General features: G+C 38.9%; 6 protein-coding genes, 1 long non-coding RNA gene and 1 other non-coding gene across 9 annotated transcripts; 2 read left to right on the forward strand and 6 right to left on the reverse strand.

Annotated features, from left to right (window-relative positions):
* Positions 1 to 2,419: 2,419 nt before the first annotated feature.
* LOC123936750 (growth-regulated protein homolog gamma-like) lies at positions 2,420 to 21,364 on the reverse strand. Of its 2 annotated transcripts, XM_045997300.1 has the most exons (6): positions 21,034 to 21,364; positions 20,815 to 20,938; positions 20,633 to 20,716; positions 16,545 to 16,655; positions 3,984 to 4,067; positions 2,420 to 2,644 (listed from the first exon to the last, which is right to left on the reverse strand). In XM_045997300.1, exons 1-6 carry the CDS (start codon positions 21,125 to 21,127, stop codon positions 2,632 to 2,634), a joined length of 510 nt encoding a protein of 169 aa, XP_045853256.1. In that variant the 5' UTR covers positions 21,128 to 21,364; the 3' UTR covers positions 2,420 to 2,631. The 2 variants fall into 2 exon arrangements, with proteins under 2 accessions (XP_045853256.1, XP_045853255.1); XM_045997299.1 differs by lacking the exons at positions 2,420 to 2,644; positions 3,984 to 4,067; positions 16,545 to 16,655 and adding an exon at positions 19,209 to 19,908 and having other exon boundaries at positions 21,034 to 21,268.
* LOC123936751 lies at positions 20,844 to 25,645 on the forward strand. Its single transcript, XR_006817385.1, has 3 exons — positions 20,844 to 20,958; positions 23,458 to 23,538; positions 25,436 to 25,645. It is a non-coding gene; the product is annotated as an uncharacterized LOC123936751 (long non-coding RNA).
* Positions 25,646 to 36,390: 10,745 nt separating this feature from the next.
* Positions 36,391 to 37,746, reverse strand: LOC123937531 (platelet factor 4-like). The gene is made up of 4 exons (XM_045998456.1): positions 37,627 to 37,746; positions 37,234 to 37,494; positions 36,795 to 36,924; positions 36,391 to 36,590 (listed from the first exon to the last, which is right to left on the reverse strand). The coding sequence occupies exons 2-4, from the start codon at positions 37,322 to 37,324 to the stop codon at positions 36,503 to 36,505; spliced, it is 309 nt and encodes a 102-aa protein (XP_045854412.1). The 5' UTR covers positions 37,325 to 37,494; positions 37,627 to 37,746; the 3' UTR covers positions 36,391 to 36,502.
* Positions 37,747 to 41,836: 4,090 nt separating this feature from the next.
* LOC123937241 (pro-platelet basic protein) lies at positions 41,837 to 43,443 on the reverse strand. The gene is made up of 3 exons (XM_045997938.1): positions 43,220 to 43,443; positions 42,761 to 42,896; positions 41,837 to 42,613 (listed from the first exon to the last, which is right to left on the reverse strand). Exons 1-3 carry the CDS (start codon positions 43,335 to 43,337, stop codon positions 42,511 to 42,513), a joined length of 357 nt encoding a protein of 118 aa, XP_045853894.1. The 5' UTR covers positions 43,338 to 43,443; the 3' UTR covers positions 41,837 to 42,510.
* A 9,797-nt stretch (positions 43,444 to 53,240) lies between these two features.
* LOC123936946 (C-X-C motif chemokine 6-like) lies at positions 53,241 to 55,341 on the reverse strand. Its single transcript, XM_045997441.1, has 4 exons — positions 55,140 to 55,341; positions 54,868 to 55,000; positions 54,667 to 54,750; positions 53,241 to 54,311 (listed from the first exon to the last, which is right to left on the reverse strand). Exons 1-4 carry the CDS (start codon positions 55,243 to 55,245, stop codon positions 54,293 to 54,295), a joined length of 342 nt encoding a protein of 113 aa, XP_045853397.1. The 5' UTR covers positions 55,246 to 55,341; the 3' UTR covers positions 53,241 to 54,292.
* Positions 55,342 to 72,179: 16,838 nt separating this feature from the next.
* LOC123937777 lies at positions 72,180 to 72,283 on the reverse strand. Its single transcript, XR_006817572.1, has one exon. It is a non-coding gene; the product is annotated as a U6 spliceosomal RNA (small nuclear RNA).
* A 28,244-nt stretch (positions 72,284 to 100,527) lies between these two features.
* On the forward strand, positions 100,528 to 101,918 carry LOC123937505 (ceroid-lipofuscinosis neuronal protein 5-like). The gene is given in 2 exon segments (XM_045998410.1): positions 100,528 to 101,044; positions 101,047 to 101,918. Coding segments are annotated over 2 exon segments (1,056 nt in total). The 5' UTR covers positions 100,528 to 100,560; the 3' UTR covers positions 101,619 to 101,918.
* Positions 101,919 to 127,091: 25,173 nt separating this feature from the next.
* Positions 127,092 to 130,359, reverse strand: CXCL8 (C-X-C motif chemokine ligand 8). Its single transcript, XM_045998411.1, has 4 exons — positions 130,225 to 130,359; positions 129,010 to 129,145; positions 128,652 to 128,735; positions 127,092 to 128,213 (listed from the first exon to the last, which is right to left on the reverse strand). The coding sequence occupies exons 1-4, from the start codon at positions 130,286 to 130,288 to the stop codon at positions 128,192 to 128,194; spliced, it is 306 nt and encodes a 101-aa protein (XP_045854367.1). The 5' UTR covers positions 130,289 to 130,359; the 3' UTR covers positions 127,092 to 128,191.
* Between the last annotated feature and the right edge of the window lie 13,820 nt (positions 130,360 to 144,179).

Here is a 144,179-nt window from a genome sequence, read left to right on the forward strand (position 1 = left end):
GTACAACTTGAATATGCAAAAAATGAATATATAAATATTCACTAAGGGATTACTTCTCACATAAAATAGAGTCTGGGAAGACCTAAATGGGGGCATCTAGGTGGCTCAGTCAGTTAAGTGCATTAGGCTCAGGTCCATGATTATCGAGCACCCCTCGCCACTGGACTTTGTGCTCGGTGGGGAGCCTGCTTCTGCCTCTCCATCTGCTCCTACCTCTGCTCATGCTCTCTTTCGCTCACTCACTCTCTGTCTCATAAATAAATAAAATCTTTAAACAAAAAAAGACCTAAGTGTCCATCAGAATAGACAGGTAAGCTGAACAATGGTACATACCTGCAATAAAATATTCCCCACTCCCCATCCTGAGCAAGTAAATAAATAAGTAAATAAGTGTACTGGAATGAGACAATGCTCTCATTTATGTCATAAAATATGCTGGTTCATGTAGAGAACATTTCTGGGAATATATACCCACCAGAGTTGGTAAAAATCATTATCACTCCTAGGGATGGAAACCAGACAACTCCAGATTTAGGGCAGGGGAAAGTTTATTTTTTCCTTTAAAAAAAGGATATAACCCCTTACACCATTTACATTTTTACCATCCATGTTTTCTTTCAATAACTCTAACACCTGTACCTATTTGCTGGTGTAAACTTCGGCCCATGGGTAAAAAATAGAAAATTAAATAAAATGAAGTAACAGTAGAAATATGGGTTCTTTTTGACCACATGGCCCCAGGGTTATCAAAATTTGAATGACTCCAGGAAAAATGGGTCAGAATAGGGTCCATCCAATGTATTTTGAGGCAAATCTTAAGAATGATGGATAATTTTCAGGAAAGATCTGATTAATGGTAGTTCTTAGTGATTGGCCTGCCTCATAGATGAGGGATTCTTCATGTTTTAGAATAGTCACTTTGTGGGGAATCAGACTGATTGGAATAGGAACAGTCATGGATACTAGTTAGGAGGCTATTTCAGGGAAACTGTGGAAAGTTTGAGAAGGCCAGAACTAAGACAGTAGCAAAGAGAAGAAGGAAGAGGGCTAAACGATGGTGGAAAATGGTGGAGTAATGTCAGGCCCCAGAGCCTGGCTGGTCATGGAGCAGAAGAGGAAGGTCAGTTACAATGATTTTAGGGAAATCGATGTATTTAGGGAAATCGATGAATTTAGGGAAATTCCCAGCTTAGGCAACTGGATGAACAGTCTAATAAAATAGATATAATAATAAAAATAGAAATAGTGCAATAAAATTGAGGAATGGGGAGTTTGGGGAAAATAACAAATGTCTCTCCTTTACCCTGAACTCCTTGTCCCAGGGAGCAGGGCATAGTCACAGGTAATTAATGTGTGTTTCAGGATAGGAGGCGGGTACAAGGTAGGGGGGACAGTTCTTTTCATCAGTGACAAAAATTGAATCTCAAGAGAAGAGAAAAATCCCTGGGTGAATGGTGAGTTCTGGAAGGAGGTTTGGCTAAATTAAAATGATATATTTTTGTCGGCACCAAGAAGAAACTGCGGAAACAGGTATCATCAGTCCAGACCAAGATGATAGCATTTGATGATCCAGTAGGGGAAGGCTGGAATTGCTGGAGGGAGCAGCCAGGAGGATGTCTTAAGCAGCTTGATGAGTTACTGTGTCATGGGGAAGAAATGCACCTCACCCAGAAACCCACAGAGGGTCTCTTTCTAGAGGTCTTATGTCTCAGCATCCCACAGTCTGGGTGTAACCAGGGTGGAGCCGGTTCTGCTAACTAAAGCAGAAGTAATGGAGATAAGAGTAATGGAGGATAAAAATCGGGATTCCTGGCATCCCAGCTTTTCTCTGCCGCTATCTGGTTTTATCATCTTTGGCAAGTTAGTTGTTTTTGTTGATTTAAAAGCTTTCCCTGTGAAATGAGATAAAATGAGAAGCAAATGTAGTTTTGACAGTTTATATAGACGTGGAGCAATAACCCAGACTGGAGAGGTATGGGAAGGCCTCCTGGAGGAGGTGATATACAAAGACCATTCCTCAAATCTTAGTTCCTTTGTATGTTAGGTCAGGTGTAGGGGAAGGAGGCAGGGCAAAGGGAAGCACGGGAAGTTAAGTGGTTGGGTACAACATGGAACAGGTAGGCTCTGTTAAGTTATACTGAGCATAAGAAGGAAACCTCTCACCCACTATATGGATTTGGGAGCTTATTCTCCCAACATAATAGAAATTTCATTACTTCTCCTTCCATTATTCCCACACAAGTAGTCAATCACCCGCCTAAAAACAATGTTTAGGTTGTTAGAATGAGCAAAGGAGGCAGTTCATTGTAGTCATAAAGTAGCATAAGTTGGTATTATTTTCTTTTTTAAAAAAGATTATTTATTTGACAGAGAGAGCAAGAGAGCACAAACAGAGGGAGCAGTAGAGGGAGAGGGAGAAGCAGACTCCCCGCTGAGTAGAGAGCCCAATGTGGGGCTCGATCCCAGGACTATGAGATCATGACCTGAGTCGAAGGCAGATGTTTAACCATCTGAGTCACCCAGGTGACCCAATTGGTGCTAGTCTCAAAGAAAATTCTGGAGGATGTCCAAGCTCACCATGCTACCGAGGGCTCTTGACATGCATAGGATGTGACTTTCCCTGTGTGGCCATCAGTTAGGAGCACTACAAAAAAAAAAAAAAAAAAAAAAAAAAAGAGTACCACAATACAATCAGAGCCACATGTAACTATACAGGATTACCCATGTGTGGTGCCTTGCAAGAAAAAAGAAAAGACCTTGAGGAATAAAGACAAAAGCCTATGTATCTGGTCAGCTGAAAACTAATAACAGCCATAATTAACTACTTTATCTCTACTTCTTCCATGACAGAGCAAAGTAAGAACAAATGAAATCATGTAAAGCCCAATGTTAAGCGAATTAGCCAAAATGGCATAACTTTTAGCTGTGGATCTGGAACACTAAGCCATAGCTATAGGATTCACAAACCCAAGTTCTTCCCACCACATTACACCACTCAACTGCCAAGGTGATCCTCTGGTGAATCATAGCTCCACAAACCCTTAATTTGTTTCCCTGTTTATTTTTTAACTAAAAAAATCCAGAAAATTTAATTTTTCCATATGACTGGTCACCACTTTCTTCTTATACACTGCTATGTCTGAAAAATGCCCCCCCCCCAATCCTACTTTGATTTTTTTTTCCAGAAGTTAATCCAAATATACTCCCATTATCACCTGCCTGTACTTAGGGTATCTTCTCCATTCATCAATTTGCAAATTCTATTTGGAGTCTACTTTCTAGAAATGTTGTGCTGGAGATAAATTTTTTTCAAAGGGGAATTATTTTTTCTGAAAATTTCTCTCATCGAATGTCTGGCTAGCTGGTCTGCATAAGGCAGTTTCTAGGACTTTTAGATCATTTTTGTATTTATTGGGGATGTTTATAACACAGGTCAATTGGATAGTATGTTAAATAGAATGCATGGACAAATGGTTCTCAAACTTGGTCATGCATCAGAATCATCTGGGATGCTTGTTAAAACACAGGCTGTTGGGCTCCATCCCCAGAATTTCTGATCCAGTAAATCTGGGCTGAGGCCCAAGATTTTAGATTTCTAACAAGTTCCTACCTGGTCTTGGGAACAACATTTTTGGATTTTCTGGTATAGACTCATTCTGATCTTATATAATTTTATTCTAACATATAGCAGAGTTTGTATACATTCAAAAATATCTTTAATTAAAAGAAAAAAGAGGGGCACCTGGGTGGCTCAGTGGATTAAGCCGCTGCCTTCGGCTCAGGTCATGATCTCAGGGTCCTGGGATCGAGCCCCGCTTCGGGCTCTCTGCTCCGCAGGTGAGCCTGCTTCCTCCTCTCTCTCTGCCTGCCTCTCTGCCTACTTGTGATCTCTCTCTCTGTCAAATAAATAAATAAAATCTTTAAAAAAAAAAAGAAAAGAAAAAAGAGAGTATGAATACAAGAATCCTTGGCATTAATTTTACCTGTTGATAATCTTTTTGATAATAATCATCACCCATTCAGCCTCAGGATCCAAACAAATTAATGCCCCATCTTTCAGTGGGATTCTGAAAAAAAAAAAAAAAAAAAAAAAAAAAAAGAGCATTTTGGTTAAATGATAATTGTATGTAATTCAATAATGCTTTAAGTTTATTGATTACAATTTCAGCAACATGAAATTTTATGCTTAAAATGAATATATGGATTTATTTCTCAAACTATATTAATCATATTATTGGAATATGACTATCAGTCATACCAGTGTACATATTGGAATTTTAAAAATCAACTAAAATAATTTTTTTTCTCATTTGGACTTCTACTACACAGGTGTTAGCATTTATTGGGCTTGTGCTACACAGGTGGTAGATTCTGGAAAATCTATATAAAAGTAATATCTTCCCATCTGAGAGTTATCAACCACTTACTATACATTCTTTATCATCATATCTGTGCTAATTGTGTTAGCTTTTAGGACCTCAGTAAAACCTCATTACTATAGGGAGAGGGAAGGAGAACATAAATTGCTTATTTAAATTAATTCTGTCATTGAAATTGTTTCTTTAGTTTTCTTTTTTTTTTAAATATTTTATTTATTTGACAGAGAGAAATCACAAGTAGGCAGAGAGGCAGGCAGAGAGAGAGGAGGAAGCAGGCTCCCTGCGGAGCAGAGAGCCGGATGTGGGGCTCGATCCCAGGACTCTGGGATCATGACCTGAGCCGAAGGCAGAGGCTTTAACCCGCTGAGCCACCCAGGCGCCCCGTTTCTTTAGTTTTCAACTGTACTTCACAGAACCACAAATCTCTACCTCTTTGAAGTTCATTACATGAAGACGAGATCATAATAAAAACGATAATGATAATAATGTAATAATAACCCTTGAACAAATTACCAATACAAAGATAGCCACAAAACAGCAAGCATAATAGTGGAAACTTGAAAGTGTTTCCTCTGTATGCAGAAAGAAGATTAGAGGGCCTGCCATCTCCACAAAGCTAGAGAGATAAAAAGCATAAAATCCCAAAGAAGGAAACTAAATGGACATTATTGCCAGATGACGGGACCACCCAAGTAAAGAACTGACAGTCACAAAGTCAATACAAAATTTTATGTTGAAATCCTAATAACGACTGGAACATAAAATTTTATAAAGCTATTCTTTATAATAACATCCAAAAATATAAAGTAACTTGAAATGTGCTTTTTTTAACTAATAAAAAAGACATGGGGGGCGCCTGGGTGGCTCAGTGGGTTAAAGCCTCTGCCTTCGGCTCAGGTCATGATCCCAGGGTCCTGGGATCGAGCCCCGCATCAGGCTCTCTGCTCCGTGGGGAGCCTGCTTCCTCCTCTCTCTCTCTGCCTGCCTCTCTGCCTACTTGTGATCTCTGTCTGTCAAATAAATAAATAAAATCTTAAAAAAAAAAAAGACATGGAAGGGAAACATCAAAAAATATAAAGTGACTAGAAATGTGATTTTTTTAAGTAATAAAAAGACATGGAATTTATGGGGAAATTATGAAACTTTGTTTAAAAACATTAAAGAAGGGGCGCTTGGGTGCTGAGTGGGTTTAAAGCCTCTGCCTTCGGCTCAGGTCATGATCTCAGGGACCGGGAATGGGGCTCTCTGCTCAGCGGGGAGCCTGCTTCCCCCTCTCTCTGCCTGCCTCTCTGCCTACTTGTGATCTCTGTCTGTCAAATAAATAAATACAATCTTTAAAAAAAAATTAAAGAAGCCCTTGATAAATTGAGAGCTATTTTATATTCTTGAAATAACTCAGAATTATAAAGATATTAATAATTCACAAACTGATCTATAATATCAAAGAAATTCACTCAAAATTATAGTTGAATTAGTGCAAATTTGCAAGCTGCTACTAATATTTATATGGAAGAGCAGGCAGAAATCTAAGAAAATCTGCTCTAAAGACAATGGGAGAATTTTCCTTTCTTGATGTCAAGAAATTAGAATAAAATATTAATGAAGATGGTATACAAGTATAGACAATTTGATTTATGGGACAGAATAGCGAAGTCAGAAATATCCTTGCACATTGATGGGAACTCAGTTTATGATACCAGTAGCAGTGCTGGAATAATTGATGAATCATATAGAAAAATAAAATAAAATTATATAATTCCATCACATTGCATACAAAATCAGCTCCACTTGGGTTAAAGTCTTAAATACAGAAGAAAAATCTGTAAAAACTTTAAAAGACCATATAAAAGACAATATAAAATATTTCTGTGAAATCTGTGGAAGAAAGTTTTTTGGAACAAGACACCGAATTTGCTAATCAAAAGAAAAAAAAAGCATATTGCCTAACTCAGTATATTAAAATCACAAACTTATGCTAATTGACACACTAGAAAGAAGGAAAATGTGAGCCACAAATTGTAAAATGGGCTTTGCTATCTGTAAATCTGACAAGAGATCTATAGCCAGAAAATATAAAGAATACCGATGAACCAATACGGAAAAGATAGTATCCAAGTAGGAAAAGAACCAAAGAAAGGAACAGAAATTTCACTAAAGGAAGAACAAAAATGCTTATAAACATGTGAAAAAATATTCATCCTCATTAATAATGGAAAATGTAAATGAAAAGAACAATTAAAAGATACCATTTTAAACCCATCATGTTACCACCACCAGACATTGGCCAATATGTGGAGCAACAGTTGGTTTTATGTAGGATGGAGTGTTCTTTGGTATCTTAATACATTAATACAGTGTGGCATAATCTTGTAAGGTCAGAGGCGTGCAAACCTTAAACCCAGCAAGTAATTCCTAAAGAAACACTCATATACATGAGCCTTATACAGAGAATGTTGATAATAGCACAAATCTGGAAAGAACCCAGATGTGTACCAATAGAGGACTGGATAAACAAATTTGATATTTATTGATTTAGTATTCCTACGATGGGATATTAAATGTCATTTGAATTGAATACACTACAGCTACAGATTTCAGAGTGCATGTACTGCAGAATAAAATGTTGGATAATAGAAGCAAGTCACAGAAGAATATTCAGCATGGCGTCCTGAAGTTCAAAGCAGGCTGTCTTATGGAGAGAGGGAAACCATTAGAGGCTCTTCACTCTAGGGAACAAACTGAAGGTTGATGGAAAGGAAGGGGATGGGGGGAATGGAATAATTGGGTGATGGACACTAAGGAAGGCCCTTGATGTGCTGAGCACTGGGTGTTATATGTAACTGATGAATCACTGAACTCTGCTCAGAAACCAAAAATACACTATATGTTAACTAACTTGAATTTAAATTTTAAAAAAGCGGTCTGTCTTAGTTCATTTGGGCTTCTATAAACAAACACAACAGAAACCCCTATCGACTGGGTGGTTTAAACAACAAACATTATTTCTGGAGGTTGGGAAGTTCATGATGAAAGTGCCACAGATCTGGTGTCTGGGGACAACCTACTTCCTGGCTCATTGAAGGCCACTTTCTAACTCTGTGGTCACATGTTGGAAGGTTAGGGAGCTCTCTATGGTCTCTTTCTTTTCTTTTTATTTTTACTATTCTTTTTTTTTCAATTTTTATTTATTTTTTATTTGCGAGAGAGAGATCACAAGTAGGCAGAGAGGCAGGCAGAGAGAGAGAGGAGGAAGCAGGCTCCCCGCTGAGCAGAGAGCCTGATGTGGGGCTTGATCCCAGGACCCTGAGATCATGACCTGAGCTGAAGGTAGAGGCTTAACCCACTGAGCCACGGAGGCGTCCCGCTATGGTCTCTTTCTTAAGGGAACTAATCCCACTGATGAGTGATAGGGCCCCACCCTCATGATCTAACCACCTTCCATAAGCCCAACCTCCTAATATGGTAACATTGGGGTTTAGGATTTCGACATATGAATGGGGAGCAGGGACACACATTCAATTCACGACATAGGCAAAATTGTAATGTTTTAGATTTCAAACATAGATGGTAAAACTATTTTTTTAAAGATTTTATTTATTTATTTGACAGACAGAGATCACAAATAGGTAGAGAGGCAGGCTGAGAGAGGAAGGAAAGCAGGTTCCCTGCTGAGCAGAGAGTCCGATGTGGGGCTCTACCCCAGGACCCTGGGATCATGACCTGAGCTGAAGGTAGTGGCTTAACCTACTGAGCCACCCAGGTGCCCTGGTAAAACTATTTTTAAAAAGCAAGAAACTACAGTTCAAATAGTAGTTATTTCTTAGCTTGGGATGGATATATGATGGGGGTGTGTATTAGTTTGATTAGTTTGCTGGGTCTGCCATAACATATACCACAGACAGGGTAGCCTAAAAACAGAAACCTACTACCTCACTATAAAGGCTAGAAGTTCAAGGTCAAGGTATTGGCAGGTTTGGTTTCTTCTAAGACCTCTCACCTGAGCTTGCAGATGGCCGTCTCCCTGCTGTGTCCTTGTGTTATGCTTTTCTGGTGTCTTTCCCTCTTTAAGGACACCAGTCATATTGGATTAGGGCCCAGGCTTGTTACCTCATTTAACTTTAAGCACTTCTTTAAAGGTCCTGTCCCCAATTACGATCACCCTCTGAGCTTCTGGGTGTTAGGACTTCAACATAAATATTTAGAGAGGATACAATTCAGCCCATAATAGGTGTTTTGCATGTGCAGGCTTCTGAGGTACTAATTACGTTCCAGATTTTGGCCTGGGTGCCACGTGAATGGGTGTTTGTTTTATTACCGATCTTTAAACTGTATGTGTATATATTTATACACTCTTTTGTATACTTGTTAGGCAGAATCCTAAGAAGAACCACCAAGTTTTCCTCCCTGGTCTCCAGGAATATGATGAGATATTACATGATGATTATGTCACAGGACAAAGCAAAGGGATTTGCAGATACAGTTAAGGTTACTGATGAGTTGCATACATTAATCCAAATAAAGATGATTCAGGGGGGCCCAATGTAATCACATGGGTCCTAAAAGCAGAGAGTTATCTCTGGCTGGTAGCAAAAGAGAAAGAGAGATTTGAAGCCTGAGATCGGTTCAGTGTGGGGCAGATTCTCAGCTGCTGATACAGAAGGAGTTATGTGAAAGGAACTGAGAGTAGTCTCTGGGAGCTGCAGGTGACCATCAACCAATGGCCAGAAAGAATCTGAGTACCTCAATGCTACAACTGCAAAGAACATAATTCAGCCAACACCACAAATAATCTTAGAAGTGGATCCCCCCCAGAGCCTCCAGAGGTGACTTCAACCCCGCTGACACCCTAATTTAAGCCTTATGAAACCCTAAGCGAAGAACTTAGTCAAGCCATTGGACTACAGACTTACAGTAGTATTGTTGAGAGGACAAATGGGTTTATTTTCTGCGACTAAGTTGTGGTCGATTTGTTACTTAGCAATGAACCGAAACAGTATGCATCATACAGTTCCAAATTTTAAAAAGTTTCAGTAAAATGCAGAAGTGTTCCCCACAGCCACTAAGTGCTATATTTGTAGGCTGATGGTTCAGAAATGTTGTCACGTTAGCTTGGAAAGCCATTAGGCCATACTGGATTCATTGTGTTACCCAAGGACCTAATAGCAGTCTAGGCAATCAAGGTTCACCCATGTATTCTTACTGAGGACCATGTATCTTTGCTTGTTGTACATGTTCATTGACTTCAAAGGCCACTCAAAAGTCTTCATATCCTAATCATGTTCCCATTTGAGAGCCTTTTCTTTCTGGAAAGGGTACATGATGTTTTCAGAAAGGAGAACACAAACACTGGACAATGACCTTCCCATGCTGTACATGAATAATGCTCAGAGCCCTGGTTTCCTGTACTCTCAGTCTATCACATTTTTAATGCAAATGTCATCAGCTTCGAGGAGCCCAGTCCTAGTGGCTTCCATTCTCCCCCACATCTTTACTACTTACATGATTTCTTTCCTGCTGCAGTGAGCACCTTCAGGTATCAACTGGACATTTGTAATGAATTCAGGAGAAATAAAGTCAGAATGTGTCTGAATACACGGGCATTGCAACTCTTGGCCCTCAGAAGGATCAGCTGTGTAAGAAAAGAATGGCAAAGCCCTGAGTGAGAACAGACAGCTGCTATGCTTATCCTTTATTTATCAATGCAGCAGGACCCTCCATTCACAAAATAAGTACCAATCAGGTTATTTCGAGAGACAATCATACAAATCTAATCATCTGCTCTTTTATGATCAGTACACATTTAAGGAGCATCTATTATGTTTGAGGAATGGGTAAGTACACTAGACCAATAATTCATTGTTTCAAATTATGCCTGGTCAATAAAATAACTTATTTTGTGGCAAAATCAACTTTATTTCCTGCTATGAAAATTTGTAAACATAAATATTTCAGGTGAATTCTATCTTTCTATTGAAAGTGGTGATTCCCTCTGCCTACCACCATTCGAACAGATACCCTACACCTATTTGCAGTGATGATCCGGCTGTTGTCTCTAGTAAGACAAGCACAGACCCTTACAGTTCAATATTTTCTAGGAAGTTAAATTTTTTTAAATTAACTCAACAAGAACTTCTTTGACACTCCACACTGTAAACATACGTTGTGCTTAGGTTTTAGTCTTACAGCTTCTACATTTGCTACATTAGATCTGGAATCTTTTCTAAATTGTGCAAAGGAGAATATAAAAGCTATAGCTGCTTTACCAAAGATGCTCAGGCCAAGGACCGCCAGCAAGAGGAGTGTCTGTGGGCTCTTAGCCGCCAAGTCTGTGCTCAGTCTTGACCTTGGTTTGAAAGGTGGAATCAACACAGCAGCCCTCTTTTATGTGTCTTCTATAGCTCTGAAAATTATTTGTTGTTCGTGCACTCTCTCCCCACTAAAGAATGAAAGGAGCAGCTTATAAAGTAGTGTGCTTGTCACAAGTTGATAAGGAAATAGGGTTTGTTTTCCAAGTGTTGTTTTAGTTGGAGGAGTGCTGAGGTTTAGGGTCAAGATATGAACTTATTGAAAGGAGAAATGAACCTATTATTTCCTGGGGAGGGAAACTGCATAATCCCAAAGAGTTCAGTGCCAGTTAGTTAATAGTGACTTACAGAATGGAGTCAGGAATGCCTATACACTTTCTAAAGGTCGTGTTTGTACAAAGGAAGTAATTAAAATGTGTTTTCCTCCACAAGTATTTGCTTTTAGCATTTGTACCTATTTGCATAATCCCACTCAAGGTGTTAATAGAATGTGCCAGGCTCCAACTATGCCTCTAAGTAACCTACAAATAAACTGAAGTTCAGACTATGATAACCTTTAACCTGTCAAAAAGAGCAAATTACAGTTTACTTCTGGTTTGAAGGCAGCAGTTTTAATGGGCTTGAAGCTATAATAAGCAACAGTGAACTATGAACTTTTTCCTTAAGCAATTTTATAAGTGACCTTAATTATTATTTCACACTGACCACATTTTTTTTTTTTTGCATTAACAAATTAAATATCAAAGCATTGGCATTACTCTCCTCATGCTGTCATAACAATGAACCACAGACTGGGTGGCTTAAACAACAACAAAGAAATTGTCTTGGAGCTCTGGAGATTCTGGAGACTAGAAGCCCAGTCATGGTGTTGGCAGAGTGGGTTCTTTCTGGGGGCAGGGCAAGAAGGAGCTGCTCCAAGCCTTCCCCTTTGGCTTATAGATGGTTGTTTTCATCTTCACACAGCATTCTCCCTGTGTGCTTGTCTGCCTCCAAATTTCCCCTAAGGACACCAGTCATGTTGAATGAGGACCACCTAATGATCTGACTTTACTTTGGTGACCTCTATAAAGACCTTACCTCCCTGCAACGTACTGGGGGTTTGGACTTTAACCTATGAATTTGAGGAGTAGCTGTGGGGCGCACAATTCAACTCATAAGAGCATTTAACTGAAGAATCAGTACTTCTTTAAGGGCTGATATAGTCTGAAGGTAAACCAAGCTTAAATAAGAAGGTCTTTTCTTTTGGCAGTTATCATGGAACATCTGTTACCTGCCAAGACCTTTGCTGGACATTAAACATTCAAAGAATAAAAACTGAGTTTCTCTTCTTGAGAAATTCACAGCCTGTTTGGAGACAAACATGTAAGTAGAGGAAACTACTACTAGTCTGATGTAAACCCGAGGCCCTCTGCAGGCAGAGGGGGGACTTGGAGGGGAGGGTGGGGCTGCGGGGGGAATTCACTGAAGAAGTCACATTGGAGTTGTTCAAGATGAAAGGAAGTTCATCACAGCAAAAGACTGACAAACATTCTAGACAGAGAAACGCACCAGAGCACAGGTTCACAAAGGTTTGCTATGTCTGAATGCTTCTCCTCAAAATTTGTATATTTGAATCCTAAGCCCTAAGGCGATGGTGTTAGAAGGTGTGGTAATTAGGTCATGAGGATGAAACCCTCAGGAATGAGATTAGTCACCTTGTAGTAGAGACCCAAACTTCCCCCGTCCCTTCTTCCAGGTGAGACAAGACGAGTCTGGGACCCACAAGAGCCCCTTGCTTAACCATGTGGGCACCTTGAACTCAGATTTCCAGTTTCCAGAATTGTGAGAAATAAATTTCTGTTGTTTATAAGCCACAAGTCCATGGTATTTTGTAATAACAGCCCAGACAGACTAAGACAAGGATCTTGGCACAGTTAAGGAAGAGAAAAAAGTGATTCCAATCTCAAAATCGGTAAGTTTTACTATCTTGACAGCATTCAATGGACTGATCAGATATTGGCCTTTATAGAAACCAAAAAGCTGAACATCAGTTAGAAACACCATTCAGATGCAATCTTGATTTCTTTGAGTTTCATCTTCTATCACCAAGTGAAATGCTATACCTAGATATTATGATGAGAACAAGATAATACAAAGATAATCAACTATTAAAAGATTCAAAATAATTTAGCTTTCCAAAACTTCAAAAACAGGCTTAAGACATCATAGCTGTTGAGGAGTTTGTTAAAGAGAGTGATAAAAGATCCGGAGAACTTCCTTATCAAATGTGGATCTCTCGTTCTAGACCTACGAAAATCTCTGCCAGATATGGAGCAGAATTAATGTACAGTTGGACCTAGATTGTTTAAAATATTCAGATTGTCAGCTTAAGTTTTATAGACATCTATTTCATTAGTTGAATTTTCCCACAAACCTGACACTTTTATACACATGCAAGTCACCAAGAAAAAAAATCCAATTTCTAACCATAATCTTATGTTTCTTTCTTCAAAATATTTACCCACCCTCACAGAGATACAACATAATGTAATGGTAGTAACAACCATTTATTGAGTTCTGCTTTGTGTCATCATAACTCTATGACATTTTTGCATGTTATCTGGAAACTTTACCAGGATGTTTCTATCTTACAGATGAGACAATCGAATATCCCAGAGAGATTAAATAATTACGAAAGATTAAAAAGAGCCACAAGTTTTTAACAGCTCCTCACTTCAAGATGATGTGGAATTCATTTCTCAAACCCCTTGACCCTGTGCTGATACTGCTTTGGGCAGTAGAATGTGGTAGAAGTGATATAGATATTTCAAAGCAAAAATGCCAGAACACTTGAGGGAATGTGGGTGAGGGGAAGGGTGAAATAGATAATGGGGATTAAGAGTACACTTATCATGGCACACTGGGGTGGCTCAGTCAGTTAAACATTCAGCTCTTGATCTCAGCCGGGGTCCTGATCTCAGGGTAAAGTTCAAGCCTCCTGTTGGGCTCCATGCTAGATGTGGAGACTACTTAAAAAAAAAAAAGTACACTTTTGATGAGTGTTAAGGAATTTATAGAATTTTTGAATCACTTTATGACTTTATTGTATATCCAAAACGAATATAACACTCTATGTTAATTATATTTGAATAAAAAAATTAAATGGAAAGAAAACATGAGACGCTTAGGAGCTTCTAATCCTGCCCTCCTGGAAAGCTGCTGCCATAATAAAAAGACGGAGCTCATCTACTAGAGACATGAAGCCCTGCCAACAGCCAGCACCTAGGACCAGACAAGGGAGCAAGCAGTCCTGCTTAAGGCAAAGATGACTGCAGACCATCAGAAGAACCACTTAGCCCAAACTGATGACCTACATGGTCATGAACCAGTATAAAATGGTTGTTGCTTTAAGCTACTACATTTCAGAGAGGTGATAGATAACTGAGAGAGTAACTTTGCAGATCACACAATGTGGCTGAAGCCATCTTTTACTTCAAATTGTTTGGCTACAATATTCATCGTATTTCCTTTAGAGTACCCCACAGAAGCCTGTGGTATGGATGGACTACTAGTTATTAATTAGTAATCTGAGACTCGTCCTACAAATTTTGGAAAGCCAACCCTAGACCCAAAACTAAAGAAATTTAATTTGATAATGATCTAATTAATAAAAATTAATTAAATTTAATTTAATTAATGAAATTTAATTAAATTCAGTCCTGTACTGAGTATCAGAAAGCTAAGTCCTAGTCCATGTTGAAATAAGACAGTTCTGTGATATTTGGTAATTTCTTGGTGGTCTCTGAGCTTCTGCCGTGCCATCTGTAAAATGAGAGAACTGATTTTTTGTGTGATCTCGCAGGTTTTGAACTAATCTCCTGCTTGGTTGCTAAAAAAACAGTTTCCAGTTTTAGTGTGGGACTTGTCTATTCCATTCCAAATTATGTGTTCATCCTCCCCCCAGGGAACTACTGAAAGTCAAAGAAACAATCCCAACTACTCACTTAAAAAAGAAAATATTTATCAATTTTAATTTTGAGGACAGAATGTTAATATACACACCTTCCTCTTCACAGGGGAAAATAAGGTCCTGAATGTGGGTTTGGTAGACTGTTTTCTCCCCAGATCCATCTTAGGTCCTTATGGATCCAACTTTCAGGTTTCGACATTTTCCTTGCCCCACTTCACATTTTCCTCGTTCCTGATCCTCTGGTATTATACTCCCTCATAAAATAGTTGTATACAAGTCCTAGCACTGAGATTGAACTTCCGGGGAATTCAAGTGACCAAGGTCCCCTGAAAGCAGATACTGATACTGAGAATTGTGTGTAGTAGTTTAGCTTGGGAAGAATCATAGAAGAGCAAGTGAGGAAATGGGGGAATGTAGGGTAGGGAAGAGAAAAACACTAATAAAGTCTATGTAATAAATGTGCTACCACTCTAAGTAACTAGAGATGAATCTTGCTATGGACCTCTGAGAAATCTTGTAATTCCTCAGAATTGTCTCACTGAGACTTTCATTTCCAGCCATATTAGAATCAAAGGGAACAGTCCCCACCTTCTGCCATAAACAACGAGAAAACTCCATAGTAGACACTGAACAACTGCTTTAGACATTGGAATAACAAACAGCAGAAGACTAGAATCCCTGAGAAAGGGAAACAAAGAAGATCAGGTTCATGATCCTCCTGGTTTTTTTGCTGGAGCAAATTGCACAGGGAGGGAGATCCCAAGCAGAACTCGGCAATTTTGCTGAATTGAGGAGACAGAGATTTGAATTCAGGGAAACTGAGATGACTACAAGTTATGGAGTAGGGTTGTAGAAAGGAGAGATCCACAGAGGAAACTAGAGCTCTGGAAATGTGCACTGAGGTTCCACTGGTTCTCTCTGATCAACACTAAGTCTCATGTATATGGTCAGGCAGAGAGTGGCCAGATATCTGTGAGCTGAGCCACTCTTTGACCACATGGAGGGGGGAGATATTTGAGGTTGGACTTGTTAGAGTGGAGGGATGTTGTAAGCACTCTGCACATTCAGCAGAGACACAGAAGGGGCATGATTTTGTAGTACAGCTAAACAAACTCTGGGGCAAAGAACTCTCTCTAGATCATCCTCATCAAGCTTCCAGACAAGCCTACAAAAGATCAAGCTGATTCTCTGGTAACTTAACAGCCTGCCACAACAGAGGCCAAGATTCTAAAGAAAGAAAACAAAATCTTGACATGCAACAACAAAAGATTCAAAATTTCCTGCATCCAATAAAAAATTGGTACACATGCCAGGTTGAAAACCATGACCCGTAATGGGATGGGGGGGATGGAGTTCAGTCAATAGAAATAAAAATGGCAGAATGATAGAATTAGTAGACCAGGATTTTAAACTAGCCATTATAAACATGCTCAAGGATTTTTTTTTTTAAGATTTACTTATTTATTTTATAGAAAGAGAGAGAGAGTTTGGTGGGGGCTCAGGAAAGGGAGAGAGAATCTCAAACTGACTCTCCACTGAGTGCAAGCCCAACAGGGACTGAATCCCATGACCTTGAGATTGAAATCAAGAGTTGGATGCTTAACCAACTGAGTCACCCTGGCACCCAATATGCTCAAGGATTTAAGAGAAGGATTTAAGGATTTAAGAGAAAGAAGGATTTAAGAGAAAATGTGAACATAATGAAGAGAGAGGTGGGAAGCATATATAAAATAAATATATTTATAAATAAATCATTTAGCAAAGCATGAAATGAGAGTCCTTATCAAGGTAGCTATAAGAATGTAAATGTTTTTGAGGAGATAAAGTTGAGTAGCAAGGTAGAAAGGAATCCTCATAAAACATACACACACACCCACACACACACATGCATGCATACCCACACACACTTACAGTGTAGCTTCTGGAATTGTCCAGTCAAGGGACTGGAGAATAGAATATTCATCCACTAACTCCTGTCCCTCAGTGAGACTAGACTCTGAAGGCAGTAAATCAGAGGCCATCCTAAAAAAAAAAAAAAAAAAAAAAAAAAAAATCAGAGGCCATCCTATCTCTGAGCTAAGCAAACTCTCTCTCTCATTCCTGCCTCCCCTCAGGAAGAGGATCAGAAGGATGGGGGGGAGCTTGAGTTGGGAAGCTGTCAGCAAGTACAGATGCTGGCCATTGCAACTGTGGAAGTCATTGGTAAGTGAAGGAAATATGGAGTGGGGCATCAATGGTGAGGGTAGGATAAGATCTTCCTCTCATTATTTGTGTGGGTAGTCAGAGAAAGAAAGAGAAACAGATCACCTGTTATTCTGGATTGCCCATTGTACTATTGAGGTTCGCTACCTCACCATCCCTCAATGTCTTTCCAGTCATGTCTGGAAGTCCTGAGAGGGTATCTCAATAACATTCAAAAGAAGGACTCATAATGACATAATAGGATCAGCCATATTTCCTTCTTTCTGGGTTTACCTCCTTTGGCAACATTGTTCAAGAAACTTCAGTCAATGTTGCCACTGCTGTTTTCTGCTGATGACCTTTGGAAGCTGTGCGGTATCACCCAATATCCTTTCCCTACTTCACTTCATGACCACCACCTCACATACCGTTGTGTCCCATTTCCTGCCCTAACACTCTCAATGGGAGACTGCCTTGTACTTGCAAAGTCTTGGGGTGGTATGGTGTGAAAAGTATAGCACATATCCTCTTGACCCACGACAGACATTAAGATGATATTCATGGAACTGGCCTGAGGACCAATGGCAGATTTCTGGAGCCACCGATCATGTTTAGTCCCTGAAAAAACTTCAGAAAGTGTATTATGTTATTATCTCCATTCTATTATAAGGGAAACAAGCCTGGGTAAAGTCAAGAAACATACCCAAGAGCACATGGTCAAGCGATAGAGCCGGAATTTATCCAAAGGCTATCTGATTCTTAGAAAACTATGTCCTTAACCACCACAGGAAGAGAGTATCTCTTTTCTCCTTTCTATGCTGCATGTTCCTTATTGACAAGAAAAGCTCAGTGGCCAGTACGACAAGCTCAAGCCAATGTTTGAATATAAGGGCTGGTCTTAGGTGTGAGGGCTTTATCGAAGCCTTCGGGGTTCCCCTTATAAATAATTTCCGATGTCCCTTCACTTGGGCGTAGGGAAGGCTAGCATTGGTGGAGCTCCTAGAACGGCTGACATTTATTTACTTCTGCACCATTCACAAATTTTCTTCCTTCTGATCTCATCGATAACTAATAACATTGGAGTTATAAAGGGGTTACCATTTTTAACTTCATGGGAAAAAAGCTCACAGAGGTTGTTTCTTGCTACTTGAAGTCCTTATTTACCCAGCTGCTTGGCAAACTAGAACCTGATCTCAGGTGTTGAGGGGACCAGCCCTGTCTTCTTGCCTCTGCTGAAGTAAGGCTCAGCATTTCCTGAATAAGTCTCCACTCAGGGGCAAGCACACTCCGCATATCCACAAATATTCTTCCTCTTCAGGTCTGAAGTGTGGTTTCAGATTATAGGGATCATTCCTCTCTTTACATATAAATTTTGTTTCTGTCTTGGAATACCAGAGTGTTGGTATCTTCCAGGGGTAGTTTTGAATACCAAGACCAGAGGACTTTCATAGGCTGGACAATCTATTAGGTTCCGTAAAAATTGCACTAAGGATGGGAACTAAGGGACTCAAATCTCAAAACTGTTTTATTTGACAAATTGGTATAAAGAATTAGAATAACATTAAACTCAGTGGTGTTACTTATAAATGAAAGTTGGAAAATTGAACCCCAAAGTCAGTTAGATCTTTTCATAGGTGAAGTACTCAACCATTCACTCTTTGTGTTTCTATGGGTGGCACAAATTATTTGAGTTTTGAAGGAAAAAATCCACTTCACCACCATTTCATGACCAGTTTCACTAACTTGTCAATAATTGTCTGAAAAATCATTCGGCAAAAGTAAGAAGTAAGAGTCCTTATTAAGAGTGCTACAAGAATGTAAATGTTTTTGAGGAGAGAAGATTAACTAGTAGAGTAGAAAGGAGCTCCTTATTAAAACAAAACAAAACAAAACAACAATAGGGGCACCTGGGTGGCTCAGTGGATAAGCATCTACCTTTAGCTCAGGTCATGATCCCAGTGTCTTCAAATAAAACTTTGAGAGCATGGCCTCAGGCTCACTTCTTAGCAGGAAGCCCGCTTCTCCCTCCCCCTGCTTGTGTTTCCTCTCTCGCTGTCTCACTGTCTCTCTAAATAACAACAACAACAAAAACTGGTAATATATACCAGTGACTCTCACACTGAGGGGCAAAAGGAAACCTGCATTTTGAAAAGGCACATTCTTGGGTATGGGAAACTCAAGGTGAGTGATCTCTACCATCAGATAAAGTTAAGCCTAAATTATAGTTCCATTTCTCTGTGTAGCGTATTGAATGCCCAGGAGGAAAAATTTTTTTAGAAAGTTGAGAAATATTGGTGTAAATCATTAGCTTATCCAATAAAGATAGCCTTTTCCCCCTAAATGAAACAAGCATTTTTTTTTTACTTTGAAATACTTTATTTTCATTTCTTTGGCAAAAACAGCAATAAATATTTGAACTTCTCTGTTAGAAGACATAGAAAAACAATGTATAATTAAGACTAAACAAGGCATTATGCCTTACAAGAAAGACATAAAATGTCCAAAGGATATTTAGAACATTGTAGTTCCTAAAGCTTCAACATGAGAAATGTTGACCACATACTGTGAGATTATTTCAATAAATAATAGCTGACATTCTTTTAAACAATTACAAAAGTAGATGTACACATATTTCCCCAAATTGGCAATGAACTCGCCGTATATTTGCTCGGATGCCCCCCTCTCCCCAGCCTCCGTCACAGTGGTTGGCATTCCGTGGGCCCATCAGAAATATTAATTTAATGATTGGAGAATATTTGCAAGCCTTTTACCTTCAAATTAAATAAGAATCAAGGTTGAGCTAAATTGGGTTTAACATAAAATAAATAAAAATAGCGGTAGAGTACACAAATAGATTCAATTTCATCCTAATTATTTTATATGTAAACTATTAACATGGAAATCTTTTAAAACCAACCAACCAATAAATAAATAAATAGGAGAACTCTCCTAGGAGATGCTCAAACATATTAAGCCCAGTTCAGGTGGAACTGGGAGCTGATGATTCCACTTTCCCTCGTGGATTCCTGTAAGGGCGGGGCCTGATCCTCGTATAGCCACCAATCAGCTTCCTCCTTCCTCTGGTCAGTTGGAGCTGCCCAATAACAAGAGAAATGTCATCCTTTGTAGCTGCTAAGGGAAGATACCACCAGCCCTCTTGAGAAGTCCTGACCCTGAGGTTCCAGAGTTTTCTAAATCTAGTTTCCCCAGCCTGGCATCCAAAGGCTATGCTGTGCAGCAGAGACCTCTAAGTTCTTGGATGCTTTTATTTAGAAACGCAGATGGGGGCCTGTGGGGCCTAACTGAAGCTTTAGATCATCATCATCATCATCATCGTAATAGTAATTATCCTTGAGTCACATGGCTATAGGTGGTAGAATCCAGATTTGTTCCCAGTGCGGTGTCGCTACAAAGGGTCTGCTATTCATCTTTAAGCTTTAGGGCCTATGTTGCAGAAAAACCAAGAGTTCTGCTTTTCAGATGTGAAGCCTAGAAGGAATTGGGGGGTGGGGGTGGAGAGAGGAGGAATATTGTTTTTCAACAGGTGGAAACTTTTTAATGTAACTAACACCAATCAGAATTTAATGAAAGCAGGTTTACCCACACTCATTTGCATGGGGACTGAGGGCACTGGAAATATCCTCCTGGCACCAGAGCAAACGAATGATCTTACTAGCAGATTTCATTGTGAATAAAAACGATTTTCAGTCCTTCAGCTGAGCCCTTGATAAAAACTCCCGGGGGCACTTGCCAGGAGTGCTGACCTACGGCTCTCCTCCCGGCTCTCCTCCCACGTGTGAGTAAAAGGCACAACTCACTTGTTCAGCATCTTGTTGATGAGTCTCTTGACCAAGGGGGCTTCGGGGTTGAGACAAACCTCCTGCCCATTCTTGAGAGTGGCTCTGCGGGGAGAAGGCAGAGTTGGCGTCGGCGGGTGCGGCCGGGCGGGGGCGGGGGCAGGGGGGGCGGCCGGGGCTCCGCGGCACGGGGCGTCACTTACATGACTTCGGTGTGGTCGCAGTGGGGTCCCGAGGGCGTCACCACGACGTTCTGGATGTTCTTGAGGTGAATCCCCTGCACGGTCTGCAGGCACTGGCAGCGCAGCTCGGCGGCCACGGGCGCCCCTGCGGGGAGAACGCACGGGGTGAGCGCGCGGTCCCGGGGTGGGCACCCCCCGACCCCGCCCCCCCGCCCGGGCGCTGGGGTCGCCGAGTGTCACCTGCGGCGCGGCGGCCGGCGGGGAGCAGCAGCAGCAGCAGCAGCGCGGCGCCGAGGAGCCGGAGAGAGCGGGGGGCGGCGGCGGCGCGGGCCATGGGGCTCAGCTCGGAGCGTCGGGGCGGCGGTGCGGGCGGCTGCAGAGGGGAGCGAGCGCCGGCCGAGGGGACTCTGTGGCTCCCGGAGCCGGGAGAACCGCTTTTATCCGCGGTCGGCGCGGGGAAGTGAGCGAGCCCGGGGCCAGGGAAATTCCCGGCAGCGCAGGTCGCTCCGGGGTCTGGATGGAGCGCGCGGCCCCGCCCCGGGGTGGAGGGGGACCCGCCCGGCCACCCGCCTGCCCGGCCTCCCGCGTGTCCCTACGAGCCGGGGACCTTCTCCTCCCTCCGGAATCCCCAAAGGGGACGTGAGTGGCCGTCGCGCTGCCGCTGCCGCCTGCAGGGGGCACCGTGGGCGCCAGCGGTCCGGGTCGCCGGGCGGGAGAGGATCTCGGCGCCGCGCGCCAGGGCCGCACCACCGCGTTAGAGCGAGAGTTCTACCTCTTTCGTTATCAGTTTCGGGGGAATTACGGACAACGAGGGGGCAAATTTTGCTTAGCGATCCTTCCTATGTATTGTCTCTCAATTTCGTTTTGCGTATTTCGCGCACCCGAAGTGATGTCCGAGCCGGCTCTGGTTCAAACCACACTGAGATCCCGTTGCTCACGTTTTCCACTTGGTGGGAGGAGGGATCGGGGTCTAAACTTGATTCCAGTGCTGATTTTTTTGAGAGTTGAGGACTGACGTGACCTCTTTTCTGTGTCCTGCTGAGCGTCCTTCTCCCCGCTGAAATGCGGGAACTCGCCAGGTTCCGGGGAGATCTCCCTTTCCAAAGGCAAGAAGGGCTCAGATTTGATCTGTGAAAGACGGGACTGGCCGTCAAAGCTGTAGAGGGGCTAGTCGGGCAGGCTGGCGGAATTCACCCCTTCTGGTCCATCCCTGGACAATATAGCACCTGGTCCCCAGGGAGTGGGTGCCTGCTGTGGGGCACCCTTGGTCCTGTTGTGTGCGGATCAAGCACGAACCGACAGATCACGCTCAAAATCCCCTTCCCTGGACCATGGGACCCCCAGTGTTGTTCCGCCTTTCTCTAGCAGGGATGACATGTCTCTCTTTTCGGACTAGGAATTTCAGTCTTTGAACCTGACACCTTTACTATTTTTTCACCAGAAGTTTTAGATAACTCTTACTAATTCAATATTAGGTATAGAGGTCTGGAGTGTAATAATTCTCCAGGGTAGACTCAGACCTCGTGGAGGCGTGGAATCCGATGGGAAGCGTGGCGGAGGTTTGGGGCGGGGGGCGCCAGGAGCAGGCAGGAATGGCCCTGGCCCGGGTATGAGTATCTAGGAACCAGGCTCCAGGCAGCCCGGAGTAGTGAACAAGCCTGCACGTAGTAGCCCGCCACTGGGCGCGCAGGAAACTGCTTACCTCCGGTTGCCACCTATCACCTTGTTAAACATTTCTTTGTCTACCCCAAGGTAATTATGAGAAATGAGTCAGCATTTGTGGGAGCCAGCACAGATTAAGCACTTTATAAATGTTCATTAAGTGAGATAGCTTTTCCCAGCATTGCCTAAACAGAAACTCAACCTGCTGTAAATCCTTACATAGAGAAAAAAAAAATTGTAATGGAAAGATTCACTCCCTAATTTTTCTCTTCACATTTAAAATTTTCTGTCCTAGGATGCCTGAAAAGAAGGCACATCTGTACTCTATTAAGAGATACACAGGATTTTAAAAAAAAATTTTACTGTTGAGATCTATGACTGATTTATTTTGTAGTCCTATTTTCTTTTTTCTTTTCTTTTCTTTTTCTTAAGATTTTATTTATTTATTTGACAGAGAGGGAGTACTAGCAGAGGAAGAAGCAGAGAGAGAGGGAGAAGATGACTCCCTGCTGATCTGGGAGCCCATGTAGGTCTCTATCCCAGGACCTGAGCCAAAGGCAACACTATTTTCAATCACTTCATCTATAAAAGGAGTTTGACTTACTCTCCATGTCATTGGTTGGAAAAGATTCATAAAATGAATGCCTACCTTCAAAGACATTGTAGCCTTGATCAGTATGCTTCTGAGAGGGAAAATGTGGGAAATTAAAATATTAAAAGATTAAAATTTATCTTAAGCAGTAAGAAGTGAGAAAAAAGTTGTCAATATGTTACTAGCTTATGAATAATTAAATCTGTGGTTCTCCTCTTGTTATAAATTGTTTTGTGGGATTTGATGGGAAACTGGCTCAGAAACCCAAAAATATTCTTTAAAAGTTGAAAGATGTATTGCTTTGTTTTTTTTAACTTGTACTTGTAAAACAGGTTCATTTTCTGAAGTTTATAGAATCAGAAAGACATGAAGAGATTTTTTTTCTATTATCTCTTTTGTTTGTTCTACAGAACTTTAAGAAAATCACCAAAAAATTGCTTTTTTCATCAACGAACATAGTGGTGAACAAAGAAGGGTTTACAGGATTTTGAGTAAGTATGAAAGAGGCCACTTCCTTTATTGAGTTGCCACATACCATGAGCAAATTAGTAAGCCCCTGCACCCACCCCAAGGCATAGCATGTTTGTTTTGTGCAAACTGCAGGTGCTTTTCTAAGAGTTTTACAAATATTGACTCATTCAATCTTCCAAACAACGCTGTGAAGTAGATATGGGACTTTAAGGTTATCTTTATGGGGTTTTAAGTTGACAAATATAGGAACTAAGGTGAAGAGAGATGAAGTAACATTCCCTAGATCACAGGATATTGAGCCGGGGACTCAAACTCAGAGAGAATGGCCTTGAACCATTATGCTATGATAAAGATGCTCTGTGATATATGGTTAAGAATTTCTAGAGAGGAGTGATTTTAAATTAAAAAAAAAAGAGCTGTTTTTGGATACCTGAGTGACTTAGTCATTCAAGCATAGGACTCTTGGTTTCTGCTCAGGTCAGGATCTCAGGGTGGTAAGATCAAGCCCCTTGTTGGGCTCTATGTGGTTCATTGAGCCAGCTTGATTCTTTCCTCCCCTTCCCTCTGCACTTTCTCTGCCCCATGTATTCACTCTTTCTGAAAATAAAAATTAAAAAAGGGAATGTGGGCGGCTCAGTTGGTTAAGCAACTGCCTTCGGCTCATGTCATGATTCCAGGGTCCTGAGATGGAGTCCACATTGTCCTCCCCTGCTCTGTGGGGAGCCCGCTTCTCCCTCTCCCTCTGCCTGCCACTCACTTGTGCTCTCTCTCTCTCTCTGTCAAATAAATAAATAAGATCTTAAAAATAATCATAATAAACAAAAAATGATAAAAATTTTAAAAAATTAAAAAAACTGTTATTCCTCTAGCTGAATAGTTCAAATTTACTTTTTCTACAATACAGACATAGCAGAACGATCATGCATCTGCATCGTTCTGTTTCACTCGACAGCATAACTCTCCTGTTACAACTCTTTCATACAGCTTGTTTTATTTTCTTAAGTTGTCTAATTTTGAGAAACTAGTCACTTGACCATGCAGACATCTGGCAAACATCCCATTAACTAAAGGATGAAGGTTAATAGTGTAATGCAGTGTTAAGTGGATATCATGTGCCTCCTGATACAATGTGATGAAAGGGGCACTTCAACTCTTTGGTATTTCCCCCCAAAGTTCGTAACTCCAGTCTCACCAGGAAATAAAAGTCCTTCAAACCCAAATTGAGGAATATCAAATGGCTGACTAGAGCTCTTCAAAAATGTCAAGGTCATGAAAAATAAGGAAAGATTCAGAAAGAGTTACAGTTCAGAGGGAAGTATGAGAGATGACCCTGAACTTCAGTGTGGTCTCCTGGGTTGGGTCTGGACCAGAAAGAGGAGAGTGAGGGGAGAACCTGGCGAAGTGCAGGAGAGTATGGAGTTTTCATTAGTAAGAATGTGCCGATGTTGGTTTCGTAGCTTTGGCAAGGGAACCCTGCTAGGGTTTGCAAAAGGAGAAACTGAGTAAAGAGTCCAGAAAACTACTATTTTTACCAATTTCGTCAATTTAAAATTACTTCAAAACAAGAAAAAAGTTTTGTTTTTTTTTTAAACTTCCTCCTTTAAAATCTATTTAGAGTAACACCCAAATGAAATCAGTGGACATGCGTGCTTTACTGCTAGCTTCCTAGGGGGAAAAAAAAGAATTTTTGTTGAGTTCATACTTGCTCAGACATGAAAAGCTGAAATATCCACTGCTCCAGACTGGACACTTCATCATGTGTTAGAGGCTTAAAGACTTTGACTTCAGCACTAATCATGTTGCACAAATCTCTCAATTTCATGTAACTAAAGAAAAACAGAAATGATCTCCAGACCCACCCCAAGACTGACGTAAATGAGGGTGTTCAGGGAGATTAGAACTCTTACTTTTCTACAGGAGCTGCCAAAAAATGGGAGTAAATGAAGCATGTCAAGAAGCAGATTGTGGATTGAAGATTTTGTGGAGTTCAACTTCCAGGAACAACCTCGCATCACTTGTTCTTGGAAATGAAGTAAAAAGAAAAGGGTTGTTTGTTATATTTTCTTTGATATGCCACTTAAATCCATGAAATCTTTCTCAACTAAAATGCAGATATGTTTATAAGCACAGGACTGCTGTAACCTACTACAATAAACAAGTCCATGCTCTTGTTTGAACATGTGCCTCTCTAAGCCAATTACTTCTGCAAGAGTTAAATACCAAGTTGTGTGTGTTCTTGTTTTTTTGGTATTTTTTTTTAGATTTTATTTATTATTTATTTGAGGGAGAGAGAGCTTGAGAGGGCAGAGGGTCAGGGAGAGAAGAAGACTCCACGCTGAACAAGGAGCCCGATGCAGGACTTGATCCTGGGACTCTGGGATCATGACCTGAACCAAAGGCCCAACCAACTGAACCACCCAGGTGCCCCTAAACACCAAGTTTTTAATGAACACTCTTTAAGCCAGGACAAGCAACAACTCTTAAGGAATGGAAGAGTCATTAAGAGACATGCTCTGGTGGGTGAGTTCCATTTGCCCCCTGTAATTATTACAAATCTTTTGGGATTGACAGTTAGTAAAATCCAGGATGTTCACACCCTCTGGGCTCACTGCTTTGCCCTGGTCATGGCTGCAGCAGCCAAAAGCCAGCCATTGTAAACTTACACCTCTTATCTTGGCCACACCAGGTGACTTTCTGCCCCAAAGTTTCTCTGTCACCAACATGGAAAATCTCTTGCCAATAAGGAAGAGGAGGCAATGGTAACTATTTCCTCCTCTGTCATGTTTTAGGCAGATATTCTGCATGACTTCTCACAAGATCCCCAGGAGGACTAAACCCCAGAGGTGCCTACACTCTGTTTCACTCTTCCCGGTTCTCCAGCCCCAACCTTGGGAACGTTTCCCCAAATAAATCTACCTGTATGGCAGGCTGATGACTCAGGTTCTGCCTTTTTGGGGGGCATGGAAGCTGAGACGCTGTTCCATCCTGAGAACCACCCATGCTGTTTGGCAAGAAGGAATGGGCAGAGTAGCTCTGACTACCCCCAGCTTGCCCAAAATGACCTCTTCTGATGGAATGACTCCAGCTCTGAGGGGAGAAGAGTGAGGATGTCTGAAAATGGCACTAAATTCCTGGATTCATCTGCCCTACAGGCCAAAGGCATTAGGGTGTACCAGGAATAGGTCAGCCTCTCTATCCAGTCTCCTCAGAAACTGCATGTTGGCTCCCCTTTCTCTTTTTCCTGCTAACACGCCCTAGAATTACTCCCTCTTTGTCCATGAAGTTCAGGGGGATGAACTATTTCTTAGTTCGCCACCCAGCCCTGCTGGTTGATTCAGAGATGGACAAGTGAAGTAGGCCTGTTCAAATGAGAAACAGTCCCTACAATTTTTGTTGAAATAATTGAAAAAGAAGTTTTTAATTCTTCTTAAAGAATTAAAGCTGCCAAACTGGTAAAGGGGGATCCAGAGGTGACCCAGTGCTTGGGGAGAGTCTGCCTGAGGATGAAGCTGGCACAGAGGAAAGCACATGAAATGCGAACAAATTACAAAGGACATTGTTTGAGCACCCATGTCCTCCAGGTGACCCTGATTGATTCATGGATGCTATGTCAGCCAACAGATCCCCCCTCCCACCCTCCCTCCCTTCCTTCTCACTTCCCTTCTCTTTCCTTCCTCTCTCTCTCTCATACCATTTAAATTAGATGTCTCTTTCTTGCCTGGCTCAACACCGTTCATCTTCCACATTTCTGCTAGAGGTGACTTGCCAACACAAGTAGTTAGTTCTATTTACTCTATTTCTAACCCACTTATCCATTTATTCCTTCAACATTTATCAATTGCTTATAAGCTAAGAAACAAATTGGGCTACACAGAGGAAAAAGACATTTTCTGTCACTACCAAACTCACAATCTATAGGAGTAAGAAAAAAAAATACGGAGTTGTCTGGACGTCCATGATATTTACCAATGCATGGAGCTTTTTTTTTTTTTTTTAAGATTTTATTTATTTTGAGAGAGAGGGAGAGCAGGAGGAAGGTCACAGGGGAAAGGAGACAGAGAATCTCAAGCAGACTCTGCATCAAGGACAGACCCTGAGGCAGGGCTCCATCTCTCATCTGACTGAGCTACCAGGGAGCCCCAGTGCACAGAGATTTATAGACCCTGAGAGGAAGGGGGCATCTGATTCCCTTCAGATGAGAGGAAGGGTGGGAGTTACCAGAGAAAACTTTCTGGAGGAGGATTTTATCTATGGTGAGTGAGTAGGGAACCATTCCAGAAAAAGATGACCAAATAACCGAAGGCATGAAAACAAGAAGCAGTGTGGTATGACATGACTATAAAAATAAGCAGTTTATTTTTCCCTGTTTAACGTTGAGGCAGGGAGTACAGATATATAGAACAGGCAGACATGAATGGCCCAGTGACGTCTACTTGACACTCAGGAGCCATTTCAAATGCCACTTCCATCAGAAAGTTCATAACAAGGTTACCCTGACCCTTGGCTATGGATCTTGTTATTGGGAACCACTGGTTTACATACTCCCACTCTGAAAAGAAGCCATCATATCTCATTTCCCTTTGCGTCCTCATCTCCAGTATGGATTCATCCATACAAAGCGTTCAACAAATGTTTGTTGAGACAATGCATGAGCAAATGGTTCCAGGCCGATGTTGTATGTAACTAAAGTGTCCTGAGGTCAGGACACCAGGAAACCATCCTTGAAGGATTGGCAACAGTTTAGACTTCCTTACATTTGCCTATTTTGACCACTCAGCATCAGCCTTTCTGGGGACACAGGGGAACACAGATGAGCGAGATTTTGAATTACAGTGAAAGAGTTCAGGAAGAGTATCTACTTGATACTGAGAATCTGAAGAGAATCTGAACCAACATCTCTAGAAAGTTCTGAGGCCATGGTCTGCCAACATGTCCAAAGAACACAAGTAAGACCTACAAAAAAATTCAAAGCCAGAGCACCTGAACAATGTCAGGAATTAAACAGAGGAAGCCCAGGTTGACTGCCACAAATGGAACTGGAGTAGTATGTTTGGGCTTTAAGGACTATCTGGTCATGGTATATGGGTGGGTCCATCTAAATAAAGGTAAAAAATCTGGGCAGGAAGTGAGTGGATAAATATAGCTATTTATTCCATATATTTTTTTGGTTCATCTATGTGTGTAAGGTGCAGTGATAGCTAAAGTAGGAGACATGAAATTAGATAAAGTTCAGTTTCTAACACAAATTTATTTAACCTGTCTGCTTTCTTCTGCAATGGGAGATCATTTACTTTTCTGTTCCTGGCATGATCATTGGTTGATTTAATCAGTCTACAAATTCTTAAAATCATTTAGTTAACACTGAGAACCGTTTGATATATTAGTTTTTATCAGGGTTTTTTTTTGAGGTTTATTGTTTTTTTTTTTTTAAGATTTTATCCATTTATTTGACAGAGAGAAATCACAAGAGAGGCAGGCAGAGAGAGAGGAAGGGAAGCAGGCTCTCCACTGAGCAGAGAGCCCGATGTGGGACTTGATCCCAGGATCCTGAAATCATGACCTGAGCCGAAGGCAGTGGCTTAACCCACTGAGCCACCCAGGTGCCCCCGGTTTATTGGTTTTTAAAATGTTTTATAAATTGCTTTTTATTTCCATTTTCTTAAAATTTTTCCCTGAACTTTCTGCTCACTAAATCAATGGCATCATGATGATACAGTGTAACAGGAAGAAGAACTGGATTGCCAAAATTGCAAAAGCATAAGGAAATGAGAAAACTTTTCTTAGAAATAATCACATAAGAAAGCTGTTTTGGAGATGACAACACCCTTATGACCTTATCGTATTATGGAAACCAAATTTAGGAAGTCAAAAGATGAATGTATAAAGTGCAAAAGAAAATGCATAGCATAAAGATACAGATTTCAAGTAGTAAATGTGAATCATCCTAGAGACTGGATACTGAGCATGCTGTCCACAGTATTTTCCAATATTCATTATCCCCCAATCTTTTGGCCAGAAATGTTTTGTTTCTATTTTTGCTTTCTAGACTCCATCCATATACTCAGGAAATCTTGGAGGCAGAGGATTCCGCATGATACTTCTTTCAAAGGGGTGGCTCTGCTGGTGTATGGAACGAGCCAGTTTGTTGATGGACATTTCTGAAGTGGTTGAGGGTGTTAAGGAAATATGAGATCCAATTAAATATGGTGGCAATATGGTAGAAGTGAAGAAAGGATGACTTGGTTGTTTGAACTTTACATGTGTGTAGGTTGCACACTGAATGTGAGTAAAATTATGTTCAATGAGTATATTATAGCATCTGTGTGCGATGGAAGACTGTGGATGGACAGACAAGGGGAAATCTTAGCAGATTCCCCAATAGCTTTAGATGTGACTCTAATGAAAGAGTCATACAAATCATCGATAGGGTAAATGGTGTGAATGTGTTATAACGTCTATGAATAATTTGGTGAAATCTTTGAGCCTGAGAAAGTCAGGTGTGGGAAAACAGAGTCTTTAATGTTCAACTCACTTTCTATTGATAAGGTGCCTAGTCCAGCCCCCAACTGCACCATTGCATTATGGTGCTAACTGCATTACTGCCTCCCTTCACGTCGTTAATAAATATCAACCAACATTTATTTAGTACCCACTCTGCTAGGCACTTTTCTGGAAGTGGGAATGAAGAGAAGAGGCAAGACCCTTATTCCCTGACTGAAAGGAAGATAAATAATCACAGTGTGGTCTAATCTTTATTCTGTTGGAGATTGATATACACTGCTTTATTCCCTTTTTCCTCAATTGATCCTGTCTTCATCCCTATAATTATTGCGAACATAATTCATCAATTCTCCAACACAGCTGCTAAGTAAGAGCTGACTGCTCCAACTCTTGACTGCTCTGCCTTCAAGATTTACTACCTTTCATCACAACACTGCCTAATAATAGCATGATTCCCATGGCTCTGCTTCAGCAAGACACAAATATTTCACAAGTTGACAACCAAAGTTTATTTCTTGTCCTTGTTTTCTTTATAAGATAAACAGTTATGCCAGGCTTTCAATCACCAGATCTCCTCAATATTTTATAGATAATACTGGGTGATAAATATTATGGTTTTGTTATTTAATTTTCTTTTAGTTGTTATCGTGAGTGGAAAACACAACTTGTATCTGTCACATTAAATTTGTTTCTTAACCACGGTAGCCGCCCACCACCCTTAACCACCAAGGATAAGTTCCAGGACCTTCGGTGGTTGCCTGGAAGACAGATAATACTGAACCGTATATACACTATGTTCTTTCTAATACAGACATAACTGTGATAAAGTTTAACTTATAAATTAGGCACAGTAAGAGATTAACAGTAAGAATTAACAAAATAGGGGCACCTGGGTGGCTTAGTGGGTTAAGCCTCTGCCTTTAGCTCAGGTCATGATCTCAGAGTCCTGGGATCAAGACCCGCATCGGGCTTTCTGCTCAGCAGGGAGCTGCTTCTCCCTCTCTGTCTCTGTCTGCCTCTCCGCCTACTTGTGATCTCTCTCTCTCTCAAATAAATAAATAAAATCTTTTAAAAAAAGAATTAACAAAATAGAACAACTGTAACAGTATATTGTAATAGAAGTTATCTGAATGTGGTCTCTCTCTCAAAATATTGTATTGTATTGTACTCATCCTATCTCTTGTGATGATGTGAGATGATAAAATGGCTACATAATGAGAAGAAGCAAGGTGAATAGCATACACATTGTGACTTAGTGTTAGGCAACTCTGGGTCTTCCAATGCTAAGTCAGAAGCTGCTTTCAGAGTTTTCAGACCATGGTTGAGGGTGGGTAATTGCAACCGAGGAACACAAAACTGCAGAAAGGGGTCACTGATGTAGTTATCTGCACTCACGCTTGGAGTTGTGGTTCTGTGTGGGGTAAGTTCAGGCTTGTCCACCATGTTTTCCATGCTCATTTGTTAACTTAAGGATGTGACCACTCTTGATAGGAAATGGCACATTCTTTTATGGGGTAAAATTCCCAAAGAAAGAGAACAAAAGTAACTCATGGTCATTATTTTCTACTTCCAAGTCAGATCCATGCTGGGTCCTGTTCTAAGGGAGATTTACCCTTTTCCAGCAAGCTGTGAGGTAGATTTTACTGCCCTGGTTTTTTGGATGAGGAAACTGGGAGACTCTGGTCACACAGAATCAGAACTCTGTAACCCAAGATTGCCTTATTGAAAAGCCCACTGGGCTAAAGAAAGCTACTCCAGGGATAAGGAGAAGAACTGTAACGGAAGAAGAAATGGCTATAAAACGACCAGTTGAATGTACCGAATGTGTTTACTTTCTCCAAGCACCCCTGGAAATCAATGTTTTCTGTCCTCGGATTCAGTTTACATGAAGACCCACACAGAATGTGTGTGAATGAAGCTGAATGGGCAGTGAGCACTAAGTATAAGAGGGAGCCCCAAGCTGAAAAAGACAGAGCATCTCAACAGTTGAGACAGGTCCCTGTGTGGTGTCATAGCTACTCAAAAGCTGGCTCCTCATGGGGTTCCCAAAGACTCCAACCCCAGGTCACACCTGCAGACTGAGATTGAAAATGGACCACAAGCAAGGAGACATGACTGTCCAGCTGGTCCTGAGCATCCTGTCCCTACTGACTCTCAGAGTGTCTTGAGAAGCACTAACTGGAATATGGCCTCCAACATGACATGTTAAAACTCAAATCTTTAATCAAAGAACTACAGCAATGTTTAAAGCTATACATTATGATCCATTAGTGGGTTATGAAATACTTCACGAGCTTGTGGCCAACAGTTTCTAAAAAGTGGAAAAATAGAACAGTATAGAAAATAAAAAACCAAAGCACACCGAAAGAAACAAGTGTAAGTGTACTGTGAACTTGTTTTAGTGGTGTGTGTAAACACACACACTGTGAATAGCTACACACAATACCCATAAATATGAAAGTGAATGCTCGATACCCTGAGTTTGACATTCTTTCTCTGACCAAGGAATAACTTATTTTATTACCCCAGGACTTGGTTTTCTACCTGCAAAATTGGGACAGGAATGCTCCCTAACAATAAAGTAATTACTCTTTCCTTTAATTTCCTGTAATTATAGTGATGATTTATTGAAAATTAATAGTTTACTTTACAACCAATATCAATATCAATACAAGAACTAGTATTTTGAAAAACTGATTATTTTTGAGTGACAAAATTACATTCGTTTTAAATTTTTTCCTCATATCTTCCACTGTTTTCAATGTCATCCATAATGAGAATGTGTTCCTTGTCTTTTATTAGAAAAAAACACTTGAATGTATCTTTTAAGCCCATTAAACCCTCAGTGATCTATGCAATGAACAGGAAACTGTTTTTACAACAAAGGCCTTTCCAAGAGAAAAAGACACAATACTTAGAAAAATGCAGAATGCCTTCCAAGAACAAAATATCCTTTGGTGGTTTTGTTTGGTTGATAAGGTCCATGACTGTGCAGTAAATGCCTAGTGTGTGGACCTTTTTTTGCAGGAACAACAAAAAAAGTAAGTACATTCAAACTTTATCACTCCATAAATGTTCCAAGAGCAGGAAGCTGCAGCAAGTTGCTCTCCGATTTGGGCTTTCCCCTGGCAGGAAAATTTCTCCCAGTGCCATTGCTGATAAAGGCGGCTACTTGAAAGTCTTCTCTGGCAATTTTGAAGGGAAGATTTACAAAGCACTAGTATGGGCTGACTTTTGCAAAAAGCATTGGGGCCATTTGAGTCACCCTTAGATTATGGACTCTAAGTAGGTTGTTTGAGGAGGGCCTTAAAAGGAAAATAAACAAAGATAAAAACAATCTTATCAGCCACACTCCCCTTCCAATATTTTGCCTCCCAAAGTTCATGGATTTAAGGAACTTTTACTCCTATTGCTACTTCACACCAAGAGATACTCTGTTAAATGTCTTTGTCCATGCTCTGGACTGGCTGGGATGGGGATGCTGACAGTGATAATTATGGTCGTTAATTCTTAAGCGCAGCCTTTGCAGGAGGAACAATGCTAAGCGTTTTTCCTGCGTCATCTATTTAAGCCCGTGGTCACTGATGAAGTAGACGCTCATACTATTCTCACTTCAGAAATGAAATGAAGAAACTCAGGCACAGAGAGGAAGTCGGTGTGACCTATCATTGGGACCCATGCTAAGGATTTGGACCTTGAAGGTTTTATGCAAGAAAGTCTCTGTACTTTTGGAAAGAGAATTCAGGTGACCTTCATATGGTGGATTGAAGGTGAAAAACACCAAATGGATGAAAACTCGTGGGATGACCATCGTTTGCTCCCGAAAGACACATCAGCTCTCAAGAATGATAAACTATCCTCCAGTTGTGCTAAGGAGTTAATGTCTTGTGTCTTTCTACTCATTTTTTTTTTTTAATCTTGTGGCAGTTCTATTCCTCCCTTTGCCCCAAGAGTTCATTCGTATTCCATCTCCAAGGGTGGTTGACGGGACAATTCTTCTCTGCAGAATGAGTGAACAGGCTTATGGCCTGGGTGAAAGGCGGCATATAGGGAGCTGAGGGTCAGACGCACCTGTTCAACCTCTACGAAGCTGTGGCTCTGGGAGGTTCCTGAACCTTTCTGAGACTTACCTCAACTTTGAATGGGAATAATATTTCCCATCATGCAAAGTGGGTGTGGAAATCTGGATGATACTTTGGCACTTTAAAAGCCTCTATAAATAGTGTTTATCTAAATAGCTTGTCATCTCAGAGGCCCTCCACCACCCTCAAAGAGACTGAATTGTTCCAGGCTCCATTTTCTCTCAGCAAACCAATCCTACTTCTACATACGGTTTTACTAGGTTGAAATGACATGAAATCATGAGTAAGGGTCTGTCGTGTTCTCCTGCCTCAACTAGATTCTACATCCCTGCCCACAATGGTAGGCTGAGTAGTGCCGCACTTTCCCAGAAATTCCTATGCCCTAATTCCTGGAATGTGTGAAAACGTTACTTTATATGGCAAGGGGAGGAAAAGGACTCTGCAGATGTGTTAAGGATCTTGAGATGAAATTTTCCTGGACAGGGCGCCTGGGTGGCTCAGTGGGTTAAAGCCTCTGCCTTCGGCTCAGGTCATGATCCCAGGGTCCTGGGATGGAGTCCCGCATCGGGCTCTCTGCTTGGCAGGGAGCCTGCTTCTCTCTCTCTCTCTCTCTCTGCCTGCCTCTCTGCCTACTTGTGATCTCTCTATGTCAAATAAATAAATAAAATCTTTAAAAAAAAAAGAAATTTTCCTGGACAATGCAAGTGGGCCCAATGTCATCACAAAGTTTTTGTTTGTTTGTTTTTGTTTTGTTTTGTTTTTAAGAGACCAGCAGGGTATAAGAAGTGGAAGGGTAAGAGGAGAGAGAGGAAATGTGACAACAGAAACAGAGGTTGCAGTGATGTAGTTTGGAGATGGAGGAAGGAGCCACCAGCCCTGGACTGCAGATAGGCTCTAGAAGCTAAGAAAGACAAGGAGACAGATTCTCCCCTAGAGCCTGCAGAGGAACGCAGCTCTGAGTTTAGCCAGTAAGCCCCATTTTGGACCTGTGACTTCCAGGACCAGATGATAATAAATCTGTGTTGTTGAAGCCATGATGTTCATGGTACTTTGTTACAGAAGCAATAGGTAACTAACATGCCCATCTTGCAGCCCCCTCCTTTCTCCCCAAAATATAGTAGTATCTTCCTGAAGTGTGAATGGAACGTATAACCTTGCACCTCTCCTACTTTCTTTCTTTTTTTTTTTCCTCTTACTTTCCACAGCTGTTTAACATACAATCTTGATTTCTCCAGTGTTAAGGGATTCATGGAATGGTGGTTGACTGCAAATAAAGTGTCACTGAACGTGAGAATGCCAAGGAAAAAAAATCCATTCAAAACATTTTCAGGCTGAGAACAACACTCATGCTATATGAATGGAATGTAATAAGAGCCAACTCTGTAGGTCTGCCAAATATGGGATTCACTAAAGGCAGTAATGTGGGTATAAGAACCATTTTTCAGCATTTCACTTTTGTGAAATGTCAACATTATCAAAGCATGAATAAAGAGTAAAATATTTTAATGTAATTCTCTGGAAAGTATACACATATTTCTCTTAAGTAGTAGAGAATCTTAGTTTCGTTTTTATTAATTTTTCTAATACTAGGGTAGAGTATAAATCTTAAGAGGATAAAAGTAGTATCTGATTGATTTTTAAAAAACCTAATAACTTCTTTTTAACCAAACATTTTTTTTAATTTAAATTCAATTAGCCAAAATATAGTACATTATTAGTTTCAGAGGCAGTGTTCAACAATTCATCAGTTGCGTATAACCCACACTGTGCATTACATCACGTGCCCTCCTTAATGCCCATCACCAGGCTACCGCATCCCCGCGCCCATCTCCCTTCTAGCAGCCCTCAGTTTGTTTCTCCGGAGTCAAGAGCCTCTCATGGCTTGTCTCCCTCTTTGATGTCTTCCCATTCAGTTTTCCCTCCCTTCCCCTATGATCTCCTGAGCTGTTTCTTATATCACGTGAGTGAAACCCTATGATAGTTGCCTTTCTCTGATTTAAAAAGCCAGTAACAGTTAAGTGTGATTAATTTTTACTGGCAGAGCCAATTACAACATTAATATGTAAATAAATGAAGTAACGCAGTACATAAATATGCAAATCTGTATCTGTCAAGGCATAACACCTAGTGAAGTCAGTCTTTACTCAGCCAAACTTTACCTCAAATATATTTTTGTTTAAAATTCTGGAGATTTTTTTTTAATGAAATGAGGGGTGGATGCTATTTCTTTGTTCTATTAAGAAATAACTCGACTATACCATAAGTCGATTTATTTTATTTATTAAGAATTTGAAGTATCATAAAAACTTCAGAAGATTTTTCCACCGTTAGGTTGAACATGGAAAAAACTAAAATAAAAAACATACTCTGTCGAAAAGGTACAGGGTCAGGCAGCCAGTAACTAGCTCTTCAAAAGGTTCCTAATTATTTTCTTATACACAGGGGCATTCGGGTCCAGGCATATTTTCCTCCCATCTTTCAGCGAAGCTCTGCCAGGGAAAGAAGAGACACGCCTTTCAGGGATTGGGTTTGAAGGAGGGATTGATTAGAGGAGGGGTGAAGGAGGGTGCGGGGGGTGGGACAGGGTGAAGGCAGGCAAGGAGGGATGGGGTGAAGGGGGGCTCCTAGGCACGGAAGGGAAGGGAGAGGAGCAGAGGGTTAGCAGGCGCCAAGAAGCAGGTGGCAAGACTCACATCATCTGGGGGGTGGGACAGTAGCCTGACACACCGATGACCTCCAGGCTGCTGATGTGCTTGGGGCGGACTAGGGAGGTGGTCTTCACACACACGCAGTGCAGGTCCTCGTCTCCTCCCTCCAGGTCCACTGGGGGTTGGGTCAGGGAGAGGACAGTGGAAGAGAGAGTGTTGACTCAGGGAACCACCAAACTTACCCTAGGGCTCTTTCTTGGGAAACCTTAGTAAAGTGTTTGGCTTTCATGTCCTCCCCCACAAATCATCCCTCCCTCGGAGGAGCGTTATTGACTAGATAGTAAAGTGCACCTGGCAGCGCTTGGCACAGCACCCACACTTGGAAAGAACTCGAAGAATGAAAGAGTCAGCCCCAACCCTAGGGGTTCCCCGACTCTCTTGCTCCGCTTCCCTCTGACCCACAATGCCTTACTTCAGGTCTCACCTGTGGGGAGGGCGACCACAGCTGGCAGGAGCAGCAGTCCCAGGAGCAGCAGCCAGGGGCTGGGGGCCCGGGAATGTGCTCCAACGCTCATGTCCAGCAGGTACAAGCAGAAGCCGAGAGTGCAAGGCCGTCAGGACTGGGGCTTATGCAGGCCAGTGGCTCCCAAGACTCTCCAGGCCCGTTTTATCCCCAGGGTCCGGAAGCTTGGGTTGGAGGATGGGGAAGCTGGGATACTTCTGGGAAGAGCCAGGCTCTGGTCAGCTAAGATTAGGGGGAAAAAAAAAAGCCTGAGGTCAGCTGTCTTGACTGGGCACTGATAGCAGGATCCAGGACCCCAACATGAACTCATATACAGGCACCTGGGTGCTGTTAGAAACAGTACTTGACCCTTACATGTATGTTGCTTTGTCGCGTATAACCGTAGACTTCTGTGTGGTCACCATGTTGCGGTTTACAGGGCTGGTACCTTCCGACCGGAGGCGGTTTCTGTTTCTTCTCAACTCCCAACTTTCCAAGCACTGCCTATTCCCACCTGCCTTTCCCACAGATTTCCAGTTATAGATTAACAGTGGAGTTGGGTGGCTGTAGGTATTCAAGGTGTGTCCTTAGTAACTGTTTCTTGCTGGTAGAAAGTTGAATGTGGTATTCTGATCTTTAGATGATGACTCAGCTTTGAATTTCACCCGAATGTGGAAGTCGTCTTCAGTCTCTGGATCTCTCCCACCCTACCAGGCTTCATCCCATATACTCTAGGGAGCAAAGTCTGTTATCCTCAGCTACAACGGTCCTCTGAGAAAAATTGCAGAAGTAATATTTGAACGCATTCTTTCTGTAAAAACTTGGTGCCTAGATGTTTCTCCATGGGGCTGGGCCCAGAAATGAGGTGAAGAAGGAGAGTTTCCAGGCCGCATTCCCCAGAGCCTTCTCTGACCCAGGCCAGGGCCAGTTTAAGGCAGGCTGTCCTGTCGCCAGAGCAGTGATGCTCTCATGAGGACACAGAGCATCTGGAGTGGACCGTGGAGAAGATTCAGAAGAGCGGGTAAAGGGCAGGCAACAGAATCCCACACAGGAAAGTTCAAGAGATCAATATGGAACATCCTCCCTTTCCTGAAAAAGGATGACTTGGGCTCTTGATTAGGGCAAAGTATGCCCTCATCTCAAAGCCAGAAGCATTCCATCATGCTGATTAACAGCAGTGAAGGGCAACATAGCCCACTGCAGGGAACTAGCAGGTTCCGAATGCTCAGTGGGACCACACCTCGCAGGGTGTGCAGTTGACTTCCTGGGCCTCCAATGTTCTTTCTCTTAGGATCCCACCACTTGCCTTTCAGCTGACTAAGTCCTGTTGAAATTTCTGGTGTTAGCCTAATATCATGTCCTCAGAGAGGCCTTTCCTGATGGCTACAGCTAATTGTGTTCCCCATCGGGTGTTTTGGCACCCTCTGCCTTTGCAATTTCTCACAGATCTTCCAAACATGCACACATGTACATTTTGGGGTAAAGATTTTATTTACTTATTTTAGAGAGAGAGAGAGAGAGCACACATGAGTTGGGGGGATGGGCAGAGGGAGGGAGAATCTCAAGCAGACTCACCACTGAGCACGGACCCCGCCATGGGGCTCCATCCCAAGACCCTGAGATCATGACCTGAGTAAAATCAAGAGTCAATCAAGACGCTCCATGGACAGTCACCCAGGCAGCCCGCACACACGTGCATTAGACACACAGATGTATATGCGTGTGTACGTGTGTCTGTGTGTCTGTTTGGCAGTGTTTAAAATGTTTTCTCTCCACCAATGGAAAGCTCTATGAGGTAAGACATCATAACGTTTATCATTATTCTAGCACATGGGTAGGGACTTGATATAACGTACTACATACAAGAGATAATACATGTTGAAAATTATTCTGAGGCTTTGACTTACTGATGTGTTGTTTCTTTATGCAGTTAGAGCATGTCTCTATATTAGTGTGTGTCCTGCATGGTTGTGATGATTTGTTAAGCTATATGCGTCTTCTACCGGACGATGATCTCTTCAAGGACAATTCTGTGTGACTTACACTTTTTTTTTTGGTACCCAGCATCCAATGCAATGATTCATACAGAATATGTTGTGATTTAGACAGTTTATTGGGGGCGTCTGGGTGGCTCAGTGGGTTAAAGCCTCTGCCTTCAGCTCAGGTCATGATCCCAGGGTCCTGGGATCGAGCCCCGCATGGGGCTCTCTGCTCAGCAGGGAGCCTGCTTCCCTTCCTCTCTCTCTGTCTGCCTCTCTGCCTACCTGTGATCTCTGTCTGTCAAATAAATAAATAAAATCTTTAAAAAAAAAAAAGTAGACAAGTTTATTGCATTAACACTTGAGATCCCAAATAGGGTTAGTGACAGAGGGAAGGGCTAGAAGGGATGGTTTGGGGCATGAAGGGGCAGCACACCGGATTTGTGCAACCTTACCCCTGGATTTCAATATTTGCAGGAAGTGGTAAGTGACCATTAAATGATGCTTTCTCTGCTTTAAATGAAATTGTTCAACATCCTTGCAAAAAAATAAAAGACATCTGCCTCTGAGGAGGTGTATCTTAGTGAAAAAACTGTGTCATGTCTCAGGAGCTGGCACTGTTGTATTTTAGTAGCAAACCACTAGGGAAATAAACGAGATGTCTGAGCCATTTTGAATTACTGGAGAAAAGCTAATGAAAATGACTGCAATCCCCACTTACTGCTTTGATATAAATATACATATAAATTTGTTGTTGCTGTTAACTATTACTTAATAAATCCCTTTATTTTGTAGACAAAACATTTTAAGGCACTGAACTTATGGTGAGGAGATAATAAAAGAAGATCGTAATATACAAAATTTGTGAACTGAATGCTTAATACATGAGTGTTCTCCAAAGTCCATGCACAGGTTGGGGTTAATGAACTTACTTCTTCTCCTGTAACCATCATAGTATGCTACTCATGATCAGGTCTTATTTTGTGTGCCAATAACATTGTATGATATACAATGTGATTCTTTATTAGAGAAAGAAGAATCAAGGGAAGTAGTGCAGTGGTGAAAAGCCGAGTTTCAAATCCCCACTCTGTCACCAACTTAGTTATCTGATCTTGGGGCAAATTTCCTAATTTCTTTCTTTTTCTTTTTTTTTTAAAGATTTTATTTATTTATTTGACAGAGAGAGATCACAAGTAGGCAGAGAGGCAGGCAGAGAGAGAGAGGAGGAAGCAGGCTGTCCGCAGAGCAGAGAGCCCGATGCGGGGCTTGATCCCAGAACCCTGGAATCATGACCTGAGCCGAAGGCAGAGGCTTTAACCCACTGAGCCACCCAGGCACCCCCCTAATTTCTTTGAACTTCAGTTTTCTTCTCTATAATGCTGGGGATATTAATAGTAACAATAACAAATAGTCGCTAACATTTATATATGGGTTTTTGTGTGACATGCACTACTTCTAGCCCTTTGAATTTATTAGCTTTTAATTTTCACATCAACTCTGGGAGATAAGCAATATTATTATACTATTTTAGAGATGAAGAAACCAAGGCACAGAGAGGTTATGCAACCTGCCCAAAGTTACACAGCTAGCAAATGATAGAACCGTTTAAACCCAACTATTCTCTCTGCAGAGGATGTCTTCTTAACCAGATCATAGCTAGCTTATGAGAATTATATAATCCATGCCTACAAGACACTCAATATGTCTGGTATATTAAAATTTATCAGTAAAGTTTAGCTATTATAATAAATTAAAATGACACAAATTGTCAACGAGTGATTTTGTTTGCTAGATTGTGGAATACTGAAGTGTAAAAAAAATAATAAAAAGGTAATTAAGGCCTTTTCCCCCCCAACAGTTTGGTTAAAATTAGTATGACAACAAAGCAATAATGAATTTTGATTTCATGTTGATTGTGTAATAATAGTGTGGGTGTAAATTTCAGGACTAAGAAATGCCAGAAGGAGGGGGAAGAGAGAGGGCAAAATGGGTGAAGAGGGATAGAAAACATGGGCTTCCTGTTACGGAATGAGGAGATCATGGGGATAAAGGCACAGCATAGGGAATACAGTAAATGATGTTGTAATAATGTTGTAATGAGACACCTACATTTCTGGTGGACATAGCATAAGGTATCAGGAAGTTTAATCATTATGCTGAAATGAATGCAACATAGGGTGTCAACTATATTCAAATAAAACCAATTTTAAAAAGAATGAACGTCCTCTTGATTGTAAAGCAATAATTAGAAATTTGATAAAGTTTACATTTTTTATTTTACTTATTTACAAGGTTGATTCTAATGCTAAAATTGTGACCATGAAGATATTAAGTAATGCGAATATATACAAACATGCCAGGCTAAAACATTTAGCACTATATAGAATCTGTATAATTATTATTATTGAAAATGCTGGGGTTTTTTAATAGAAAACATTAAAGCTTTTCATCATATTTTTTAAGGGTTTATTTATTTATTTGACAGAGACAGAAAGAGAAAAGCAGCAGAAGGAGAGGGAGAAGCAGACTCCTTGCTAAGCAAGGAGCCCAGTGTGGGACTCCATCTGGACCCTGGAATAATGACCTGAGCCAAAGGCAGTCACTTAACGGATGGAGCCACCCAGGTGCCCCTCATCGTGTTTTTTATTCTACTCATATTAAATATATTCTCTTTAAAATAAGTAACCACTGCTTACAATACTCACATTCTACAACTTTATTATTTTTACAGTTTGAAGCCTAAAATAAACATTAGAAAAATCTTTCAGAAAATGCTTTGAAACAAGACATCCTAAGACTAAGACATTGAAAAACTCTATTAAGTGCCTAAATAAATTAACAAACATTTCTTGAGCAAGTGTTCCTTTCTGGGATCTGTGTGATTCCGAAAATCGTCAACCATTCTGAAATCTATTAATCATCATGGGCATAACTAGTCTAGCAGTAAGGTAGAGCAGGATAAGTTTAATGCACATAGAAGTATTTGAAAAGAAAATTTTAGATAAAGGGATACAAAAGAGAGTGGCACATTTAACCAAGAGTTAGAGAACAAACCCCACATTATATTTTGAAAGTAAGTTTGCTTATTGTCACGTACTCTCTGTCATCTATTAACCAGTCTTCTCAGAATGTCATGACTTTTGTGGGCAGAATGGAAAACACACCCAAAGTTTAATACAATATGAATAGGTATTTTGGATAAATAAGAACTCCAGAAAGTCAAGCCTTTAAACTCTTACTGTTCTTGGGAGATAAAAAGGTTTGACAGAAAGTGAATAGATTAAGCTGTTGAACCACTGCTTTCCAAAATTTTCTGGACTATTTTCTTGATTTTGGGAGCTTCCGGGTCCAAGCAGATTTTCTTCCCATTCCTCAGTGTGGCTCTGCAAGAGAGAATGGACTTTTCTGTGAGTGCCCTGGCATGACTCTTAGAAGGGATGACAGGGCTGGATACAATAATGTCAGTGGGTGTGGAAGTGGAGAGTTTCCCTAACACCCAATAAGGCAATGATACAGAAGCAGGGACTTACATCACTTCAACGTTGGCACAATGGGGTCCTGCTCTGAGCACCTCTAAACGTTGGATGTTACTTGGATGAATGCCAGAGACGGTATTCAAGCACAGGCAGCGAAGTTCAACGAACAGCTTCTTCTCCACAATGGGAACTAGGGTAGAAAGTGCGGCTCGATTAGTGGTCACGATTAGAACGGAGATCTTATCTCTTGACGTGTTTCCCTATTCCCCATATTTGTTAACTCTACCTTTCTCACAAGGCCGCTGTGTCTACGATCATCTTCAAACCTTCTGTGAAGTATCTTAGCAGAGTGCCGGGGACATCTTGAGTGTCCTCGCAACATCCCCTCGCCACTTATGAGCTGTTAGTATCATGCCCGTCTCCAGCCCCAGGAGAACCAGGGCAGACTCTCCCCCAGACACTGCTGCAGGGCAGCAGACACTCGACTCTCAGTTTTCCCTGAGTTTCTCTTACTTTTTCCAGCAGTCCAGGGAACCAGCGTCAGGAGCAGGGATAGCAGTAACAGCCCCTGTAGGACCCGGAGGGGGCTGGCGCCGGGACAAGAGGAAGTGGCCTTAAGTCTGAGGCTCATGGTGAAGATTAAGCTGGAGTCGTTCCTAGAGACAGGAGACCTCCCTGTGAGAGTGTAGGGTTGCCTAGAAGTTTGCAGCAATGTGGTTTTTCCTGCTCTCCTGATGCCTTTTATACAAGCTCCCTCAAGGCCAGTAAGGAGGAAAAAGATAGGGAAGGAGAGGTGAGGATACAGGGACGTACATGTGGAAGGATGGTCAAGCTGTGCCCAACCCAGATAAACACCAGGCGGGGCAGGGCTCCTGCTGAATTTCATTTTTCCTTCCCTTCACACCACCCCTCTCCCTTCCTCAGTCCCCATTTCCTTTAGACAAATATAACCTCCCACTCAGGGAGATAAGAACAAGACTGAAGTATTGTACATATTTTCTCCTCTGTATAACTATGTGATGATGCCCTGATAAGGCAATTTATAGGCTTAAAAGACACTTTATGAGTATCTGAAAACATAAATACGCCACCCTTTTCGGTTGCCAAGGAAAGCAGTTGTTCCCAACTTGATTGTTGACAAATGTTAGGATTTGTTTGTAGTATGTGGATAAAATATAAGCCAATAACCATAAAAAGCTCAGTCTGTGTACTAGTTTATGGGCAGCTTTCTGTTTTCCAAATGTAGTATTTACCATTTCATCCAGAAGATAGAAGAAAAACTCATTCTTCCCCCTTGTGTTATAAAATAAACTGCTTGTTCCTGACACCTTAGCCTACCCTAAAAAGTAAGCCCCAGCATATTTACTTTTTTCTTTTACTTCTAATATTACAGGGAAATGTGTAATATAATTTATTGTAAAAGATCCATACACTGCAGATGTATGTAGAATAAAAGGTATAAGTTTCTCTTCATCATTATTCTATATCCTCACTCTCCAGGGGTAAATTTGGTAACAATTTGGCATTAGTTTTCTTTCTTTCTTTTAAAGATTTTATTTATTTGCCAGAAAGAGAGAGCACAAGGAGAGGGAGCAGCAAGCAGAGGGAGAAGCAGGTTTCCCGCTGAGCAAGGAGCCAATAAGGGACTCTGTCCCAGGACTCTGGGATCATGACCTGATCCAAAGGCAGATGCTTAACTGATTAAGCCACCCAGGCATCCCTGACCTTAGTTTTCTATTGTATCTGCACTTATATACACAAACATACATATACACAGAGACAAACACACATCACTCTTAGGTAGAAAAGTGCATATACAGAGGTAGAAACAGAATTTTTAATAGAAATGGGGTCATTATGTAGCTTACTTTTGTCCTTCAAACATATGTCTTCGGTATCCTTTCATGCTACCTCAATGTAGTTTTGTCCCATCCTTTTTTTTTTTTTCTCAGTAATTCAACAGAACGTTACTAACATTGTAGACTAAATGGCCCTAACAGACATATTAGGGACATTCCACCCCACTGCATCATAGTACACATTCTATTTAAATGCGCATGAATCTTTCTCTAGGATAGATCACATACTAAGTAAAAAAAAAAAAAAAGGTTTCTAAAAATTTTAATCTGAGTATAGTTAGTATACAACGCTACATCCTTTTTAATGGCTGCATGACTTTCTATCGCATGTGCAATCCTTTGTCCAACCTCTGTCTTACTGGTGACCTCGAGGGTGTTTCCAGTTTTGCAATATTACAGATTGCAGTAAAACCTCTATTCCTTGATTCTCAGACCCTAATTATGGGTCTCGATCTCAAACCCTGCAGGATACGATAAAGCCCTGCAGAGACGCAGGGCGGACCTACACGTCAGATGCCCACTCGTGTGTGTTATTGTCTGGATCTCTGTTTCTTCTATAAGACTTGCCTCCTCAACTGGACTGTACACTTTTCTTTTCTTTTTTTTTAAGATTTTATCTATTTATTTGACAGACAGAGATCACAAGTAGGCAGAGAGGCAGGCAGAGAGAGGGGAGGAAGCAGACTCCCCGCTGAGCAGAGAGCCCGATGCGGGGCTCAATCCCAGGACCCTGGGATCATGACCTGAGCCAAAGGCAGAGGCTTAACCCACAGAGCCACCCAGGCGCCCCTGGACTGTACACTTTTCAAAGTCAAGACATGCACTAGGTTTCTTTGAATGCTGTAGGTATCCTTCAGGGTGTAGGATAATGCAATATACAGTGGGTCCTAAACAGTGTTAGTGAGTAAATCAATGCCTGTGTACCTACCACACGAAGGAAAGTTTCTCTTTCCTTTTTAATCAGACACAATCCCCAAACCAAACTCCATGTTGTCCCAAGTACCCATGAAATAAAAAAAGGTGATTTAGAAGGCTGGGAATAAAGGATAAAGTTTGGGCCACAAGCTGTCTTCCTGTTACAACTATGAACGAATCTTACACATTATTCTTTAAACTTCCCATTTTTTTGCCTACTTTTTATAACTTTAAAATTCTGGAAGAAACTCTCAAAATATCCAAATGTACAAAATTACTTTTTTTAATCAAAAGAATGAATACAGGGGCGCCTGGGTGGCTCAGTGGATTAAGCCGCTGCCTTCGGCTCAGGTCATGATCTCAGGGTCCTGGGATCGAGCCCCGCATTGGGCTCTCTGCTCCGTGGGGAGCCTGCTTCCTCCTCTCTCTCTGCCTGCCTCTCTGCCTGCCTCTCTGCCTACTTGTGATCTCTCTCTGTCAAATAAATAAATAAAATCTTTAAAAAAAAAAGAATGAATACAGTAAATTATTTTTTCCATCATTTTTAAAAGATTTTATTTATTTGACAGAGAGAGAGAGCAAGTACAAGCAAGGGGAGCAGCGGAGAGAGAAGAAAAGCAGACTCCCAAATAGCAGGGAGCCTGATTCAGGTCTCGATCCCAGGACCTCAGGATCAGAGCCCAAGGTAGCCACTTAACCCACTGAGCTACCCAGAAGTCCCTTGTTTTACCTTTTAAGCCAATATCCCCGTTGTTTAACAGTGACTGACTACACCTACTCAAGGAGATAGGCCCCGTTTTATAAGAGCATTTCTTATTCTTCTCACCCCATTTGTTTTCCTCTTGTAAATTCCAGTCTTTTTTTGGGGGGGGGGATTTTATTTATCTATTTAACAAAGAGATAGAGAAAGATCACAAGTAGGCAGAGAGGCAGGTGGGAGGGGGGGCGCTGTGTAGCAGGCTCCCCGCTGAGCAGAAAGCCAGATGGGGGGTTCCATCCCAGGACCCTGAGATCATGACCTGAGCCAAAGGCGGAGGCTTAAGCCACTGAACCACCCAGGTGCCCCGCAGTAGAATATCTTAAAATGATTTTCCACCTTTCCTCACTCAGAAACTCATCATCCAAGAAACAAGCTCAAGAAAAAGCTGAGATAGGGAGTGAATGGCAGAGAGATCCCCAGCAGGAAACAGAGTAAGGAGAATTAACTTCTTTCTAGTTCTTCCTGAGCAATGACCTTATCATCTTTCCTCACTACTGTGACTGAAATGTTATTAATTCTCCAGTCAGATACATCTTTTTTCAAATGTAAACTCAAAACCATTTCCAGGGCAAGATACAAAGATGTTTTTTTCAAGCATCCTAGTATCTTTCTCTTTCCACCCATCATAACCCCCAACACAGATTGTTGGCCACATTTATTGGCTTCACTGGACACTTTTTCTCCCTACATACAATATCCAACTTTCTTTCCTGGTCCATTTCATACCAGGAAAGAGGTAGGCATGTAGCAGAATATCATTAAGTCATTGTCTTAATCAACAAATTTGTCACAAAAGACACATCGTCAGCAAGTTCATGAGGAAGCATTAACAAATTCCTTGAGTCACTAAAATTTCACAAGCCCATTAGTTGGCATTTGAGGTAAATAATGTTTTGCTAGTTTTTGTTGATTCAATAAATATTAAGCATCTACTATGTATTGGGTGTTTAAAAGTTCTTCTTTGTTGTGTGACTTGGCCACTGAACTGTTTCTTTTTAAAAAGTGAGACCTCAAATATTTGTGCCAAGCCATTGGGACATCAATACTAACGTGCTACTATAGAAAAGATACTTTGAAATCAGTTATTCAACCCAAAAAAGTCAGCTTATACAAAATAGTGTATTTGAATGAATGCTAGGAAATTAGTGGGAGGGTTCTTGGATTTTAAAATAACTGGACAGCCCTTTTTTTGATCTGACATTGTCATACTGTTTATTTTATTTTATTCTGTTATTTTATCTCTTTTTTCTTTAAGTCATTGTATAAGTTGCAGAGTCATAGAGTCATTCAGGAAACTAGCAAGTTTTCTAAGACTTGAAACAACTTCCCTGTTAGCTATTTTCAAAGAAAATATCTAGAGACATAGGAGGAGCATTATCCATGAAAATTAAGACATATATTAACTCTGTTTTACATAAAAGATTTTAAACTGACATCTTTCAAGTATGCAGGAAATAATCTGTGACTTACATATTTAGTCATACAGGTGCCTGGGTGGCTCATTCGGTTGGGTGTTTGCCTTCGGCTCAGGTCAAGGTCCCAGGGTCCTGGGATTGAGTCCGCATCCAGCTTCCTGCTCAGGGGAGAGCCTGCTTCTCCATCACCCTCTGCCTATTGCTCTACCTACATTCATGCTCTCTCTCTATCTCTCTGTCAAATCATTAAATAAAATCTTTTTTAAAAAATTAGTCATAAAAGCAATCAGTGCAGAAAATCTTAGGGCTAATACAACGTTGGGTCTGTTGTTAAAGCACCTTAAGCAATACATTGAAATACTAGCCAATAAAAGATTTCCTATATGTGCTGAAACCAAATACATTTTTTATGTAATTCTGAGCTGGTAAGAATGACCCAGAGCTTACCTCGTCTGGCACGCGAGTCCGTTGAGGCTGGATGCTGCCCGGAAGTGAAGTGAAGGGTGGTGGGGTGGCAGCGGAGAGGAAGGAGGGGGAGGGCAATCGAGGGGAGATGTCTCCCTGGGGGCTGTTAGGGGCGTTCACTGCAGAGTTCGGCTGGCCTGAGAATGTTCACTTTACCTTTATGTTTATGAACACCCTGAACATCAAATGTGTAGTGATACTTTTGTGGAACAAGTCCATCCCAGATGTAGTGACCTACAACAACAATTTATTTCTAATTCTCTATGTGAATGAGGGGCGCTTGGACCTCATTTGGGTGGGCATAGGCAGAGCACCCCTGAAGGGCTGAGACCTGCACCGCTGCCTCGCCCACCCGGGAGGGCCTGGTGGGGGTTCCTGCTGGACACCCTGGACTCCTGTTCCTTCTCTTTCCAGTAGTTATTTTACTTCTCAGGAAAACCTGAAGAACGGAAGGGAGGTAGGAAGGGGGGAAAAGTGAGAAGAAGGGAGTGAGGACACGGGAGAGTGGGGAAGGGAAAGGAAGGGAAGGAAGAAAAAAAGGAAAAAAGAAAAGTGAAAACACAAGCCCTCCACTCTCCTCCCTTTCCTTCCCCTCCCATCATCTCCTTGTCCCCTCCTCTCTCCTCCCTTTCTCCACCTCTGGCTCTTGCCTCTCCCCAGCGCAGGAAACCTCCCTCCAGGATTCATTCCCTTTCAGGAGCCTCCCTCCTGGTGGCTCACCACAGCTGTGTCCCACTGCTGCCAATGATGGCCGCAGGCCCAGGGCCTAAGGGAAATGTCTCACCCAAATTTGTAACTGCCTCCTAGAAATAGCCCACATCTAGTGACCGGTCAGCAGGGGGGAGTACAGAGGTCTGCTCCCTTGCCACAATTCAGAATCGCTGGGAAAGGCTCCCTCAGGTCCAGACCTTCTCAGAACCATCACCTGGATCTTCTGATGTAGCAGCAGTTCTCTCTCTCCCTCTACCCGACCCTCTCTTTACTTCCTGACAGATGGGAATCTTAGATCACTCCTCAGTAAACTTCCGCCACACTAATGTCCTCTCCAGTTTGATTCTGGGGAATCCCACTGAAGAGACTCTTCTCCCTCTTTACAAAAAATCTAGTCCCTTTTCATTCAGATTTCAAGTAGAGCTTTGTCAGACAGAACTCAGTATATTAGCCATCAGAAGTCTTTAACTTAGTCTGAAAGCTCATTTTTGTCATCTCCACATCATAAGGCTCCTGGGCTCTGTCTAGTATGTAACAAGATTGTCAATAAATGGGTGTTGATGGATGTAAGAAGGAAACACACCATACATGTTGATAAATGCTAACATGTAAGAAGGAAACACACCATACATGTTGATAAATGCTAACACATGAATGACAGAAAAATAAAGAGAATATGAATCCATTGTTTCCAGAAGCTTCCTAAAAAAAAGACTTGTGGAAACAAATTCTTAGGTGTACTAAACATTAATTATTCATGCATAGATAGAAAGAATGCAGAGACATTGGGGGAGAAAATGATGGTGCTTCCCCTATGGAGGTCTCAGTTTTCTGAGTTTAAATTAGGAGAAAGAAACCAGTATTTGTCAAATATCTACTTTGGTCCAGGATTAGCCCTTAGTGCCTGTGAGAAAGATATTTTTGTACTGATTTTACAGATGAGGAAACTGAGGGATGGAGACGTTGAATAAATTGCCAAGGTCAAATAGCTGAAGTGCTCAAAACTAGATCTGAAACACAATTACTCTGACTTTGTATTGCACCACGAAGGGTAAAGAGCTATCACTGGCCTCTCATCAGGTAAAATGAGTTAGCCATTTTTCTCTTCGTTCAACCTAGAGGTAGGCCAGAAGCAATTACCCCACACTGATGGGGAGGCAGAATCACCTCTATTAAGAACGTGGATTTTTCAGAGGAGGAAGAGTCCTTGTAATTTCTCAATATTAAAAAAATGGGACTCTAGACTTTGTAGAAACAAAATTTTACACAAAAACTCTAGGGCTTTCTATGTCATTATTTCATGACACATATCTGAAGTATGAACAATTCTTCTTGGGAATATAATATCAATTTTGCTGACTAAAAGCAAACCGGGATCATAAGCCAAAATCAGAATCATGTGCATTCTCTTTGTCTTTCGTGATTTAGTCAGGGAGGTGAATCAAAATCCCCAGGTGCTCATTCCCTGTGGTAAATTTCTCAATTTGTAACATCCAGGAAGGACTTGAGGTTATGATGGACAATATGAGTTACCCATAGCAATTCTTTTCCTTATGCAGGAATTAAAAGTATGATAAAAAAAAAAAAACAAAGCCACTAGTCAGATTTTATCATAGATCTCGTCATAGCTTCAGGAATTGGAGGATTATGTGAAGTTGTCACACCCAGAGACAAGCAGGAAAATGTGGTAAAATGAAAGGCATTAATTAAACATGGAAAATTGTCTGGTTTGGAGAGTAACAGATATTTTAGCTGACCTCTTGCTCAAGTCCTAGTGAATACATACCCGAGAGTGCGTTTTAGATGGGTAACAGAGGGAGGGCAGTATTTAGGAGTTTGTATGAGGAAAATATAAGTATATCCGTAGAAGAGCTTCAGTGGGTTAATTTTCCCCAGATATGTTAGTCCTTGAATTTGCTAGTGGCAGGATCAATAGTAATATCATTAGTGAGTGGTAGTTATCACCGAGGTTCTTGTATAGGTTATATATGTCAGTGAAATAATCTATTTTCTTTATAGAACAATCAATTATAGTATGAATATGACATACAGAATTGTCAGAATATTACATATGAGATCTTATTCTATGGTCTGTAGACAAACTAAACTTACGAATCTTGCTTCTGTAAAAAACAAAGACCTTGAATGATGACAGAGAAAAAAGTAATCAGTAATGTTTGTTTCTTCACAGAACATACATTTCTCCTATTCAAAGGACATGTACTATGCTTTCACTTATTACTGTTACGCACTTACTCAATGAGTATTTTAGGCCTGTTATGACAAATCAGGGATTTTTAAAACAATGAAATTTATAGTTTGCACACCTATGGTAATTTGGCTTGCTTTCTTAACGTTTACCTAATACTAGTATGTGATTTATAGATTCAAAGGGAAAAAAAAATACTGTTTGAGAGAGTAAAAAGATATCATAGAAGTCTAGTGATTTTTTTTTAAGATTTTATTTATTTGAGAGAGAGAGCACAAGTGAGGGGAGGAGCAGAGGCAGAGGCAGAGGCAGAGGGAGAAGCAGGCTCCATCAATTTGGGCCTCCATCCCAGGACCCTGAGATCATGACCTGAGCTGAAGGCAGACACTTAATTGACCAAGCCACCCAGATGCCCCAGAAGTTTAATGATTTCTTAAACAAATTTTTTTTTTTTTTTTTTTTTTGTGAGTAAAGCAACAGAAGTTTATTAAGGAAGGATGCAGGAAAAGCTCTCAGTTGAGGTATTTTGTGTTTTTCTCTATTGTTAAAAAAATTTGTCAGCATATCATCTCTGAATTTTTCCATATCTTTGTATCTTTCTATCTTTTTTCCTTTTCTCTGTCCTATAGCTATATTAATATATATTAATAATGTATTACTATAATTAATACACTATATTAATTAATAATATTACTAAATATATGAATCTAATTGGTATTTTACATATAAGGAGAGAGAAGAAGAGCTGTAGAATAACTTGTTAGATATAGCTATACTAATAATACATTAGCCTCTACTACGGAATACATGTGTCCGTATGAGCTTATATATTAATCCAGTTGGGGTCTGTGTATATATGCATACCAATTGGATTAGTCTCCTTCCTTCCACTTTCTTGCTTTTCCTAAGAATGAGCTATTTAGATGAAATTGCTGTTTTTAGATGAAATTGCTGTTTTGATACTTAGAGACAGTGGTACTTGTCTAGCCTGGACCCTCTTCTGCTTAAGCACCCACTACACGCTTGGTATTGTCCTAGAAACGAGAAGAATGTGATAAATATATTCCCGACCTCATGAAGCTTACACAGAAGTTGGATAGACACTAAATAAGCGATCATCTCCATAGACTCTATAATCATGTCAGTGATGAAAGGTTAGAAAGGAAAAGAACAAAGTTGTATGAAAGGATATGAAAGAGGCCTTCATCTGGCAAGGGCAAGGACCAGTTGGAGGCCCTAAGTACTGTCCTCAGAGGGAGGATGGAGTTAGCCAGGTAAAAGTGAAGGGTAGATGTTAGAGGTTGAGAGGACTGCATATGCTAAAGCTTTTGTTGGATTACTTATAGCTAAGAAGAAGGAAAGAGAGTGGAGGCATTAGGATTTCTTCAACACCATACTGAGCAGGTTACTGATGTTAGGGCACTATCTGATTACCTGAGGTTCAGGAGACTTTATTAATTCTTTAAGCCAATCTGTGTCAGGTATTGGGGATGCAGAGATGAATAACATATAATCATATGATCATCTGATCATATAATCATATGATGATCTGGGGGGGACTCAGAATAAAGAAATCTTCAAACAAAAAAAGGCACCCAATACAATATTTGCTATTCAAAGAAACTCAAGTATCTAGAAGATGCTAGCAGAAAATCAAAATGGAAACCATGAGTTCCTCAAGGAGTGCCAGGGAAAATTTCCTGAAAGGTGTTGTTGAGCTGAGTACTAAAGGATGAATAAGCTTCCTCCTATGGTCAGGAAGTGGTAAGGCCCTTCCAGGTAGAGGTCTATCAAATACAAAGGTGTGGACCCAGGAAAGAACACACCCAGTTAGGGAACTAAGCTCCCGACCACACTGATTCAAGGGGAAAGGGACTTTTAAGAAGAAATCACAGGTCAGATGAGACAGAGCCTAATCTGTCCTGCCTTGCAACTTTGATGTCACTTCTAGGGAAAAGGGAGCTAGTTAAAGTTTGTGTTTTCTAAACAACCCTGGAGGTTGTCTAGAGGTGCTCTGGAGGAGTATCTGGAAGGTGGCTGAGCTTGGAGAAAGGTGGGACAAATGCAATGTCCCTGGGAAATGAGGGTCCTCTCTGCTAGCCAGAGACTAGCATAGTGATTTTTAAAACAATTTGGAATTAAAAATAAATAGAAATTTTGTAATAGTGTAAGAAAGGAGAAACGACATAAATAAATTTTATAAATCTTTTATTTTTTCCCCAAAGTATAAAAGAAGTGCTACAAACAAGAGTAATTTTCACAGTGTAAGTGTGATGCATAGATAATTCTTTATCACAAAATGGTCAAAACCTTAACCTGTGTATGTTTTTTTGAAAACAAAATGTGAATCTATATTTAAATAGCTCAAATATCCTTTCAAACCTTTATGAGTACAAATCACTGTGAGGTCTGCTTTTATTCCTAAAAAAATCAAACAATGCATTTCTATAAAAGAGCTAGAAATAGGGAACTTGCCTATATCCTAGCTTCTTCATCTGTCCAAAACATATATTTAGGGACTAGAATTATAGTACTCCTAGTAAAATGGTAAATACACACCATGAAATCAAAGTTTAATGAGTAAGTCATGACATTATGCCATACTAAGAAGACATCAAATGTCTAAAATTATAGGAAAAGAACATACTTGTCCTTATGGAATTGAACATTTACAAATTCTAAATAAGGAAATACATTTTACACAGATAATTGCATGTTACACCAGCTTTTTAAGGCAATATAACTCAGCATCCCAGAGTCAAAAGCAAGGAAACTTAACATATTCCTCAAGAAACGATACCAAAATATTTCATGAGGCATGAAGATAACAATTCATCTCCACATCCAGCACTTTAATGAAATAACATTCACATATTAAACCCACAGCCTTCTCAGTAACACTGAAAGGGTTATATTCTAAAATACAGCAGTCACCTCGAAAGCTTAACAACCACTGGTTCTTGACTCACAATTTAGTCAATCGCCAAAGATTTCAATAGCACGACAGATAAAATAACAGCAAATAAATAGCAGGAAATACTATGTTAAATACTTCACGAGCTGAGCATTAAGCTTGAGGGACAAATGTAAGTGCATCCCCACCATCCTTCTCTCAAAGTGGGAGATTTATGAAGAAGCCTAACTCATTGGAGAAAATTAATCCATCCTTCTTGTCTTCACTGGGTTCCGAGACACTCAGAAAACTGCTCTGCTAAGGAACTGGACAACTTTTCCAATGCATGGTCCTTCCTCTTAATCAGTTTTTCTTCCACTGTTGAGAAAAGAGAAAAGTTTAACCAAGTTTCCACACTCCTGTCTGCTCCCACCTGTTTTCCAAATACAGAGCTTAGGATCAATGAAAAAAAAAAGGAAAGGGCGGACTCAAGGACTACACGGACAACTGAAAAATACATCTCAGTAATGAGCTCCGTGGAACCCATTAGGCAATTACATGTGAAATTGGTGATTAGAGTTTTCCCAGGACATTCCAGAACAACTTCCCCCCTTTCTCCTGAACGATCTTTTATTCTAAGCGTGACCTGGAATGTGGTCAGCAAATCCCATGCAGAGAGTAAGGACCTTGAGAAGCGGGAACTCTCCCAAGAGATGAAAAAGCGACTGGGTACCTGTCCAAAATTTTTTGGATGACTTTCTTCATCACCGGGCTCTCCGGGTCCAGACAGACTTCCTTCTTGTTCTTCAGGGTGGCTCTGCAGAAACGAAAAGAGGACGAGCGCGTGAGCCCCGGGGGCTGACGACTCAGGCTGAGGGACTCCCCTCTCGTCGAGGTCACGGCGGACACCGGGGCGCAGCGCGCGAGCACTTACACAACTTCCACCCTGGAGCACTGTGGGCCGGCGGCGATCACCTCCACCTTCGCGATCATTTTGGGCCGGATCCCCGGTGTGGTGGTGAGACACATGCAGCGCAGCTCCCTCACGATGGTTGAGACGGGACCGGCTGGGGCACAAAGAGAGACACCGTTATAGGGCAGGTTGGCGTGGAGCTCTTCCCCGGCAGCCCGCCCGGGACACCTCCCCACGCCGCAGCCTCGGCGGACGCGGGGCCCGGGTGCCTGCCGCGTGCCGTGCGCTCTCACCGCTGGCGAGGGGCCCCGGCGGCGTCAGCAGCAGCAGCAGGAGCAGCGCGCACAGCGAGCGGGAGAGGCCCGGGACGCGGGCGGCGCGGCTGGGCGTGAGGCTCATTGCGGCAAGGAGGGCGGTGAGGGGTGCGGGTTCTAGAGGCAGGCGAGGAGCCAGGAGTTGGAGCTCCAGTGCACTGTGGCTTACCCCCAAGTCCTTTGCATGCCTTTTATCTGCGCGGGCCCCTTCCCCCCAGGCAGGAAACTCAGCATTGGGATGCTTGGGAAACTCCCTGGATGAGGGGGGCGGCGGGGTGGGGGGGCGACGGGTGGAGGGGGCTGAGCAGAGGCTGTTGGGGAGGAGGGTGGCTAGGAGGAGCTGCCTCCTTCTCCACGGGTAGCGCGGTGGACCCTGTATGGTGCTGCTGCTCCGGGAGGTGGTGGGGAGCAATCCTGCAGGGCTTTCATCCCCCCAGGCCAGCCAGGGCTAGCGAAGGCCGGCTCCTCCCGGGGATAGAGCCCTCGTTCCCATCTAAGGAGGAAGACTGGAACCAAACCGGTAGGTTTGACTTTAGAAAAATTTCTAAACGACCTCCTAATGTATCATTTATAATCATCATCATCCTCTTCATCCTCACAATTCAGGAAGTGTAAGCTGTGATTAAAACTGCATGAAACAGGGGACGCCTGCATGGCTCAGTGGGTTAAAGCCTCTGCCTTCGGCTCAGGTCATGGTCTCAGGGTCCTGAGATTGAGCCCAGCATCGGGCTCTCTGCTCAGCAGGGAGCCTGTTTCCTCCTCTCTCTCTGCCTGCCTCTTTGCCTACTTGTGATCTCTGTCTGTCAAATAAATAAATAAAATCTTAAAAAAAAAACTGCATGAAACTGAAAGCCCTTCCTCTTCTGCTTGCAGGCAGGTCATTCTAGGTTTCTCAAATTTATTCATGATTCTTTGGACTTTGGCTAGTTTTAGAGGCCAAGACACTTTGATGAAAATCTCTCTCCTCCCACTTGAAGTCAGTGGCAGGAAGGGAGTCCAGCATCAATTCCACTAACTGGAAATGTCTCCTTGTTGTTTAGCAAGCATCTGCGTGTCAGGGTGGTCTTCCAAAATCAGCCTGCAGATTACCCTGGGAGACAATGCCTTGCTTTCCGCTGTTCAATACACTGGTGAACTGGAAGAGATAGGGTCTTTTGGGGGGGGGCGGTAAGTGATGGGGTGCAGTGAGTGCAGACTGAAACGGAGTCTGAGCTGAGCCTTTTCCAGCTGTGGCTCCAGACCCTAGCCAGGTATGTAACTGACCCAATTTGGACAGGCCATGGAAGGCTGATGAGTTTGAGGAGCAATTCTGAAAGGTTGGAAATTTGGTCTGGGGATTTGAGTCAATCTGGCAGCAAGACAACGCCAGTTCTGGTTTCTCTCATCTTTCAGGAGGGAAGAACCACAAGCTTCTGGAGTGATTTAGCTTCAGGATCAGTGGCTGCTTTAATCCACAGCCCTGCTTGAATTCACGTGAACTCAGAGCTGCCTCCTGAAGTTGAAGGGTGAGGACTACCTCACCCTCTCTCTTCTCTTTCTCTCAACTGTGGAAATAGAACACTGAAATTTGAACGGCAACTCTTTCCTATGTCTAACTCTATGGAAGGCAAGAGTACAATATTGGGATGACACATGGGCTTTCTTTCATGGAAATCTAGCTAAATCCTCTTCTGGATTGTTCTCAATACCTTGTCCTCACAGTAGGTCAGCAAAGCAATGGGTAAGCACAACAGCAACGGGAAGCCAGTCGTGGAAAGAAATTACTTTCCTTGTCCCTGAAGACCCTGGGGAATTTTTTTTTTTTTTTTTTGACTCCTCTACATATCTTCCTTGGAAGAACATCACCTCCATTGGTGAATAAGGAGGACATCTCATAACCCTTTTATTTTATTTTTAAAATTTTATTGTGTTATGTTAGTCACCATAAACTACATCATTAGTTTTTTTTTAAGAAGCTGTATTGCTTTTCTTTTCTTTCTTTCTTTTTTTTTTTAGACTTTATTTATTTATTTGACAGACAGCGATCTCAAGTAGGCAGAGAGGCAGGCAGAGAGAGAGAGAGAGAGAGGAGGAAGCAGGCTCCCTACCAAGCGGAGAGCCCAATGTGGGACTTGATCCCAGGACTCCAGGATCATGACCTGAGCCGAAGGCAGAGGCGTTAGCCCACTGAGCCACCCAGGTGCCCCCATCATTAGTTTTTGATGCTCCATCCATTTGATGCTTGGTGTTCCAAGATTAATTGTTTATGTACAACACCCAGTGTTCCATGAAATATGTGCCCTCCTTAATACCCAGCACCAGGCACACCCATCTCCCCACACCCTTCTCCTCTAAAACCCTCAGTTTGTTTCTTAGACTCCACAGTCTCCCATGGTTCATCTCATAAACCTTTTAGAACTTTTAGTCTGGGAGGATATTAAGAAATCAGCAAAGGCTGGGAGGTTTGGCCTCACTTTGTGGGAAGCTAAATGGTAAGTTCTCTATTCTGTACAGCTTCCTGATACCATCAGCATCATCCCTGACTCAGTTAATATAATCCTTCATCCTTCAAGGGAGTGGTAATCTGGGAAAACAGCCTGCCTGAAGATTTATTATATTGACTTTTTAGAGATTAGAATGTATCTAAAGACAAAAGGTAAACCTCACTGATGTGAATAAAACAAAACTTCAAAAATGTGACGAAAAATTTCGGGCAATTGAATTCAGGTTAATCACAGTGAATAAACCACAATATAATAAGACTTTGTAAAAAAGCTTAATGACATAGGTTATTTAGGGGTACGTGTATGTGTGTGTGTTTAGATTAGTTCCAAATAACACATTTAAATATAAACGAACATATGAGTTATTTGGGTGTAAATGATAAGATCAGAGAAGGGTCATGAGACATGATTTCCAGTTTCTCCTGACACTCTTCTAGAGATGTGCATGGTTCACCTGGTTTGCAATCTGAATCAACTTGCCATGCATTATTTATAGAATATAAGGCAAAAAAAAATTTTTTTTTTCTTCAGCTGGCGGGCAGGTAATAGAAAGTCCCCAGTAGTTGTAGGCTGTTCGGTTGCCCAACCTAACCAGGAAACAATGTGTAAGTTAGCCTGGGTTCTCACTGAATTCATTCTGGCTCGCTGCCCATGCCTAGCTCTTGTCTAGGCATCGCTGGTGTGGGCCTTTTGCAAAGACAGATAGGACTGTGGATGGTCCAAAGATTTCTTGCTGTTGAGAATGACAACACCAAGTACCATCGGAGACAGAGCTCTTTAAAAGCAGTTGTTTCTTTCTTGCCCTTTTAAAGGGGAGGCCATTTGCCTTACCTGCACTCTTTTTAGGTAGTGACAAAAGGTATTGCGTTATTTTGCCCTAAACTATAACAAAAACAATCCACAAAATGACATTGACAACCTGATAGCCTAAGAGACTGACTTGTTTGTCAGAAGCAGAGTCACATGTATACGTATATGGATGAGACAGAGTCATAATACCGCAGACTCGTGTAATAGGAATTAAAACATTCTTAATGGTTAGTGACTTCCAAACCACTTTCTTGCTCATTATGTTTTGAGACTCATAACAATACTTCAAGGCAGATAAGAAAAATTCTCCTATCCTCATTTTAGGAGCAGCTTCTCCTGTGGACAAGGGATGATACACAGGAAAAAAGAAGTTGAGAATTAAAGTGTTAGATGTTTCCAAAAGCCTGGGACTTCTCAGAAATAGAACCATCCATTTGATCCGAGCTAAGCAAAAAAAAAAAAAAAAAAAAAGAAGTTAAATAGTAATAATTTTTTTTAATCATAAAACTAAGGCCAGAGAGTTAAGAAGAAAAGCAATGACTAGCAGTGAAGCGCTAGAGAATCGGTCACAAGAATTTGTTTTTAATTGGGTAAAATCGGTACATAATTTGTATAAGTTCCAGATGTCCAGCATTTAGTTCATTGTAATTCAATACCTGTGCACTACACAATGATCACCACTAGAGGTCTAGATACCATCCATCACCCTTTAATTGACACCCTTCACCCATGTTGCTCACCCCCTCTCTTCCCCTCTGGTAATCACTAGTCTGTATTCTCTATCAATGAGTTTGTTTTTGTTTTCATTTTATTTGTTCATTTGTTTAGTTGTTTTTTTTTAGATTCTATACATAAGTGAAATCATATATTTGTTGTTATCTGGTTGACTTATTTTACTTAGCACAATCCTTTAAAGGTTCAAGTTTCATCTGTGTGATCACAAACAAGACTTCATTCTTTTTTAGGGCTGAGTAATATTCCCTCGTTATCCATTATTATTCCATATACATACACACACCCACATCTTCTTTATCAATTCATTCACTGATGGATGTTTAGACTGTTTCCATTTCCTGCTTATTGTAAATAATGAACCTAGGGGTGCATATGTGTCTTTGAATCAGTATTTTTTTTACTCTTCAGATAAATACCGAGAAATGAGATAGCTGGATCCTATAGTAGTTCTAGTCTTAATTTTTTAAGGAATTGTCATACTGTTTTCTGTAATGGCTGCATCATTTTACATTCCTACCAACAATGCATGGGTGTGCTCTATTCTCCACATCCTCTCTGATGCTAGTTATTCCTTGTCTTTTTGATAATAGCTACTTTAACAGGTGTGAGGTGATACCTAATTGTGGTTTTGATTTGTATTTCCCTGATGATGAGTGATGTTGAGCATCTTTTTATGCGTCTGTTGGCCATCTGTGTGTCTTCTTAGTTCAAAATCCCTTCCCATTTTTTCACTGAGTTATTTTTTTGTTTGTTTGTTTTTGAATTGTATGAGTTCTTTAGACATATTGGATATTAATCCCTTATTGGATATATGATTTGAAAAAGTCACCTCCCATCCAGTAGGTTGGTGATGGCTTCTTTTGCTGTGCAGAAACTTTTTAGTTTAACGTAACCCCATTTTTTTTTCTTTTCACAAAAAAATGTTAATATTTTTCAGATTACAAACCGTATTCTTCATAGTCACTAGCAAATACCCCATGGCTCTTCATATCTGGTTAACCACTTGTATTGCCCAACAAACATACTTTAAGCTGTTGAAATTCCCAGTCTATGTACTCCTGACCTTTGAGGCAAGGGTGATGTCAAACAGCAGAGAGATTTCCAGATTAACCAGCCTGAAATTGTCACCTGCTTTCCAAATTCCTCTCTTTCTCCAAGACCGGTGTGGGATCCTGTCTTGCCAGAGAAGGTTTATTCTGGCAAAGCCAATTATTATGTATTCTTTCTAACTTCAGTCTTTGAATATCTAATATACTTGATGTACTTGTCATAACTATCTCTTGAGACAGAGTTTACTTATTCCTTAATTTTGTTTTTGTCTCTCTCAAGTTAACTATAAACTCTTTAAAACGAAAGGAAGGAAATGTTGAATCACAATATTGTATACCTGAAACTAATATTGCATTGTATGTTAAGTAACTAGAAGTTAGATGCAAACTTAAAAAAATAGAAATAACATCAGTGGTAACGTCTTATATTTTTCACATTTCCAGGTTCAGTAACAGTCTATGAACATTGAATAACAGAAAATGATAACTTTTTATCTTGCAATGTTCTTTGAATTACAAGTGGACCTTAAAGTTGAAAGAAGAGAATAGGATGGTTTGCAGCCATTAATCATTTGCATGCTTCAGTTTTGAATTAGCCTTCCCTTGTGTTGAAATTTATTTCTCAGTTATTCTTAGGGACAGTTCAAATGATATTTTTAGTCTTTGGAATTTGAAAAACTCAGAAGAATGTTCAGAAACCTGCAGGATATTTGATAGTAAAAGAAAAAGATTATACAACTACAGTATCAGCCTAATTAAAAATTTTAAAAGATTTTATTTATTTATTTGTCAGAGAGAGAGAGAGAGCACAGGCAGGCAGGGTGGCAGGCAGAGACAGAGGGAGAACCAGGTTCCCTGCCAAACAAGGAGCCCGAAGTGGGATTCGATCTCAGGATGCTGGGATCATGATCCAAGTGGAAGTCAGCCACTTAACTAACTGAGCCACCCAGGCGTCCCCCAAATTAAAATTTTTCTGGGACTTAGATTTTGTTGGAGAGCAATGATAAGGAAAAATTCTGGTTAAGTCATACTGTGTTGAATGTTAACAGTGTGGGATTATTATTCTAAATTGATCTCTTCCAACAAATCAAAGAGGCCTTTAACTGTGTGATTAAGTATATGACCTAGACCTTTTAAATATTTTCTAAGTTTCTATTTATTTTTACATTATTTTTAAGAAATGCTTTATGATTACAGTAATGAAAGATGTAGACATATAATTGTCAGGTTAGGCACATAAAGAATATCAGTATAAGAATTTATTGACCAGTAAGAGTTTTGTTGTTGTTTTTTTTATATTTTATTTATTTGACAGAGAGAAATCACAACTAGGCAGAGAGGCAGGCGGAGAGAGAGGAGGAAGCAGGCTCCCCGCCGAGCAGAGAGCCCGATGCGGGGCTCGATCCCAGGACCCTGGGATCATGACCCGAGCCGAAGGCAGAGAGAGGCTTTAACCCACTGAGCCACCCAGACGTCCCTGACCAGTAAGAGTTTAAGTGGAGGGTAGAGTTACCTGCTTATATGCAAAAGAAAAGGAAAAAGCCAGCTCTTTATGGTTAGCTTTGCAATCCATGAAATCTGTCACCTTCCACATCGGATTGGCAGTCCAATGAAGAAACAATATTATTTAGGGAACAATTTTGCTTCAAAGTTGCCCCAGCTGTACTGTAAAATATCAGAAAGGTTTTCCCTTCTCTTCTCCATTCTCTCATTTTCCTTGCTGCCCATTTCAGATTAAATCTGCCTGAGGAAGGAGTAAATCAATTATCCTTAACTGAGTCCAAACTGAGCAAGACTCCAAGTAACCATAAATGTCCTTTATATTGCCACCTCCGGGGGGGGGGGGGCGGTTGGGGTAGCTGGTTACTTTTGTTCATCTGTGCAAAAGATGCAAAATGTTTTGTCGACAAGAAAAGACACAAAGGGGGCGCCTGGGTGGCTCAGTGGGTTAAAGCCTCTGCCTTTGGCTCAGGTCATGGTCCCAGGGTCCTGGGATCGAGCCCCGCATAGGGCTCTCTGCCTAGCGGGGAGCCTGCTTCCCTTCCTCTCCCTCTGCCTGCCTCTCTGCCTACTTGTGATCTCTGTCTGTCAGATAAATAAATAAAATCTTAAAAAAAAAAAAGAAAAGACACAAAGATGAGGATTAAATTTTGAATGTTTCCCAAAGACCTGGGCTTCTCAGAAATAGGAAGTATTCATCATATTCTTCAGAAATTTGGTCTGGACTCAGCAAAACAACAATAAAAATCTTCTTAGGGGTTAGCTATTTTAAATAAGTTTTTTGAGGAGTCATTTATCTGATAGTGCAGAGGTCCTTTATGAAAATTAGACTTCTAATGCTGTGCTTGATAATTATCATTTGCTATACTGGTTTTTGACTACCATTACCTTCATAACTTTTTAGTTTAGGAGAATATCCACTTCTTCACGAGCTCACACTCTCTTTCATTCTCATTTAATATATATTAGAACCTCATCGATTGCTACTGTAATAAGAATAATTGTGATGTATTTGTATGTTTGTGGTTTATATACTTTATAGCTAATCAAAACTCTCTGTTAGCCTTCCTTATCATCACTTGAACAAATAGCGGACTCATCATTTGACAAGTATCTAAGATGATGTTCATGTACTTAAAAGTCAAATACACACACACACACACACACACACACACCACCACCACCACCACCACCGCCACCATAAACAACAAAAATGCAGTGGTCCAAATATTTGTGCTCCCCTCCCCCAAACTCATACGTTGAAATCCTTATACCTAGTATGATTGTATTAGGAGGCCAGGCCTTTAAGAAGAAATTAAATCATGAGGGCAGATCCCTCATGAGTGCAATTAGTGTCCTTATAAAAGAGTCCTCGCTGAGGTCCCACACCCCTTCCTACAAGTGAAGACACAACAAGAAGGTGCCATCTATGAAGCAGGAAATAGGTCCTCACCAGACACTGAACCTGCCAACACCTTGTACTTGAACTTCGCAGTGTCAAGAACTGTGAGCAAGAAATTTCTGTTGTTTATAAGATCAAGAGAAAAATAAGAATAGAACATATCTTATAGTTGATTTCTTGCCACCGATTTTTTTCATAAATCTGATAATGAAATCTCAGGAATAACTTCTTTTATGCATTTTTGAAACATTCCCATAAGAGGGGGTGGGGGGATGGGCAAAATAGGTGAAGGAAGTGGGAGGCACAGACTTCCAGTGATGGCATGAATAAGTGACAGGAATGAAAGGTCTAATTGCATAGGGAGTATAGGCAATGATATTATGATAGCATTGTATGGTGACAGATGGCAACTACGCTCGTGGTGAGCATAGCCTAATATATACGGTTGTCAAATCAATATGTTATATACTGGAAAGTAATGTAACATTGTGTGTCAATTATACTTCAACTTAAAAACATTTCATTAATTTAAAAAATTGCAAAACACACACACACACACACACATACACACAACCCTGATCTCCTGGGCCACAGTTAATGCAAACATTTTTTTAAGAATTGAGAAATTGGGGATGCCTGGGTGGCTCAGTTGGTTAAGCGACTGCCTTTGGCTCAGGTCATGATCCCAGCATCCTGGGATCGAGTCCCACATCGGGCTCCTTGCTCCCCTCTGCCTCTGCCTGCCTCTCTGCCTACTTGTGATCTCTCTCTCTCTCTCTGTCTCTCTCTCTCTCTGACAAATAAATAAATAAAATCTTTAAAAAAAAAAGAATTGAGAAATTGATCCCACTGACTTAAAAGGTGTTGCAATACCAAAGCAAAAATCACAAAATCCTAGAAATTCTGGCTAAAACTGGGCTATGAGTATCATCCTAACCAGTTGGCATCTTAAAGCATGGCTTCCCCTGGGGAGTAAATGGACAAAACCACTTGAGTTAAATGTTTGAATCATTTTGGTTTTCAAAAAATTCAGCATTAGTAAATCAGACTGCAAATCATTTTCTTTGGAACAGAATGTCCCTTGGAAACAGCTTTTATTTTTCCCTAATTTAAACTTGAAAACCAGACTTGTGAATGTTATGACCAAGGATTTTGTCATAGAAAAGAGAAAAATATCAAAAAAAAAAAAAGAGAGAAAAGAGAAAAAAAGTAGTCGATACTGTAGTAGAAAAAGACCAAAGCTGGTCCCTCTCATAATATGATTATGTATAAATTAGTTTGTTTGTAATAAATGAAAGTTATGAAAGTTTTATATGAAGTGTTTCTAATTAGCTATCTATGAATGTTTGAAAATAAAATCATAATGTAAATTTAGGCAGTAAAATTGGTGAAGGAAAAAATTAGTAAGCTGAACTTTATGAATATTAAAATTTTCTGTCCTGCCAAAGACACTACCAAGAGAATGAAAAGACTAGGATTAAATATTTATAAAAGATACATCTGATAAAGGACTGTTATCCAAAATATACAAAAAATGCTTAATATTCAACTCAATATGATTTAAAAATCACACAAAGACCTTGACACCTCACTAAAAATACACGTATACAGATGGCAAATAAACATATGAAAACATGGCTCATACCATACGTCAACAAGGAAATGCAAATTTAAAAAATTGAAATATCACTGTAGACATATTAGAATGAACAAAATCTAGCATATTGATAACACCAATTGCTGGTGTGAATGTGGATTAACGAAAACTTCCATACACTGCTGCTGGGAATGCTAAATGTCAGTTTCTTATAAAACTAAACTTTCAGCCCAGCAGTCATATCCCTTGGAAATTACCCAAAGGAGTTGAAAACTATGTTGGCACATAAATCTGTAAATGGGTGTTTAAAGCAGCTTTATGGATAATTGCCAAAACTTGGAAGCAAGGAAGATGCCCTTCATAGGTTAACAGATAAATGAACTGTGGAACATCCAGACAATGGAATATTCTTCAGTGCTGAAAAAAAGCACACAGGAAGCTAAACGCATAGTTAACCCAATCTGAAAAGCCATATGATTCCAATTATATGGCATTCTAGAAAAAAATCAAAACTACAGAGACAATAAAAAGATGAGTGGTTGCTCGGGTTTAAGAGCTAGGGAGAAGGAGCACAGAAGACATTTATAGTAGTAATTATTCCATGTGATATTGTAATGGTTGATACCTGCCGTTATACGTTTGTCCAAACCCATAGAATGCACCACACCAAGAGTGAACACCGATGTAAACCTTGGACTCTGGATGATAATGATGTGTCCGGGTAGGTTCAGCAACTGTAACAAATGCACTGTTCTGATGCGGGATGTTGATAACGGAGGAGGCTATGCATATGTGAGGGCAGGGGATACATAGGAAATCTCTGTACCCTTTCAGTTTTGCTGTGAGCCTAAAACTGCTCTAAAAGTAAAGCCAATTTTAACATTTTAAAAATTAATTTCTAAGACGAAAAAAAGATGTTTTTTCAGCCATCCATCCATCATTGCCTTATTTGGATTCTATTTCTATGCCACTAACCGTTTGTGTAATCTTAAACAATTTAACACTTCCTTAAGTGAAAGTACCAATACCTTTTTTTTCTTCATAAAAATATCAAGAGGAACAATAGTTACGAAGACTTTAAAAAACATTTTTATTTTTATGTTTTTAATTGAGATAATATTTGCACACTGCAATGCATACATCTTAAGTGTGTAGGTCAATGAATTTTGAAAAAAGTGAACAATTAACCAAGATATAGAACATTTTCATCCTCCCAGAAGATCTGTGCTTATTTATTCCCTCTATTTATTATTTATTCTATTTATGTATTCTATTTATTCTATTTATCTATTTATTCAATCTTATTTATCTCAATCTTTTCCCAGAGAAAACCGCTATTCTGATTGGTAGTTTTGTCTATACTGGAACTTCATTTAAGGAGAATTATCCAATATGTACTCTTTTGTGTTTGCTTTCTTTTGCTAAACTTAGCATCTGTGACATTTACCCATGTTGCTGTGACTATCAGTACCACACTCCTTTTTATTTTTTTCAGTACAATATTCCTTGAATAATTGACATGAAGTATTCGATTGTACAAAGATGCCAAAATTTGTTTATCCATTCATTTGTGGATCGACATTTGGATCTTTTCCAGTGTTTGGTTAAATTTGACCATTATGAATGAAGCAGCTAAAAACATTATAAAATTTTTTTGTGCAAAAATACTTTTGTGGGATGAATACAGGGGATTTTGTGGGATGAATATATCCCAAAATACTTTTATGGAATGCATACAAAATGCATACTTTTGTGGAATGAAGATAACCACCAATGCATTCACTTTCTTATTGAAATGTGGTCTCTCTCTGAATCTCAGCTGCTCCTGTGACTGGGTTTGATCCATATTATTTGCCAGAAATGATCCTGTGTAACTTCTGAATGTGTATCCACTGCTTCCACCTCTATGCTTGGAACCCTGCTTCTGGGAACCCAACAGCTGTGCTGTGAGAATCCTAAGCTCCATGCAGAGACCATGTGAAGGAGACCCCAGGCACACTAGCAGATTGCCTCACCCGAGCTGCCAGCTAAGAGTAGGCACCCACTGACTATCACATGAGTGATCATCCTGCACCTGCCAGCCCAGTCAGGTTTCTGAGGACTGCAATCTAGCCTCCCAGAGCCAGAGGACCACCCAAATGATCTCAGTCAACCCAGATAATCCTGAGACAATAAACAGTTACTGTTTGAGGTCACTAAGTTTTGGAATAAATTTTTTTATTTTTACACAGAAATAGGTAAATAAAATAGATATTTTCATTTCTCTTGGATAAGTATGTAAGCCTGGAGTTGCTTAAGCCATGAGGTATGTCTATATTGAACTTTATAGGAAACTTCCAAATGATTGTACTTCCACGAGCAAAGTAAGTGCTCTCGTTATTCCAGTCCTTCATCACCCATCTTTTCAAAATTTTAGCTTCAATTAGGCACTTAATAGTAAAAATTCATGCTTTAGAGTTGAAGGTCTATTTCTGGACTCTCTATTCTGTTCCATTGATATATGTGTGTGTTTTTGTGCCAGCACCATATTGTCTTGATGATGACAGCTTTGTAACAGAGATTGAAGTCTGGAATGCCACCAACTTTGGTTATCTTTTTCAACATTTCAACATTCCTCTGGCTATTTGAGGTCTTTTCTGGTTCCCTGTAAATTTTAGGATTATTTGTTCCAGTTCTTTGAAAAAAAAATGATGGTATTTTGATAGGGATTGCATTAAACATGTAGATTGCTTTAGGTAGCATAGACATTTTCACAGTATTTGTTCTTCCAATCCACGAGCATGGAATGTTTTTCCATTTCTGTCTTCCTCAATTTCTTTCATGAGTTCTTTATAGTTTTCTGAGTACAGATTCTTTATCTCTTTGGTTAGGTTTTTTCCCTGGGTGTCTTATGGTTTTGGGTGCAATTGTAAATGGGATTGACTCCTTAATTTCTCTTTCTTCTGTCTTGTTGTTAGTGTATAGAAATGCAATTGATATCTGTGCATTGATTTTATATCCTGACATTTTACTGAATTCCTGTACAAGTTCTAGCAGATTTGGAGTGGTGTGTTTTGGGTTTTCCACATAAAGTATCATATCATCTGCAAAGAGTGAGAGTTTGACTTCTTCTTTGCTGATTTGGATGCCTTTTATTTCATTTTGTTGTCTGATTGCTGAGGCTAGGACTTCTAGTAGTATGTTGAATAGCAGTGGTGATAATGGACATCCCTGCCATGTTCCTGACCTTAGGGATAAAGCTCTCAGGTTTTCTCCATTGAGAAAGATATTTGCTGTGAGTTTTTCATAGATGGCTTTGATGATATTGAGGCATGTACCCTCTGTGCCTATGTTGTGAAGAGTTTTGATCAAGAAAGGATGCTGTACTTTGTCAAATGCTTTTTGAGCATCTATTGAGTATCATACAGTTCTTATTCTTTCTTTTATTAATGTGTTGTATCACATTGATTGATTTGCGGATGTTGAACCAAACTTGCAGCCCAGGAATAAATCCCACTTGGTCATGGTGGATAATCCTTTTAATGTACTGTTCGATCCTACTGGCTAGTATTTTGGTGAGAATTTTCTCATCTGTGTTCATCAAGGATATTGGTCTGTAATTCTCTTTTTTTGATGGGGTCTTTGTATGGTTTGGGGATCAAGGTAATGCTGGCCTCATAAAATGAGTTTGGAAGTTTTCCTTCCATTTCTATTTTTTTTGAACAGTTGCAGGAGAATAGGAATTATTTCTTCTTTAAATGTTTAGTAGAATTTCCCTGGGAAGACTTCTGGTCCTGGGCTCTTGTTTGTTGGGAGATTTTTGATGACTGCTTCAATTTCCTTACGGGTTATGGGTCTGTTCAGGTTTTCTATTTCTTCCTGGTTCAGTTGTGGTAGTTCATATGTCTCTAGGTATGCATCCATTTCTTCTAGATTACAAACTTGCTGGCATAGAGTTGCTCATAATATGTTCTTATAATTGTTTGTATTTCTTTGGTGTTGGTTGTTATCTCTCCTCTTTCATTCATGATTTTATTAATTTTGGTCCTCTCTCTTTTCTTTCCAATTCATTAATTCTCTTTTCTTTCCAATTCATTAATTCTTATACTCATTTCTATTCATTGAAAAATCTCCATTGAGCTAGGAGCACTAGAAGCTAAATATACAATGATGAACAGGGTGGTCAACTTATAATCTAATGAAGAAGTCAAAATAAAAAAGGGAAGGAAATAAGATAGAGGTTGCAACATTCAATAGATGCTATGAAGGAAGCAGAGTAATTTCATAGCATGGTAAAAGGAAATATGGGCTGGAATTACATTCAAATAATGTGCTTACATTCAAATAATGGCCACTGAAGAGATGGCATTTTAAACCAGAAGTATACATATGACAGAGCCCTGCAAACAACTTAGGGAAGATGGCTTCAAGCAGAAAGAACAGTAAGGCAGAGGTAGAAAGGATCTTGGGTCAGTGTGTGTGTGTGTGTGTGTGTGTGTGTGTGTGTGTTGAACATCATAAATCTCTTTTTTTAAGATTTTATTTAAATTCAAGTTAGTTAATATATAGTGTATCATTAGTTTCCGGGGAAGAATTTAGTGACTCATCAGTTGTGTATAACACCAGTGATCACTACATCAAATGCCCTCCTTAATGCTCATCACCCAGTTACCCTCTCCCCCACCCAACTCTCTTCCATCAGACAGAGAAGGAGGTAAAACATGAGAGACTCTTAACTATAGGGAACAAACTAAGAGTTGCTGAGGAGCTTTGTTTTAATAACTAAAAGAAGGCTGACGATGGCTAGAACTTGGTTAGAAAGAGGAAGAGTAGTGTGAGTGAAGTCAGATAGATAAATAAGCTGAATCATACAAAAATGTCTAGGCCAAGGAACAGAATTCATACTTTATTTTACCTCTGGTATAAAGCCTTTAAAAAACTTTATGTTGCAAGAAGATATGAGTTGTTTTATGTTTTAGAAAACATCTAACTTCTGCGTGAAACAGTAGTGTAAAATTTGGACACAGAAACCTAAGTTAGAAGTCAACTCTAACAATTTAGGTGAACTTTAGGCAAACTATATCATTCATGGGCCTGCCACATATTTTTGTAACTGAAATTGTATTGAAATACATCCATCAGGGATTTGTAGGCACATTGCCTATGACTGGTTTTATGCTATAATGACAGTATTAAATAATTCTGACACAGATCATAGAGTCTGCAAAGCAAAAATATTTACCATCTAGTCCTTTAGAGAAGTCTGCCATCCTCTTGTCTAGATGAGAGATATGACATGGATGGAGTGGATATTAAATGGAGATTTAGAGATGCTGGAAGATTATGAATACACTTTGTAGATGCAACCTTTTCCCCATGCTGATGGGTTGGATGCAGGCAAAGAAAATTCAAGAATTACTCCTAGTTGTTTGAAGGAAACAATAGAGTGTATGGTAGTACTCTTTACTGAGAAGCAACAGACTGGAGAAGGAACATGTTTAGATGGTTGTGGAATTAAGAATTCTCTTTAAGACAGAGTTTGAAATGCCTGTGACATATCTAAGTGGAAGTATCAAGGAGGAAGTTGGAGTGTGAAACTCAGAAAAGTGGTCTGTGTTGGAGCTCTTGTGTAAGTGACATCAGCAAGAAGAATAACTTATGGAACCTACCTAGCAAGAGAGCTAGAAAGAAGTCACGTTCTAGAAAAGCGACTTGCGTACTTTAATATTTAGTGGTCTGCTGCATGAGAGTATTTGTTCTCATGTTTGAGTCACTTCCTTTTTTCTGCATTTCTGATCCTTGCTTATCTCCGGGACTTGGCTCAGTACTTTATATTGATTTTCTATCATTCCTAGAACAGGCCTGCCCAACAAATGCTATTCTGCTATTACCCTTTGTACATATAAGGAAAACACAGTTCCAGAGAGTTTCACTGTCTTATTACGTATTTTGTAAATAGTAGTATTGGATTCCAAGGCCCATGCTCTTTCACTTTGCCACAGCTTTCTAGAGAAAGTCTTTATGCCATATTTGGTGGGATGTGGCTGGAGAGTGCTATCTGCTAGCACTTCTTCTTGCTGTTCACCCTGTAGGGAGTGCAGTCTGCTTCACGTCATATATAAAAAATCTTCACAAAACTGGCTCTTTTCAGAGACCTATTCAAAGAGACTTCATGTTGACTCTCCTGTGATTCCAATATTCTGCCAGGGCAATGATCATTTGCAGATAGCAAATAACAATTTAAGGAAAAAAAAGCATTAAAAAGATACTGATAGGTTCACACACTTTCCAGCAAGGCTGAAGAACCAGTCTCAAAATATACACATCAAGAAAAATGTCCAAAACCACATAGCAGAAGCAGGCTGGTGCAGACACCACAAGCTTCTGCCAATGGTCAAGGACACCACAGTTTGCATTAATCCTACACACTTGTAATACTGGGCAGTGGATGCTTTCGTGAGAACTGCTGCAGCTCAAACAAGATGTGGCCGCCCTCACTGCCACTGCCCATTGCTGGAGTTACCCTACCTCCTCTAGATGAGTCTCACCACAGATATTTTCTTCAGCATGCTGAAACCTCTCAGGGGCTTCTGATAACACATCCTGAGACATCTATTTAAATGCAAGAGAAAACTCACTGAGGAGACAAAGGAGGATTTTTCCTATTTTTCGTCATCTGCTGGTACCCAGCATTTTAATTACAAACACTAATTTTGTAGCAAGCCAAAAAAATTCATGTTTCTTGGCATGGGGGACAGCTTTTTGGCCATCCTTAGGTAGAAAATTAATAGTATCATACTCAACAGATATTCATATGCTTTTTTCAGAATTATTTTTCAATTGGTAAGGTATTTGGATGGTGGGATCCTATACTAACCTCTGGCCAATTGTTAGCCAACAACTTTATACAACAGATGTCTCTAGGTCACTAATCTTAAATAAAGCAATTATCCAATGTTCATTCTAATATTTTCACAATCATTTAATATTTTGATGTCATTTGTCTTGTAAATAGCCAGGATTCATTTCTTGTAGAGACAGTACAGTAACACTAGCCATGAATTTTCCTGTGATATATTCTAGTATTCACAGACCATTTAGCTTTCATCAGTTAAAAGCTATTTGGACTCAGTTGGTAAGGTCTTCTAAAAAGGATCCTCAAAGTAGGTGAGGTAACTGATTTTTACCAGACTACTCTTGTGATAATGTACTGGGACCTTAGAGAGTATAAAAATAATCCTGTCAATGTCACTATTACTATAGTTCATGTTGGATTCCCATATGATATAGCATTCATATGATCCATTCCTATATTGTTCTAATATCATAATTTTAAAATTGAAGTGTGATTAACATATAGTTAGTTATATTAATTATATGAATTTTGGGTATACAGTATAATGATTTAACAATTCTATACATTACTTTGTGCTCATCTAGGTAAGTATATTCTTAATCCCTTTAAAAAACATGGAATAGTTCATAAATTTCATGTCATCCTTGCACAGGGGCCATAAATCTTCTCTGTATTATTCCAAATTTAGTATATGTGCTGCTGAAGTGAGCCCTACAATCCTGCAATTTAATCAAAGAATTTTAGTCTTTCTGTAATGCACCCTAGATTGGAAAAGCACCTGTTCTCAAACAACAAAGACCCATTAATTAATTTATCAATGCATTTATTTCACAGATATTATTGATCACCAACTGTATAATGGGCAAGGCATTAGTATGAACATTGGGGTACAGATGGCCCTTCTTTTCACTACATATGTATCTTTGGGGTAATAGGAAGGGCAGATAGTAATCAGAAACATTAGTAATAGGAAGGGCAGATAGTAATCAGAAAAAAGTCTTAGAAATTTTCCTTTCTTCTGCCCTGTTTACTCTCTAAATGATAGAGGCTTATCAGTTAGAGAATAGAGTTTAGTACTTCAGAGTCTAGTTTGTCATTAACAGACTAAATTTCTATATTATTTTTATCCCCATTTTGGCCCTCTTCTGGTTTGGAGAGGCCTTTTCGTAGTTCCAAGCAGTACTCCTTTGGTGGGTAAATAAATTGCCTCATGGTGGTAGCAGAGATACAAGTATGCCACTGGGACCTTGGTTTTTCAAGGACTGAGGATATGTAAACTCTACTTAGGGAAGGAACCCTGGCTAGCCACAAAACCCAAATGTGGGTGTAATGTGGAAGGCATGATTTCAACATGCTGTCCTGAACACATCAGTGCTTATAGGTATGAGCTGAGTTTCCAGGAATGTTTTTGTAATCTTCTCCTTTTGTCCCCATTTTAAGCCTTGAATACCACTTTCCTATCTTGATTCTCCCAAATTTTAGTTACAGCCACCAAAAATTAGGGTGATGGGGGTGGTCACTCAGCATTTTCAGCTCACCTATACCTACACAGAAGACTTACTTAGTTTCAGCTAGCATCTGTTCTCCTATTTTCTAAGTGAACCTAATCTTCTAGAATTTGTTCCACTAATCCTCTCTCCATTGTCTTCAGAAATAGCTTTTCAGCATCAGCACATAAGAGATTTCTGTTTTCTTCTGTCCTTTGGTGGATTTAACATACTTATCTCTTTTCCATTCATTTCATTTCCTTTCCCTTCCCTTTCCTTTTCTCTCTTCCCCATATTACAAATATCTCTCCAATAGTCTTTAATAGTAAGGCCACAGTCTCAGAGATATTCATAGTCTTTGGTCATTGAACAACTTCCAGAGGAGAACATTGTCAACAGATTTTCATCAGTCTCTTTCTCTTTTAGCTGATTATTTAGCTATATTTCCCTAGGATTGGACCCATCCAATCACTGGTCCTGAACTATAGCCCAAACTTCAGAGAAGTCTGCCTGAACAGACACTTATCCAATGAAGACATACAAATGGCTAACAGACACATGAAAAAATGTTCATCATCACTAGTTATCAGGGAGATTCAAATTAAAACCCCATTGAGAGACCACCTTACACCAGTTAGAATGGCCAAAATTAGCAAGAAAGTAAACAACATGTGTTAGAGAGGATGTGGAGAAAGGGGAACCTTCTTACACTGTTGGTGGGAATGCAAGTTGGTGCAGCCACTTTGGAAAACAGTGTGAGATTCCTTAAGAAATTAAAAATAGAGCTTCCCTATGACCCTGCCATTGCACTACTGGGTATTTACCCCAAAGATACATATGTAGTGAAAAGAAGGGCCATCTGTACCCCAATGTTCATAGCAGCAAGGGTCATAGTCACCAAACTGTGGAAAGAACCAAGATGCCCTTCAACGGATGAATGGATAAGGAAGATGTGGTCCATATACACTATGGAGTATTATACTTCCATCAGAAAGGATGAATACCCAACTTTGTAGCAACATGGATGGGACTGGAGGAGATTATGCTGAGTGAAATAAGTCAAGCAGAGAGAGTCAGTTATCATATGGTTTCACTTATTTGTGGAGCATAACAAATAACATGGAGGACATGGGGAGATGGAGAGGAGAAGGGAGTCAGGGGAAATTGGAGGCGGAGACAAACCATGAGGGACTGTGTACTCTGAGAAATAAACTGAGGGTTTGGGAAGGGCAGGGGGTGGGAGGGTGGGTGAGCCTTGTGGTGGGTCTTAGAGAGGGCACGTATTGCATGGAGCACTGGGTGTGGCACATAAACTATGAATTCTGGAACATGGAAAAGAAATTTAAAAAATAAATAAAATTTTTTTAAAAACTGGGGCTTCTATGTACTGAAAAATTCCCTTTTTAATTTTTTTTTTAAACTTTGGTAACCCTAAGTTCTGATTCAGAGATTAGTTCCTGAAGGTTCCTCTTCCTTTGCCACCTTGGACAGTTCCCACAAACCCGAGGTGTCCCTGTCTTTCAGATGCTATGTATTCATCTAAAGGCTCTGATACAGGAAGAGAAGTGGTTTAACAACTGTTCCATCATCTCTAGGTGGTCTTGTGGAGACCAGCAGACATAGAGAGGTCCAATATGAACTCTTTAGTTTGTTTAGTTCACATAACTCTTTAGTTCGCAATTTGGCAGCCATGGGGAGATTGTCCCATGAATTCTATCTAGGTATAGTGATTTCTGAGATGGGGAAATGTATGATTCCTCTCTCCTTCTCTATGCCTGAGGCATCACAGATGCCTAAAACACACCATGTCTAAGGCCCTAAAGGTAAATGCCAAGGCTATCATAGGTTAGATGGGCTTTTAGCATGTGAGATGTTGTTAAGTTATGATGTCTATTATTCTCTAGAAATGACTCATAAATTTACATTTCCACTTACCCCAAACCATTTTCAGATGTTAGTATCCAGGCAGGTAAGAAGCCGTCTCAGTTATCAAGACTGAGAATAGCACCGACCAGAGATAATCTGCCCTAGTCACGTGTTTTGTGCTTGCCTTCTGTGTTGTCTTTCTCTCACCTCTTTGTACCTCAGTGACTAGGCCAACACTCTACCTTATATGAGGAGTTAAAGAGAATCAGAGACTTTTCCTCCTAATTTATCAACAGGGCAGCCTTGTTCATTTCTTTCTTTGTCCTCTTCTTATCACAGAAAGAGTTGCCAGGGGAATTGCTCCACTCAGCTGTCAGCCTGGACCACAACTCATCCTGCTAAGCCCTAGTTGGTTGACTGATGGCTGTTTTGCCTATGCCACAGTTGACCACCAAAACAGGGACTTGCATTGTTCTTCTTTCTGTATGGATGGACACACTTAGGGGGAGCCTTTTCAATTCTACTTAACATCCATCTTCAGAGCAGATAACTTTCCTCCGAGTGCCACAGCAGATGTGATTTAAACCTCAAATTTTACACTAAAACATTTGTTTCATGTTCAACATTGAGACGACTTTGCTTCAATGTTTTACTTAAGACTTATTTGCTACTGGTCAACTCATCAAACATTGAGCATATGGAAAACCCCTGATACTTCATGACAGAGGTAAGAATGAGCTGTCTGTTGGTTTAGGAGTATGATATGTTGGAGTGCCAACTAGGAGATTCCCAATAAAAACAATATTAATGCCCAAGTGTGCATCTCTGTTTCTGAGATAGTCATCTCTGAGAGAGGTTTCACCAATCTGGTTGCCTTCATCATGTTGATACTTGTGATGCAAATCTTAGTATTTAATGTTTTGGCAAATACCAAAATTGTGAATTGGCTCCAAATTGATTTGAGCATGCTTATGAATCATAGAAATCTCAAATGGTGTGATTGGATATGAGCTCATATTTGGATTTACGAACATATTAAAGGTGTACATATTGGATAAATGAGTAAAAGATAGAAATGACAAAGTAAATATAATAAAACATATCTTTAGAGTTTTTTTATTTCTTTATTATTGTGATTGAATACAGAAATATAATTCTGTATTTACATAATGCTATAATACATCTATCATTTCTCCAAATACAGGGATTATAAAGAGATCTCTCACTTGGACTTTTCTTCATCATTTGATGGCCATGTTCACTAAAGCTGGAGTTAGTGGCCTCTGGCAATGGTTGCTGACGTTGAATAAATTAGGCTTAACTATCCTTATGCTGCTAGGACACACGATACTGGTTAATAGCTGAAAAAAATAACAGGATATGGTGTTACATGACGCACTAAATCCTCTGCTGAATCAGACTTTTTGTTTTTCTCAACTATCTTCCTCTTTCATCTGACAGTTGATCTAATTATGCCTCACTTCTATTCATGAAAACTAAAGGTCTAACTAGGTCAACCCTAGAAATACTGTGACTGTTGTCATTCCTGTTGCCCTTTACTTCTTACTCTAAACAAGCATTTTAACAGGTAAGAAATGCTTTACTTATCTAAATATTTGCTACAGAGTAAGCCCAGTGTCTTGGCTCTTGATATCCTTTTATATTTTTTTCTCTTTCTTTCTTTATTTCACCACTAGCCAGCCCCACTCTATCATGTAATAATAAACAATAGCTAATATTTGATGATAACTACTTTGTGCAAAGTACATTTTATGAATTATCTTAATTTAGTCCTGCCAACAACACTCTTTAAACCCATTTTTAAGTTTTTTTAATTTATTTTTTAAATTTCTTTTCACTGTTCCAGAATTCATTGTTTATGCACCACACCCAGTGCTCCATGCAATACGTGTCCTCCATAATACACACCACCAGCCTCACGCAACCTCCCCGCCCCTCCAAAACCCTCAGTAAGTTCCTCAGAGGCTGCAGTCTTTCATGGTTCGTCTTTTAGCCCATTTTTAGATAGGCATATAGAGGTTTAGGAAGGTTGAGTGACTTGGCTAAAGTCACAGGGGAATGTGGTGTAACCGGAGTTCCAAATCAGGCCTTGTGACAGCAAAGCCCATTCAAGTAACTGACGCCTGATAGTCTTCCTTGCCTCTCCCAAGGTCCACGTTGCATATGCACAGCTTTACCTGCTGAGGATGGGATTTGACTTTTTTCTTTTCTTTTTTTTTTTTAAGATTTTATTTATTTATTTGACAGAGAGAGATCACAAGTAGGCAGAGAGGCAGGAAGAGAGAGAGGAGGAAGCAGGCTCCCCAGTGAGCAGAGAGCCCGATGTGGGGCTCGATCCCAGGATCCTGGGATCATGACCTAAACCAAAGGCAGAGGCTTTAACCCACTGAGCCACCCAGGTGCCCCGGATTTGACTTTTTTCAATGATAGGGCAGTTGTGTCAAAGTATTTGCACTTTCCTTGCTCTTGCCACTTGCCACCATCCCCATCCATTTGTCCATATCTGTCTCATAATCTTTTCTCTATGACATTTATTCATTTGTCAACTATTTATTGAGCTTCTATTAAGTACCAGGCAATGCTCTCAGCACTGAAGTTATAACAATAAACCAATTAATGTTTCCCTCTCAAGGAACAGGCATTCTATTGGAAGTGATAATTGATGAATTAAGGAAAAAAGGTGTGTGTGTGTGTGTGTATTATAAAGTGTGTTCTGAGGAAGACCCTAATGCAATGATATTTGAGCAAAAGCCTGAAATAAGTGGACAAAGTTAAAGGATTTAGGAAAAAAAGTATTCCAGGCAGAGAGACTAGCAGGTGCCAAGGTCCCAATGTAGGAGTTTGCTTTGTATATTTAAAAAAAAAACAAGTGTATCTGAGCATTATTAGTAAGAAGTAGTTAGAGGTGGTAAGATTACAGGATTTGTGACGTGTAGGGTATAAAGAGAACTTCAAATTTTCTCTGAGAGGATGAAGAATCCATTTGGAGGATTTTGGACAGAAGAGTGAAATAACCTCTCTCATTTTTCGAAAGTATACCATGAGCAATGTGAAAAATAGGACACAGGGAAGTGAAAAAAGATGGGAAGGGATCAGTGTGAAATCTTTTACAGTAATTCAGTTGCAAGGTGATGATGCCTTCAGTTATAGTGGAATCCTTAGAGCTGGTGAGAAGTTTTTGGGTTAGGGGTGTCTGAAAGGTAGAGCAAATGGGACTTGGGGATGAATTGGATTCAAGGCATGATATGCATGATGTATTAAGAATGGCTCTGAGATTAGCCTGAGCAAAGTGGAAACATGAAGTTTCCATCAGTGAGATAGGGAAACTCCAGATTAGATGGGGAATTGTTTGAGATTTAAAATTTTATTTGGGTCATTTAATGTTAGAAATTCTTATTAGTTCATTCAAGTGAAAGTTTAAAGTATTACACAGCTGGATATAGGAGTGTGTGGTTGATTATATAAAGTTGGGAGTGATTATCATATGGATGGTGTTTACAATCGGAGAATAGATTAAGCCATCTGTCTGTCCACCTCATCAGGCACCATCCACCTCCTTGCTCTCTGCATTGCAGACACTGACCTTACTTCAAGCCCCAGTACACGTCTATTTCCTCTTGTCCCCAGGTTTTGCATTTGCTCCATCTTCTGATGATTTTATCCTCCCTTCTTTCACATAATCAACTCTTACTCATCCTTTGACTTTGGCTCAATCATCACTTCTTTAGGGAAGGCTTCTCTGGCTTTTCTGACTAAGCCAAAGTCCCTAACCCCTTGGTACTAGGTTATGAAATAAGTTTAGGAAGTTATGATTAGCACTTTTTTAAAAAAGGAAATAAGGCAGAATGGAACAGAAAATTGTTGGAGTGGGTTGCACATTATAAAGATAAGCATTATCTTGGGGCATGTGAGTGGCTCAATGGGTTAAAGCCTCTGCCTTCAGCTTAGGTCATGGTCTGGGGGTCCAGGGATGGAGCTCCCTGTCAGGTTCTTTACTCAGCAGGGAGCCTGCTTTCCCCCCTCTCTCTCTTCCTGCGTCTCTGTCTACTTGTGATCTCTCTCTCTGTGTCAAATAAATAAATAAGATCTTTAAAAAAAAGATAATCAGGGCACCTGGGTGACTCAGTGGGTTAAAGCCTCTGCCTTTGGCTCAGGTCATGATCTCAGGGTCCTGGGTTTGAGCCCCGCATCAGGCTCTCTGCTCAGCATGGAGCCTGCTTCCTCCTCTCTCTCTTCCTGCCTCTCTGCCTACTTGTGATCTTCATCTGTCAAATGAATAAATAAAATCTTTAAAAAATAAATAAATAAATAAAAATTTAAAAAAGATAATCATTATCTTATAAACTTTTGTTTCCATGTGTATTAATAGGTTAATGTATTCTCTTTGTAATACTTTTACAGTTACAATTATTTTGTCCAATTACTAGTTTATTGTTTAACTTTCTCATTAGATTGAGAATCCAATCTGAGCAAAGAACTGTGCCTGGCTCCTGTCCATTTTATTCATAGTCCATGATCAAATGACCAGCCTCATCTAAGCACTCAAAGTATATTTATGGGAAGGAGGGAGGAAATAAGACAGATGTGGGAAATTGTATTTAGGGCAGGGTAAGCCTGTACCATCGCACTTCGTAGTGTGGCCTTACTAGCTCTGCCAATGACAACTCTGTGGTTTTGATGACCTCATATTTGAAAACAACAAGACTTCCCATAATGTTTATTTTGATAATGTTTAAATAAACAATGGAATGCCTTCATTTACAAGTGTCAAGTGAAATGATAAGCTCAGTAAATCTGATATTGCTCTGGGTTGCATTATTTCTTGAGAGGAGCTTTAGAAATCCAAGCCTTCCTGAGAACTACAGTAGGGAAATCCTTTTTTTTTTTCCCTTCTGAAAATTTTTTTTTCCCTTTTTATTAATTTTTTCAGCGTAACAGTATTCATTCTTTTTGCACAACACCCAGTGCTCCATGCAAAACGTGCCCTCCCCATCACCCACCACCTGTTCCCCCAACCTCCCACCCCTGACCCTTCAAAACCCTCAGGTTGTTTTTCAGAGTCCATAGTCTCTTATGGTTCGCCTCCCCTCCCCAATGTCCATAGCCCGCTCCCCCTCTCCCAATCCCACCTCCCCCCAGCAACCCCCAGTTTGTTTTGTGAGATTAAGAGTCATTTATGGTTTGTCTCCCTCCCAATCCCGAAAATTTATGGACAATTTAGAGATGGTATCACAACTAATGAATTAGTGTCTCATCCCTGCTTGAGAGCACTTTTTATTCCCTTAAGAGATGACTGTTTCCTTCTTAAACTTCTGATTCACTTGTCCCTATGGCACACAAAGCACCTTCTTATATAGTAGGCTTTTCTCAAATTATATCACTGCATCATTGGATGTATAAACCCTGCTTTTCACACTATCTGGTTTTACCAAAAATCTCATGTGCATAACTTGTCATCCAAGTGTATACTAATTTTTTTGGTGACTATGAAATTGTAAACTACGTTATACTTTTACAGTGATGGAATCTTGATCTCTTCTTAAAATATTTTTTAAAGATTTCATTTATTTTTTTTTTTAGATTTTTTTTTCCCATTTTATTTATTTTTTCAGCGTAACAGTATTCATTCTTTTTGCACAACACCCAGTGCTCCATGCAAAACGTGCCCTCCTCATTACCCACCACCTGTTCCCCCAACCTCCCACCCCTGACCCTTCAAAAACCCTCAGGTTGTTTTTCAGAGTCCATAGTCTCTTATGGTTCGCCTCCGCTTCCAAATTTTTTTTTTTTAATAAACATATAATGTATTTTTATCCCCAGGGGTACAGGTCTGTGAATCGCCAGGTTTACACACTTCACAGCACTCACCATAGCACTTACCCTCCCCAATGTCCATAGCCCCCTCCCCCTCTCCCAATCCCACCTCCCCCCAGCTCTGGTTTCTCTTCAGATCGAATAAATCTTTCGCCTTTTACTAAAGATTTCATTTATTTATTTGAGAGAGAGAGAGCACAAGCGGGGGGAGCTGCAGAGGGAGATGGAGAAGCAGCTTCCCATGGAGCAGGAAGCCCAATGTAGGGCTTGATCTCAGGATCCATGTGGGGTTTGACCCCAAGACCTCGGGATCACAACCTGAGCTGAAGGCAGATGCTTAACCAACTGGGCTACTGAGGTGCCCTTTAAAAAATAATTTAAAACAGTGGCTCAGACATAAAGTGAGAAAGTGCCAAATGAGTTATTTTATTCATTACTGAAAAAACTAAAGGGATGGTAAACACTGGCTCAAAGAAGGAGAGGAGACATATGTGAAACCAGTAGGAAAAGAGAATGTTGGGACTAAATTGCAAAACTAGATAAAACTGATTAGTGTCCCACAGGGTAATAAAAATTTAACACTTCATGTTATTTTTTTCTATTGGACAAAACTAATTTGTATCACTCATGGACACAAACAATTTGCACTGATCAATCCTCTACAAATTAATATCTACCTATGCAGAGGATGGACACAATTATAGTAAATAGAAAACCAAACAATATTACATCCACTATTATGTAATTTGTAATCCCCATCATTATGTTGTACACTTGAAATGACTGTAATGGTCTATGTCAATTATATCTCAATAAAAAATTCTGCAACAGCAACAACAACAAACTGCATCACCTAGAGAGAAGGAGAGAGAGAGAGATTTAACTTACATGGGCTTGACAGAAAATACTCTAGGATAGCTCTGAAAAGTTATGCAGCAATCTTCTTTCCAAATTTCAATTTTTTTTTCTTCTTAACACTAAAGTTAACAAAAATATCTAAGTGCATATATTGTAATGGAGAAGATAAAGAAGGGCTATTTTCAACTTCCAGGGATAGAGGAATTAGCATGTCACAGGACAGGGAAGTTGGAGAGAGGGGAGTCAGTTCTGTTTCCATCTATTGGCCTAACCAAACAGTTTAGCAGTAGGCCAACTGATGTGGGAAGGACTAGGAGCAGAGCCCTTTAAGGAGGCTGACTAAAACTGTGTGCCTAGTTGTCGAGGTGGTCTATTACTGGGGGATCCCTAAAGGCCTTAAACTCTTAAGGACACACTGTAAGAAGCAGCAGCTACCTGACCAATCAATTTATGCTAATGAGGTATGCCTCTGGATTTGTCATTCCCTTTCCAGCAACCTCCAAAACGGAGGTGATGAATCAATAATAGGTTGATGGGAAAAAATCTTCATAGCCAGGCTGAGGGGTGAAAACCCCAGTAATTTGTAAGTTGCATAGCCAGGATAACTATCCGTTGCATCCCTAGGTCAATCTCTGCTCTTCATGTGCATAATTTTCTAGTTCAGAAACTTTGCAACCTGTTTCTTTCTAGCTGCACAACAAGTTTTGTTCTCACTCCCTTTGTGGCAGTGTCTCTGTACTCTTTTGATACTTTCTGACCCTTCATTCCTACTAAAGCCTTGCCTAACTTTCTTATGAACCTGGGAATTTCCTCAGGGACTTCGAAGAATAACAGAGACATGGCCCTGTGTGTTATTGTTGGCCCTGATGGCAACCATCACCATATTTTAATTGCAAAATTCACTCCCACAATCGCCAGTCTCAAAACGCAAAAGATGTGTTCAGGTCATAGCCATGTCTAATGTTACATTAAATATGTTTGAGAGTGGAATTCAAATAAAGATTTTACTGCCTCTTTGGAGATATAGTACATTTAGAACTGACTCCTGTGTATCAAGTTGATAGTCCCTTCCAGGGAAATTCCCAGAGGAATGGCCCTGAAATTGTGGAAAATACATATTTCTGTTAACTTTGTTTTAAAAAAGAATTCTGTGCTTTTTGAAGCAGCAGAAAACTATGAAGTGGAAAATAAAGGAACATACAAAAATGAGAGTTTCGATAGCAAGTCTGACATCCTGAGGAACAAAGATCTTTTCTTACTGTCTGGTGCACTCTTCATGGTTTTCCTCAGTTTTTCATAATCATTTTTTTCCATTCTACTCATGTAACAAAACTGTCCTGACCATATATATATATATATATATATATGTATATATATGTATGTATGTATATATATATATATATATATATATATGGTCAGGACAGTTTTGTTATATGAGTATACACACACACATATATATGTATATATATGTATACACACACATACACACATACATACACATATATACTGTTTGGTGTTTATTTTAAAACACAGATAAATAAACAGTATTTAAACATCTGGGGATTTCCAGAGAAGATCTCTTCCGTCTGTGTTCCTATAAAAACAAAATTTTCTACCTTAATGGTAATAGAATATATGAAGTGATATAGCCAAAAGCACCAGAAATGAACTTCTAAGAATATCAACTGTTTGTCCCTACTGAGCAGTAGATTTGAAATGGCTTCTACAAGAATAATACTTTCCAGATCTCTATTCTTGGAATTACCGTAAAGGAAGTAATCATCTACTTAAGAATTACCTCTCTCCTGTAAGCTCAGTCCATATAAAATATAATGCAAAGCCCCACCTGTGTATTCTATCTGCTTAACTTTTTGTTCCACCCAGGACAGGCAATGACTGGCCAAAGTGTGTTTGCCTTTTTGAAATGCTGTTGTTTTGCTTCTGACACTAGAGAGAGTGGTAGGTAATTGGCCATGTAAAACACTGGGGCACCACAGTGAAACTAAAAGTAGTGACCACAGAAGTTAACAGGCAAGCCTGGTTCATGATTGGGCAGTGAGGGAGGGGACTTTTCTTCCTCTTTGCCTAACCATCATCTCTAAATCTCTCCTTTTCTCTCCTGGCATTTCCTCATTATCAATTTTTCTTTTCTCAGATCAGAGATCTTATCTCGATCATGCACATCTTACTATAAAGATTTTTGTCTGACTGGGAGATAGAGCCATTGTTTTTGGCATTGCAGTCCAAGTGCCTAATGAATAGTAAAGGTCAGTTATGCCCACAAAAGAATTTCAGGCACAAGAGTATACATGGGGAATTTGAGGGAGAAAAGAGGTACTTTCCACTCAGCCTGAAATTGGGATAATCCTGTCCATAGAAAATGAGCCGTACTGCGCTCTGAGAGAACCTAGTTTACTTTGAGTCAGACACTTAGGAACTTCAACTATGGAGCTTTGTGTCTTAGTCACTTTTCTGTATTATTCTCAGATATACCAGTATCATTACACTTAGCCAAGCTAATTACATCATTATTTTGTGATTAATTTATGTTTCTAGCTTCCAAATGACACATTTATTTGCCATTTACAGAGAATAGCAGAAAACCACTTAAGTTGTAAGCCCTCATTTTTCTTGATTACAACAAACAAGCTTCTCCATTCTCCTGTCTCAGCTCTGAAGTAGGATCACTTAACCATTATTCTTTCCCAATGCTACCACTTCAAAATAACTAGTTTTTATTCTACTGTTGGGGAAACTCTGTCTTTTTAGATGCTATATTCTCAAATTCCTTTTAGCCCTCTTGTTTTACCATGAGAGCCAATATCACTAGTCAGCTACATCATTTATATAGTGCTTGTTTCCTTTCCCTTAAAAACCAATTTTTATTAGCAGGACAGGAAACAACGTGTGTTGGAGAGGATGTGGAGAAAGGGGAACCCTCTTACACTGTTGGTGGGAATGCAAGTTAGTGCAGCCACTTTGGAGAACAGTGTGGAGATTCCTGAAGAAATTAAAAATAGAGCTTCCCTATGACCCTGCAATTGCACTGCTGGGTATTTACCCCAAAGATACAGATGTAGTGAAAAGAAGGGCCATTTGTACCCCAATGTTTATTGCAGCAATGGCTATGGTCGCCAAACTGTGGAAAGAACCAAGATGTTCTTCAACGGATGAATGGATAAGGAAGATGTGGTCCATATACACAATGGAGTATTATGCCTCCATCAGAAAGGACGAATACCCAACTTTTGTAGCAACATGGACGGGATTGGAAGAAATTATGCTGAGCGAAATAAGTCAAGCAGAGAGAGTCAAGTATCATATGGTCTCACTTATTTGTGGAGCATAACAAATAACATGGAGGACATGGGGAGATGGAGAGGAGAGGGAGTTGAGGGAAACTGGAAGGGGAGATGAACCATGAGAGACTATGGACTCTGAAAAACAACCAGAGGGTTATGAAGGGGCAGCGGGGGGGTGGGGGGGTGGGGTGGGAGGTTGAGGAACCAGGTGGTGGGTAATACGGAGGGCACGTACTGCATGGAGCACTGGGTGTGATGCCAAAACAATGAACACTGTTATGCTGTAAATAAACAAATAAAAATAAATAATAAAAAAAACAAAAAAAAAACCAATTTTTAAAAAATTTCTTTTCAGTGTTCCAGAATTCACTGGTTATGCACCACACCCAGTGATCCATGTAATACCTGCCACCAGGTTCATCCTTAAAAGCCTATTTTTATTTTGTCTCTTAATCTTTTAATGTCCACTTTAAGCTACTTGCAGGAAAAAAAAAACAAACATATTTCATCTCTGTATTCTAAGTAATTTGCATGGTGAATTTTTAAACTGTAGTTGCCCAGTATATTATTGCTGTATTTGAATTGAAGAGTAATGAGAGGTTGCAAGCCTTATAAAAGACTTGTATCCAAAATATATGAAGAACTCTTAAAGCTCATCAATAAGAAAACAAGCAGCCCTTGTTTTCTTGTTTTCATATTGCCCAAGAAAGAAATGGGCAAAAAGTTGGAAGAGACACTGTATTGTAGAAGATACACAGATGGCAAATAATCACATGAAAAGATGTTCAATATAATTTGTCATTAAGGAATCACAAATTGTAACAACAATGAGATGCTGTCTTAAACCTGTCAGAATGGCTTAAACCCAAAACACTGACAACCCCAAAACTCTGGCAAGCATATGATGTGAAACAACAGGAACCCTCATTCGTTGCCTGTAGGAATGCAAAATGGCATAAGTACTTTTGGTTACAGATTGTTAGTTTCTTATAAAAATAAACATAATCATACCATATCACCCAACAATCATGCTCTGAGGTATTTACCCAACTGATCTGAAAATCTATGCCTACAAAAAACCTCTACAAGAATGTTTATAGTTGCTTTGTTTATAACTGCCAAAAGCAACCAAGATGGTTGGTAAATATATAAACTGGTGTTTTCATACAATGGAATGCAACTAAGTGATAAAAAGGAACAAATTATCAAGCCATACAAAGACATGGATAAAGAATTTTACATGCACATTGCTAAGTGAAAGAAGCCAATCTGAAAAGGCTAACTCCTATATTATTCTAGCTGTTTGGCATTCTGGAAAAGGAAAAATCATGGAGACATTGGAAAGGTCAGTGTTGCCAAGGTCTTTTGGGTGGGAGAGGAGGGGAAGTAAATTCAGTAGATGAAATGCAGAGGATGATTTAGGGTGGTGAAGCTTTCCTATATGATATTGAACTAATGTAGAAATTACACTATTCATTCTTCAAAACTAATAGAATTTTATAGTGTGAAGAGTAAGCCTTAAGATATACAACTAAAAAAATTAGGAGATTGAGAGATTCCCAAATAGAATACAGAATATGACAAGTAATTTAAAGACAAACAACCTCACTGAAGGAGTTAAGGGAGAAAAAGGTGCAGACCTAAGTTTCTCTGGAAATGAGTGGATTCTGTAGGAATTTTAAAGGCAAAAAGAACAGTACTTAAGATTATCTTAGTTGACAAAATTGTTTACCATGGAAGTACAGGTCAACAATTCCAAAACCACTACCTGGAATGGGACAGTTAAGTAAAAAAAATAGTGGGTGCTGTCTTTGTGCTTGAGTTTTCCAGACTGGTACATGATCTTGAAATAATGCAAATAACTTAATGAATATTTCATAAGTTAGTGCACATAATGAACAAAATCCTATTGATGAGGGAGCAGAAGACAAGCTGAAGACAAAGCACAAGCTGACACTCCACAATGCCCCTCCCTGCCCCCCTATCAGCCCCCCCAACTATGGAATATGTGTGACAATTCCTCTGGCACTCCTGACTGTCCTAAAGCTAAGGGAAGGGAAGGGGGAAACACACACACACACACACACACAGACACAGATGGTCATGAATGAAAGAGAAGAGATCAACACCAAAGAAATACAAACAATTATAAGAACATATTATGAGCAACTATAACCAGCAAATTTGACAATCTGGGAGAAATGGATGCATACCTAGAGACATATAAACTACCACAACTGAACCAGGAAGAAATAGAAAACCTGAACAGATCCATAACCAGTAAGGAAACTGAAGCAGTCATCAAAAATCTCTCAACAAACAAGAGCACAGTGTCAGACAGCTTCCCAGGGGAATTCTACCAAACATTTAAAGAATGAATACTTATTCTCTTAAAATGGTTTAAAAAAATAGAAATGGAAGGAAAACTTCCAAACTCATTTTATGAGGCCAACATTACCCTGACCCCAAAACCAGAAAAGACCCTATCAAAAAGGAGAATTATAGACCAATACCCTTGATGAACATGGATGCAAAAATTCTCACCAAAAAACTAGCCAATAAGATCCAACAATACATTAAAAGGATTATTCACCAAGGCCAAGTGGGATTTATTCCTGGGCTGCAAGGTTGGTTCAACACTCACAAATCAATGTCATACAATACGTTAATAAAAGAAAGAACAAGAACCATGTGATACTCTCACTAGATGCTGAAAAATCATTTGACAAAGTACAGCATCCTTTCTTTAACCCACTGAGCCACCCAGGCGCCCCACAGCATCCTTTCTTGATCAAAACTCTTCACAACATGAGCATAGAAGGTACATACCTCAATATCACCAAAGCCATCTATGAAAAACCCACAGCAAATATCATTCTCAATGTAGAAAAACTGAGAACTTTTCCTAGGGGTCAGGAACATGTCAGGGATGTCCATTATTACCACTGCTATTCAACATAGTACTAGAAGTCCTAGCCTCAGCAATCAGAAAACAAAAAGAAATTAAAGGTATCCAAATCAGCAAAGAAGAAGTCAAACTCTCATTCTTTGCAGATGATATGATACTTTATGTGGAAAACCTAAAAGACTCCACCCCAAAACTGCTAAAACTCATACAGGAATTCAGTAAAGTGTCACGATATAAAATCAATGTGCAGAAATCTGTTGCATTTCTATACAGCAAGACAAAAGAGAGAGAAATTAAGGAGTTAATTCCATTTACAACTGCACCCAAAACCATAAGATACTTAGGAATAAACCTAACCAAAGAAGCAAAGAGCCTGTACTCAGAAAACTATAAAGTACTCATGAAAGAAATTGAGGAAGACAGATAGAAATGGAAAAACATGCCATGCTCATGGATTGGAAGAACAAATATTGTGAAAATGTCTATGCAGCCTAAAGGAATTTACACGTTTAATGCAATTCCTATCAAAATACCATCAACTTTTTTCAAAGAAATGGAACAAATAATCCTAAAATTTATAGGGAACCAGTAAAGAGCCTGAATAAACAGAGGAATGTTGAAAAAAATTACCAAGTTGGTGGCATCACAATTCCAGACTTCAAGCTCTATTACAAAGCTGTAATCATCAAGACAGTATGGTGCTGGCACAAAAACAGACACATAGATCAATGGAACAGAATAGAATGCCAAGAAATAGACCCTCAACTCTGTGGTCAACTAACCTTCAACAAAGCAGGAAAGAATGTCCAATGGAAAAAAGACAGTCTCTTCAACAAATGGTGTTGGGAAAATTGGACAGCCACATGCAGATAATGAAACTGGACCATTTCCTTACACCGCACATGAAAATAGACTCAAAATGGATGAAGGACCTCAATGTGAGCCAGGAATCCATCAAATTCCTTGAGGAGAATGCAGGCAACAACCTCTTCAACTTCAGTCGCAGCAACTTCTTCCTAGAAACATCGCCAAAAGCAAGGGAAGCAAGGGCAAAAATGGACTATTGTGTATTTATCAAGATTAAAAGTTTTTGCACAGCAAAGGAAACAGTCAACAAAACCAAAAGACAACTGACAGAATGGGAGAAGATATTTGCAAATGACATATCAGATAAAGGGCTAGTATCCAAAATCTATAAAGAACTTATCAAACTCAACATCCAAAGAACAAATAATCCAATCAAGAAATGGGCAGAGGACATAAACAGACATTCCTGCAAAGATTTCCAGATGGCCAACAGACACATGAAAAAGTGCTCCATGTCACTCGGCATCAGGGAAATACAAATCAAAACCACAATGAGATACCACCTCACACCAGTCAGAATGGCTAAAACGAACAAGTCAGAAAATGACAGATGTTGGCAAGGATGTGGAGAAAGGGGAACCCTCCTACACTGTTGGTGGGAATGAAAGCTGGTGCAGCCACTCTGGAAAACAGTATGGAGTTTCCTCAAAAAGTTGAAAATAGAGCTACCCTATGACCCAGCAATCACACTACTGGGTATTTACCCTAAAGATACAAATGTAGTGACCCGAAGGGACATGTGCACCCGAATGTTTATAGCAGCAATGTCCACAATAGTCAAACTATGGAAAGAATCTAAATGTTCATCAACAGTTGGATGGATAAAGAAGACGTGGTGTGTGTGTGTGTGTGTGTGTGTGTGTGTGTGTGTACACAATGGAGTGCTAGGCAGCCATCAAAAAAACAAAAACTGAAATCTTGCCATTTACAAGGGCCTGAATGGAACTAGAAGGTAATATGCTAAGCGAAATAAGTCAATCAGAGAAAGACAATTATCATATGGTCTCTTTGATATGAGGAATTTGAAAGGCAGGGCAGGGAGTCATGGGGGCAGGGAGGGAAAAAAATGAAACAAGATGGAATGGGGGAAAGGGGAGATAAACCATAAGAGACTCTTAATCTCAGGAAACAAAGTGAGGGTTGCTGGGGGTGGGGGGAGAGGATAGGGTGGCTAGGTGATGGACATCGGCAAGGGTATGTTTTAGGGTGAGTGCTGTGAATTGTGTAAGACTGATGAATCACAGACCTGTACCCCTGAAGCAAATAATACATTATACGTTAATAAAAACAAAAAACAAAGAACAAAATAAAACAAAAAAATGGTGAACCTATAGAGATTACAGTCCTGCAAAACAAGAGTCTCCCTCAGTTTACAAATGTCTTAGTGATTTACAAGAAAAAAAATTCTATCTATTCAATAACCCGACTTCCAGAAGGAAATGTAGATAAAAGTAAATATCCTTACAACTTGAGGTAGGCAGAGAGAATAAGCTTCCTTCAGGAAGCTCCCAACTGTCTTCATGTTAATGCTTTACTGAAGGGAAAAACAACTTGACAATGGCAAGGGCTCTGGTGTATTGTAAGTCCTCTTTAGTATATGAAAGTTCTTTAGAAAACCTGCCTATTCCCTTGCCCCCCCCCTCCAATCCAAGTATATAATCAATTTCTTCTCACAACCCCAGTGCAGCTCTTTCTGCCCAGGGTCCTATTGCTGTGCTTTAATTAAAACCACCATTTCCCACCAAAACATCTCAAGAATTCTTTCTTGGCCTTGGGCTCTGGACCTCCCCACCATACCTCACCTATATTCTAAAACTACATCACTCTTGTGCAGAGCTGGCCCACAGTAGCACCTCAGCAAGGATGGGGTGATTGGTGTTTTTTATTGTTTTTTTCCCCCAGAGCTATAAGTTTACTGCTTAACATTTCAAATTCTGTTGTTATTCCAAAAAACAAAAAAAAAAAAAACAAAAAAAAAGGAAAAAAAAAACTTACAAACTCCAATGACAGAATATTGGCTCTGACTCTCCTACATTGTGATCATCCACTAGATTCCAACATACTATTGCCAGGTGAAGCATTGGGACATGCATAGAAGAATTGTGCTCTGGTGAAATTATAAGAAAGAAATTGTCTAAAAAATGTGAATTTGATACAACAACCTTAGAGAAGATTTCTGTTTAACTGTTCTATTGTTTATATTCATTGAAGGTACATTTTTATGTTCTCTATCAATTACCTTGGATAATTAGATTAGGTCAAAAAAAATAGTAAAGGTGAGAATATAAACTGAAGAACATAGAGTATCTGTATATAAGGTCTCTCTCTCCATGTCTTTAAGCATAGTTTAATGAAAATTTAGTAGTTTAATGGAATAAGAACAGAGGTGCCTATAAGTCAGAGAAAATAATGTATAATATTTAAAACTCTAGATGTAAAGAAAATTCATAAATTTTAGGCCCCCTAGGGGCCAGTTGGAAGTCCTGTGAACAAAAGGTCATTTATGCCAGAAAAAACCCTCTTGACCATCAAGCACATAAAATTTCTGGTGACATTCCAAGTTAATTATTCATAGACTTGTCAAAAGGGGCCTGACAATTTTAGGAAAAGAATGAGTTATCCAAAACAGTATGTGTATAATGCCTGATGTAGAACAAGATGTTAGGGTTCAAAGCTGATGACCAAGAAAGAATTCTTGAGATATTTGGTGCAAAAATATGCTTTTAGTAAAGCACAGGGACAGGCTCAGTGGGCAGAAAGTGTTGCAATGGGGTCATGAGGAGTGGCCCATTATATATTTCCAAGTTGGGAAGGGGTTAGGGATAGCGTAAGTCTCTAAGGAATTTTGGAAGCAAGGTTTCTAGGACTTTGAGGGGGCTAGCTATTGTTGGGAAGGAATAATTTATTACCATCTAATAAAACTAATCATGAGACCCTTCAGATGTATTTTGGTGAGCCATATGCTTGGGGGATGATTGCCAACCATATCTTGGGGGTTTAGAAGATAAAGGAAATTTTTCTTTATTTTTATTTTTTTTAAAGATTTTATTTATTTGAGAGAGAGCATGAGAGGGGAAGTCAGAGGAAGAAGTAGACTCCCCTTGGAGCTGGGAGCCCAAAGTGGGACTCGATCCTGAGACTCCGGGATCATGACCCAAGCTGAAGGCCATTGCTTAACCAACTGAGCCACCCAGGCATCCGATAAAGGAAATTTTTTAAGGAATTTTTATATGTTAAAGTAGGCATACAGGATTCTGGGAAGGGGGTGGGAGGTGGGTGGGGTTTGGTTAGGATTGCCTTTTGACCTTAGTAAATTATTGACATCTAGGCAGTTGAGTCACTAGAGGAATGTCACTCTGACTGTTTCAAGGACTTGTCAATGGGCTGTAGGTAATAAAGAAATTTAATAATTTTTCTTCTGCCTTTGTTTCCCACATGAATGCCCATCAACTTCATGGTAAATGAAAACATGCGTGGCAATATAGATAGTGTGCTAAATGCTGTATTTCTTGTTTATATAATTACATCTAACCTATGAAGCAAATTATTAATTGTAAAATTACAAAATGACAATTCCTTTATAAAACTATTTATATATATATGTTGTTGAAGAGAGAAGTTAGAGACAAGCAAGGGGAGAAGGTTTGCTGATCTACATGGTAATGGATTAGAATTGAAAACATCAGTATGAACTCATGTTTAGCTTAATATAGATATAGATGATTACATACAGAGTTATTTATAGATACATGTATGTACTTTGGTTACTATTCACACATGTTTTCCCGCTTTGTCAGGTAAATGGGTCAATACGCAACAATCCCCCAAGAAAAATGAGCATACTTAATGTTCAGATCTTAGTTTCTAGTATCATTCTCAAAAGAAGAAGAAGAAGAAGAAGAAGAAGAAGAAGAAGAAGAAGAAGAAGAAGAAGAAGCAGCAGCAGCAGCAGCAGCAGCAGGAATCCTTGGGTAAACCATGATTCTAAGATTGGAACACAACATATATTATATGATTCTGGAGCATCTTGAGTTCCAGAAAGCAAGAAAGTCTTAAAAGGAAACACACAATGATGGGGTATAACAAAGTGACATAGAAGACAATGAAAGAGTTCCCAATGCCCAAAGCTGGAACAATTTGAGCAACGAAATAAAACAACACTGGATTACAAACCAAAGTGTAAGGTAAATATTCATGAGTTCAGAAACTGCTATAAATAAATGATTTAAATAAATCATAAATTTGGAATTCTTCTGTAGGGGAGACTTGTTTAGTCTAAATGAGAGAGACTAAGCAAATCTCCCCTACAGAAGAATTCCAAATTTATGTAGATAATCTGTCTTCAAGCAGGTTCAGCATCAGTGTGGGCTGTACGTTCTGACTTCCTTCCACAGAGTATAGTACACAAAGGACATAAACCTGATAAAGACTACTTCAGCCAGATGACCAAGTTAATATCAATAGCGATGTCATATTGATATGATAGAGTTGATATGATACTCTTGAGATAATGTGATGAGAATGATACATTGTTTTTGTGGGCTTCCACCCCCAAACCAGTAATTCCACTATAATCATGAAAAAAAAAATCAGACAAATTCAAGTTGAGAGACATTCTACAAAATGTCTGGTCTGTACTTCTCAAAACTGACAAGGTCATCAAAAACGAGGGAAGTCTGAGAAACTGTCACAACCAAGAGTTAACTTAGGAAACTTGACAACTAAAAGTAATGTGGTAATCTAGATAGGATCCTGGAACAGGGAAAATTGAACTGGGGGGTGGGGGGTGGGGGGAGGATAAGAATAAGTAAGGAATCAAAAAGGAAAAGTGCACTGAATCTCAAGATAATTCAAAATTTGTATGGCAAGTAATGCTATCACTATATCACAGGTTTTTTTTTTCAGTTAACAATACTTTCATAGACTAGGTAAACATTGTTTTGTGGTTTATAAATTTTACAGTCAAGAAGTTCAGAGTTTAATTACGATCACAGAACAGAATGTGGCAGAAAAAAAATTAAGGAGACTAGATTATCAGTTCTTATAGCAAACATCAGTAGACAGTCAATTAAAATGTAAAAATTAAAAGATTCTGATCAAGCACATTATTTAGAGATATGCTGTTATCTACCAGAACAAAACCTGTTTCATTAAAGGAGACAGTTCTCCAACACTTTATCTTTGAACGAAGGAAGTTCTGTAAATACTTTGTCCTGATGTTTAATTTTTTGAATTTGTATATTTCAAAGAAAAGAGAAGTTAATACTTCATCTGAAACAGATTTTATGCTGCAGTCTCTTAAATATTGCGCCAAACCAAATTTGCTTATAGCACAATTTCATCTGACACTATACACAGTCATGTCACAAGTTTTGTGAAGTGTATTATCAGGGAGATTATGGCAATGCAATATTTTGATTTCACAGGATAAAGTCCTTTTGTAAAATTCAAATGAAAATTCCAGAGTGACAGAGATAAATTCAAGTAGGAAAGAGTCTCAGCCTGTTCTTTTTTTTGGTGAAACTCCCTGGAATGACTTGTTATTCCACTTTCTGCTTTGATTTAGAAGGTTATAATCCCAGATATAGAGAGGGACTGGCCTTATTCAAAGCATTTGAAAGGCCACACTACTTCTTAAATAACAATACTTATTCTGCATTTTATTAATTTCATTTATTTGCTCTGAACCCTTGATCATCTGAAGCTATTTTGAAGTGATTGTCTTAAGCTATTAGGGAAATATAACACACAAACAGAAGAGATATCTGAAATATATATATTTAGATATATATATCTAAATATATATATTCAGATATTCAGAGATATCTGAAATATATATATTTAGATATATAGATATATCTAGATATCTAAAATATAATATTTTAAAATATAAAAATACTATTTTCAGACTTCTGGGTGAATTCTTTGGTTGGAAAAACTTTATAGGAATTACTAAGACTAGGATTTCATTCCCATAAAACTGTGAATGGCTTCGTAGATTTCTTGCTTTTCTTTCACAAGCAAGCATATGAAAAGTCAATGAACGTGAGTATTTCTGCAAACTCATGGAAATAATTCAGAGTCATGCTTTTTAAGAAAGTCAGTGTAGAAGTGACATTACCAAAATACCAAAATACCAAAATGAAGCCTAGGAGACCCCAACTTCAATCTCCCCACGAAGATTAACAACTAGATGTCACAAAGTTAGAAAACAAACACTTCTGTAGAGCTCTGTAGTCCTCTGAAGAAACTTCAATAGAACAAAAAATTCTGAGAATACCACACACAAAACAGAAGGAAGACAGTTTCATTTTGCCTGCATTATTCCCCAACCCCAAACCAGCATTACTCAGTGCCAACAGAGAACTCTCAGTTAGAAAAATTCCCCTTACCAGGAAAGTAAGAACACAGTGAATGAAAACTTCTCTAGACTTGCAGAGCACTGTACAAAGGGTTCACTTCGAATTTCTAGAATACACAGGAGAAATGTTTTGTGACATTGGAGGGGGGATGCAAAGAGTTTTTTTGCAAGATAGTAAAAATATTAATCATAAATAAAAAATTGTTTGACTTCTTTAAAATTAAAACCTGCTGCTTTTCAAACAACACTGTTAAGAAAATGGAAAGTCAAGTCACAAATGGGGAGAAAATATTTGCAACACATATATTTGACAAGATTCGTAATCATTCATAATATATAACAACTCACACAGCTTCCTAATAGGGAAACAAATCATTTAAAAATATATAGGAAAACATTTTAAATAGGTACTTTGTAGAAAAAAGTATGCAATTGGCCAATAAGCACACGAAAAGATGCTCCAGATCATTCATGGTTAGATAGGTTTATAGCTTTGTCAAAACTCATCAGATGCTATACTTTAAAAGGATGTTTTTACTGTAGACAAGATGAATCTGGATATGTCTGCTCTTCATACCCTTATTCAAACAGAATGTCAGAATGTCAGCTCCTAGAATTTGTCACAGATGGGAAACATAATGCCATCTTCACCCCAAAATTATAGGTCTTGAATCTGGAGAAGGAAGCCCTTTTGAACCCCTGAATGTCATCCAGACTCATCTATGGCTCTGATAGGAATTTCAGTGGTTTTACAGGCACAGCCATCCTGTGGGAGATGGTGAGGCATTCCTCAGTTGACTCATTCATTCAGTCACCCGTGAAATGTGGGGCAATTTCTACCACTCTGCTATTTCTGAGGCTGAGATGACTCCAAACCCATTTGAAATTTTTATTCCATCAAGTGTCACCAAATGGTATGAAAAATTTCAAAGTTGATTGCCACAGAGCCCTTTCTTCCAAAAAACGTAATTTGAAAAGAATAATTTAAAAAGTCTCTTAAACTTGGCATATTTTAAATAACACAATTTATAAGTGGGAAGCAAAAAAAAAGAAACCCAGAAGATGAAGACTAATTTTAAGAAGTACTTAATGACTACATCATCATTATTAAAATATAATTTTATAAATTAAACTATGGAAAAATGAAAAAATTGTCATCATTTATGACATTTTTCCCATTAAGCTTAAGATATTTTTCAGAAGCAACGGTTTTATTTGCTTTGGCTCAAATGCATTATTTACTTAAAATTAAGTATAACCAAGTAGTATGGTTTTAATGTTTCTCTAGTGACTGAAAACAAATTATCAAGCACTGTGGTATTACAATGATTTACCAGAGTAGTTAACAAAATCAACTACATCCAGCTTCTAGAGACTACCTGTAAAATATTACATACTGGAATTTTACATACTGGAATATAATTCCCGGAAGCATTTCTTTGGATTACAAGGACTTCAAATAATACCAGTTGGGTGTCATTTATTATTTTTGCAAAACCATACATTTTCATCAAGATCGCCGCTCTAAGTAAAAGTTTTAAAACAATGTTGAGGTTTTTGCAAACAAGTAGAAACTGTGCGTTAAGTATTAATCCCAAAATAACATCATGCATGTTCTCAGAGTTTTTCCACTCTGCTCTGAACACCATTGCAACAAGTGAGGGGTGAGACAAGGTAGTTTCAAGGCCCACATTTCAGATACCATGAGGGAACACAAGGTTGGTGACCTTTACAACATTTCACCAGAAGTTGTGTCAACATCAAAATGTTTGACTTTTCCCTGCAGCCCTGCCAAAGAAAATAATTTCCTTCTAGAACTCCAGCTTAGAATCTAGGTTATTGGAGGACTTTATGTAAACCAGCCAAATTTTCTTTTTCAGAATGAAACCACAAAAGTAAATACAATTTGAGATTACTAAGCCCCATAACAAGGAAGAAGGAAGTTTTTCAAATAAAAACTTGAAGGGCTGTTTATTAAAGAAATATTTAAATCCCCTTCTTTTTCCCATTACAAGAAAAAAAATTCCACATATACTGCTTTAAACCGTTGATTACAAAACCTTTTAAACAAAAAGTAAAATACATATGTACATAACACTTACCTATCTATTCACTTCTGAGATTAAGCAATATTAACATTTTATTATACTTGCTTTTTTAAATTTTTTATTTCTTTTTTATTTTTTTATAAACATATAATGTATTTTTATCCCCAGGGGTATAGTATACTTGCTTTTTTAATGAAAAAATAATATAGATACTAAAGCCCCATTTGATTCCTTTTCTCCCCTCCACTCCCCCATCCTAGAATGATAGTGTCACCTTCATTAATGTTCTGCCCCTTTACTGTGCATGCACATTTCTATAAATTATAGGTACTGTTATGCCCCCCCAAAAATGGGTCCGTGATTAAAGGAGCGAGACTGATATAAAGCAAAGGTCAAGCAAAGCTTTATTTCGCGCCAAGCATCAAGAATCAAACCAACTGGCAGGGCCGCACCTCTTATAGATAGGGTGACCCTTCTCTGTTTCACAGACTAGCGTTTAAGGGCAAAGGCCATGCGATTGGGTCTGGCCATGCACAGGTGACCAATGAAACTGTAACACACAGAGAAAGCTGCACAGTCATGCTAGGTGACCAATTGAATTACAATTTACCCTAGTAGACATTTGAACCAACCTATCACCTTGGTCAGAATTGGCGCCCAAAAGGTGCCCGAAGGGCGGGGCCCATACTCCTTGGTAGCTAGGAGACAGTATGCATCCCCCCACTGATTGAATATATCCACCTGGCCTGACCCACCCTTGTATTTGGGCTTTGTTACCTGGGACTGGTTTCTGGGACTTGTTTTTAAGTAAGTTCGGGGGCGCAGGGGGAGGGCAGGGTCAGTTTAAGTTTTACTGCATAAACAACAAAATGGCTGTTCAACCGGAGTGGGGCCACTCTGGCTGAATAGGCCCTTACAATGAGCATCTTTATACATCACTTCTCATGTACCTGATGGAGAATTGCTCTAGGACAGACACTTAGAAGGAATAACGTGCAGGGTGAGATGTACATATCTTCAACTACAGCCAGGCATTGCTAAGCTGCTTTCCCAGGTGCTTGCGTGCATTTATATTTCCTCCAGCCACTTCCGAGCCCATTTCCCCCCATCCTCACCAAAAGTCAGTGTCAAGAGATTCACGGATTGTTGGATATGAAACACTATCTCATTGTGGTTTAAATTTCTTTTATGACTAATGAAACTAAGTATCCATTAAGTTTTGCAAATCACCTAGTCATGATCTTGGTCATTTTCTGTTGGATTGTTTTTCTGTGTCTTTTGATACATGGCAGTTTGTAATATATTTGAGATACCCACTGCAGAAGAATTTTTTTTTTAAAGATTTTATTTATTTATTTGACAGAGAAAGACCACAAGTAGACAGAGAGGCAGGCAGAGAGAGAGGGGAAAGCAGGCTCCCTGCCGAGCAGAGAGCCTGATGCGGGACTCGATCCCAGGACCCTGAGATCATGACCTGAGCCGTAGGCAGCGGCTTAACCCACTGAGCCACCCAGGCGCCCTGCAGAAGAATTTTTAAAATTGTTTCCTATGGGGGTACCTGGGTATCTCAGTCAGTTAAGCATCTGCCTTCAGCTCAGGTAATGATCTCAGGGTCCTGGGATCCAGGAAAATTAAGAATTTTCATTGTTTAAAATTAATCTATTAGACCATTTATATGTACCCATTTAATTTCAATTTCACTGGGTCTCAGTAGAACAGTTTTATAATTTGTTTTACATCTATCCTGAATCTCGAGTCTCACTCCTCAATATTGCATACAAAATCTCTTATGTATACAAATGCCCTAATATTCCTTCATATATCTCTCTACATATCTATTTGTCTCAGAGAGACAAATACAGCATCAAGTTTAAGAGGACAAAGCAGGCTCTGAGTCAGACTGACACTTTCTAGCTTTGAATCTCAGATCTGTACTTACTAGCCATATGACAATAGACGTATCATATCACTTCTGTGTGTCTCAATATTTTTATCTGTTAAATGTAGAAAATAATAGTACTTCCCTCGAGTTATCACAAAGTGCTAAGAACACTTAGCACACTACCCAGCACAGTCACCTCTCTATGTTAGCTATGATTATCATTCTATTAAAATATTTTTAAATTACAATGTTATTGACAACTTTTAAAACTGTAGTTTTAATATACATTATACTTAATAGAGATATCAAAAGTAAATGCCTATGGCCTCAAAGTACTTCTTTCTTTTAAATTTTTAAATATTTAATTACTGTGCTGTTTTTAACATATGACCAGAAATTTTTTGATAGTCCTGTCCCAGGAAGTGGAGCTTAATTTCCTTCTCCTTGAATATGGGATGGATATAGTGACTCCTTTCTAACAAATAGGGTACACAAAGGAAAACACTTTACAGTGGAGCAAGCTGACTAATACCAATTTAACCAGATGATTAAGGTTAATGTTATCAGTAATAAATAATGTAGATAGCATGCGCCCCAATTTATACACGAAAAAGAGCACTTCTGTGATAGTTTTCAAAAAAATTCACAAATCCACTCTATTCATGAGAAAACATCAGGCAAAATTAAATTGAGAGACATTCTACAAAATACCTGGCCAAGACTCTTCAATATATCAAGGTCATAAAAGCCTCGGAAATGATCACAGATTGGAGGATCCTATGGAGACATGACAACTAAATGTAGGATAGTATCCGGGTTTGAATTCTTGAACAGAAAGAAGACAACCATGGAAAAAAGACTGTAGTTTAGTTCATAGTATTGCACTAATGTTAATTTCTTAGTCTTGATAAATATACCGTGGTTACAAAAGATGTTACCATTAGAGGAAGCTGGGTGGAGGTATATGAGAGCACTGTGTGACCTTTGCAACTCTTCTATGAATTTAGAATTGTTCTAAGGTAAAAAGTTTAAAAAGTGAATACCCATGTTATTTTACTACTGTTATGATGAACCAAGACCATTTATAATTAGACAAAAATATATTGATAGCGCACCACAAGGAGATTATATATCTTTATTTTCTTTGTTTGGGGGCTGAATATATTTAGAATTAAACTTACTGGGTATATGTTGCAATGGTCTGTAACACAATATGAATTGTCTAGAAAGATGTCCCATTGGAGGATAATTAGAAAATCTAGGATAATTAGAGCTATTCTAGGTGATAAGAGAGAGTATGTAGACAAACAGAAGTGGATTTTTTTCTGCATTCTGTTTAAGTATCATCTATGCCTTCAATGACCCCCACACATTAAAATTACTTATTATTTTAATTTTTTTCATATCTGGCTGTTAGGGTGCCGGAAATTCTACTTTCTCCAAAGATGTTTACATAAATACATATAATTTATTACTTTGGATTTGAATTAGTCCAAAGTGACAAAAACCAATTAAAAAATCCAGAAAATCGGAGTCCGGGGCTCGGGAGGCGCCGGAAGCCCCGCGAGCCGCCACATGGCGCAGGCGGGGAAGGCCGACCCGGGGGTCGCGGGGCAGCGGGCCGCGGGCGCGACGCCGGGGTGCGCGCTTTGGCGCTGGGCCCTGGCGCTGCTGTGGCTGGTGACAGCCGCGGCCGGCCCCTCCCGGCGCCAGTGGCCCGTGCCCTACAAACGCTTTTCCTTCCGTCCAGAACCAGATCCTTATTGTCAAGCTAAATACACGTTCTGTCCAACTGTCTCACCTATCCCAGTTATGAAAGGCGATGATATCATTGAAGTCTTTCGGTTACAAGCCCCAGTATGGGAATTTAAATACGGGAACCTCCTGGGACACTTGAAAATTATGCATGATGCCATTGGATTCAGAAGCACTTTAACTGGCAAGAACTTCACAATGGAGTGGTATGAACTTTTCCAACTTGGAAACTGAACATTTCCCCATCTCCGACCTGAAATGAATGCCCCTTTCTGGTGTAATCAAGGAGCTGCCTGCTTTTTTGAAGAATTGATGATATTCACTGGAAGGAAAATGGGACATTAGTTCTAGAAGCAACCATATCAGGAAACACATTTAACGAAATGGCGAAGTGGGTAAAGCGAGACAATGAAACAGGGATTTATTATGAGACATGGACTGTGCAAGCCAGCCCAGAAAGAGGGGCAGAGACATGGTTTGAATCCTACGACTGTTCTAAATTTGTGTTAAGGACATATAAGAAGTTGGCTGAACTTGGAGCAGAATTCAAGAAGATAGAAACCAACTATACAAGAATATTCCTTTACAGTGGTGAACCTGCCTATCTGGGAAATGAAACATCTGTTTTTGGGCCAACAGGAAATAAGACTCTTGCTTTAGCCATAAAAAAATTTTATTACCCCTTCAAACCACATTCATCAACTAAGGAATTTCTGTTCAGCATCTTGCAAATTTTTGATGCAGTGATTGTACACAGAGAGTTCTATTTGTTTTATAATTTTGAATATTGGCTTTTACCTATGAAATTCCCTTTTATTAAAATAACTTATGAAGAAATCCCTTTACCTAACAGAAACAAAACACACTCTGGTTTATAAAATTTTAATTCTACTGCTCTTTTTTTCTATCACCAGCATATGTGTTTTTCAAGGGGTGATTACATTTGTGGATTTCTTAGGCCTTTCTGTCTTGGAGCAGAAATGCACCTGGGCAGAATTGCCACCTATCATCTCAGAACTTTTCTTAGAAGCTGAAACACTGCATTGGCCAAAGTGAGCACGTTAGGTGACCTTGATTTCAAACTCCAAGCCTCTATTAATAAGAATTATAGTTCGTATCAGATATATAGGATCTTTGGGCCCTGTATTTTTTTATAAATAGTGGATATGGTGTGCCAAGATTTTTTAAATACCCTGTGACATATTCATGATGGGAGGTACTTTTTTCTGGTATGGTAGTTAACATTTTTTCAGTATTTGTTGGTGGTTTAGACTGACTTGACAGCTTTTATAACTTTGGGGACCAGGTCTAGTAGTTTGGTTTTGTTCTATTCACTTAAAGACCAATTTGGACACCCTCATTGCAGCATTTGTGCTTCTGGATGAGTTACAAACAGTGTTAAAGAGCGCAAGTTTCCAGCTAGCATTTTAGAATTACCCAGTAACTGGCATTTTGTAATTTAGGCAGATGAGCATTTCTGAACCTTAGTGTCTTTATCTCTGAGATGAGTCGTCTTGTCAGGATTGTAAAGGTTGAAGCCATGTATGTTTGTCATAGGAAAATTAAAGTAAATGGTCGCTATAATGATGAGTCAAAGAACAAAGTGCCATCTTTGACTTGGCCTAATACAGTTCCATGCCAACCCTTCGTGGGTTTTATGGTGATACCCTCGACTTTGAGCTGGCAGTTGAATGCGTCTGCAGTTCTTCAAACACAGGGGACACAGAAGTGTCTGACTGCAGATGCATCTGGGTGAGAAGGCACCCCCTGACTCCCCTTCTCCTCTGGTCGTCCTTCCACCCAGTAGAGATGCCAGCTCAGTAGAAGAGGGTACACTTCTCAGTCAGGGGACAGGTTTTTGTCAAGATCTCCAAGTAGTTGTGCTTCCATTTAGGGCCATCAAACAAGGTTTCACACCCTAAGTTAGATGACCAACTGAACACTGTCTGTTCATAGAAAAAACTCCAGTCAGTAAGATGGTGAAGCAGAGACAGACAATCTGTGTAATACATAAATTATGTTATTTAGTTTCTACTAACAGTTGAGTGCCTGTTGAGAAGTTAGATACGTTATCATTGGGTTCTCTTAATCCAGATGCTTAAATTGGGGCTGAGAAATTTAAATGACCCTTCCCTGGCTACTCAGCTAATGGTAACGGAGCCACATTTGAACCAGTTCTGTTGACTGTGTGGCAGACATTATGAAGTGAGGTTTAGTTGTTTTCCTCAGACCAGTGCCTGTACCACAGGTTACCAACACTTAGGTTACTAGTCAACTACAGATACTGAAACATTACTTTAAAGCAACTTGTTGGAGTAATTTTGTTTCTGTTGAATCTAATAAAAAAAAAATGGCTTGTAAAAAAAAATCCAGAAAATCTGAGTTAACAAGTAAAATGCAATTAACGTGGACACCAGGATATGTCACAGAATTTTAAAAGAATCTACCTGGAAAAATTAGGTGGAATAATTTTTATAGAACCATATGATTTGCAATAGAAACCAATTTTATTTATTTATTTATTTTAAAAAGATTTTATTTATTTGTTTATTTGAGAGAAAGAGATTCAGCACAAGCAGGGGGAGGGGCAGAGAGACAAGGAGCCATCCTGCTGAGCAGGGAGCCCAATACAATATGGGCAGGGGTGGGGGGTTAGTGGGGATTTCAGGACCCTGAGATCATGACCTGAGCTGAAGGCAGATGTTTAACCCACTGAGATACCCAGGTACCCCCATAGAAACCAATTTTAAAGGACTCTATTTACTGATGAATAATGTAGTTACAAACCTACACTTTCAAATACTTTCATATACTTTCAAGTATCGATTTAGATAATGATAAATTATATAAGGAAATACAAGAAATTTAGAAAAATTTTTACCATTTCAGTCTTTCTGAGAAATTCAGAATTTTTCACTAATTAAATTTTCATACTTATGACCAGGTTTTGAGTAGTTATAATTCACTATCATTATAGGAATAAAAACATATATTCAAATATTTTAAACTCAAACTTGTAAAATAATTCAATCAACTAATCATGTTTTCTTAATTAGAGTTAGTGGAGAAAACAATCAACTACACTATTTTTTTCTGTTTATGGAAAGGATTTTCAGCTTGTGATCTTAATTTTAAGATTAATTTTTCTTAAAAGTGTGGCAATTTGAACAGACATCATTCAGGCTTCCTTATCTCTAACTAGAAATGGCTTCAAGTGAAAGGGAAAAATTCTTTTTTTTTTTTTTATGATTTTATTTATTTACTTGAGAGAGAGGGAGAGAGCACGAGTGGGGGGTAGTAGCGGCCAAGGGAGAGGGAGAAGATGACTCCCTGCTGACGCAGAGCACTAGCTGGGTTGGTGGGGGGACGTGGGTAGGAAGGGACCTGAGATCATGACCTGGGCTGAAGTCAGACGCTTAACTGCATGAGCCGCCCAGGTACTCCTTTCTGGTTTTAATATGTACTTTTAGCCCTTTAATGACTACTATTTTTGGCATGATGTTGGTTTTAATATATCTGTTTATTGTCTCTGAGTAAACTTACACTAAAGAAGCTGCTGTTTCTAAGTCAGATCTTTGTCTACTTTTTCTCATTAGAGTGCTTCTATAGGACAAGAAAAGGAATTGTACTGAAAACTAGGATTATTAGTTTAAAATAGAACTTATATGCTAAGAATTCTGATTTGGTTTCTATAATTACATTTATTCACATTCACATTTATTTTTCCCTATCTTAAAATTCCCTGGCCTCCACTTCCATGGTGTGGAAGCATATATGATAAGCGGCGGCTCTAAAATATTTTAATGCACTTGAGGCTGATATTCAGGAATATCATTTTCATATAATAAATACAATTATATAACCTTAATATAAAGAGAAAATGTGACATTCCCTCACTCAGCATATTTGTTGCTTACAACCTTCTACTCTAACCAAACTGTGGGGTTTGTTGGACACCTCATGGAATATTAACACCCAGAAATATGGCTACATACTGTCATTAGACACAGCATTTTCTCACTTAATAAATTTGCTCATAAATACTGTGTCAACTGAGTCCACCTCTGTGTCTCGTGTGTGTGTGTGTGTGTGTGTGTGTGTTGGGGGGATATTCAATCAGAACCAAGTGTCTGAACACAAAGTGTCTGGAATTGAGAAGACCTTGGGTAAGTCAGCCATAAATCAACACGGTCTACTCCCTTTGTGGGTGCCTGTCTTCACCCAGAGTCCAAAAGAGAAAACCCTTGCAGCCCCCTAGTGGTGGGCAGCTCTTTAAACAGAACTTTGATCTTCCATCTGAAAACTTTTTTTTTTCCCAGGGAGAGAGTCCACTTTGAGAATCTAGTAACCAGGGTTACTGAGGTTACCCACAGATGCTGGAAGATACTGTTATGGTCAGCAAGCAGTTTTGGGATTCTCTTATCAGTGGTTTTATACATCAGCTCATTCAAAATAAAAATTATACAAGCACTGTATATATAAGCACTGTATATACAAGCCCTGTAATCACTTAACTCTCTAATCCGACTAACACCTTAGTATATAAAGATATAAAGAAAAGCTGAAAGAACAATGCTAATGCTTCATGATCTCATAGTCTGTAGACCAGAATTTTCATAGAAATACAAAGTATGTTGACAATGCTTCTAAACCTAGTTGTTTATTAAGCATTCCTATATTCTTATGTTTTCCTTACCTAACCCTAATGAGTCTAATAGATTCCACCACAAAAGGTATGAACTAAAAATGGTTCTGGGCAAAAGAACTGTATTTTAGGTGGGGAGTCTCCTTTCTGAGGATAAATCTACTCATTATTTGATAATAATCTTTATATTTATTTTAAAAATCCTTCCATATCTCAAGGTTTAAAAAAAAAAAAAACACTTATTTTTTCTTCCAAGAGTTTTAAAGATTTCATTTGGATTTGTTTTTTGTGCATGCTGTGAGGTAAGGAGCTACTTTTATTTTTTAAATAAATAGATAACCTTTTTTTCTCTCAGTATATTCCTTTCCTCACCAATTTTCCATGTTGTTTTTGTGATGTGTCCATGTTCCATCGGTGTCTACCTCTGAGCCCACTTGTCTGAACATTCCTTTGGTCTGTTTGTCTCTTACCATATTTGTCAGTCACTCCGTATATCACACTGGGTTAATTCGTATAGATTTGTAATAATTCTTGAGATCCAGTATGGCAAGTCTCCCCTCTCCATTCTTTTTCTTTGTAAGAGTCTTGGCTAGGGTGCGTCAGGTAGCTCAGTCAGTTGAATGCTTGACTCTTGATTTTGGCTCAGGTCATGATTTCAGGGTCGTGGGATCAAGCATGTTCAGCAGGAAGACTGTTTCTCTCCTTCTTTTTCTCCCTCTCCCTCTCTCTCCACTCATGCTCTCTCTCTTAAAGATAAATAAACACATCTTGAAAAAAAAAATAAGAGTCATAACTATTCTAGGATCTTTTTCATATCAACTTTAAATTCAACTTGTCAAATTCCATGAAAATCCTGATTAAAATTTTGGTTGATACACACTCTGGAAAACAGCATGGAGGTTCCTCAAAATGTTGAAAATAGAACTACCCTATGACCCAGCAATTGCACTACTGGGTATTTACCCTAAAGATACAAACATAGTGATCTGAAGGGGCACGTGTACCCGAATGTTTATAGCAGCAATGTCTACAATAGCCAAACTATGGAAAGAACCTAGATGTCCATCAACAGATGAATGGATAAAGAAGATGTGGTATATATATACAATGGAATACTATGCAGCCATCAAAAGAAATGAAATCTTGCCATTTGCAACGACGTGGATGGAACTAGAGGGTATCATGCTTAGTGAAAAAAGTCAATCAGAGAAAGACAACTTTCATATGATCTCCCTGATATGAGGATGTGGAGATGCAACATGGGGGGTTAGGGGGATAGGAGAAGAATAAATGAAACAAGATGGGATTAGGAGGGAGACAAACCATAAATGACTCTTAATCTCACAGAACAAACTGGGGATTGCGGGGGGAGGTGGGGTTGGGAGAGGGGGAGGGAGTTATGGACATTGGGGAGGGTATGTGCTATGGTGAGTGCTGTGAAGTGTGTAAACCTGGTGATTCACAGACCTGTACCCCTGGGGGAAAAATAAAAAAAGGATGAATACCCAACTTTTGTAGCAACATGGACGGGACTGGAGGTGATTCTGCTGAGTGAAATAAGTTAAGCAGAGAGAGTCAAGTATCATATGGTTTCACTTATTTGTGGAGCATAACAAATGACATGGAGGACATTGGGAGAAGGAGAGGAGAAGGAAGTTGGGGGAAATTGGAAGGGGAGGCGAACCATGAGAGACTATGGACTTTGAGAAACAACCTGGGGGTTTTGAAAGGGCGGGGGTGGGAGGTTGGGGGAACCAGGTGGTGGGTCATAGGGAGGGCACGTGTTGCATGGAGCACTGGGTGTGGTGCAAAAACAATGAATACTGTTACGCTGAAAAAATAAATAAATTAAAAGTGAAGGGATAAAAAAATTTTTGGTTGATACAGCATCAAACCTATAAATCAATTGGGGGAAATGTTACATCTTTAAGATTTTGAGTCTTTCAGATCACTTAGAAGAATATATTCAAAACTACCAATTATTGATTGCTTTTTATGTACCTTCACTTATCATGTTATATAATTTTTATAATAACTCTCTCCTGCTAGCATTATATACTGTTTTGAAGTGTGAAGAAACTCAATCTTAGATTGTTTCAAGTGACAGGGCTATGCGGTAGCAGAATGAGGAGTTAACATTATGTCAGTCTTGGTTTAAACTCATGCTTTCAACAACTCGTTAATGCTCTTTTGTCACATATCATGAGAACTTCTGGCTAAGACCTTCCTTAAAAAGTGTTGCAGCAGCAGATTCCCTGGAAAGAAGGAGTACACACTGTCCCGCATAACACCACCATGACAAGAGCACAGCGCTGCTTATCACTACATTATTTTCTATTGATTTTCTTTGTATAGTCTGTATTTAGACATATAGTCTGTATTTAGACAAATAGTCTGCTAGGGCTGCTGTAACAATGTATCACAAGCCGGATGGCTTAAACACCAGAGATTTATTGTCTCATCGCCCGGAGACGCAGTATGAGATCAAGGTGTCCGCAGGGTGGATTCATCCCGAGAGCCATGAGGGAGAATCTGTCCCACGCCTCTCCTCTCGTTCCTGGTAGTTTGTTGGCAATCTCTGGCCTTATTTGTCTTGCGGAAGTGCCACCTTCATCCCCGCCTTCATCTTCACATGGCATTTTCCCTGTGTGTATGTGTGTCCAAATTTTCTCCTTTTATAAGGACACTAAATATATCGGATTAAACGCCCACTTTATTCCAGTATGTTCTTATCTTAAGCAGTTACATCTGCAAAGACCAAATAAGGTCATATTCGGAGATTGTGGGGGTTCACACTTCAACAGATGAATTTGGTCCGGTAGGAGGGTTAGACACGATTTAACTTATAACACGGTCCTAGTAGTAAATGGGTGCTACTTAGAAGTTTCTTTTCTTTTCTTTTCTTTTCTTTTCTTTTCTTTTTTTTACAAACCTAACAATTCTTTACTTAGAAGTTTCTTAAATAAAGATAAATTTGTAATATTGCGCTAATTATTACATTTATTTTTAAAGGGGAGGAAGACTGTGACAAATTAGCAAGATAAAGGCCAGTCACTTGGGGAAAGTTTTAAGGAAGTCCATGTTCTACCACTATTTTATGCGGGATCACTCATGACACCTTAGTCTTTGTCCTCTAAATGATGTGTGGAACAGTGAAAACCCCTAAGTCAAAGGTTCGAGCTCTGTTCTCTACGCTCCTGTCTTGCTGTTTTGATTTTATGAGTCCTCTGAGCCTTGATGGGTTTTTGTGGAGATTACTGTGCACCTTCATATTCCCAACCCAGTGCTCAGTATCGGGTGTTCAATAATATCCCTTCATTACTCCCACCAGGACTTCTCTAAGAAGAGTGTGTGAGTTAATACGAGGGGCACTAACATCAGCCACCCAGACTCTGCTTATCACTTGTAGATGTGAAGTGGTAGGGACAATAGAAACCGTAGGGGGATAGGAGAAGAATAAATGAAACAAGATAGGATTGGGAGGGAGACAAACCATAAATGACTCTTAATCTCACAAAACAAACTGGGGGTTGCTGGAGGGAGGTGGGATTGGGAGAAGGGGAGGGGGCTATGGACATTGGGGAGGGTAAGTGCTATCGTGAGTGCTGTGAAGTGTGTAAACCTGGCGATTCACAGACCTGTACCCCTGGGGATAAAAATACATTATATGTTTATTAAAAAAAAAAAAAATTTGGAAGGGGAGGCGAACCATAAGAGACTATGGACTCTGAAAAACAACCTGAGGGTTTTGAAGGGTCAGGGGTGGGAGGTTGGGGGAACAGGTGGTGGGTAATGGGGAGGGCACGTGTTGCATGGAGCACTGGGTGTTGTGCAAAAAGAATGAATACTGTTACGCTGAAAAAATAAATAAAATGGGAAAAAAAAAGAAACCTACATTATTTTAATGAGATGATACATCGATCCTGATACATTGGATTCTACTAGTTTAAAGACGATCTTTGCCTTTGCTGGAAATTCACATAACTAGAATGTTATATGAGCTACAGTTTAATGCTATAGTTTATCTCTTAGTTCATGGCCCAAAGTGAAAAATCAACAGCTCAAATTTTCGGGGCCCAGTTGACCAGCATATTTTATTGGTTCCATTACCTTTAGCTATATACTGGCTAGCCAAGGGGGTCTGTGCAATGATGAATAGATGTTGTTGTATCTAAATCCACTCTTCAGGATGAGTGCACCAATTAATTGATTAGTTGTAAGAAAAGACTCTTAGCTACCGTTGGATGAATTTATCCCTAGGGAATATTAGTTTTTGTTAAATTCACACCAGTATTTGCTATTTTTGATGACTTTCATTGTTCTTGACCTCCTTTGCTCTCTGATATCTAACTATTTAAATACTCAAGTATTTTAAAGTATTTTAAAAATAAAAGTATTTAAGAGCCCTTATCTTCAGCCAACATCCAGGTGAGCAAGCTGTCAAGAAAGGGGGAGAAAGAAATCATGAGGGAAGCAGTGCAGACAGACTTAAGTAAGGGGGAGATGCCAAGATAAGGGCACAGAGATATGCATCTCATGTATATGCCACAAATCACGAGGTTTCCCAGGAAGATCACAAGAAGTAGAACTGTCCTCCCTAATTATTCTCTTAACCTACTCAGGGAGCATTCCCTTTTTGGTTTTAGCCATTTAACTTACTTTAGAAAAAAAAAGAAAACACGAGATTTTATTTGGAAAGTTATCGAGGTTTTTCCTCTTGTAACTATGGCTTCGCCCTTGTTTGTAGAGACACACTTTATAAGCAATGGTGTGCTAGCCGATCCTGGCGCTTTAGAGGAGATTATTAGATACTCAAACCTTTACCAGCCAGTTGTGAAAACTCTGGTAGCTTGAAAAGAGTTGTGATGAAAGTATTTACACCTCAGAGATTGGCAAATGTTACCAGTCAGGGCTCTTATCTTGAAGAGTCTTTTGCCAGTACACGTCTGTCACAACTTTGTCTTCCTTGGGGTGATGAAAATGTGCCTTTCAGACCTCCGACTACAAGGAGTCTAATTGACTCTTGCTTTCAGCTGTAATGCCCAGAAATCCACCGTTGGTTTTGCCTTAAGGCCAGCCTTCTTAAGTATTGCTCCTCACTGACAAGGAAGCACAACAGGGATGCTGTGGTAGATCCCCTTTCTGGGAGAGGCAGATCTCCTCTGATGGATCACTCTGAGTTTATAATTCCCAGAAGACCCTATCAAACCTTCCTTTGAACTGCACTGCTGTGCGGGATGCCACCAGCCAACTGTTCACTCCACCTTCACCCTGGATCAGACCTGCCCCCTCTGCTGACTCTCACAGCCTCCTCCAGCTCCCTCCCCATCTTCCCCCACCTGCATTTACTCTAATAAACTTCTTGCATATCCAAACCTGACATCTACTCCTCAGAAGATGTGGACTCACACACACGAATGTATCTTCGACTGTACCCTAGGTTAATATCTGAATGACGGATGACTAATTCAGATATATGAACAGATGAGATATGAACAGACAGATCTGTATTTCATTGTCCCCAGTCTATGCTTCCACACACAGTCACCCCCCATTCCTATCCCTCAGGTCCATATTCCATGGTGAACTCTCGTGTTCATTCACATTCTACTCTTCTACACTACACAGAATATTTACTCATTTTTTAAGAGATTTCTATTGAGTTATACTAAAAAGTGCACATAGTTTAAACTCACTGAGTTTTAACAAATTGAACTAGCTTCCAGATCAAGAAGCAGAATATTACGAGTACTCCAGAATCTTCTTTCATGTTCCTTTCTAATCACATCCTATGTCCCAAGGATTACCATGATTCTGAATTCTGAATGCATACCTTGCTTTTTACCTTTTCTTTCTTCCGTATATAAGTGGAATCATGTGGTATGTAAGTTTTTGTGTCTGGATGTGTGTGTGTGTGTGTGTGTCTGGATTTTTAAACTTAACAACACACTTGTGAGATCCAACCATACTTTTTTTGTATAATTATGGATGGTTTATTCTCAATGTTGCAATGTTGTAGAATGTCCCATTATGTGAATATAGCATAACTGATTTATTTATTCTATTGTTGAGAAACTTTTCAGTAATTGTCAATTTAGCAACACTACAAAACAGTATTGTTATGTACATTCTTTTCAAGCTTTTATTTAAATTCCAGTTAACATACAGGATAATACTACTTTCAGGTGTACAATATAGTGATTCGACACTTCCATACAACAGTAGGTGCTTATCACAAGTGTGTTCCTTAATCCCCATCATCTGTTTAACCCATTCCCCACCTACTGCCCTTCTGGTAAGCATCACTTTGTTCTCTATAGTTAAGAGTCTGTTTCTTGGCTTGCCTCTCTCCCCCTTTCTTTTTTCCCTTTACTTATTTGTTTTATTTCTTAAATTCTACATATGGGTGAAATCACATTTTATTTGTTTTTGAGTGATTTATTTTGCTTAACATAATACACTCTAGCTTAATCCATATCATTACAAATGGCAAGATTTCCTTCTTTTTATGGCTGAGTAATATTCCATTATGTATCTATATCACATCTCCCATTACATATTTATATTATACATTCCATATATCTATACATTATATATACATATATATTATATAGCATAATATATATATGTGTGTGTGTGTGTGTGTGTGTAATATACCACATCTTCTAAATTCAAGAACACAAGAAATAACAGGTATTGGTGAGGATGAGGAGAAAGGGAGACCCTCTTGCACTGTTGGTGGGAATGCAAATGGTACAGACATTCTGAAAACAGTATGGAGTTTCCTCAAAAAGTTAAAAATAAAACTCCTTACAATCCAGCAATTGCACTCTGAAGTATTTATTCAAAGAGTAAAAAATACTAATTCAAAGAGATAGATGCACCCTGATGTGTATAGCAGCATTATTTACAATAGCCAAATTATGAAAACATCCCAAATGTCCATTGATTATGAATGGGTAAAAAGTGGTATGTTTATACAATGGAATATTACTCAGCTACGTATCTTCCATTACATGTCTTTTAAGGAATGCTTACACATGTACGCTTATATTGAGTTTACCTAAGGAAAGATTTAGTGGGTCATAAGTAATGTGTATGTCAGCTTAAACAGATGCTGTCAAATGATTTTCCAAACTATAGCATTTACATCCTGATCAGTACAGTTTAAGAGTTCCAGTTGCTCCACATCCTGACTGATACTTAAATAGTGTCTGTCTTTATTTTAGCCTTTGTGATGGGTGTGCCCATTGTTCATTTGCAGTTGTGTTAATACTTAGATGGATCTCTAATTACTTTGTTTCTGAAGCATTACTTCTCAGAGAATGATTACACTGATTGTTATCCTACTTCTTTATTATGTTTCGCTTGTTCTTTGAATCAGAAATGTTGCTAATTTTGTATCTTTCTGATATAAATAGAATCATAGTTGTCTTCCATTCCTCCTTAAACTCTTTGTAGTCATTGATGAATAAGGTGACTATGCACTAAAGTAGCATCTTAGTTATAGCTCAGTGATGCAAATTTTAACCACTACAGTTGCTTCCTGAATGTGTTCTTTGGAAAAGCTCTAAGACAAGTCCTTATACTTATCAACATAGCTACTACACACAGGGGTAGCAGAAATGCTGTATTTTTCTTACTGTTCTGCCCGAGGCTTTTTAAGACAAGAGGCTCATCCAAATGTTTCCCAATTCTGTTAATTTTGCAAGGACAAGTGGTTTTACTTTTCTTTCTAACCAGGCCCATAAGGCTTTTTGCAATTCTAGAGTGTAGAATTTAGTCATTTGTACAATAAAATTCCCCAGCTTTGTTTCCAAAAGGGAACACATTTTTTTTTTTCAAACAAATCAGATATCAATAGTACATTTACTTGGAAGCATGAGTATTATCATCCCTGGCATTAATTTTATCACCAGAATTAAAAGATTCTGAGAAATAGGTTTCTGAAATCTCATTAAGTGTGCTAGTTCTGCTTTTTCTTAGTATCTGACAGATCCTAATTCTATATTCCTTGATTTTAGACTGACAAATGCAAATTCTGCATTCTGGCCAGAACTAGCAAAATATATATATATATATATATAATAAACAAGTTATACAATCAAAGAGAACACCTAGAGTTCCTCAGGAAGTGATTTTATAACTTGTTTTCAAGGCTCAAGGCAATAAGATATGGTAATAATCAAAGTACTACAGATTAAATTCTTCTCTTGCCCAGATATATTTTTATCCTCAGTCATCTTTATTATCAGGGTAAACTTAAGCTACGTGCTTGGAGAAGATTTTTACAACCAGAGAGGAAGAATATTATAGCAGGCTGACACATGTCACTCTTCTCAAGAAAGAACGGATGGATTTGCAACATTGAGTTTCATTTCTCAGAGGATTGTTTTCCCAGGAACAGGTGACTAGATGATTTTTTTAAAAGATTTTATTTATTTATTTGACAGAAAGAGGTCACAATTAGGCAGAGAGGCAGGCAGAGAGAGAGAGGAGGAAGCAGGCTCCCTGCTAAGCAGAGAGCCCGATGCAGGGCTCAGTCCTAGGACACTGAGATCATGACCTGAGCTGAAGGCAGAGGCTTTAACCCACTGAGCCACCCAGGTGCCCCCGACTAGATGATTATGAACAGCCCTTACTACACTGCATTTTCATGGTTCAGTGCTTAGCAAAATCTCAAAAGAATATAAACATATATCTTGTTTATTTTGTATGTTTTATGTCCTTACGACATTTGGCCATGTGATGGGCCCTTAATATATTTATTTTAGTTTTTGTTTCTTCTTTTTTTATTTATTTTTTTTAATTCTTATTTATTTATTTTTTCAGCGTAACAGTATTCATTGTTTTTGCACAACACCCAGTGCTCCATGCAATACGTGCCCTCCCTATTCCCCACCACCTGGTTCCCCCAACCTCCCACCACCCGCCCCTTCAAAACCCTCAGGTTATTTTTCAGAGTCCATAGTCTCTTATGGTTCACCTCCCCTTCCAATTTCTCTCAACTTCCTTCTCCTCTCCATCTCCCAATGTCCTCCATGTCATTTAAGAATTGTTAATGCTTAATGATTACAGAATGAAAGACCAAAAATTATTTTTAAAAATAACATCTAGGGGTATCTGGGCCACTCAGTCTTTTGGATGTTGGACACTTTCTTGATCTCAGCTTAGTTCTTGATCTCAGGATCATGGGTTTGAACACTGTGTTGAGTTCTGCACTGGGTGTGAAGCCTACTCAAAAAAAAAAAAAAATAATAATAATAACACTTAAGAACCTAGTAAAAGGAATCAACATCTCTTTTAAAAAATATTTTATTTATATATTTGATAGGGAAAAAGTGAGAGAGAGAGAGAGAGCAGAAGCTGGGTAAAGGCAGAGGGAAGGAGAGAAGCAGACTCTCCCACTGAGCAGGAAGCCTGAATCAGGGCTGAATCCTAGGACCCCAGGATCATGACTTAAGCTGAAAGCAGATGCTTAACTGACTGAGCCACCCAGGTGCCCCAAGGATCAACACTTTATAAAGTGATCTTGTGAGACAGAGTATTAATAGATAATAACCACCACTATCATCAACCACCACCACCATCAACCACCACCACCATGAAATATGAACTTGACCTGTCTACTACATTAGGATTCCTAGTAGTCATACCAATTCCTACTGAAAATTCATCATAGTCAATTCAAGTTCTTTTCAATAGATACCAATAGTTAATTCAGTATGATTATGCCATAGTTAAATTAAGTGTTAATGCTTTCAGCTGATATAAATGCAATGTCCTCAGATAATGGAGGTCAAAGAGAGAGAGAGAGAGAGAGAGAAAACATAATGAAAGCAAATTATTTTATTTGCCAGAACTCCTTATAAAAATAAAATAAAATTATAATTTTTGAAAAAAAATAATGGCAAATAGGGAGAAAGGTGAACTTTCTAAAGGTGCTAAGTGTGATTAGAATTGTTTCACGTGAGAAAATGGAATGACTTGAGATGAGAAAAGAGGAGAAAGAGAATGGAGGAGATGAATCAGGGAGATACAGAAAACCATGATTTTCAATGGGACTCTTTTCTCCCCAACTGATATAACTTTTAAGATTTTATTTACTTTTCATTTGAAAGAGAAAGAGAGAGTAGAGGGGCAAAAGAGAAGGGATTGGGATAAGGAAACTCCACGCTGAGCACGGAGCCTGGTAGAGCTCAATATCAGGACCCTGAGATCATGACCTGAGTAGAAATCATGAGTTGGGTGCTTAACTGAGCCACCAAGTTGCCCCTCCTCCCCAAATAGTATTATGACAGATTTCTAAATGCATAGACGGTCTAGAATTAGTAATGTTTGGAGATGTAATCTGGTCAAGATTTAGGATTTGGACATGGTGCTTAGGTCAAGTTTAACCAAATCCTCAAGGGCAGGAGAGCTCCAGCTGACATCTTGGTTAAAAAGTAATGGTGACAGTACTAAATATTCAGAAATGGAAGTTGTCTAAAACATTTGCCAATGTCTGTGGGGTATAGGACATTTGACTATACCTATGACTACCAAATTTTCTACCTATTTCTTAAGGAAAAGAACTGTAGTTTATTCTTGTAGTTTATTCTGTAGTTTATTATTGTAGGTATCTATTACCTAAAATTTCCATCACATAGATTAATAGATGGTTGATAATGAATTCTTATAAAATTAATTTAAGTGAGCCTGACAAGATCTTGTAATATAATGGAAAGGGAAGATTGACTTTGGAGCTAGAAGACTTAAGCCAAATCGTGGCTCAAAGTAACCTTAAGTAAGCTCCTTAAGTTTTCTGAATTTTAGTCTTATTAATTGCAAAATGAGAAAATATTACCTTTCTCAAAGGCTTGTACTAAAAAGAAAGAATATAAAAGTACCAATTAGATAATAAGCATAGGATTAAAATGTGTGTGTGTGTGTGTGTGTAAAATATACATTTATTGCCAGGTCTTCAAAGATTATAAGCCTTTTGCATTAAAGTTTGGTATAGTAAGTACTATTTTCCTTATATTTAGAACAATATTTTTGCTTAATTTTGTATGGCTATGGGCCCCTGTGAAAAGAGTTTCAATGAAGCATTTCTGTGAGGTTTTAATTCTAGTTTTTAGTATAACTATTTGCAAATTTTAGTGGCAATGCTCTATCTCTGCATGTCTAAATAACTATAAATACATTTAGTTCTGGAGTGTCTGGGTGTCTCAGTTGGTTAATGTTAAGAGGCTGCCTTCAGCTCACATCATGATCCCGGGGTCCTGGGATTGAGCCCCATATCAGGCTTTCTGCTTGGTGAGAGCCTGTTTCTCCCTCTCCCTCTGCCTGTTTCTCTGCCTACTTGAGTTCTCTCTCTCTCTCTGTCAAATAAGTAAATAAAATTATTCTCAAAAAAAAAGAAATATATTTAGTTCTTTTTCTATTTAAATGCAATATGACTATTACTACTTTTCAGGAGAGAAAATAGGTATTTATATTGAAAGTAAGAAAACATTTTATTAAAAGTGTCTTGTCATCGTTTGTAGTAATATAGTGTTTGCATAAAATATCTGGCATTATTTTCATAAAAATTCAGAATTCAGAAATAATTTTACTGTTACTATTAGTAGTATATGCCTTTGGTGACTGTGCCTCTTTAAGCTTCTAGAGGAAGCTTTACATAGCAAAGATAGGAACTAGTTAGCATTGCAGAATTTAGGGAAGTTTTAAAAGCCTCAGGATGACTGTTGCACCATGGAGTTAGGAAATGGTACATTCCAAGCCTAACTCACAACCATAAGCTTTTTCATATCTCTACATAGATTAAAATCCTTTTTTCTATGGCAGTGTTTTTTCCTATACTCTCCTCCATAGCGTAATAACCAATACCCAGTGATTGCTGGCAGGGGAATTTCCAGAGAAAGAGAGAAAATTGAGCCTACTCAGAGAGATGATTCAGTAATTGCTTTTCTTATGAGTTCTTGGTCCTTGTAACATAAAACAAGGACCCAGGAACAAGAGAAAAATCCTCAGATGGATCCAAGAACTCTTTGTATTTTGGCTCTCAAGATTTTGCTTTCTCATAAAGATATGCTTTTCTTAGAGTCTAGAATATCAGATAATATGTCTCATAGATCAAATTGGGGAAATACATAATGCTACAAAAGTTTGAACACATATAATGCCAAAAAGCACACTCAACCAAAGAAAAATCCCAGGTAATTGAACTCCATAAAAATCAAGCCCTTTCACAGATCGAGAAGACACTATCAACAGAGTGAAAAGGTAGCCCATTGAATGGGAGAAAATTTTTGCAAATAATATCCTGTGATAAAGGATTAATATCTAGAATAAGTAAAGAACTACAACTCAACAACAAAAAGCCCAAATGACTCAATTTAAAAATGGCCAAAGGATTCAAATAGACATTTCTTCAAAGAAGATATGTAATGGCTAATAAGCACATGTAAGAATGCTCAACATTACCTGCATCGGGCTCCCTGCTCAATGGGAAGTCTTCTTCTCCTGCTCCATCTGCCCTTTCTCACTGCTCATGCTCTCTCTCAAATAAATAAATTAAAAATCTTTTTAAAAAATGCTCAACATTACTAATTGTTAGTAATGGAAATTCAAATAGGAATAGTATAGTAATAGGAATAGGACTATTAAAATCCAAATCATTTTGAGATACCATTTCATATCCATTTAATATCTTTAAAAAGGAAAAGAAAATAATAAGTATTGACAATAATATGGAGAAATTGGAAATCTTGTGCATTCTTGGTGGGAATGTAAAATGGTGCAGCTGCTATGGAAAACAGTATGGCTTCACTCAAAAAATAGGATTACCATATGATCTAGAAACTTCATTTCTAGGTATATACTCCAAAGAATTGAAAGCAGAGACTTGAACAAATACTTCTATACCAATGTTCATACATTATTCATAATTTATATTTATAGCATTAGTCACAATTGCCAAATGGTGGAAACAACACAATTGTCCATTGATGGATAAATGATTAAACAAAAATGTGGTCTATACATATAAAGGAATACTACTCAACTTTTAAGATATTAGAAATTCTGACACATGATACAACATGGATAAACTTTGAAGACATTATGGTAAGTGAAATAAACCAGTCACAGAAGGATAAAAATTGTATAGTTCCACTTGTAGTAGGTACCTATAGTGATCAAATTCATAGCTACAGAAATATAGAAAGGTAGTTGACAAGCACTGGAGGAGAAGGGAAAGGAGAATTATTGTTTATTGGGTACAGAATGACAATTTGGGACTATGATAGAGATGTATAGTTGTGGTGGTCGCACAACCATGTGAATATACTTAATGCCACTAAACTGTGAACATAAGAATTGTTAAAATGGTATGCTTCGTTATTCTATCACAATAAAGTTTTAACACAATAGGAAATCCCAGAGACCCTTATAGTGAAATAATTGAGAAGTGATAGATAGATAGATAGATAGAGATAGTAGAAATCAATAAATAGATAATAGATGGATGGAAACTTTTGAGATTTATTTAAATAATTTTTTAAACATTGTATTTATTTCAGAATGGGCGGGGCAGAGGGAGAAGAAGACATCCTGCTGAGCAGGGATTCCCCCCGCCCCCCAATGCAGAACTCAAATCCCAGGACACTGGGATCGTGACCTGAGCTGAGGGCAGACACTTAACTGGCAGAGCCACCCAGGTGCCCCTATTTAAAGAATTCTTAACTTGAAGAAAAATGGCAAAGAAATACAGGTAGAGCAGGCTTGAATCAGACTTAGATGGTTCTTAAGTTGGGAATCCAGTATAGTTTATCCTAATTCCATTAGTTACCCTTCACTTATCTCTACTCAACATATAATACTTCTAAAGTATCTCTGTCTTAGGCTGCCAAGTTCTTTGTTTTTAGAACTAAATAAAAAGATCTCAAGGTTATGTTAGAATTAAGCTAAAGGACATTCTGAATAGTCAGAGACAGACACAGAGCAAGGGGCAAGTACAGATAATAGTCAAGGAAGTGAGTCAGGGGGTCAGTACTATAAATCCAATCTCAATTATTACATCTGAAGAAAGAGTCAGGAGGTGTAGTTAGGAGGAAAAAGAAATGGTCAGAATCTGGGTTTGCCAAAACATAGTGTTAGGTAAGAAAATACTATATGGTTCAAGGAAAAGGCCTTTAGCTCTACATTTATGGAATGCCAACCAAGTCTTACTGAGTTGTAGTCAGTCAAAAGAAAGTCCCAGTAAGAAGAACTTTGTTTTCATATTTTATTCTCTATATACAGACCTGATGTTTATTACAATCTTTTTCCATCTCCATATGTATCTCTTCCCATCTCCTGCCTTCATTTCTTGTGTCATCACAATTCAAATCATACAAAGATCTTATTAACATTGGATAAGAGAGAAGAGTAGGAAGTTGAAATTGTGTGGCGAATAGAACAGACGGTGGCCAAGAAGGGCACTTGAGTTCAGACAGGCCTGGAGACAGCTAAGTCAACTGAAGAAACAAATGCCAGTTAAGGCACTTCTATGGTTTATTATATCTCCAAAGGATAGTGGAATCTCAAACAGTCAGCAGTATCAGGGGTCCATTGAAGTGGGCAGGAAATTCCAAGTGATGGCTCAGTTTGTTCTGGGAGTGAACATATGTCCAAATGTGGTAAGATTTCTGTGAGGGGGATGGGACAAGGAGGATAAAGAATTGTCTCTAGACTCAATGAGTAGAATTGCCTGGAACTAGACCAGTCTGGTTAGTCAATTAATGCTTGAGATTAAAGTGAGAGGAGAGGACAGAGGTAAATGGTAGAGCAACTACAGAGAAAATTCAAAGTGATGCTTAAGTAAATGAATCCTTTTTTTTTTTAAGATTTTATTTATTTATTTGACAGAGAGAGATCAGGAGTAGGCAGAGAGGCAGACAGAGAAAGAGGGAAGCAGGCTCCCTGCTGAGCAAAGAGCCTGATGTGGGCTTGACCCCAGGACTCAGGGATCATGACCTGAGCCAAAGGCAGATGCTTTAACCCACTGAGCCACCCAGGCACCCAATGAGTCCTGTTTTTTGACCAAGGCCAGTACAGAACACAGATACAAGGAGATATTAATTCAAGGACTGATTAGGGCAAATTATTGGGAAACATGTTTAGATACAAGACAATGGGAGCTAACAGGCCATTGACTGTGTTGCTGGAACCTGTTCCTGAGGTTAGTGCTTATATTTTTATTCATCCTGTCAGTTTAAGCCTAAGAACTGGGGAAAACTGAAGTTCAAGCTTAGCCCATCTGCTGAGCCGGCGATAGGTAGCTGGGGAAAATGGGGTGAAAAGGAGACAGTCATTAACACTTGATTTCTTTCAGCCTCCACTTCTGTTTTGTTGCTGCATTTCTTTTTAATTGGGCATAGTGAAGAATTAAGGAATACTCTGACTTTTAAGTCATATTTATTGAATGGTATCTTATTTGTATTTCTTAACTCTGTCATTCCAGATGCAAAACAAACAAAACAAAACAAAAAACCCAAAGCCAACACCACAGCCCTAAAACATATTGTATTTAATATACGAGGTCCAACATTGATTATCTAATCTTAATCTAAGGCAAGTAGACATAAATAGAACTGTAGGATTAATCTAGAGGAATATCTGTAGTGCCAGAATTTACTCTGAGATAAAAAATTTCTTTGAGGGCTTAGTTGTTATCAGTCAATTCTACTATTGACTGCAGTCAAGAGTTTGGCTTGCAAGTTCTCTGTTTTAAGATAATTTAAATTATTATGACTCTAGGTACACTATGTGTTTTCCAGTTCACCACAATACCTATGACCTTCTGCTGATGGTACTTAGCTGTTACATTCAATTTCCTAACCTGTTAGGTCATTGACTATGATTATCATTATTATAGAAGAACCTTGATAGAGTTTGTGAAATAGATTAGAGATTTGGCAAGTTCTCAAAGCCCAGCATAACTCTAGAAACTCAGAAAACCTCAAGAAAGAAACGACAAAGCTATACAAATGTGATGAATGATCAGCTTAACCCCATCGCTGCCTAAGGAACGTGCTCCTTACAGATCAGTTTCATAGCCCACATACCAGGTTTACTGTTTTTGGCAGAAAATTACAACTTACTACCTGCTGTAGGTTATTTATTTTGTTCCCATCTCCCTACTTATTTTTAAAAATAAGTTTTTTGTTCTTTTTTAAAGAACAATTTTTGTTTTATAGAAAAATTGAGATGCTATTAGAGTTTCCATATATCCTATAGCCAGTTTCCAGGATCACTGACATCTTACACTAGTAGGGTACCAATACCGTTACATTATTGTTATGGCCTGAATGTTTTGTCCTCCCCAAATTTATATGTTGAAATCCTAACCCCCACAGTGATGGTATTAAAAGGCAAGAACTTTGGGAGGAAATTAAGCCATGAAATTAAGCCATGAAAGGGATTGGGGCCCTCATGAGAAAAGACATGTGATCTGGCTCAGACTCTGGTTCCTGTCATGTGAGATGACAAGCAGGACTCAGAAGACTACAAGCCTTCAGAACTGTGAGAAATAAATATCTGTTGTTTATAAGTCACCCAGTCTATAGTTCTTTTTTATAGCAGCCCAAATTGACCAAGACAGTATTATTTGGATTTTCACAGATTTTACCCAATGTTCTTTTTCTGTTCTAAGATTAATCCAGGATACCTTAATTACACTTAGTTGTCATGTCTCCTTAGGCTCCTCTTAGTATAACACTTCCTCAGAACTTTCTTGTTTAATAAAGCATTGACAATTTTGAAGAGCACTGGTCAGATATATTGTAGAATGGCTCTCTCCTGGAATTTGTCTGATGTTTTCCTTGTGATTAGGAATCATGGGTTTTCAGGAGGAAGACCAGAGAGGTAAAGTGCCATTTCCATTACATCATTGCATTCCACTAATACAATTGATCACTGTTGATGTTGACCTTGGTTGACATAGTGTTTTTCAGGTTTCTCTGCTGTAAAGTTACTCCTCCTCTTCCCCCTTCTATAACACATTTTTTTTTTTTTTTGGAATGAAGTCATTATGCATAGAGCACACCTAGGAATACATAGTTATATTCCCTCTCCTTGAGAAAGGAGTATTTGTGTAAATTGTTTGGAATTGCTCATGAGATTTGTCTCTTCCCCATTTATTTATTTACTCAACCATTTATTTATATCAGTATGGACTCATGAATATTTTTGTTATGTTTGTTATAATACACTGCTTATTTTGTTCTCAATTTGTTCAAACTTTGGCCATTTTTCCAGCTTTCAGTTGGTTCTTGTTCTTTTTTGACATGATATGTTACATAGCTATTAGGACTTTCCCCTAGATAAGTCTGAAGCAGACTTTATGTGGAAATATATGCAAATGTTTTCTCATCTTCATTTTCCAACATACATTTCTTTTAAGTCTATTAGCTTACTAAATGATGATGTTTGAAAGTCTTATAACAATTATATTTCTCTAACTTGATTTTTATCTATGGGAATGCAAAAAGTGTAAAAAAGCCTTTCGTCCCTCACTGGGAGTTGGGTTCTTTGACCCTTAAGTAATCCTTTGGAGAATTCCTGATTGCTACATGTGTAAATCTTGTGGGAACAAACAGTCCGGTATTTACCATATTACATTAAAAATTTCTCTATCTGTTGTCTGTGATCTCTGCAAATTCAGCTGATGGTTACTAAACTTGGGGCAATTGCTGAATGCTGTTATTTCTTTTTAAGTGAGCAATGGAGAAATTACTGCTTTTCAAGCTTTCTTTTGTTTTTGCAGGGTTAATACAGTCTTAAGCAATTTTTGTTTGTTATATTTCTACCACAAACCAAAAGTAAAACCTTTTCATCTTATCTTCTGAAGTTTTGGAACCTAGCCTGGATGGCAAAAGAGATGTATTATAGTAAGAAATTAGTATCTGCTGATTTGCCAAAATCTTAGTAACAAAGGAATTTGCTTAGGTTACTTTAACCTATGCATCCATATCTTGGTACATTTCTAGCAAACACACAAACAGCAATTATGAAAGTTACTTGATGTTGTATGTTGTGCATATGATGTATTCTGTATTATGGTATTTTACAACTAATACAGTTTTAAGGTGAGCACTTTATTATTATCTCTCTGTACCTTTTTATTTTGTATGTGTGTGTGTCTGTATATTTACATTTGTGTTTCTACTCAGTAAAATTAGATCTGTAATTTGTATTCCACATAAACAGATTAAATTTATGGAGTAATAGGGGCATCTGCATTTGGCTCAGGTCATGATCTCGGGGTCCTGGGACTGACCCCCGCATCGGGCTCCCTGCTCTGTGTGAAGCCTGCTTCTCCCTCTTTCACTGCCCCCTGCTTCTGTTCCCTCTCTTGTTGTGTCTCTCTCTGTCAAATAAATAAGCAAAATCTTTTAAAAAATAAAGTTATGGAGTAATAGATTGCATGTTCAGGTTTGTGTGTAAGTCTGTGTCTATACAAATAAAGCCCATGTCTACATACATTAATTTACTAATATCCCTTATGCAAAATAAAGCAAAACTTTTCAGTTCATCAAATTGATTGGCTTTTCCTTTCCTCTCAATCTTACTCTCTTATACTCTTTCTCTTAATTCTTTCACGTTGTTCCTTTTTGGCTTGTTTGCATGATACCTAATGTCTAGTTTGATCTGATGTGGGGCTTGACTCCAGGACTCTGAGATCATGACCTGAGGTAAAAGGCAGACACTTTACCGACTGAGCTACCCAGGCACCCCTTGATGAAATACTTTGCTGTCCTGTAACAATGAGAGCATAGATGAGAAAGTGGAGAAAATCTTTTAGCACATTTTAAAGTTGATAAAGATGAAATTAGGAAGTAGATTCTTGGAGACGTAGTCATTGTTAAGATTTACCAGATTGGTGCAGATGTCTTCATCTGGCTTTCAATGTTGGACACTGATTATATTAACAATATGTACTCAACACAGTAAGAGGTTTTGTATAAAATTGGAAGTTTTTTTTATGATTCAGATTATCTACTTATTTATCAAAATCTTGAGAATAAAAGATTCGGCTTAGGTAACTTTAACCTATGAATCTATTTCTTGATGCATTTTTAGCAAAAACAAAACAGCAGTTATGAAAATTAGCAAATTCTGCTTATTGAATGTACCATGTATGTGGGCGCCTGGGTGGCTCAGTGGGTTAAAGCCTCTGCCTTTGGCTCAGGTCGTGATCTCAGGGTCCTAGGATCAAGCCCCGCATTGGGATCTCTGCTCAGCATGGAGCCTGCTTCCTCTTCTCTCTCTGCCTGCCTCTCTGCCTACTTGCGATCTGTCAAATAAATTAAAAAAAAAAAAGAATGAACCACGTATGTATTTTATGATTAATGCATTTTAAGGTGAACACTTCATTATTGTCTTTAATAAAAATAATAATACAAATAACATTAAAAATCCCCCAAGATCAGACTTTTGAGGGTTTTTTTTAAATATTTTATTTATTTACTTGACACAGAGAGAGAGAGATCACAAGTAGAGCAGCAGACAGAGAGAGAGGGGGAAGCAGGCTCCCTGCGGAGCAGAGAGCCCGATGCGGGACTCGATCCCAAGACCCTGAGACCATGACCCGAGCCGAAGGCAGCGGCTTAACCCACTGAGCCACCCAGGCGCCCAAGGGGTTTTTTTTTTTAATGGTTTCTCACAGGAAGAACAGTGTATAAGGTTCACAATTTAAAATAAGGGTAATTGGAATCTACTAGAACTTTTCAATTCCAAATCTAAGCCCTTTTGAGATTCCATAGTCCATTTAACATAGCTTGATCTGTTGGTGTTTGTTCTGCTTCATGCTAAACTCCAGCCACACTGAATTATTTCACTTCTCAATTTGTGTCATGCTCTTGCCTACAAATTGCTTCTCCCCTGATGTCTAGACTACCCTTCCCCAAGTATCCTTCTTCCCTTTGTGTGGCTAACTCCTACTCACCATTCAGACTCTAGATTTTTCTCAGTGAAGCCTAGTCTGGTTAGGTTAGATAATTCTTTGCTGTCTGCTTCTGAAAAGCCCTGTATCTTTCATATGAACGTTTTGTTAAAATTACTTATCTGCTATCTGTTCTATTCATTATGCATGAAATCCACACAATGAGAGACTTCAAATTGTGGTAAGGCAAGGGAATTTGAATCTTCAGAGGAGAATGTGGAAATGAAACTTGGGCAGAGTTCTGAGGAAGAAGAGGACCTTTAATAGGATCTGAGAAGAAATATAGACAGGGAGAAGTCACCTCGAGAGGGAAACGTTTTTAGGAACGGTGAGTACTGGGTTGAATTTCCAGTTGGTTCCTGCTTATGTATTACTCATAAATCTTTCATTAATGCTATTATGCCACACACTTTTGTGGGGAAGTATATTGGGAATTAGAAGAGAGATGGAATGGGTTTAGTGTTCCACATCACAGATAATTTCGACACATGGAAAGAATGGCAGCTGCAGGTACCCAAGTAGTTGTAAGGAGCTAAATGACACAGGAAAAGCAGGTTGCAATGTGAACCAGTAAGTGAGAAAATAGTAGAGAACTCTTCCTCACTCAACATTGTGGAGCTTTAAAAGAAAGTCGACTTAAAATACCCAAAAGCAATAATAAATGAGTTGGGAGTTGGATAAGTGTGAATCGAAGTTCTAAGATTCATCTTTTTTTTTTTTTACTTGAAATGTAAAGTTAGGCATTGGTAAGTTGAATTTCATGAAATTATGGATTGTCGTTTTTCATCATGTGGTAAGTTTTCAGTCATTGTCATTTCAAATGTCTCTGACACTTTCCTCATTCCTCCAACTCTAAAAATCCAACTAGACATTAATAAGACCTTATTCCTAAATCCTTCTTGTCTTTTCATTACTTTTTCCTATTTACTACCTCTTTATCTCTCTGCTGTGAATTCCAGATAAAGTTCTTTGGTTTTAGTTCCCGGATCTCTGATTCTCTTTTCAGTTGTGTCTACTCTGTTATAAAATTCCTCCATTGAGTATTTTAGTCAAACGACTGTATTTTTAGAGTTTTGTTTGACTTTTTTACAAATATGCTTGGTCTTTAATCATATTCAAACTTCCTTCTCTCATATGTATCATGTTTACTCCTCAGTGATCTGAGAAGTGCCTTGTAAGGAGTATCCACTTCCCTCTTTCACTGAGTGCTCTGCTGTACTAAGCTGTACAAACACCTGGTAGGTTAATTAGAAATCTGAAGTCAGCCTTATTGGCAAAATGGAGTACAATGGGGAGTTGAGAAAATTTCAGTCATTCTATGGAAGGGACTACAGTTTGTAACCCATCTCTGGAAAAGATATCTGTTTTTCTAGAGTTTTGTAATTTTACATATAATATACAAAATGTTAGGAGAAGCATTTATGTTTATTTGTTTGTTTGTTAGATTTATTTATTTATTTTGAGAGAAGGAGAACAGGGGAGGGATAGAGGCAGATGGAGAAAGAGAATCCTAGGCAGACTCCATGTGGAGTGTGGAGACCTACACAGGGTTTGATCTCATGATCCTGAGATCATGACCTGAGCTGAACTCAAGATTCAGACCCGTAACTGATTGAGCCACCCAGGACACCAAGCATTTATGTTTTTTAACTCAAAATACTATTTTAATGTAAAAATAGGTAAAATGATAACTTTTAAAACTGCCAAAGAAAGACAAACACCTGATGATTTTGACAATAAGTTTTATTTTAAATATTTTATGATTACATTTATATTTCCATACATCAAACATAGTAGGAAAAAATCTCTTTGGGAACACATAAAAACATTTTAAAGTAAAAAAATAAAGTCAGTGTTTAAAAACACAATAATTTAAGTAAAATTATTTAGAATCCATTTATAAATAATAAATAGGTTTTATCTAGTAAGAAATTACTTTATTAATATTGCCTTTGAATTTTTGCTGTTTTGAGAAACAATTCTAACTCAGAGTTCTGATGATTCAACACAGCACAGTATAACAAGGCTGCCCATGACAAGATAAGACTGGGAATATCAAAAGTAGGATTGTTAGTTCAATGAAAATTTCAGATAAATAATGAAATACTAAAAAATTAATCATTGTCTGAATTCAAAACAAATTGGGTGTCTTGTTTGTTTTTAATTTTGCTAAATCTGGCAACCTTGTTTAGAATAGTTCTCTAATAAAATATCATTTAGTATTAAAATAAATATAAATTCGCTACCATCATTCTACTAGTCTATCAACAATGCTTCCTTTCCCATTTTTCCAAATTTATGCACAGATATTCTTATGTTTATTTCTTAAATAAATATATAAATAATAAATAAGCAAACAAGTTTCACTTGAACATAATTCAGACAACATGAGAAAAAGTTAAAGTGCTTCCATGTCCTCACATTTCTGTAAGTTAGGATGGTGGCGGACACTTTTTCTCCAGTTGAGGAATAAAGAAGAAACCAAGGCAAAGTTTAACATGGACTGGTGTATCCTGACCAGCAGGCTGGGGTGGAAAGTTGTAGCAACAACAAAATATTTCCAGGATTTCCAGCTAAATTTGAATTTACAGTAAACAATGAATAATACTTTCAATATAAGTGTGCCTAGATATTGCATAAGACATGTATGAGACATCAATAAACACTATTCATTGTTTTACTTAATATTCAAATCTAACTGGGCATACTGTATTTTATCTGACAACCCTACACCAGACCCACATGGAACATGAAGTGCTGAAGTAGATTTATATGAAGTCTCATTGACATCTTTGCTGAGGAATTCTTGGAAACCACAGAGAATGTGTTTGTTTGTTTCATGGTTCCTGTTTCTCAGCCCTGAAAATAAATAAAATGGGAAAAAATTAATTAATAGTGTTCTAATAAGGAGGAAAATATCATTTTTTAAAAATATATTTATTAGGAAATAAATAGTCTTAGATATTCATGTATTAGAATTATCCTAATTTTCAACTACGAGTAGAGAGACAGGTAAGTTATCATCCAAACTAGGAAACTTCTGAGAATGAAAGGGAACTAGTTCCCTGGACAAACTGAGATGTATGGTCTTCCCAGTCATGAGTACAACAAATTCATTATTGCTATGGTTTTTGTTTTGTTTTGTTTTGTTTTGTTTTGTTTTGTTTTGTTTTTAATCAAAGACTCAGATTCCCAAGAAAGTAGACTTCCAGCAGCAACAGAAAATTTATAGGCTAACTTTTAGACAGCATGTCTCAGGGTAAATGAAGAATTAAAAAAAAAAAAAACACAACTTACTTCTTCAAAAATATCTGCACAATTTTCTGTACCCAGCTTTCCTTGGGGTCCAGGCACACCTCTTTTCCATTGACAAGCTTTACACTGAAATGAGAGAGATATGATTAAATCAATACTTAGAAGATTTCAGACATCCCTTTGCCCTTCAAGTTGTGGTTCCTGAAGTATGAGCATAAAATCTGAGTCCAACTCATTTTTAGTTACAAGGCATATTTAAATGTCATGGAGACAACGAATCTTTTTTTTTTGTTCTGCCCACTACTGTATTCCTGAACCTAGAACTTTGCTGGATACTTCCACCTTCCTCAATTTTAGGTTTGCTGAAGTAACATATCTAATCACTTTTGAAAGTACTTACATGATTTCTGAGTTTTCACAATGTGGGCCACTGTCAATCACTCTCAGTTCTTTGATGTATTTGGGATGGAAAGGCGTGGAATGAGTTTTAATGCACTGGCATCTGAGTTCTGAACTCACCCTTGATAGAACTGCAGCTGTGGAAAAAATAACAAAAACAAGGATTAATTTCATCCCAAATGTGGATCTGCTGGCTACTCTCTCCTTAATTCCAATCTGATAATTTGGTGACTATGTGTTTGGTAAACAGCACTTCTTTGGTAAACTCATTCGTGAAGGAGAAGTCTGGATATTCTCCTAGCCCCTAAGTTCAAGTAAGAAAACCACAGCTGTCATTAATGACAGCATTTGTGGACTTCCTGCATAGAGACTTGGAGTTGTCTTTGTGAAATGCTGACATCCTTATGGTACTTTTTCTTCTAGTTGATTGTGTAATCTTCCATGATACCACAATGCTACTTATAGTATGTAAACTAAGATTCAACAACAGAGAAGATGCCTTCAGAAAGAATTAATAGAAATATGTAAGTTGCATAAAGATGTCTCTTAGCGAAATCTATAATGCTTAATGGCAAAGAAAAAAATGTAAAAACAAACATTTCTAACTGTATTTATTTCAAGGGAGAGATCCCAAGAAGGTTTACAATTTGTCAGGTTGTCTTTAAATCAAAGAGGGAAGCTTGTCAATAAAACAACATGTGGAATAAAGTTATGGAGTTATCTCACTTGATATTAATAAATAAATGGGTAATTGTGGTCTCTAGTAAGATATATTCTAGGGGCATCTGGATGGCCCAGTTAGTCAAGCATCTGACTCTTGGTTTTGGCTCAGGTCATAATCTCAGGGTCATGAGATCATCTGGCTCCTCACTCAGCGTGGAGTCTGCTTGAGATTCTCTCTCTCTCTCTTTCTCTCTGCCTCTCTCCTATGCTCTAAATTATAGATTTATATTAATGCGTTTATATGTATGCATCCTATAAAGTATGAAAAATAGGAGCAAGATGTCTCTATTAATCAAACTTTATACTTTTCTAAGTATTGTAGAGATAAAACCTAAACAATTAAAGCTTCAATTTAACTTTAAGTTACTGCAAATATTATTTCCTTTACTTGAATAAAGAGGATGTTTGCTGTTAAAAAATTAAGGGAAATCTTGCTATCTGAGGATATCATTTAGACACAGGAAACCTCCGTAGACCAGAAAAATCTGCTTACCTTCACACAGAACTGCAGAAAGCAGGAAAACTGCCAAGAGAGCAACAGCCAGCTTGGAAGTCATGTTGATGCAAGGTGCCTTCGGTCTGGTTTCTTTCTGGATCTTGTCCCAGAGGCTTGTGAGCTCTGCTGTCCCAAGGGGCTTCTATTGGTTGGAGAGCTTCTGTGGCTTTTTATATTATTCAGAGCAGCAGAGAATATGCACTCTCATTCTTGCATTATGTCAGAGGAAATTCCACAATATGCAACCATCCGCTTGCCCTTTGAGAGCAGACCTGAGTCATCAGACTCTAATTTGTCTCATCAAATATTTGGCAGGATTGAAGTTCTATTGGATCTTTAACAGATTTTAATTTATTTTATTTAAAAACATATTTGTTTTAAAGCACATTTAAAAATAATTGTTAAATATTCAAGCTTCTTTGATACATTATTATCAGTTGTAATTTTTTATGTATAAATAATTTTATTGTTGTACTATCTGGCATTTGTTAAAGTAGGGTCATTTATGATTACTTTTTAAGGGCACGGTCATTTCTTTAGGTAACTTACATGTGCTTCAATGACAGAGAGGGTAATCTCGCCAACCACTTTTATTGAAGACGTAATTTTGAGAAGTCCTTTTCTGAGCATTTTGGAAAGTTTCCAGGAACTATTACTGTTCTCAAGGAGCATATTACAACTCTTCAAAAGATTTGGCTTTTTAATGTATGTCTGAAAGAATGAAAAGACACATCTTTCAGTTCCAAAAATATTTATCAAGTAAATTCTGAGTCATGTGGGGATCTAGAGATAGATAAGACTAGATACATGTTTTCAAAGAGTTTGGTCCATCAGAAGAAGAAAGCAATATAAGAATTTTACTATATTACGGAACAGATAAGTGGTATTGATATGTTAATCCCAACAAGGGCATAAAGACAGAATATTCCATAAGCAGTGTGAGCAGGATATTGAAGGAAGAGAAGGTAGAGAAAAACATCACATTCTATATAAAGACATGGTTCAAGGACAGGTGAATGAAAATATGTCTGTGCTCTAGGAAGTGTTTCACTGGGGTCACTTGGTTGGAGTGGGATGGAGTGGTGCTAATTATACTTAGTGAAAAAAGTCATCTAGGTTCAAACTCTGCTTCAGCCACTTAATTTTTGTATGACTTTTCAACTTTCTGAGTTCAGTTTCTGTATCTACAAAATGGACTTAGTAACACTCCCATCTCATAAAGTTAATGTATGTAAATTTCCTGGCTTAATTTTTAAATTGGTAAATTCCCACCTATTCCAAATGCTATGACTTATATTTCTCATTTTTATCAGATTACTAATTTCCATACTGCAAGGATATTCAACCAACAATTATTTCCTAAAAATATCATTTGCCTTAGAGGCATTCTTGATAAAAGATCAGTTTCTGAAGTACCAGTTGAGCCAGCTTACAGCATGTAATGTAACAATATAATAAAATAGAAACATCATCAGTTCCAGTTATGGTTTGCCAAAATTAAAGCTCCAAATAAAAATATGACTGCATTAGCATCCGAGTCGCCCTTTCAAATGAAAATCTGGAATATGGAGAATCTTAAAATCTATAGAATTCCAGAACTCTTGAGGAAGTAACTTGCTTAAACATTGATATAAGATTTATTTTTTTAAGATTTTATTATTTATTTGCTTATTTGACAGAGAGAGAGAGAGAGTGTGTGTGTGTATGTACACAAACAGGGAAGGCAGGAAGGGAGAAGCAGGCTCCCCACTGGGCAGGAACCTGCTGTGGGGCTCCATCCCAGGACTCTGAAATCATGACTTGAGCCAAAGGCAGATGTTTAACCGACTGAGCCACTCAGGTGCCCTGATAGAAGATTTAAATTAAATTCTTTGACAAAAAAATGACTGAAAATTAAAGAAATAGTAATGTTTCAGAATTTGAGCATTTGTGGTTTGGGGAGAAAAAAACTTCCCTTGCTGAAAGATTTGTTTGGTGAATTCAGCTTAACTGCTTAAATATCATTTCAATTTGCTTGATGCCAGTGACCGTGTATGTATTAATTAATCTTCACAGCAATGCCATAGTAATATTTCTCATTTTACAGATGAGGAAACGTAACAATGTCTCCAAGTTCATATACCTAAGTAGCAGTGTCAATGGTCCAAAAACTTAGTGTTAGCCCTGGTCGAAAAGCACACTCACAAAGGGGAGTTGAAAGAGCTTTTCTCGAGTTCACTAAGATACAAACCATCTTTTTATGACTCAGTGAAGTTTCTTACTTTATCCCTTGGTTTTCAGAGATTAGTCTTTTTTTTTTTTTTCTTTTCCCAGATAAAAGGCACCAAGAGAAGGACTAAAACTCTGTCCACATCTGGGCAAGTACACAGTTCATAAATAGTTGATTCAACAATTTTCTTCTTTCCCAGGAGGCTGGCTAAAGCAGTGAGCTTGTCCACACAAGTGTGTGGGGAGGAAAATGTCATGATTGTTTTCGAAAGAGGTTATCCAATTTCTTAGTATAGGCATACACTGTTTCATTTTGCTTTGCTTTTTTGCTTTTTACAGAGATTGTGTTTTTTATAAATACGTTTGTGGCAACCCTTTGATGAGCAAGTCTATAGCTTGTCTAACAACATTTGCTCACTTTGCATCTCTGTGTCACATTTTGGTAATTCTTACAATATTTCAAATGTTTTCATTATTATTATATTTACTATGGTGATCTGTGATCAGTCATCTTTGATGTCACTACTGTAATTGTTTTGGAATGCCACAAACCACACTCATGGAAGATGACAAACTTAATCAATAAATGTATGTATTCTGACTGCTATACCCACCAGCTGTTCCCCACCTTTCTCTCTCTTCTCAGGCTTTCTGTTCTCTGAGACACAGCAATATTGAAATTAGGCCAATTAATACTACTACCATGGCCTCTAAATTTTCAAGTGAAAGGAAGGTTGCATGCCTTTCATTTTAAATCAAAAGCTAGAATGATTAAGATTAGTGAGGAAGGGGCGAGGGGTGGGAGGCTGGGGAACCAGGTGGTGAGTAATGGGGAGGGCACGTTTTGCATGGAGCACTGGATGTGGTGCAAAAACAATGAATACTGTTACGCTGAAAATAAATAAAGAAAGAAAGAAATAAAGAAATAAATGTGAGGGGGGAAAAAAAGATTAGTGAGGAAGACATGTCAAAAGCCAAGATAGGCCTAAAGCTAGGCCTCTTATGCTAAACAGTTAGCCAAGCTGTAAACACAAAGTAAAACTTCTTAAAGATATTTAGGAGTGCTACTTCTAAGTATGTATGGCTGATATGGAGAGAGTTTGAGTGGTCCAGATAGAAGATCAAACCAGTTACAGCATTCGCTTAAGCCAAACGATAATCCAAAACAAGACCTTAACGCTCTTCAATTCTGTGAAGGCTGAGAAAAGTGAGTAAACTTCAGAAGAAAAGTTTGAAGATAGCATTGGTTAGTTCGTGAAATTGGAGGAAAGAAGTCATGTCCACAACATGAAAGTAAGGGCAAGAGGAAGCAGCCCGTGCTGTTGAGGAAGCAGTACCAAGTGATCCAGAAGATCTAGCTAAGATCATTCATGAAGGTGGCCACACTAAGTAACAGATTTTCAGTGTAGACAAAAAGTCTTCTACGGGAAGAGATGCCATCTAGGGCTTTCATAGCTAGAGAGGAAAAGCCATTGCCTGGCTTCAAAGCTTCAAAAACAGGCTGACTTTCTCACTAGGGGCTAAAGCAGCTGATAACCTTAAGTTGAAGACAATGCTTATTTACCATCTCAAAAAGCATAGGGTTTTTAAGAATTATGCAAAATCTACTCTGCCTGTGGTCTGTGAATGGAAAAACAAAGCCTGAATGACAGCAGATCCCTTTTCCAATGTGGTTACTGAATGTTTCAAGTCCACTATCTACTGTTCAGGGAAAAAAAAATTCCTATAAAAAAATTACTGCTCTTGACAATGAACCTAGTCCCCCAAAAATCTTTGATGGAGATATACAATGAAAATGAATGTTGTTTGCCTGCCAGCTTAACATAACACAGCATCCATTCGGCAGCAAAGGATTAATCTCAACTTTCCAGGCCTATAATTCAGGAAATACATTTCATAAGGCTCTAGTTGCCACAGATAGTGATTCCTCCGATGGATCTGGGCAAAGTAAATTTAAAAATTTTCTGAAAAGGATTCGTCATTTTGGATGCCATGAACATTCACGATTAATGGAAAGAGATCAAATATCAATATTCACAGAATTCGGAAGTTGAATCCAACCCTCATGGATGACTTGGAGGAGTTAAGACTTCAGTAGAGGCAGTAACTGCAGATGTGGTGGAAATAGCAAGAAAAGATGAGAATTAGAAGTGGAGTCTGAAGACGTGATTGAGTTGCTGCAATTTCATTGATAAAACTTGAATGGATGAAGAGTTGTTTCTAATGCACAAGCAAAGAGCATGGTTTCTTGAGATGGAATCCCCTGCTGGTGAAGATGCTGTGGCAACTGTTGAAATAGCAACAAATGATTTAGAATGTTCCATCAACTTGGTTGATAGCAGCATCAGAGTTTGAGAAGAATGATTCCAGTGCTGAAAGACGTTCAGCTATGGGTAAAATGCTATCAAACAGCATTGCATGTGGCAAACTTCATTGCTGTCTTATTTAGAGACTGCTACAGACATCCTAGTCTTCAGCAACGACCACTCTGACCACTCCGCAGATCAGCATTGAGTCAAGACCTTCCATTAACAAAAATATTTTAAGTCACTGAAAGTTCTGATAATAGGTAGCATTTTTTAGCAATAAATTATTTTTAATTAAGGTATGTACATTTTTCTTTAGACATAATGCTATTACACACTGCTGCTAATATCTGAGCTACTTTCCTAATCCTGGTAGTAAAGTCTTAATTAGCACCTGGAATTTTTTCTCTTTTTGAGGAAACTGTTTCAGCTCAGCAGCCCCCAACTTTAGAAGAACCATGGACAAATGCTGAACATGTATTGGGGAATTACAATGTCATTAACGTGATTTCATAAATATAAAATATCTACCCCCTGAAATTTTAGTTAGCAAAACTCAGAGTTAGCTCAGAGACGTAAAACAGGGTTCCTGCTTTTACGGATAACAAATATGTATATTTACTTTGTTAATAGCATAACTTCTTTGCTCTAATGTCTCACGGACATTTTGGTTCCATTTCCAAGTTCAAATATCTCCAGTATACGATTTGCAAAAATGCCAAATAAAGTTGGTTCATGCTGCTAAAAAGTATTCTTTCTACCTTGAAAGAAAAGGCCTTTTCCAGGCTGGGCAAGTTGGGAGATCAAACAGCTTAAGTTATTGGTTTTGAGCAATGGCAAGTCACAATAAATTTTAAATGCATGCATAGGTGTTGGGCTAAGACAAATCTACCTTTGAGCCTAGTTCCACCACTTGCCAGCTGAACAACCATGAGGAGTTTTTTAAACCTGCATGTGTTTCCTCATCTGTAGAATGACAATAACACCAGTTCCATTGGATCACAGTGAGAGTTAAATGAGGAAATATATTAATAATCCCAAGAGTGGAATTGGCACTGAGGAGATACTCAATAAATATCAGTTTTCTTCCCCACTAATCTGTCACATTAGTCACATTTTGCTTGGAGTGGGAAAACCACATTCCTTTTTAAAAGTTTACCAATCAAGGGGCACCTGAGTGGCACAGTCCATTAGGCATCTGCCTTCAGTTCAGCTCATGATTCCAGAGTCCTTGTTGGGCTCTCTGCTCAGTGGAGATCCTGTTTCTCCCTCTCCCTCTGACTGCCTCTCTGCCTGCTTGTGCTTGCACTCTTTCTCTTTCAAATAAATAAACAGAAACTTAAAAAAAAAAGTTTAGCAATCAAAAAGTAAAAATATATCAACACAACAAATCTCTTCAAGCTTACATCTGGCTGCCTTTTTTCCCCTTCCATTTGTAGAACTTTCATTTTTATACCTAATAATTCAATTCATGTCTGTGTGTTTTGAAAAAGTACTATAAATACACACAAAGAACTGAGTACAGTTGCCAATTTTATTTCCCAAATTCATGGAGATTCTGAGACAATATTTAAAGGATGGGATTGGAGGAAGAGGCCAGTTACGGAAATAGGCATTTATTATGGACTAGGGATATCTGTTTTTCAATATGAAAAAAAAAAGTAAATATTTACTTGTAGTCATTTCTTTGTTAAATCCATAAAACAAAACTTTCTTATACTCTTATTTTCTTTGTTACCTTTATATTAAAACTATTTAGAGATTGTTTAATCTTTACAATAAAATAGATCTTCGAAATAACAATTATATATTGCTTGTCACTAGGGTTTCTTTCGTGTAAAGTAAAGTTCATAGGAAATGAAATCACTTGGCAGAAAGGGAAGTTGCTGTATTAGAAATGACTGGACTTATGTGTGTGTTTATGTCTTGAGGTAAACAAGAGTCACAGAAGCAACTGAGTCAAGTAACAGAAGAGAACTGTTATGAAGCTAGTGAAGTAAGCTGGTATGATTTTATAAGAATAGTTTTCTTCTTTTCTCAAAAGTGCTTTTGTTATTTTTATCTTTTGCTTGTTCTGGCATGTGAGACTTTAAAAAGCTGTGTGGAGGGGCGCCTGGGTGGCTTAGTGGGTTAAAGCCTCTGTCTTCGGCTCAGATCAAGATCCCAGGGTCCTGGGATTGAGCCCCGCATCGGGTTCTCTGCTCAGCATGGAGCCTGCTTCTTCCTCTCTTTCTCTCTCTCTGCCTGCCTCTCTGCCTACTTGTGATCTCTGCCTGTCAAATAAATAAATAAAATCTTTAAAAAAATAGAGAAAAAAATAAAAAGCTCTGTGGAGATGAAACTCAGCAAATGGAAGAAAGTAACTTAAGTGGAAAAAAAGTCTCATGTTGTAATTCCTTTCTTTTCTTTCTTACAACTCTCCTTAAAACTCAGATTGTTTTAAAGTGTTTCATTTCATAACATGAACTTCACCTTAACTCATTCTCTCAGCTTTGGCATTAGGGGTTGCTGAAATACTGAAGACACCATTTGTCCACAGTACAAACTCCATGTTGGTGGATTCTGTTAAAATGAGGAGAAGCACTCAGCCCATTTGTGTAATTGTTGTTGTGTCTCACTCACTTGACTGGAAATTCCACAAGGTCAGAGGCCAGGCCTGTCTTATTTACACAGTGTGCTACCTCCTGGCTCGGTGCCTGCAATTAACAGGTGCTCTAGAAACTTTTCTTAGGTGAAGTACAAATGCCCCGCTTTGCAGAACCTCCCCCAAGAGCAGTCTTGGCAAAAGGACCCGGAAATGTTTATCTTTGTCTGTTGTTTCATTTGCATGAACCCAGAAGAATCTAGTGTGGAAATTACAGTTTTAGTTCATGCTGTCATTTAGTGGTGGATATTGATAAAACAGTAACCAGCTCAGGCAGGTGGCGGTTTCCTCCTTGGGTGAATCAGCCGTCCAAATTCTTTGAGTATGCTTCAGGACTGGGGTGAAAGGCAAAATACAACAGGCAGGATAAGAGATGGAGAACAGCATGCAGGGAATTCCAGTGACGGAGTGGACTTCACTGAGGGAGAAGCCTTCATTGCTTCCTTCTTCCCATCGCCTGTCTCTCACAGACCAGAGTCCAGAGGGCCATACACAGTATTTCCAGAGATCAGTAAGTGAACAAGAATGGTGTCTTACAGGTTTAGTTTAATAAACCTTAAATGTGCTAAGATGAAAGAGATGAGCTTTCTTTTTAGGTATTACCTCAGTGGTTCTTAACTTTTTTTTTTTTTTTAACCTCTTGATTCTTTGAAAATTTAAAAAAGCTATATGCCCTTTGCTTACCTAAACCAAATGTAAAAAGTAGTGCAAGATATAACACTTGAGAATAGAGAGTGATTCTCAAGTTTACCATTTTTAAATCACATCAACTGAAAGATAAATGGTATTTTCTGACTGCTGCTTGCTATAGGTATGCCCAGGATAGAGACTTCAGAACAAACATTCCTGAAGTCCTCAAAAGAGAAGGTGGAGATGGCTAAGGACAAGAATGAGGAGGAGGAAACAAATCCTCATATTATGTGAATTCAAGACATAAATGACCTTTGTTTTTCCTGCTGTCCACCAGAGTAAAATCCAAATCCTCTCCCAAAAAGACGAAAACTGAATAATGCTTTCAAATGAGGCAAGCTCTTTGCTAATCAGCTGAAAGATAATGCCAGTGACAAAATGTGGCTGAGATAGGGAAAAATTTTAGTCCTCTCATTATTTCTTTCAACTTGCCAAAGATATGCAATTCAAGAAAAAAAAGTGATGTTTTAACATAAAAAGAAAACAAAATTGAGAACTAATTCAGATTGTAGTCTTAGAGATGTGGCCAGTCTCTCGGAATTCTCCAAAGCGATACAAAAGGATACAGAACTTCTTTCATCAACTCTACCCAATCTCGTGCCCTATGGTATCTGATTTCCAGATATAAGACCCTTGTTTTCCTATGTAGCAAAATTTACTATTTGCCACATCTAAGGTGTTCTTTTTCCTAACTGTGTCACCTTACCCAGCAAAATTAAACCTTTCCATGTGGTCCCTAAAATAGAAAAGAGGAAATCACCATCCACAAAAATAGTCAAGTTTTGAAACTTGGGAAAAGATGTCTACTCCAAACCTGTTCTATGTACTTTTCATGCACTTCCCTTTCCCTGCTAGTGGGGGTAGCCCTGGAAAACACCACTGCCACCACCTCCTACAGAGTTGGAGATAAAAGCAACTTGGGCACGAAGGGGGAGAAATAACACACCCAACCAGAGATAGCAAGGACACAGGAGACACCCAAAGAGAAACGAAGCAGGTGTTGGGAAGCCAAGTTGAATGAGAAACATTTAAATGGCACATTTCTTTTCTGGACTCCGTGGACTTGGACTTCAGCAACGAGTGCAGAGTCCTAACTCAAGGAATAATTTCACCAACACGATCTTGTTGCTACATGTGTCATAGGTTTTATTTGTCTTAACATTCATAATAACATAGTTTGGTCTCATTTATTCTCATTTAACCAATGAGGAAGCAGACTCAGAGAGGTTAAGGAACTTGCAGAGGGTCACCTGGCAAGGAGCAGACAGAGTTAGGATTTGAATGTAAACAAGAGACTCTGTTTTGCCTTAGGATGTTTTTCTCATCCTAAGTCTCATCCTAAGCCTGTAAGTCTCACAGACTTGGTTTTCGTCACACTTCCCTTCCTTCTCCCATCCTCTGCTGACTGAGAGCGCTTAGAAGGTTGGAAGACATGGTCTTGATTCAGTGCAGGGAGAAGGACAACATAATGTAGTAGGACTAGCCCCTCTTCCTGTCAAGACCCCAGGTTTTTTCTTTGTAAAATGAGGGAATTTGCCTCTACAGTCCTTTCTGTCTACTGGATTAATCTAAGAAGCTTGATACATGGAAGAGATGGAGACCTTCCTCTGGGAGACTGACCACTTAGTCAGGAGAGCATACTTACCCAAACCTCAGCTTTAGCAAAACTGCTCTTAAATGTAGCTAACTAACAAGTATCATTTTCAAGGTTCTCATCGTCATTTGAGAGGAGAAGAGCATTAACGTGAATGGGTTTGATGAAGAAAGAACCCAGAATAGGAGGTCATGAGGATGGTGTGAGTTACCATCATATTCTTGTCCATCCCCCATTCCCACCCAAGAATAAGAGGAAATATTTCTTGTGTGTGATCTTCTCTTTCCTGACACCATTTCCTCTTACTTGGTTTCTTCATGACTCTTAGATAGGTTACAGATGTTGACCCTTATTGTGAAACAAGTAATGTGGTTGGGGTTGGAAAAATTCGTTCAGAGAAAGCAAGCAAACCTACATGATTTGCTGGAAAGAAAACACATCAAATTTTATGAGTATCACTTGAAAATATATGTTGAGAGGCATCACTTTTCCATTATTTATCTATTCCACAAATATTTACAGAGCACCTTCTATATTTAAACCACTTTTCTAGTTGCTTGGGAAACGTTAGGGATTAACAAATCAAAATGGCTACACTCGGGGAGTGTCGTAGGTGGATAAAATGTTATGGAGGGGTAAACAGTAAGGCAGGCAGGGGATCAGGGTGTTAGTTGGGTAAGAGTAGAGAAAGATTATACCACTGGGGAGTCAGGGAAGCCTCTCTGAGAGCCTTGTTGGGGTCCGTTATCAAAGGAATGAGACTGAGACAAAGTGAAAGTTATGCAAAGCCTATTCTATGCCAAGCATTAGAAATCAGACCGACCGGCCAGGGCCGCATCCGAAGAGAGCGACCCACTCCTGATCTCACAGGCTGGTTTTATAGGGCATAACTGCAGACCCAAGGTACGTGGCTTCTATTGATAAGGCGTTTACTCCCAGAATCCATACTCAGAACCATACCAGGAACTACTGGGGCGTTTATTCCCGGAATGAAGTCCGTGGATGTAAACAACAATATAGCTACCTAGGCAATATGGAGTCGCCCTGGCTAAGCAGGCCCTAATAGTTAAGCAGGTTTTAACATTAAATTGGCCCTAACAGGCTGAGATCGAGCTAAGAATTAAAGGCTATATGGAAACTGGCTAAGTGGCTATGTGGGTAAGTATTCTAGGCAAAGGGACAGCTAGGGATAACAGAGCTGCGGGCATGGCTGTGCATATGAGGGGCAGTGAGAAGGTTGGTGTGGCTGGAGCAGAGAGGGAAAGAATGAATAGGACAGGAGGACAGAGAGTAAGGGCCAGATCAGATAGGCTTTGTAGCTCATTATAAGGATTTCAGCCTTTACTTTGAGTGGAGAGTATCGCTGGGTCTGAAGCAGATCAGTGGCATGACGACTTTCCAGCTGCTGGGGAAGGAAGGGTTTATAGTGGGGGCAAAGGCAAATCAGGATGACCACTTACAGGTTGTTGTGGAATACGAGAGATAATTGTTTACACCAGACCGCGGCGGTAACAGCAGAGGTGGTAACTAACAGTCAGATTCCGGCTACTTTAAAGATAGCACATGATCCTGAAGAATTGAGTAGGAGACGCGAGGAAAAGACTGATTGGTGATGAAAACTTTGAGTGTAAGCAATTGAAGGATGGAGTCTCTGTGAACTTGGACACTTGAGAAAGTATTTAAACTATTGTTGCAGAATTATTGAGGTATGGGGCAATTATTGTCTAATAGAGCTCTCCAACTCTGTCCTGAATGGAGCTCCTTAATTCCATTCTGTCGTTGCATGGCTGTGGCTGGTGGTACAGGAAGACCAAGACAGGAAGGGCAGTGAGAAAGTGAGAGGTAGATTTGTGTTCCAGTCACTGTGCTAAGTTTTTTAAAATATAAAAATTGTATATGTGTAAGATGTAAAATATGATGATTTGATGTAAACATAGATAGTGAAGGGATTACTACAATCAAGCTAATTATCTCCTACCATTTTTTTTTTTTGCTGATGAAGTTACCTAAAATCTACTCTCTTAGCAAATTTCCAGTATTCAATACAATATTACTAACAATAGTCATCATGGTGTACATTAGATCTCTAGAATTATTCATCCTACATATCTGTAACTTTGTACCATTTTCTTCCCACAACCTCTTCACCACCCTTCTGCTCTGCTTCTGTGTGTTCAACTTTTCACGACCCCAGCATCATGATCCGAGCTGAAGGCAGATGCTTAATGGACTGAGCTACCCAGATGCCCTAAGATATCCTTCTTTTTTAATATTCCATATCAAAATTTCTTTTTTCTTCCAGCTTTATTGAGATATACTTGGCATATGACATTGTGTAAGTTTAAAGTATATAACGTGTTGGTTGGTCCCTTCTTCTAGGAATGGACACTTGAGTTTTTTTTCCCATATTTTGGCTATTGTGAATAATGTGCAGTGAACATGGGAATGCAGATATCTCTTCAAGGCGCTGATATCATTTTCTTTGGGTTTATGCCCAGAAGTGGGAATCCTGGATCATCTATTAGGTCTACTTTTAGTTTCCTGAGAAACCTTCATGCTGCTTTCCATAGTGGCTATACCAAATGATATTCCCATCAGTGGTGTAGAAAGATTTCCTTTTCTCCACATTCTCATCAACATTTACCCATTATTTTTTATAATAATCCTACTACCAGGTATAAGATGATATTTCGTATAGTTTTGATCTCTATTTTTATGATAATTAGTGATGTTGAGCATCTTTTCTTATACCTGTTAGCCATTTGTATGTCTTCTTTGGAAAAATGTCAGTTCAAGTCCTTTGCCCATTCTTAAATCAGGCTGGATTTTCTCTTTAGTTTTATTTTGTGCTATTGAGTTGTATGAGTTCCTTATGATTTTTTTAATATTGACCCATTATCATTTACATGCTTAAACATATTTTCCCCCAGTCTGTAGGCTGCCTTTTCATTTGATTGTCTCTTTTACTGTGCAGAGGGATTTTAGTTTCTTATGATCCCACTTGTTTAGTTTTGCTTTTGTTGTCTCCACTTTTGGTGTCATAGCCTAAAATCCATTGCCAAAGGCCAATGTCAAGGAGTTTTCGCCTGTGCTTTCTTCCAGGAGTTTTATAGTTTTAGATCTTATTTTAAGCCTTTAATTCATTTTTACTTGATTTTTATGTATGGTGTGGGTCCAGTTTCATTATTCCATACGTGGATATCCAGTTTTCTCAGCAGCATGTACTGAAATGACTACTGTTTCCCCATTGTGTATTCTTGGCACCCTTGTTGACAATCAGTTGGCCATATATGCTTGTGTTTATTTCTGAGCTTTCTATTCTGTCCCATTTTTCTATTTTTATGCTGCATCTCTACTATTTTGGTTACTATGGCTTTCTAATATAATTTGAAATAAGGGAGTGTGATATCTTCAACTCCGTTCTTTGCCCTCAAGACTGTTCTGGCTATTGGACTCTGATGGTTCCATACGAATTTTAGAATTATTTTTTCTACTTCTGTGAAAAATGCCATTGGAATTCTGATAGGGGTTGTTTTGGATCTGTCTATAACATTGAGTGTATTAGGTTCTTTACGCAAGGTAACTCGTTTATTTTTCACCACAAAGTCATGGATTTGGTGCTGTTATCTCCATTTTACCAGTGAGAAAGCAGAGGCTCTGAGAGTAAAAATGATGTACCCACAGCTAGTAAGCATCCGGATTCAAATCTGAATTCAATTCTCAACCTTGAAGCCTGGCTCTTTCCTCTCTGCAGAACGAGATCAAGTCCAGACATGGAGAATTTATATCATCGTGTCTTAAGTCCTGAAAACCATATTTCAAATGATCATTTTAAGGTTAGAAATTAAGGGAAAGTCTTCTGATAGGTGAGAAGTTGCTTATAAGAGCAAAGTGTGTCCCATCACCACAATCTCTGTTTAATCTATTCAGTAACATCTGGTTTGATAAACCAGAGTTTATCAAAGGGATGGGGGTGAGGAGCAGGAGTATATTTGCCAGGATCTTGCATTCACAAAAACTCTTGAAGCTGGTCTTTGATGTTATCACTGAACGAGTTCATACCCTCAGTTACAGAAATATATTGATAGAATATTTAATATTCAACTTTAAACTTTTTATCCCATTATAGACACAGAGCCTGAATGTACTACAACGTGCTTATATGCATATATTTTTAGGTTTGGTTCCTCTATCCCTGTGTAGAAAAGACACAACTCTACTTTGGGATTCAATTATTTTATTTTTTATTTTTTTATTCTCTCCATTCTTCTTATTTTTCTTTTCCTTTTTCTTTATTTTTAAATTCCAGTATAATTAACATACACTATAATAAAACTAGTATTTTATCAGTTTCAGGTGTACAATACAGTGCTTCAGCAATTCTGTATATTACTCAGTGTTCACCATAACAAGTGTACTCTTAATCCCCTTCACCCAGTTCAAGAAGTGCTTTTATTTTTAATAACATGAAAATGTTACAGTATATTTACACAATCTTAAAATAAGATAA

Source organism: Meles meles, chromosome 2, assembly GCF_922984935.1.
Source record: "Meles meles chromosome 2, mMelMel3.1 paternal haplotype, whole genome shotgun sequence".
Taxonomy (NCBI): Eukaryota; Metazoa; Chordata; class Mammalia; order Carnivora; family Mustelidae; genus Meles; species Meles meles.

Excerpts from the sequence above, each read along its gene's own strand:
- LOC123936750 (XM_045997300.1), bottom strand. The coding sequence starts at position 21,127 with ATGGCCCGCGCCGCCGCCGCCCCCCGCTCTCTCCGGCTCCTCGGCGCC. Across the intron at positions 20,939-21,033 it reads CGCCGGCCGCCGCGCCGCAG|GGGCGCCCGTGGCCGCCGAG; the intron begins GTGACACTCGGC and ends TTCTCCCCGCAG. Across the intron at positions 16,656-20,632 it reads ATCAACAAGATGCTGAACAA|GATGGCCTCTGATTTACTGC; the intron begins GTGAGTTGTGCC and ends TTTTTTTTTTAG.
- LOC123937531 (XM_045998456.1), bottom strand. The coding sequence starts at position 37,324 with ATGAGCGTTGGAGCACATTCCCGGGCCCCCAGCCCCTGGCTGCTGCTC. Across the intron at positions 36,925-37,233 it reads TGTGGTCGCCCTCCCCACAG|TGGACCTGGAGGGAGGAGAC; the intron begins GTGAGACCTGAA and ends CCCAACCCCCAG. Across the intron at positions 36,591-36,794 it reads TGTCCCACCCCCCAGATGAT|AGCTTCGCTGAAAGATGGGA; the intron begins GTGAGTCTTGCC and ends TTTCCCTGGCAG.
- LOC123937241 (XM_045997938.1), bottom strand. The coding sequence starts at position 43,337 with ATGAGCCTCAGACTTAAGGCCACTTCCTCTTGTCCCGGCGCCAGCCCC. Across the intron at positions 42,897-43,219 it reads TCCCTGGACTGCTGGAAAAA|TTCCCATTGTGGAGAAGAAG; the intron begins GTAAGAGAAACT and ends TTTCTACCCTAG. Across the intron at positions 42,614-42,760 it reads TGTGCCAACGTTGAAGTGAT|AGCCACACTGAGGAATGGGA; the intron begins GTAAGTCCCTGC and ends TCTCTCTTGCAG.
- LOC123936946 (XM_045997441.1), bottom strand. The coding sequence starts at position 55,245 with ATGAGCCTCACGCCCAGCCGCGCCGCCCGCGTCCCGGGCCTCTCCCGC. Across the intron at positions 55,001-55,139 it reads GCCGGGGCCCCTCGCCAGCG|CCGGTCCCGTCTCAACCATC; the intron begins GTGAGAGCGCAC and ends TTTGTGCCCCAG. Across the intron at positions 54,751-54,867 it reads TGCTCCAGGGTGGAAGTTGT|AGCCACCCTGAAGAACAAGA; the intron begins GTAAGTGCTCGC and ends TCGTTTCTGCAG.
- CXCL8 (XM_045998411.1), bottom strand. The coding sequence starts at position 130,288 with ATGACTTCCAAGCTGGCTGTTGCTCTCTTGGCAGTTTTCCTGCTTTCT. Across the intron at positions 129,146-130,224 it reads TTCTGCAGTTCTGTGTGAAG|CTGCAGTTCTATCAAGGGTG; the intron begins GTAAGCAGATTT and ends TTTTTTCCACAG. Across the intron at positions 128,214-128,651 it reads GTGCAGATATTTTTGAAGAA|GGCTGAGAAACAGGAACCAT; the intron begins GTAAGTTGTGTT and ends ATTTATTTTCAG.